The sequence below is a fragment of the Akebia trifoliata genome, chromosome 8, assembly GCF_017979445.1.
Source record: "Akebia trifoliata isolate Shusen 1 chromosome 8, ASM1797944v1, whole genome shotgun sequence".
Classification (NCBI taxonomy): domain Eukaryota; kingdom Viridiplantae; phylum Streptophyta; class Magnoliopsida; order Ranunculales; family Lardizabalaceae; genus Akebia; species Akebia trifoliata.
In genome coordinates, this window is record NC_141382.1 from 7,971,060 (window position 1) to 8,115,238 (window position 144,179).

The following is a 144,179-nucleotide window of genomic DNA, read 5'->3' on the forward strand; positions in this document are numbered from 1 at the left end:
AGCGAGAGCGAGTGAGAAAAGAGAGAGCGAGAGAGAGTTCGAAGAGAGATTTTGGAGTTCTGTTCGAACAGAACAGAGAGTTTTGTTCCGCCTGTTTTAAAGAGAAGAGGGCTTGATAATAAAATGAACATATTTTGAGGACGATGCTGCAAATATATGTATTAGTTTATATTTCGCTGAGATTAAATCGCGGCCGTCAGATCACGTTATATCTAACGGTCCGAAAATGTTTGCCAAACAGTTCGCCAATCCGTTAGCCAGCGAACGCCCCCCATATATATATATATATATATGGGTCAGGTTCAAAGGACAACCATTTCAACACACATATAGACAACGTGTTTTGTCTTATATGGGCAAAAATGTTTGGAATGGACTGATTTTTTGTGAGGATGATCTCTGTGATGAGGGGATCATCCTGACAAAAAAATCATCCCATTCCAAAACTTGTAACCCCATCAAAATTGATTTACAAAAATTGGACGGTCTATAATTTTTCAACAAAAATTGGATGGTCTAGAAGTTTCATAATGAGCTGATTTTTGGCAAGGATGATCTCCTCATCACAGAGATCATCCTCACAAAAAATCAGTCAATTCCAAACATTTTTGCCCATATAAGACAAAACACGTTGTCTATATGTGTGTTGAAATAGTTGTCCTTTGAACCTGACCCTATATATATATATATATATATATAATATATATATATATATATATATATATATATATATATATATATATATATATATATATATATATATATATATATATATATATATTTAAACTATGACCATGCTTTAAACTCATAAAAACAGTAATATAAATATATTAAAAATATGTGCATGTTGAAAATAATTACAAGATAATTTTTGTTTTAAAATTGCTAAATTAGAAATATTTTAAAATTATAAAAAAAAAATTATGTTTTATAATTACAAAATTAGAAATATTTTTCTTAAATTTTACTAAGACTATCATAAAAAATTAAAAGGGCCTACTTCTTCCTTCTTTCTTGTCTTTTCATTTTCCTTATTTCAATGTGTAGAAGATGAAATAAAAAGCAGTTAAAACACAACTTTAAATTTTATCAGATGGATCATCATTTCATTTGAATTATATCGGAATGGGAAAAATAGAGGAAGTAGGTCAATAAACTCGAAAGTATGCTCCGAACCAATAGTTGTTTTAAGTTCCTTAGTAGTATTGATACCGTTGATCGGTTTGCAGAGTCCTAATTTCGAATATCAGTAATGATGTCACGTCCCAAAAACTCAACCCGAATCCTCATGATGCCCAATTTGAATCTAGAGGCATGATATATAACTCATATCATGATAATCAATATATAAAGGTAAATGACAAATAAATAACTATATGTTATGCATGATCTTTGCCCAACAAAACAGATATGTATAGTCAAACATCAGCGCATTTGATATATAAATAAAACAGTAACGACATAATACTGTGTTTGTAGTTACATAAAAACAATAGTGAAAGACTTAAACCTAACTCTAGTTCAAAACTCATTAGTAGTACCCATGTTCCTCTCCTAAAAGCTTGGACTAATCATATATAAAGTCATAATATTAAGCCTCTTCGGAAGAATTACCTAAACCAGGTGTGCCTAAAATTTGTGATGTCGTAGGGGTGAGTAATAAGGGAGTTATCCAGTAAGGAATCTTACAATTTTAAATTATAACATCCTACATACAGTTTTAACATTTTAGGAATTCGTAAATCATACATATTTAATATTCAACACATAATTGAAAATAATTAAACACCGATATCATAAAACCTAATAAAAAATTGGAACACAGTTAAAAATCTAAAAAACAACTATTCATAATATAACATCAAATATATCCTCACTATATTAATATTTACAAATATAACATTTTTTTAACTTTTTTCACCTAATACCACATAAAAGTCACTTACCACGTAAAACCTAATGAGGGTAATTTTATAAATTCACATTACCCTGCAAACTCAAAAGCTTGATTAAGTTTCAAAACCTCTTCTTCATTAGTAAAAAAATTCCATTGAGATCACTTCAGATTTGCTATTTTCTCAAACATCAATATAATGTTGTTGTTGTCGTAGCTACTGGACATTAACCAATACAACATTATTGTTTGCATCTCTTCCTTCAAAAATTGAGCTCGCAATTGATCCATTATGGTTGACCTTTTCAGACCATTCTACTCGCCCAATCCTTTTAATTCTACATACCACCCATTTTTGAAATATCTTCTAAAACATTAACATAAAAATGTTACAATCCTAAAATAAATGAATAACAAATTTAAGGACAAATTAATTACCAAAAAAGTAGAAAAAATACATAAATTACCAATAATAAAAAATAAAATAAAAAAAGTAGAAAAAAAAAGTGTGAAATTCATTAGGTTTCTAATAATTTTGATATGATACGCTATTTAGGGGGTTAATTTATTATGAATATATCTATATAGTAGGCAAAGTGTCATTTTCAAATAATTTTACCAAATAGAAAATACTTTTTAAAATTATTAAAATACCCTCTTTAATATTTTACTATTACATTTCATTTTTGGGAAGGATATTTTTAAATTTAACTTAGTTTTTTTCCTAGTCGGTAAAAAAAAATTAATTTCAATTATAATGAATAGTGTGCTACAAGCCTAAAATGGGAATCTCACAAATTTCAATAAATTTACTTTTATACTCCCCTTTATTTTAATAGGAGTAAATGATTTGATTTAAATTACAAAAGTGAAAAATATAAACCAACCTTTTTATTTTGATTAAAAATTGAGGGTAAAGTTTACTCATGCATTAATCATGGGGGTTTTTCGCCCTTGTCGCTTATGAAAACTAGTCCTTGCTTGTGTCCAATCGACCTTTTTTCTTCATTAAGAATATCCTTACCATTACCATTAGATCTCCACTTGCCTATTTTTCCTTTTATAGTTTGGTTGGGTCTAGAAGAATTTTTTGTTTTTTCTTTTCTTTGAACAAATTAATATTGTTCTGTGCTCTTGTCTTTTACATTTTCAAGTCCTGAAAAAAAAATTCATAAAATTAGTTTATTAAAATATTAATTATTTAATTGAAAGAAAATCAGGAATTAAGGCAGATCCCCATGACAATCAAGAGTTCTACGCCTAACAAAGTTGCAATCTCTCAAATCTTCTTCCATTATACAAATTAGCTCACTCAACATGTAATTGGAGAATTGTAATATAAAGAAGAAAAATAGTAACGAAAAAGAAATATGCATTCATACCTAGAAGATTCCATGATACAAAATTGTAGATTTAGTAGTCCATAATGGGATTTGATTCAAATATTTCTTTGTTTATACCTAGGAGATTCCATGATATAAAATTGTAAATTTGACAATTCATAATGGAATTTGATTTAAGTATTTCTTTATTTATCTTTGCTTTGAGGTAGCGTAACAAGACTGCATCCGTAGGTGAAAATATGAGTGTGACATTCTCTCTCTCTCTCAATTGAAAATTAAAGAAGAGATTTAAGTTGAGATGAAAATTTTAGAGGAAGTTAGAACTCCAATTATATAGATCAAAGACTTATTATTTCTAAGGTCAAACTCCAAAACCAAGTTACACTGGGACGTGGACACACTGTCACATCACTTCTAAAAAGAGAAGTGTATGGGGTGGGGAACTCAATCGGACCTACTACAATGCACAAATATGACTTATAGTTATGTACTATGCACACGTGGTATGTATAAAACTTTCTCTGTTACCTTTTAGAATTTTCACTTTGATTCATAATGCCGTGATAGAATCCTCTTCAAAACACACATAAATTAGATTAGCGGGAACCACAACATTACTCAGCAAAAACCAAATTTTGAATATAATTCCATCTTATTATGGATCAAACCAATAAGCTCACGATGCAAGATTTACCTTGTTTTCTTTTTCTTCTCTTTTTAATTTTTAATTTTAAATACTTTTCTTCCTTGTTCCCTTGTGAGGTGGTGGGATCAATATATCTATTGGGATTTAGTGGAACTAATGCATAAAAACAGTCCATTTCATTTCATGTATAACTTATAGTTATACACCACATTATAGTATATTATTTTTAGATTCAGTGTATCGAAGTTTTTTATATTAAATAAATGCATGGTTGACCCCACGTGTAAAAAATGAAGGGTATCGGTATTTTACAAATTATTATTCATTTGGATTTGGATTTAAATTTGAATTTGAATTTGTGGAATATAACAAACAACATACGAATACATTTGTGAATATTTACCAAAATAAAGGCATTTCAACGAATCCATTCAAAAGGTCTCTAAGACCAAAAAAAAAAAACATATTTCTACTTCCTGGCTCCTCCCACCTGGTAATCTGGTCCAAAACAAAGGGATTCCAACTATTGTGGTCAAAATGAGTTCTGCTCACTAAAAGACATCAAATGAAAGCTTTTCTCAAACTTGCACATGTGAGTAAACATATCAAAGGGTCTCTAAATCTAAGTCAATGAGAGTAGATAATATCCCACCCTCACGTGTATAAGACCAACAACATTCTTCTTCAATGGGTAGAGGTCAGTTGCTTTAAAAACCCATGTTTTTCAAATCATTGACAAATTCACCCATTTTTTCTTATTTTTCAAATCTCTAACCAAAGCAATCGACCTTCACTTATTTCAAATCTTCTTCAAGTAAAACAATCTTGAAAGAATCTTACTTAGGGGTATTATCAAAATGGCACATTAAATTAATTTTTTTAATCAAAATGACATATTACTCATTTTAATTACAAAAATGGCAACTTAACATACTGAAAATTCATAAACCTATCCCCCTACGTTGTGGGCTTAAGTTTAAGGCCCTAACTCTTGTTTTCTGTACGGACCAGCCATGATTTGTGGCCCATTGCGTCTAAATTATAGCTCTAACTATAGGTTATAGCAATGTTTTGAGTATCATAAGTCATCGGTATGTCCCACATAATGTCAACTTGGTAAGAGGAATTTATATTTAGTCAAGAATTTAAATATTAAATGAGAATAATTTACTTTTTATCCCAGCAAGCAAGCAAAAGGAAATATTGTGTAATAGATAAATAACAAAGATTATCAAGGCACCCTACATACCCCTAATTTTAAAATTAAGGACATTCCTAAAGTTACAAGATACCTAATTTGTACTTATTTTATAACGGGTTGGGTTATGTTGACTCTTAAGAATGACTCATGAAAAAAAACTCATGATCCCAACTATTTAAACATAAAATCTAATGGTTGAGATTTATGAGTATCTTGATAACATAAATCTCAAAAATACTTTCCCCGAGGATAAATCTCAACCATTGGATTTTACATTTAAAGGATTGAGATCATGTGATTTTTTTATTAGTCATTCTTAGGAGTCAAGGATCCAGACACTTTTATAATTAGGGTCCAACTAGCTGCACTCCATTACTTTAAAAAAATCATTTCACTCCATTAATACGATTACTCTCTAAAATAACAAATTACAATCTGAAAGGAATCATCGCAGCAAAGTTTCATAAACTTTAGATTCAGTTTTGAAAGCTTTATGATCTACAAGTAGGGTAAAAATATGCAAGAGCTCGGTGAATGATGGGTTCTTTATCTTCGTTATCGGTGTAAATTATTTAATGGGGGTGTAAGTGTAACATGTAGGCATAGAATATGAATTTTAAGATAAAAGTCAAAAAGTACTTTTTTTTTTTTTTTTAAATGTTATAATGCAATAGGTACTAGGTGATGTGGAACCACTCAACCCCTTATAATTCTTTTACTAAATTTGGATGTTAATTCTATCTTTTCTTTCATACATGCATAGAAAAAAGAGTGAAAAGAGCTCATAACTAAAGATCAAGTGTAACCCTTACTTATCTCACCATAATCTGATATTGTGTATGAATATGCCCTTAGAATAATGCATCTATAGTCTAGTGTATCAATGTACACCTTATTACAATACATCATGTTCCAGTAGTACTATATTAATAAGTATGATGTTGTTGTGGCTGGTTCATATTAAATATTTGATTTGAAGAAGATGATTCTATCAGGCAACAAGATGATTTTGTTTATCATCTTTGTCGTTTTCGTTTTCCTTTATCCAATTCTGAAATCACAATGGATGCCTTAAGATCGATGAGGACTGTGTTGTCCTCATTCTCTTCATAATATCCTCCCCACCCATTCTTGAAATTGCACTTAAAATACAAAGCAAAAAAATAGTTATAAAAAAATAAATAAAAATTGGCTCAACTTATCTTTCTTTTTTTTTTTTTTTTTTAAATTGCACCAACTTTTTTGTATTGGTCTAAAACTTGGGGTAAAGTGTACTCGTGCTTATCTATTTGGTCTTCATGCCATTTTTAGATGTTTTATCATCATTCCCGTAGTGATAAAATACTAGCCCTTGCATGTGTTCAATCAATCTTCCTTCTTCATCAAGAATATCCTTAGTATTACCATTAGTGTTCCACCAACCTCTTCCTTTGACTATTCGATTGGGTCTAGATCCATTCTTCGTCTTTCTTTTTCTTGAAACATAGTGGTATTGTTCTTTAGTCTCTACTTCCATGCTCTCATATCCTAAAATCATAAAAATACATTGAAGGTTCAAAAAAGACTTTAAAAAAGAAGAAGAAGAATAGTTAGGGGAAGGAGAAAGAAAGAAAGAAAATAGGAAAAATTATTCAAATACTGTATTTATTTATTTATTTTTGAAATATGGACCAAAATGTCTCCCCAAAGAAAATTTAGATTATTCAAGGCTCTTATTTTTAAAAAACGCTATCCTTACAAATACCTTTTGAAGCATGCTTTAAAAATACTTAAAATATCTTTTTAGGGACGTTTTGGTGAATATTTAAGACACCCCTATGTTTTAAATTGATGACATGCCCATGACCCTTATGCTCAGTCTTCTCGCATAAAAATATGAAAAATGACTTAATACCCTTTGATTTTTCTTCCCAAAACCTATCATCTTCAACCTCTTGGATGATGACAGCGACAATGATGATAATGCCTTAATTAGTCTATAAGAGATGTATGAGGTTAAGGGGCATGACGTTAATTTTAAAAAATTAGCAGTATCTCAACTATTCACAAAAGCGTGGATGGACCATAAATTATGGAATGGAAATGTTGATGTTTAAAAAAGTATATTAGGCATTTAATCAAATAATGTTTTTAAATATCTTTACGAGGACAATATCCAAAAAAGTTGACCTCAAAATGATCATATTTTCTATCAAGAGAACTTATGGATCATATTTTCAAAGATACGCCTCTGAGATTTATTTCCCAAGAAAATAATGGGATTTGATTTAAGAATTTCTTTGTTTATCTTGACTTTGAGGTAGCTCAATAAGGCTGCATCTGTAGGTGAGAATACGTAGTGTGACATAGGTGGAACACAAACAATAACCCAATATACTACTCGGTTACTCTCTCTCAATTGGAAACTTAAGGGAAGAGAGATTATTTGAAGGAACCTTGGGTCCCTTTTTATAATGCTTTTCAATCTCCGAATCTCAGCTCCAATTCATTTACTGAAATTGCTAGGAATGAATCCAAACTCCACTTCCATGAAAATTTCTTTCCCCAATTCCATCTTAATATGATGGTTCACAGTCCAAACCATAATAAGAGTTAACTATAGGCCCATGATGGACTTAGACCCATTTCAAGGAGTTGGGTTCCATGAAGGATCCACAGTCTGATAACTTATAGGACCAATTTCCAATCCTTCCAATCCGATGATAGTGATCTTAACCAATAATGTGTTGAAATATACAAATAATGTAAATTTATATTTTGCATTTCTTAAATCAAATCGAATTATAGTGATGCTTTAGATTGGATCCAGGACAATCCAGACCTTATTTGATTAATACCAATTTGGATCCAAACCTGATCCATCTTGATTATATGTCCGATAATAAATTTAAAAACTTGATCCACTATGGGTGTCCATTGAGGTGTTTTATACTTAAAAGGGGGGAAACCACCAACTCTTTACCTGCAAATTTCTTGTGGGCACTCAATTGGACACTATAATCTAATTGTTTGGGCTTCAAGTTTTGTTTAAGCGAAACTCTAATTTAATTATGTTAGTCAGGCTCCCAATTAGACAAATTCATTAGGACACACCATGTGGAAGGAAACTGGCTATTGCCGATTAACTAGTATGCGAGATAATCAACAATTGTCTGTTTTGCCCTCCATATAGCACCCTAGAGTGTGAGTTAGACTGGGCGGCGACTGTCCCCTGAAAGGTGTTGGGTTATTCTAAATCTTAATCCAAGCCCATCTAACGGGCTTTAAATTTTCAACTAAGCCCAACTCCCAAAATGGACATAGATATATATATATAGTATTGCAAGATAGAAGGTGATTCATGCATGTGATTGTGATTGTGATTTCATAGAAACATTTTGTCTACAAGAACGATAAGAAACTCTTGCCTCATGCCATGATACTTGTTCCTCTTACACACATCAATGCACTTTTCTGCACCCAGCCCATGAATGTTGGACTTAACTCTCATGGGCTTTACGAACAGATTGTTGGATGGATCATAAATATTGTGATTAGATCTCAAGCCACTCATGGAAACCCGATTATTGAAATCAATCCCTTCTAATATCAAAGTAATTAATTCTAGTAACCAAACCCCAAGAATGTATTGTAAAGCAAATGCAAGTAATAATAAAGAAAATAGATAAAAGAACACACCACAACACAAGATATATGTAATTCATTCACAATAAAACTACATTCACGGGCAAGTCGGCAAGTAGAAATTCACTACTTAAGGAAAGAAATTAAAAGAACAAAGGTTGATACTTACCTCCAACTCACCGATGAAATCCACTAAATCTCTACATCCAACTTCAGTAAAAACTCAAATAAGAAATCGATCTCACTCTCGTTGTCACAAGCCCGCTACTACAATGTGAAGATCACGCTCAAGAACTTTGAGCATCTAGGTATTATAAGAGAAGAAGAATACTTAGATAGAGAATAAATGTCTACTAGCACTCTACCTATGAGAAAATCACATTTCAAATCAATATCATTTTATAGACACTAACAATCATCTAGAGACCTCATTTTGTTTCTCATAAGTAATTGACAAAAAAAATACCAAAATAACCTACATAAGTGGAAAAGCTCATTAATCCTTAGAAACCAAAAAAATGGTGATTTTATGTCATCAAACCCAACAACAAATAAATATGAAGGTCCAACTCCCACTAATACATTTAGTCTATTAAGGCTAGGGAATGAAGTAGCTACCTAACTCCCAATAGTACAAGATTAGAACACTTTTGATATTTGGGAAGACAACTTAAATTTACCACATATTATATATATAGGATTAGGATCCGTATACACATAAAGCTACTCATAAAGCTACAACGTGTTTTGTCTTATATGGGCAAAAATGTTTGGAATGGGCTGATTTTTTGTGAGGATGGTCTCTATAGTGAGGAGATCTTCCTTGTCAAAAATCAGCCCATTATGAAACTTCTAACCCCATGTTTACAATTTGAAAAATTTTAGACCGTCCAATTTTTGTAAACATTTTTGATGGGGTTAGAAGTTTTGGAATGGGATGATTTTTTGCAAGAATGATCCTCTCACCATAGAGATCATCCTCACAAAAAATCAGCCCATTTCGAATCTTTTTAGCCATATAAGACAAAAACATTATAGCTTTATGAGTAGCTTTATGTGTCTACGGAACCTGACCCATAATATATATATATATAATGATGCCCCCTCTGGCATACACCCCTGTCACAAAATCCTAGATCATTTGCCTTTGGATATGGAGAATCATAAATCTTTTTGTCGTGTATCCCGAAGCCAATGATCTATGATTCTATGATGGGGACATAGAGGGGGGTATGACAAAGGGGGCATCAGATTATCATGACTCATATATATATATGGGTCAGGTTCAAGGGCCATATGAGAAAACATATGTAAAGACAATGTAACATTTATAAATTTTCAAAATATGAGTTAGAAATTTCAGATTGAGCTGAATTTTTCTGAGGATGATCTCTATGATGGGAAGATCATCCGGAAAAAAAAATCAATCCAATCTGAAACTTCTAACCCCATTAAAAGTGATTTAGAATGTGGACTGTCGATTTTTTACCAATTTTTGTCAATAATTTGTATATCATTTTTGATGGATTTATAAGTTTCTGATTGAGCTGATTTTTTTTGTGAGGATGATCTTCTCATCATAGTAACCATCCTTGCAAAAAATCAGCTCAATCCAAAACCTCTAACCCATATTTTGAAAAACCATTGTCTTTTCATATGTTTTTACATATGGCCCTTGAACCGCCCCCTATATATATATATAGGGAAATGTTCAGCAACAAACATTTTGGTAAAACATTTTTCAAACACATGGGTTAGAAGTTTTGGAATGGACTGATTTTTGGTGAGGATGATCTCTACGGTGAGGAGATCATCATCACCAAAAATCAGCCCATTCCAAAACTTTTAACCTCATCAAAAATAGTTTACAAAAAATGGACGGTCCACGATTTTTCAACTTGTAAACTGGGGCTAGAAGTTTTGGAATGGGCTGATTTTTGGTGAGGATGATTTCCTCACCGTAGAGATCATCCACACCAAAAATCAGTCCATTCCAAAACCTCTAACCCATGTTTTGAAAAATGTTTTGCCAAAATGTTTGTCAAAATGTTTGTTGCTCAACGGGACCCATATATATATATATAGGAAAATTAATGTTCAACTGCTATTTTGTAATTTTTATTGATATAATTTTATGTTGAATGAGCTTGAAACATTAATTTATCTAACTATGGCCCATTTAATTCCAAGGGGTTTGCTCAATGGTAATTTTGGACCGATAAGCGGTTAATGCCTGTAGGTTATGAGTTCAATACCTAGTATGAGGATTAATTCTTCAAGGACTACCTGCAAGGGCACACCCCTCACTTACCTGATGCGTGTGATGTGCAGGTGTTGCACGTGCCTCGGGATTAGTCCTTGGACAAGACCATGATCTATGAAGTGGGCAAAGCTCAAATAACGGCCGGATCTACCGTCTACACAAATCCGAATATCAAAAAAATAAAAGATATGACCCATTTCAAGGGTGTCACATAATTTACACTCAACCATCGTCAATATGAAAACAATAAGGTTATGACTCTATTTGATCTTATTGAATCCTATTATCCCTTATTCAAATCCTATCAAATAAATAAAAACTTATAGAACAGTAATTGCAGGAGACCATTCCACTTGAGAGTTTGATCATTTCTCCCCAAGCTTCGTCGCCATTCAATAAATTTATACCCAAAAAATCAGAAAAAATAAATAAATCGACTGGTGATTTCTAACTATAACATTGAAGTATTTTTTTTATTATTCTAACCCACCCATAAATCTGTTTATAAAAATAAATATGTTAAAATGTTACAGTTCGAAATCACCAATCAAAGAGCTTTTGTTTTCACACACAATTTTATATATAAATATATTTGGGGAGTTATTTTAAATCAAGATTTTATATGTATAAACATATTTTGTTGGGGCCACACCTTCTACATAATTTTTTTTTTTTTTTAAAAAAAAAAAAAAAACATTTTTGGATATTTTTTATCAAACTTTTTTACTTTACCTTCTAGAATTTTCTAAAGAATAATGAATTTTCTTCAAATTAAAACTCTCACACATAGTAGTTCAGTGGGACCCAAGACCTTAGAAATAGGTCAGATCAATAATCTCACAGCCTTGTCCTTTTTTTTTTTTTTTTAAATACTTTTCTTTGGTTCCTTCTTGCAAATTGTTGCGTAACTCCCCAAAATGTTTTTTCGCTAGTCATTGACTAGGACTGGAATGGGTCGGGTGAGGTCTCTACCGACTCTATACCTGAATTGAAACAAACGCATCCATACCTGATTTTTTACTTGAATTTTAGGGTAATTCTCAAATAAAAAATTTTACCCAAGTTTTAAGTAGATAATCATATCTGATACTTAACCAATCTTGGGTCATCCAAATTTTTATCCTTTGTCTGAATTTTTTTGAATTTTAATAATAAAAATTATATAATAAATATCCTAATTATTTACATATATTTATGTATAGAATATGAAAAGGAGGATATGCCATATATTCATGAATAATTTATCAAAACGGTAGAGTTTATGAAATTATTTATCAAAACGGTACACTATTCAAAATATTTTCGAAAACGGTAATTTTACCATTTTCGGAATTAATTTTTTTTACCAAAACGATAAAAACAGTCAAATGTATTTTTTTTATACCGAAAATACCCTTTTTTTTGTTTTACATATGTATTTATAATTGTAACCTTAAAAAAATGAAAATCCAACTAAAAAGATTCACTCTCTTTCGGTAATCCAACAATCATATGTATTTACAATTTTTTTTTACCGAAATCAATTTTATTTTTGTAATTTTAGTCAAAAAATAAAAAGGGTTTTTTCGGTAAAAAAAAAATACATTTGACTGTTTTTACCGTTTTGGTAAAAAAAAATTAATTCCGAAAACAGTAAAATTATCGTTTTCGAAAACATTTTGAATAGTGTACCGTTTTGGTAAATAAACAAAAAGTTGTGCATGTTTTGATAAATCTGCCTCTCCCAAGGACAGAGTTAGGGTTTTTTATTTTTATTTTTTGTAATAAGGGCAAACTATAGTTAATAGTACATTATTTGATGATGAATAGTTTGGGGGGAAAATTCAAAGTTTTTTTTTGTAAGAAGTTGAAAATAAGGATATTTAGGTCATTTTCATTTAGTTTGTGAGAAAAAAATAATAAGATGAGGAGGTGGAGACCAATGGAGAGGGAGCGGAGCAAATAAAGTATGTAATTAGTTGAAAATAAAGGGTATCTCAAAATTCTATGAGGGTAAGTATCCCCACTGCTTTCTTACTTTCTCAAAATTATGTGGGAACGTGCTCAAATATAACTCTCGAGATTTTAAAATATAAGAAGAAAAAATTTTGAGTTTGAAAAATAAAAAAAAATATTACCATATTCGAGAAATTAATGGGCCGGTCCTCCCTCATTCAAATCTTAAAAACCTAATAACAACCTTCTAAAATAAATAGACAACGAAATCAATGAGGATAATTAAGTCAATTTGAATCATTTTTACATTATTGACGAGTTGGATATCTTTACTTTTCAAGTTCAATTCATGTATTGAAGTTCTGCACGGACTATCTCGATTAATCAAAATTTTATGACACCCACATACTCATATATTGCTTATATATAATAATGTGAAACAATGCATATTTGGATTAGAATATCAAATATTTTTTTAAGGAAGAACCATGGTCTTCACTTTTGTTTTTAGCTTGGAATCTCATCTTCAAAATTGACTCATAAAGTAGACCAGCGGGACCCAGGACAATGGTGCTCCGCTAGACCCAAATTTCTAAATAACTCCATCTTAGAACCCAAGTATCTAACCTAATTCCATCTTGAAATTATGGGTCAAGCCCATAATCCTCACAACTATTGAGCTAAAAGACACATTGGAGTTTCATATTTTCTCCAAACCTAGTGGAAACTAAATACCAAAACAATTCATTTCGTACCGATTCATGATTCAATATATATATTTTTTTCCTTTGACTGCCCCATGTGACATTCCAGTGCATATAGAATTTCAGAAGCATACCATTTATTGTCCTCTCATGAAAATTTTCCTTGGGGTGGTGGGACCATTATATCTATTGGGATTTGGTGGAACTAAGCATAAATATAATCCATTCATTTCATGAATAACTTATAGCTATATTTCACATTATATTATATTATTTCTAGATTCAGTGTATCGAACTTTTTTTATATTAAATAAATGCATGGTTGACCCCATGTGTTAAAAATGAAGGGTATCGGCATTTTACAAACTATTGTTCATTTGGACATGGATTTGTGGAATATAGCAAATAACATACCAATAGATTTGTGAGTATTGACCAAAATAGGGGCATTTCAACAATCCATTGTGAACCAAACTTCAAGTTGGTCATGTGACAACTCATATTTTGAACATATTGATCTAATTTAAATTCTGACTCAAATATCTAATTCAAAATCCGATCGGAATAATGTAAATCAATAGGGGAGAAAACCTAAGCTCTCTCTTCAAAAGAAAAAAAAAAAAAAACTCACAAGCCTTTTTCTAAACAAGTAGTAAAGTTATCCAATAATGGTGTTGAGTTTAATCCCACATTGGACACTCATTGTCTTGTCTCTCTCCTTATAGGTTCCTAGGTCTTTTCACTCATTGTCAATTGATTTTGAGTTGGACCCCCAAATTTATCATAATATTAGAGCTAGCCTTTCTTTCTTCCATGTCTCTTAGTTCATATCTCCACGTGCTTTGGCCAGTCCAATCCAGACGTGTTGAGTTTAGTCCACTCATTACCAATTGGTTTTGAGTTGGACACCCAAATTTATCAAATAACACTTCATCCAATCAAATTTAAGTCAAAAAAAAAAAAAAAAACTATACGACATATCTTGAGAAGATCAAGTCTATAAGTTTTTCTCCAAAAAGAAAGCTGTTTTCTTAGTCAATCAATCTCAAGTTCTTTGAAAATAAAAAGATATTAATCGGGCCCCATCCTACTTTCTAAAGTCTTGACTAGTGATTAGTGGAAAATGTTTTAGTGTACTTAAGATTTGTATCACCATCTTCATCAATACAAAATTGTTTATTATCTTAGCTTGCGTATCCTCTTTTTTATAAGAGTTATGTCCTTTTGGACAAATTTAAACAAATATAGGTTGGTGACAATATTTGGGGATCCTATTATGTAGGGGCAAATTTACAGTGGGCAGAGATGTAAACAAATATATCATTAAAAGGAGTTAAATACCATATACAAATGTAGCCAGCCCTATTATAGCTTGTATTCTACGCCCGCATTACATCATGTGATTTTAAGATGATTTTACCGCGCTGGATTTGGTGGGACTGCAATATGGGAGGTGTTACGAAGGTTTATTGGGATGGTAGGGGCTGTAATTAGGGTTTGGAGGGGCTTAACTAGGATTTTGGTATAGAGGGTTGGATCGAGTAGGAATGGGTTGGACTAGCTTTGTACTTGCCAGCTTAGGGGTTTGACTCGGTTTAGAAGACGATTTTGTAGCCGATAAAGCATTAAATTTTATTTGCAAATGATCTAGGCCTTTTGGTAGCACTAATCCATGCTTTGAAATCATCAAGACTGCTAAAATCTTACTTCATTTTCAATGTTAACATTTGTTAGTCAATCTGTCGCGTCGTTGGATGATGATGATTTTTAATTTGTCCATATAAATTTACATTTTGCGACATACAATAAGTTACGATAGTATTTTTATTGATAAAAAATTCCACAAACACCGAACAGCAACTACCACTACAACTAAGAGGATGACTGGGTGAAAAAAGAGTGGAATGATGCCGGCGACACCAACCCCATGTTCAACGATGGTAAGATTGGGATTTTCAACATGAAAGTCTAAATTACATAAAAACCAAACCTTTGTTGGATTAGAAATTTACAATGGACCCATTGAAGGCTTAACATATATTGGTGCCGCCCATAAGTCACTATCGAAATAAATTTCACCATTCCTATCCTCTTTAGGATAATTCCTTTTTTGCAAGAATGACACCATATCTAAGCTGAAATGCACTCTTTCATATTCTAAATCTTTGATGAAGGGCATCTCCAAATCACTATTTTTCAGGATTAAAATCTGATTCGGACTCAAAACGTCTTCTTCTTCTTCATTGTTAAACAATTCCATTGGGCTGACATCAGATTCGTTGTTTTCTTGAACATCAGTATAATGTTGTTGTTGTCGTAGCTGCTCGACATTAATCAATTGAGTATTATTGTTTGCAAATCTTCCTTCAAAATTTGAGCTCACAATTGATCCATTATGGTTGACTTCTTCAAACCATTTTGCTCGCCCACTCCTTTTAATTCTACATACCACCCATTTTTGAAATATCTTTTAAAACACAAAACATAAAAATATTACAATCCTAAAATAAATGGATAGCAAATTTAAGGACAAATTAATTACCAAAAAAAGTAGAAAAAAATAGAGAAATTACCAATAATAAAATTTTAAAATTTAAAAGTAGAAAAAAAGAAAAAAAAAAAAAAGTGTGAAATTCATTGGTTTCTAATAATTTTGATATGATATGCTACTTTGGGGGTCAATTTATTATGAATGTATCTACATAGAAGGCAAAGTGTCATTTTCAATTTTTTTTTTACCAAATAGAAAATACTTTTTGAAATTACTAAAATGCCCCCTTTAATATTTTACTATTACATTTCATTTTTGGGAAGGATATTTTTAAATTTAACTTAGTTTTTTTCCTAGTTGGTAAAAAAATTTAATGTCAATTATAATGAATATTGTGCTAAAAAAATTTAATTTCAACTATAATTTCAATCATACCTACCTTTGCTTTAATAGGAGTAAATGGTTTGATTTAAATTACAAAATTAAAAACTTAAACCAACCTTTTTATTTTGATCAAAAATTGAGGGTAAAGTATACTCGTGCATTAACCATGGGATTTTCTCATCATTGTCGAGTATGAACACTAGCCCTTGCTTGTGTCCAATCGGCCTTCTTTCTTTATCAAGAATATCCTTACCCTTACCATTAATCTTCCACACACCTCTTTTTCTTTTTATAATTCATTTGGGTCTAAAAGAATTTACTGTCATTATTTCTCTTGGAACAAAGTAATATTGTTTTGTAGTCTTGTCTTTTACATTTTCAAGCCCTATAAAAAAAATCACAATTTTTTTTCTTTTTTAAAGGTCAACAGGGTTAAGGCAAACCCAGACCAGCTACAACTAAAGAATCAGGACACCACAAGCATCTTGAAAAATAACAGAGATAAGGTCTCTAGAGAGCAACTCACAATCTAATTCAGTACAACCTAAACTATTTTGATAGGAAGTAAGCATGTCAACAACCATGTCGGTCTCTCTAAAGACGTGGGAGAAGGAAACTTCGATAAATCTGTGAAGCAAGTTCCTTACAACAAGGACCACGTGAAAAACACTTTACGAGGGGCTCCACATACCCTTCAGGACTTAGATAGCTTGCAAGGAATCAGATTGGATATGAATCTTAGAGCTCATGAGAAATGATAGAGATTGGAGCTTCACATCCAACAATAGCTCCTGCTTGTTATTCCAAGTGAATCTGGCCCCAAAGGCTTTGATATCCATAAGGCAACTATGGTTTAAACAATCAGAAAATTCTTTTGTAGCTGTAAGGTTGACCTTCCTTCCTCCTACCTTTTCAAACAGGTTCTTGACACAATTGAAGTCTCTAGCCAAGACCCACGACATTCTAATCACACTAGTAGATTCAGTAATCTCATCCCATAACTTCCTTCTCTTTATTATAGAGTTGTCCCCATAAACCACTGTTAAGAAGAAATCCTTATTCGTTTTGGAATTAACAAGAACATGAGTTCTTTGCTCAGTTTTACTGACAAGAAGAACATTAACCCCCAGAAGGTCCCAACAAACCCAAATCCTACCATTGATGACCTTGTCATAATTATCAAGTCTTCTCCAAAAAAGACATCCTCCTCATCACTCTATCAGCATTCTAGCTTTAAACCTTAGTCTCAATTAACCCAATAATAGACAGCTTCTTCACCTTGATGAGGTCCCAGACCTCCCTATGTTTAGTAAGGTCATTAAGACTTTTTATGTTCCAAGTTGCTAGAATCATTGGAAACTAATCATAAAAGTCGCCCTGCCCTTGTTACTGCCTCATAATGAGTTGTAACCGCCTTTTGATTCTTGCCTTTTGCCTCAGCATTGCCCTTAAGCCTCTATTCGTGCCCAGCTGAACTTGTAGGAGTGCACTTGTCTATGCTTTTGTCAAAGGATGAGTCAATGGAACCGGAAGAATGCCCCTTCTGTAGATAGCACTTATGCTTGTTAACTCCGAAGCCACTTGTATCCAAGGGTCGGTCAAGTCCGTGATCATCAAGATAGGCACATGGAAGGGTAAGCTAGATCTACTCGTAGTTCTCCTCAATTAGTTCAAAGTCATCATTGGGATAGACTTTTTGCGACAGAACTGTAACATTGCCATTTGCTAACACTTTAGGCATGCTAGGTGAATATCCAAGCTTCATTCAAAATTTATGAATGATTAAAATTTCTTCAAAGAAAATTTTAAAAATAATATTATCATTAAATATTTTGTAAAGGTTTTACTATTTATTAAAGAATCTTAATTTTATGCCATGTGGAATTTTTGGGGACCCACTGAGGGTATGGATATGTGGTCCATATATCCCTTGATGAATCTACACACAAAAGATCAATTTGATTGGTATAGCATTATCTTAAGAATCATTCTTAATCGTTGGATTTAAACTCTTTTTCAAGAGCTTAGATCTAGTGGATATAAGTTATCAAACACTATGATTTTTGGTAAGCAGGTTCATGACCAAGGGATGGACCACATATCCATATGGTTAGTCATTCCCAAAAATGCCACGAGGCATAAAATGGGGAGCTACTTACCTTGGTTAGGTATGGGACACTGTTTTAGATCCCTACTCTTTTAAAAATTACTAAATCAAACTCATTTAATTGTGAAATAATAGTGTAAATATAATTATCATTCATTTATACTATGTATTTAATTTTAACTAGAAGGTTGCACTTGCAACACATTTATCAAAAGGGTTTATTTGTAATTTAAATTAATGATTATAGTCAAACCCAAATTTCAAATATAAGATAAACTCACAATGCGAGATTTGCCTTCTTTTCTTTATCTTGTCTTTTTTTTATTTTTGTATTCCTCTAATGCTGGAGAGACACAAGAGAGTGGTGGCACACACATAACCATAGATGCTTTTTACTTGTATCTCATGGATAAGTATCTATGGTTATATGCACGCCACCATATCATAGAATCCCCAAACATAAGATATAAATGCCCTCCATTATAATCAGGCCCTCGTCCTATTTTTCAAAGTCAGAAATTAATAAAATAAATTAATCTTGTACCACTTGGATTATCATCAAAATCCATTAATATTTCAAAGAGTAAACTTACTACTCAACATTGTAAAAGATTTTACTTGCTAAGAACACCTCGTTATATTAATGTTTACAAATATAACATTTTTTTTTTATAACTTTTTTCACCTAATACCACATAAAAGTCACTTGGCACGTAATACCTAATGAGGGTAATTTTATAAATTTGCATTGTCCCGTAAACTCCAAAGCTTGATAAAGTTTCAAAACCTCTTCTTCATTAGTAAAAAAATTCCATTGACTAGCTTTGTACTTGCCAGCTTAGGGGCTTGACTAGGTTTAGAAGACGATTATGTAGACGATAAAGCATTAACTTTTAGGTGCAATGATCAAAGCCTTTTGGTAGCCACCAATCCATGCTTGGAATCATCAAGACTGCCAAAATCTTACTTCATTTTCAATGTTAACATTTGTTAGCTAATCTGTCGTATTTTTATTAATAAAAAATATCAAACACCAAGAATAGCAACCACCACAGCATCTAAGAGGACGACGGGGTTAAAAAAAGAGTGGCATGACGCCGGCGACACCAACCCCATGTTCAACTACGGTAAGATTGCGATCTTCAACATGAAAATCTAAATTATATAAAAAAACCCAACCCTTGTTGGATTAGAAATTTACAATGGGCCCATTCAAGGCTTTAAAAATATTGGTGCCCCCCATAAGTTACCACCCAAAAAAATATCACCGTTCCTATCCTCTTTAGGATAATTGTTTTTTTGCCATAATGACAACATTTCTACCATTTCTAGGCTCAAATGCACTCTTTCATCTTCTAAATCTTTGACGAAGGACATCTCCAAATCACTGTTTTTCAGGATTAAAATCTGATTCGGACTCAAAACATCGTCTTCTTCTTCTTCATTGTTAAACAATTCCATTGGGCTCACATCAGATTCGTTGTTTTCTTGAACATCAATATAATGATGTTGTTGTTGTGGTAGCTGCTCAGCATTAATCAATTGAGCATTATTGTTTGCATCTCTTCCTTTAGAATTTGAGCTCACAATTGATCCGTTATGGTTGACCTCTTCAATATCTCTAGACCAGTTTGCTCGCCCATTCCTTGCAATTCTACATACCACCCATTTTTGAAATATCTCCTAAAACACAAAACATAAAAAATGTTACAATCCAAAAATATGGATAACAAATTTAAGGACAAATTAATTACCAAAGAAGTGTTAAATTCTTCAGGTTTCTTATAATTTGGATACTCTCTTTTGGGATCAATTTATTATTAATAGGTCTAAATGGTTATTGGCAAAATACTGTTTTCAGATTTTTTTTTCCCAAATAGGAAATGTTGTTTGAAATTATTAACATGCCCCTTTAATATTTATTATCAAATACTGTAAATAAAAATGAAATTTTACTTTTATACACCTTTGATTTAACTAGAGTAAATGACCATTATTAACTTAAATTACAAAAACAAAAAAATTATATCAACCTTTCCATTTTGGTCTGAAATCCGGGGTAAAGTGTACTCCTGCATGATCCATGGGGTTTTTTCGCCATTGTACATGAAAACTAGTCTATGCCAACGTCCAACCATATCCTTTTTTTCTTTATCACAAAAAACATCTTTACCCTCACCATTAGTTAGCCACAACCATTTTTCTCCATTTATAACTTTTATAGTTCGTTTGGGCTTAGACTTATTTTTTTCCGACCTTTCTCTTGAAACAAAGTAACACTGTTCTGTTCCTTTGTCTCTCACGTGTTCAAGTCCTGAAAAAAAAATCATATAAATAATTCATTAAAGACTTAATTCTTCAATTGAAAGTCTTGGATCTTATTCCATTATATAAACAAACTCACTCAACATTTGATTGTAAACTTGTAAGATGAAGAAGAGGGAAAAAAAATGAGAAAGAAATATATATCCAAAATATATATATATATATGGGGACAGATTTTGGGACATATGTAAAAACAATGTAATAATAATAAATTTTCAAAATATGGGTTAGAGATTTTGGATTAAGCTGATTTTTTGTGAGGATGATCTCAATGATGAGAAGATCATCCTAAAAAAAATCAGTCTAATCTGAAAGTTCTAATCCCATCAAAAGTGATTTAGAATGTGGACCGTCGATTTTTTACCAATATATATATAAATCATGATTTTGAAATTATATATATATATATATATATATATACATAAATCATGGTTTTGAAACTTGTTTTGATACCTCGTCGTGTCCAACTCAGACGAAGTATAGAAAAATTCCTTAGAGCCAGAACTAACCAAGCTTTGAGATGACTTGTGTATCTGTCTCAGACGAGATTTAAAACATCATACAAATGCATACATACCTGGAAGGTTCCATGGCAAAAAGTTGTAGAAGGGGCACTCCATAATGTTTTGAAACGCATATGTTTCGTCGTCGACCTTATTGTTTAGATGGCGCAACAAGGCTGCATGTGAGAATATGTAGTCAGACATTTCCGTACTCTTTCTCTCTCACTCTCTCACTCTCTCAATTCGAAAGTAAGGGAAGAGCTACCTGTGTTTTAGATGGTGAGCATTCATTTCCTTTTATACGCAAAAAAAATCAAGCCATATTATAAGTACGCCAACATTTCTTTTGAACATGCACGTCAGTATTCAGAATCTAACTCTTAGTTAAAGTAATATTATAAAGTTTCGACTCCGAAGTCCAAACCGTAATAACAGTATCATGATTATAGACTAATTTATCAAAATATACACTGAAAATTCATTAATTTTCAAAATGGTACATTATTCAAATTAATTTCAAAAACAGTAATTTATCATTTTGAAAAATATTTTTTTTTTACCAAAATGGTAAACAGTAATGTTTATATTTTATAATCCAAAATACCATTTTCTCTCTTTTTTTTTTTTTTTTGTAAACACTTTTCTTACTAACATAGTAAGATTGTAAGCCTTACTAAGGGCTGTTTCGCACAAACATATTACCACATAAGCAATTCGACACCAGTCTTCTAAATTTCATCGGAAAACACAGAGAAAAAAAATTCAAAAATAATTTCTGAAGAAAATAAGAAGAGAGTGGAGGAACCCAATCCCTATTATTTTTGTGATTCCCCTCATACTTTATTATGAATAGTAGGATCAAATATATAAATTACAGTAGTTGTCCGTTCCGAAAATTAACCATAATACTGGAGGGAATCATGCTAATAAATGAAAAATACCATTAACGTAATTCATGGAATTAAGAAACTAGACAATTCAATCCCGTCAACTAAGGAAATAATAAAAATAAGTTATAGCTAAGAAAGTTAAAGGAAAGAAATGCACTAGAATTAGGGCTTGAATTCCAACACTCCCCCTAAAGCCAAATTGTAGATATTATCATGCCCAATTTTTCGTTAAGTCATCAAAGTTTGATATAACGAGGGCCTTTGTGAGAACATTAGCTATTTGACAATGTGTCGGTGTGTAACTGACTGTGAATACTCCTTTAGTCTTCTCTTTAATGAAGTGCCGATCTATCTCTACATGTTTTGTTCGGTCATGATGAACAGGATTCTTTACAATACTAATTGTTGTTTGATTGTCATAGAATAACTTCATAGGGTGTTCTATCGACATTTTGAATTCTAATAGCAGTCTCTGTAACCAAATACCTTCACATATACCTTGAACCATGGCACGAAATTCAGCTTTTGCACTACTACGGGCTACAACAGATTGCTTCTTACTATTCCAAAGAAACCAAGTTTCCCCATACATAGGAACAACATCTTGAAGTTGATCGTCGATTTATAACAGATCCTGCCTAGTTTGCATCTGAAAATATTTCGATATCCCTCTTGGGAGTTTTTGAGAAGAATAATCCCTTACCAGGTGTCATCTTGAGATATCTCAACACTTGTAAGCAATAGTCATATGTTGTTTGGTTGGACAATTCATAAACTAGCTAATCACACTAACGAAGAAGCACTATGTCGACGGCTCTAGGCCGTCATTTTGCATAAAAATGACTGCTGCCCGCATCACAAATGCAGTCGTTAAAAACACAGTCGTCTTTAGAAAACGATTTTTGAATTTTTTTTTTTATGAGTTTTTCCATGAAATGTTGAGGGCTGTGCTATTAGTTTATCCATGATTTTTTTTTTTTTTTAAACAAAAGTGCTTTTTTTTTATTTAAACAAAAGTGCTTTCTGAATTCAAATATGTTTATGCCCAATCAATATGCAGAACAGACCACCTTGAGCCAATTCAGAAATTAAAGCTGTGCAACTTCCCTCGGTTACCAAACACTCCCAAAAGAATGAAGGGTGATCTTGTTGGACTATTTTCCAGTCTGACTTATTCTTCCCTTATAGAGATGTTTGCAGACCATGTAAAAAACAAATTGGATTTGGATTTGGATTTTTTTTTTTTTTTGGGCAAGCAATTTTCGATTTAATTGATCAGATCATACCACTGATTCATGATCGTGTTTGGCACATTGTCGCATGGTGGTTCCATGAAATATCGCTCATGTCATTATAAAAAGACAAAAGTCTCTTTACTGTGTAATCACAAAATCCAACGGTTATGATTTATAAGGATCTCAATAACACACATCTCAATGATTCTAATCCTGTTGAATAATTCTGATTGTTGGATTTACAAGTTAGTAGTATTTTATTTTTTTTTTTAAGGTAACTAGGTGTTCTCTGTGGTAGCAGGCCATCCATTGGTCCATCGGGCTTTGCCCAACCCAAAGACCAGCCTTGTCTACCACACACACACCATCCCATCCTGTCATGCGAAGCCATTAAGTAGCCACATTTTGATGGAGGGGTGGGGTATATAGAAATTCGAAATCACGACCTAAAAAGCATACCCAGTCACTTCTTACCATCTCAACTAGCCCCAATGGGTAAGTTAGCAGTATTTTGCTACAATGTATAGTAACATGTTTACAACTGTACCGACCAATTTACGGTCGGTTTGTCTAATTGCCATGTGTTGTCTTAAAAAAAAAAAAAACAAAAAAAAGAAAACTGGATCTATAAATATTAGATCTCATGAATCGGTTTTGTAAAAGTCAAATGTATTAGATCTATAAATATTTAAGCAATTATCTATATTTTTAAACTTAAAAACATTCATTTGTTTCTCCACAAAAATATTATATATTGTCAAATAACTCGATCAAGTTTCTGACCCAACTCAATGCATTGAGTTGATGAATAAACTCAATGAGCGACCATCCATACCCATCGTCAACTTCAATTCAAATTTCTATAGGGCTACAAATCTCAAGATGATCTAATATTCCATGGTGAAGTTGTCGAAATAAACTTAAACAGCATATATATTACAAACATTTATTGCATGTCATTTCCATATATAAAGTTCAGCAAACAGTGTTAACAGGAAATTCTTGGAATGGAAATAGCTCTAAAACCTAAGGAATCAAGATTTGAGACAAAAGGGTATAATGCTTGTATCTGGAAAGGAGGGCTTCAATAAGCAATGTTGGGTAAGTGAGATATTCTTTCAATTTCATTGATGATCATGTCTTTTTCCTCTTCAAATTGTTCGTCTTCGCTTCCTACAAAGCAAATTAAGGAGTCATCCTTTAAGCTGTACTGAATAATAATTAGAGTAACACCACGACCACAACAACAACAACATGGTGAACAGTTTTGTGATTTTTGGGTTCTACCTCAATTTACTAGTGCCAACACTTTTGTACCATTTGGCATGACATCAACTCTTGGTTCTGTGGATAAATTGCTTTTGTGACATTTGGACTAATTGGGAAATAGTTATGACACAATAATAGGATATTATTTTCTCAATAAAACTTATTTAAAGGAAAAAAAAAGCTGACAGACATTTCAAGTTGCTATACTTTATATTCTAGAACTACTACTGACAGACAAATGGAGAAGGTATTTATACTACCATACCATGATTAAAAATATTCTATCAATAAATATGCGGAATGGTTCTTGTAGCGGTGGTCCTTCATGGCCTATATCTTCTACATATTTATTAGTTCATAATTTCAAGATACACCTTTTAAGGTAATTTTTCCTATTAAAATATGTGTGATTCCGTATCTTGAATAATATGGCAGTATTATACGAGTTCCAAAAGTTTTGAAAACCCATGCATTATTTGCAAATTATACACGACCTTGCCAAGAAGGGGTTCACACTTGTAATAACTGTCAAGACCCTATATTCGCACATGATGGTTGCCTTAGATTTCCATAATCTTAAAGACCGTAACAATCAGTAAATATGCCTACCACCAAAAAATAAATAAATAACAAACAAATGATCTGCAAATATATTCACCTTTACCAATCGAAAGATTGTGAAGTAGTGCCAGCAATCTTTCATGGTTTTTGGCCAGGATTAGAATGATTGCTTGCGGCTTGTTGGGATTAGCTACAAAGACCTAACAATCAAAATAACAGGGTTAAAGGTTAAAGTACACATTTGGGATGCATGAGAAATGCAATGTTGAGTAGAGTGAATAGATTTCTAATTCAAGAAGCTGTGTTCTTTAGAAATTGAACCAAGCATAGATGAACACCCCACCCCCTGGGGGACACATATATAGGTGAAGGCAGGGTTTAGAACCCAGGTCCGTGGTAATACCACACAGACTTTACCACCTCACCCCTTACCAAGTTGGCACCTTTGAGGCAGGAATATTTATTATTCAAAGTTCTTCAGCAAAAAATTTCATTATTCAGAAAATGAAAACATACAAGGAGTTCAGAACATGTCAAAATCAGATTCTTGAGATTATCCAATCAAGTTCAAGTCAAGCTTTGAACTAACAGCTTTCCAAGATGAGCTCACCAAATGGTGGACCCACACATCCATTTATGGACAACTGGCAGTCATCTACCCTCTGTCAACCCTGACCCAAGCATTCTTTAAAAGAAGAAAAAAACAATAATTTGTTGAACTTACAATTGACATGCAGTAGAAAGAAACTACAAAAAATACAGCACCTTAAAAATGTGGAAAGCAGATATCTGGATATTTTTGCTTGGATCCTGCATGAATTACAGTTTGTTAGCTTACAGAGAAAATGCAAAACTTAGGGACTGTAGTTTGCAATGTCTTTGAAAGGTATTCCAACAAAGAGAAAAACAAATTGGCAAGCAAAAGAATTTCACATTCAATATTTCAAATTATGAGAAGGTACAATTTCGCATAGCAGACAGACAATTTCAGTACCACAACTGGCTTTATCAAAATAAAGAATAAGCTCCTTACAATCAGAAACAAAGAAAGTTATGAATGAGTAGAGAAAATATAAAATCTCGAAAAAAGTAGAAAATCGAAAGCCAAATGAATCATCGGTAGGATGATCCTACGTCTAAACCATAAAAGAGCAAAACAGACAAAAACAAATCAACTAGGAGCTGTCATATTACATACAAGCTCCCACCTTAAAGTGAGGTCCAAAAAATAGGAATCCTCTATGCTCTTTGTATAACTTATTGGAAATAATCTAGTTATTTTAGCATTTTAGCTCTAGTTGTTATTTTTATTAAAAGAATTTTTTTTTTTTTTTTTTTGAATAGAAGATGAATGATATCTGTAAATATTAATCATCCATTGGTTTTGAAAGAGAAATTTACAAAAATATATAGTTTTCTACTCCAACGAAGACTCCTACAATACCCCAACTACTAAAATAGAAACGATCTTATAAAAAATCATGGGATTCTCTAATATCCCAATCGTGGGACTCTACATAAGAGTCTAACTAAAATAAGAAATTGAAATAAAACCCCTACTTAAACGTGAACCACTAATAATAATAATAATAATAATAAATTAAAAAAAATACTAACGACTCTGAATAAATCTGACCCATGGGCCCTGATGTCCAATCAAGAAGACTTAGATTTCCAAAAATTACCACTCTGCCTTGTCTGGTTCCACGAGTACTACTTCAGAAAAACCAATGAGTGCTGCTTCTGGATCAGTTTCAACCAGACCTTTAGAGTTGTAGTATTGGTTCTCAATGTCAACATCCTCCTCCTCAGGTTCTTCTTCAGAGTACTCAAAACCATAATCCCCCATTTCTGCATCAGAACCCATGATTGTAGAATGCATGGAGAAGGCGATTGCCGATCACAATGAAAAGATTTCGAAAGATTTACATGAATAATGGCTTCGAACCCCCTTTTTCTTTTCTTGTCTTTTTTTTTCTGTTTTTTTAGGGTTCTTCAATCTTTAGTAAGAAAAGTGGATGGTTGTTGCACCATTAGTTTGGTCTATGTGGATGACATTGTTATGACTGACGATAATGCACAGTGAATGGACAAAGTTAAGGTGCTATTGGGTCTTGTTTTTGAGGTTAAAGATTTGGGTCTACTCAAATACTTCTTAAGGATAGAAGTGGCCCGCTCTTGTCGGGTATTTCGTTATCTCAGTGTAAATACACATTGGATCTTCCTCAGGACCCTGGGATGCTTGGTTGTCGTTCTGCTTCCTCACATATGGATCAAAATCATCGTCTTAATGCTAACTCTGGTGATCTTTTATCATATCCTAGATTATTTCCAATATAACTTTCACCACGAGAAAATGAGAGCAAATGCTGATAATAACCTCTTAAACCAACTGTTCCTTTCGTTCAAAGATTCTTAAATTGCCCTCCTTTCAAAGAAGCCAGCAAACACTGCAAATGGAATCAGACTCCAAAGAATTTTATTTTTAGAATGTAGAGTAATGATTTGACAACTTCAAAATAGAGATAGACCTAAATCTAAAAATCCAATCCATACCAAGGATGCATGTGAAATATGACCAAATGGCCCTGGCAAAGAGACAATGAATGAATATATGATTTAACGAAATTTACCACTCTCTTCGTATAAGAAGCTTAATAATAATATCATGAGAAATGGTTGCTTAGCCTAATTGACATTAAAAATAAACTATAATCATGACCATTGGTGAGCACACCGACCAATTCCACAGTGCTGAAAAAGTATTATTCTAAGCTGCACTAGGTAGGAGGCGCCAGGTGATCAATGCAATCATGTCGCCAATTTCAATTGGATAGAATTCATCTTTACATTCAGATATACACAAAGCACCTTTCTTTATATTATAATAAAAGTTCATCTAATTATCGGTGAAAAACTGAAAAAGTTAAAAAGGGAGGCATCAAACACAGTGCTGTGTGTGTTAACCACGAGACAATTCCTAGATGCTAAGAAGGAACAGACCTTAACATAGCAGGATTGAGCTTTTTCTACAGACTAATTGTAAGAATTTTTGTGATATTTTGAAGGCAGGCCAAACAAAATAACATATATCATGAAAGGAGCACCACAGAGAGTGAGGATATTGGGGTCATTTTTATGACCAAGAAAAGTAACTAATACTTTTTAAGATCAAGAAAGTAATTAATGCTTTTTATATTGTAAGCGATCATAAGCTTCCCATATTCTTGATAAGATGTATATCAATTACAGAAAATGAATACGTTGGCTTGACTTGCACAAAGAGGCCTTTGAGGGATTACCTCTATTGTGGCAAACTCAATGCATAGGAAGGACTTGACAGCTCATTGAAGAAAATGGGCTGACAGTGACACCCAAGGATCAATCCTTAGGTTGATTAGTTTGATGCTGGATTTTATCAGGTTAGGTATCTTCAGGCTCCACACAATAATCTGATGTACTAAAGTAACAATAAAGAAAGCCAAAGCTGAAATTTTCTTTTTATATACTCCATCGCCTAAGAACTTTGACAATAGTCCATGCTGGCAGCCATGGTGGCCAAATCCACAAAGTGTTGGTGTATACACGTAGCCACTCCTTCTTCCTCTATTCGGTCCCCCCGACTAGAGAAATTGCTTTCTGTTTATAATTTATATTCCTCATAACTCCTCTACAATACCATCTCTAATCCTGCTGTACGCCACACCAAACCCATCTATCTGCATTGCATCAATACATTGTAAAGAAGATAGGGATAATTATAGAAGTAAGACCCAAAAACAAACACGTTAATAGGGTGCATCGAAAGATCTGGATGGTGAGCCTCAAATACATGGGGCACACTTCGAACGGGATGCCAATTTTTGGCACCCAAAGTAAGTCAGAGGTTCAATGCAATATATCAGACACTGTAAAACAAAGACAGATCATGCTAAGGAAAATATATAGGACTAGAAGAAAGGGCTTTCTCAATTTGCAAATTGTAGAGCATGATTTACTCTTTTTTTTTTAAATGAATCACCATTAAACTTTTGAAAGGTCTGCGCAATTGCTCCAATCACAAGTGTTTTAAGCTGTCAACCTTCGTTATAGAATATCTGAAAATTCTTAAATCCAGATAACAGGCACCTCTCTAGTCCCAGCTCCTCATACTAAAAACAAAGAAATTCACCTCAACAACCAGAGACCTTGAAACTATGTCAATGACTTAAACTGTCAGCGCTCGTATTAGACCACTGAGGAGTCAGCATGCTTTTAAATCTTGATGTTCTTCCAATTAATATTCTTTTACAGCTAACGTTCCAAATAATGTATGCAGAAAATGTGTATGTCTGTATGTATCATAAGTTACTAAAACATGCATTTCATTCTTAGAACTAATACTTGGCACATCCATGTAGCTTAGGCAACCCATTAAACATGTAAACAGGAAAACACCAGAATGAACCCAAGAACAAAGAGAAAATGTCTTCTTACCCTGAGTAATGTCATCATGACTTTCAAGTGACGAACCTCTAAAATATAGCGCTTCATTATGTGAGGATTTGATTGCTCCAAAAGAAATTCCGAAAGAAGCTAAAAGAACCACTATGCTATTGTTAAGCCTTTTTAAGGAACTAAATAAATGTAGTAAGAAAATTTAAAAAAAAAAAATTGCAGCCAAAACTAACCTTCAAAGACTGTCTTCGAGTTACATAGTTCACAGATGTCAAGAGCTTTTCATATAGCTCAAAGAACTGGAACAACATTCTCTAGTTAGATGAGAATAAGAAATAAACAACAAGCATGCTCGCACAATTAGATGGGAGGATGAGAAGATATCCATTCTCCCTGACTGAGCCATAGACAAGGAAAACAACCAGGGCTCACAGAGCCACCATTGCAAGTGCTACCTCGTAAAGGAGATTTTCCTACACCAAGATTTTTAATAAGTTGGATGGGCAAAAAACATATCAGATGGTCTAAGTCATCCTACTGGACCATTTTGAGGTCCAGGAGAATTTTATGTAGTACTAACGATTGAGGATCACACCAAACATGGATGAATGATGGGTATGTCATAGCAGGGAAGAGTTGGAAGACAGCTCTTCCCATACTCCCATGCTGACATGAGTACACTAGGAAATAAACTTAAACATTTATAAATTCAAAATATTCTATCAAAATTTAATTCAGTGAGAATTGTCCCAAATTAGACTATAGTAAGAAACAGAATGAACAAACTAACCTCCTCATAGTGAACAGTAAGGAATTCAGAGACCACAGTTTCATGTTTGGTAAGCAAATCCTGTAAAATTTCTTTTCAGAATATGAACTCAAACGAAAATGGTGAGTTGAAGTTTTAAACTTTGGTAGTTAAACATAGATAATAGATCATTATTAATACTGGTGGGAAGAAGAACTGACCTTAAAAGTCGTAAAAGCATCTGAAGCAACATCAAAGTTAGGGAGCTCCACAAATTTGAAGAACAACTCAAAGCTTGTGGATTCTAGTATGTACCTGAAAGATCACTACAAAAATTTAAAAAGATGAAAATTCATAACATGCTTGACACATGCCAAATAAAATACAAACCCAGAGAGCACAATCTATTATATGGAATAGGTGCAATGGAACCTAAGATGCACTTGAATTTGTTGCCTAACAAAGGTTATTTTACTGATTCTACTTTGTTTAGTTAATGCTAACTACCCATCAATGCTGCAGAAGTATTTATTTATCGATTCATTTTATTTGTTTATTGACAAATAGGAAGTACCCCCATTGAGCAGCAATTCCAGTTATGCTCTTAACATTATCACCTTTAAATTAATAAAGTGAAGCTGCTTCTCTATTTTCTTTTATCTTTCATTATGTGTCTGGTGTACATTGATGTTGACAGTCTCTCACAAATGGAGATTTGTTGTTAAGAAAAAACTGTGCCAAGCTGATGTACTAATGACATGTTGCCGCGTGTATTGAAATAGACGTCAAAATTCAAGCATGAAAATCGCTGAGATATTTTCTCCCACAAATTTTGCCCCTCTAGCTAATCGGTTTTTCTATCTTCAATACACATGGCGGTGTGCCATTGGTTCATCAGCTTAGTACATTTTTTTTCTTAACAGCAAATCTCGATTCATCTCTCACTAATGCTGAGGTGGTTAGGCACATAAAGGAAGAATAATGATAAACTGACTCAAAAAAAAAATTACTCAAATATACTCAACTGACATGGAATGTGCACAGAACCATAGATTTTTCCTTGTCTAATATATGGTTCTGTGCACATGCCACGTCAGTTGGGTATGTTTTTTTAATCAGTTTATCATGACTCTAAAGGAAATATGCAATCAAATGATCGACAAGGTTACCGGAATGTATTTGCTGCACATTCATATCTCTCCATTTTGCATCTTATAAGCACCCTCCATCTAAGTTTCTTTATCCGTGGAAGCACCAGTTACCTAGTGGATTCATTGGTTAAAAATGGTATAAAATATAAATAGATCATCCACGCCGTAAATAAGGAGCTCTCTTAATTCTTTTTCACTCTCTTGTTTTCCTTTTACCACCGCAATCCTTACTCAAAAAACCAAACACGCAAGAAAAATAAAATATACTTAAAATTAACTTCAGAAAGAAATAAATGTAAGACTTGAGAGAAACCAAAATTCATTGAGGAATTATTCGGAAAAAAAAAACTTGTATACTTACTTCGCTAGGGTCGGGAATTTGATGCATTCTCTCAACATATTTCCACAGTTCAAGGCAATGTCTTTGTTATCATAGCTGTTTGGAAAATATTGCAATAAGTTTTATCTGCAACTCTATTTTATTTAATGAATAACGACAATTGATAAAACTTAATGGGTGTATTTTTTGCAAGCTCGCCTGACCAAACAGATGAGGCATGCCCATATATTGCATGACATGGAAGGAAGATGAAGGCTTCAGAAACTAAAAATAACTAGATAAATGAATAAAAACAGCTATATTGCATTTAAATAGAACCTTACCACACAACAAGGAAATCCAGTAGTTCCAAATGCTTTTCGATATATTCCACACAGCAATAATTAGAGCCAACCATTTGCCTCAACAAAATGCACCAACAATGTACTAAATCTTTTCTTGCCTGCGTTTAGAAGCATCATATTTAGTTGTAGCACCAAAAAATATATATAGGAACTGAGACCATGAACTTACTTCCCATCCCAATATAGATAATTTGTGAATGAAAAGGCCAAGAACATCCTCTTTGCAAATTTCAAGTGCTAACTGTGAAACATGTTCCTCATTTGGTTCAACTTCCCCATCCCCAGAAAGCATTTGTCTCATTGCAAAAAAATTCTTTTCAACTTCTTCTAATGCCTGTTGTAAATCAAACGCAAATCACTATCAACATCCATGTTTGAATCGATGATAAAGGATAACTAGCTGAAAAGAATGGTTACCCTTGTAATTGTTACCTAGATAGATTTGGAAATGTTGGTTTATATGCAAATGTATGTCCCAGAATATTAACAGTAACTGTTGAAATGTTTAATACATCTTAGTTTAAATCAATATGTGTCGAGCGAGCAGTTTAATTTTCAGTGGAAGTAATTTCAATAAATAAATAAATAAACAGTCAAGATGACCAGCAATCATACAAGACGCCAAAACACCCGCTGAGCAGATGGAGTACAACAAACCCAATCCCATCTCCCCAAGTCAGTCCTCAAAAAAAAGAACTCTTTACCACCCTAAAGACCTTGCACGCGTGTGCACACACACACTTTGAACAGTTCTTACATATTACACATCATGCAAAAAATCCAAATCAAATAATCCAACCAAAAACACCAATAAGAAGATAATCCCAGAGTTCCCATTCAGATTTTAATTTTCTTTTTTTCTTTTTTTTAAAGGGAAAAATGCAACAAAATATGAAGTTTGACTAACAATGAGTAATGGGTAAAATCAAGAATGCAAAAACAACTAGTAAAGATCAAGATTTCTGCAGAAATTACACTTAGAAGATAATATAATTAGCAATCAAATTACATCCAAATAAGAGAATTGCATCAACACCCATGTAGAAATTTAGCAACATAAACAAACCAGAACAAATTTTTTTCAAAAAAAAAAATGAGATTTGAGTAATTGAAACTGGTGGGTATTAGATAAATCCATAATTAGATAAAAGATAGGAACCCAGAAATGTGCAAAAAATATAATAAAAATTAAACCTTTTCAAGGGCTTTTACTTCTGCAGCCGTTTTAGTGTCGAGGGCGACCAGGCTTTCCCTGATCGATTTCACGAGCTCTGTTGGGGATTTGTTTCTCGAAGGCTTGAAAAATGAGAAAGACATGATCTTCTCTCTCTCTCTCTCTATCTCTGTGTGAATGCAACGCGCCTTCGTCTGATGTGTTTATTGTTCCTCGTTGTGTGGATGGATTACCTCATATGTTCTCGTGCGAGTCTTATACAGACAAGGTCTTATGGAGATGATAATGATGATTTGGATTAAAACTTATAGCATTGATACTAATCCTACAAATGAATAAAAATAGTGTTGAGTGGTGAAGGTTGGCCGAGTAGAATAATCTTTAGGATATTTTTTGATATATATATCTATGGGTGGCGTTCGGAGGCCCTAAAGAGAGCCAAACATTTTTTCAATCTATAAGTTAGAGTTTCGGAATGGGCTGACTTTTTGTGAGTGTGATCTCTATAATGAGAATATCATTCTTACAAAAAATCAATCAATTCTGAAACTTTTAACCCCATCAAAAGTGGTTTATAGAAATTGGACGGTCCACGAATCTTCAACTTGTAAACTAGGGTTAGAAGTTTTGGAATGAGCTAATTTTTTGTGATAATGATCTCTTCATCATAGAGATCATCGTCACAAAAAATCAATTCATTCTGAAACTTCTAACATTTTTTTTGAAAAATGGTTTGCTTTTTTTAGGGCCTTCGAACACTTCCCTATGTATATATAAGGTGATGTTCAGAGGCCCTAAAGAGAGTCAAACATTGTGCCAAACATTTTTTCAATGTATGTGTTAAAAGTTTCAAATTGGTCTAATTTTTTGTAATGATAATCTCGTCCAATCAGCCCATTCCAGAACTTCTAACCCCATCAAAAGTGGTTTACAAAAGTCAAATGGTCCGAGATTCTTCAACTTGTAAATTAGGGTTAAAAGTTTTGGAATGAACTAATTTTTAGTAAGGATGATTTCCTCGACATAGAGATCATCCTCACAAAAAATTAGTCCATTCTGAAACTTCTAACCCTTATTTTGAAAAATGCTTAGCGCAATGTTTGGCATTAGAGCCTCCGAACGCTTCCCATATATATGATAAAACACAATTGAATTGGTACAGTTGTGAGACACAAATCTTTGCGTGGGATCTAATTTAACTTGTTTTCTCAATTTTATTTTCACTCCCTCCAATTTTATTAGATTTTCTCTTTTACCCATTTTAATATATTTTATAATATCTTTCCAACTTTGTTTTTTTCATTTTTATGCTCTTAACTTTCTCATCAAATTATAATTTTGTAGAATTCACTTTATTATTATTTTTATTTCACCTCCTATAACTTTACTATATTCCCTCTTTAACTCATTTTCTTATTTTCATCTTTTACCCATTTAACCTTCAAATTTTACAATAATACCCTAACTCTTTTATCCCTTTATACTCAATTAAGCATTACCCAAGTTTATTAATTTCATGCCATGTTGAAATTGCTACCACCTACTCTAATTTTATTTTTTCACTTTTATCCCCCTTAACCAGAGTGAGGATGTTCGTGTCGTAAGCACAAGTGAACTCTCTAAAAATATATATATATATATATATATATAGAGAGAGAGAGAGAGAGAGAGAGAAAAGGGGTAACATCTACCCTAGGACCACTTATATATAGACAACATGTCCATGTGACATCCAAAAACACAATCGATTGCCACATAATTTAGAATCTACAATTTTAAGAAATTTGAAAAGTAACATTCTTTGAAAGAGGCCTATTTTTAGTGTTGAATTTTAATATCAAATTTGGGAGTTCGACATTAGCCTAATTTCAAAATCTTAGATTTGATATTAAAAAAATAAAATAAAATTATGCAGTCTGTGTGCCCCAAATGTGGATTTCGGTCCAGGCTCTATATAATTCTTTGGTCCATGCAATATTTTCTAATACGGGTGTATTAGAATTTGTCTACTTATATGTAATCCATTGACTGAAATATTTCTTTAACTGAGCTTAAAGGAGGTTATTAAGCTAGTCCCAATCCCTAGACCACATGACACAAACTTGAATCCAGTCAAATTGACCAAATTTCTATCATCGGTCGGCAACAATGAAAATAAATTGATGAAAAAAGTAGAGAAAGGGAGAGGTGGTAAGCGGGATGGAGACAAAAAAATGTGAAAGAAAGCGATGAATTAAGAAGGATGAATGACAAAGAGATATCCTATCAGAATTGCTGATCATGTTGATTCGTTTGATATATGAGTTGACCTCCTTGGTTATTTTTCCTTCAAATTTAATTGATTATTAAGAATTTAAATACCATGATTTATATAAAACAATATTTTATCACTGAGTTGAGCATCTATTAGTATGGTTTATGTCACAAATATTAACTTTTTATAAGACACTTATCTTGTTACAATTATAATTTTGAAAATTAAAATGATATTTTTCTAACTTTAACAAATTAACTAACAATGTGTGTATTTTTGAAATAAAATCATGATATCAACTCCTCTCATTATAGCAATAAAGATATATGTTTATAGTCATGTTCGATGCCAATGTTAGGAGCAAAAAATTGTGTTGTATGGGTTAAAAGTTTTAGATTGAACTGATTGTTTGGGAGGAAGAGGTTGTCCTCACAAAATATTGACCTAGTTTGAAACTTCTAACCCCATCAAAAGTGGTTTACAAGTTGAAGATTTGTGGATCATAAATTGTCGGATCTAACTGATTGTTTGGGAGGAAGAGGTTGTCCTCACAAAAGAAGTCAAGTTCGAAACTTCTAACCCTATCAAAAGTAGTTTACAAGTTAAAGAATTGTAGAATATAAATTGTTATTGTTAATTTATAAACTATTTTTGATGGGGTTATAGGTTTCATAATTGATTGTTTTTTTTGTGAAGATGATTTCCTTGTCCCAATCTAAGATTTTTAACTCATATAGGACAAATTTATGCTCTCCCAATGTTGATCGTCGAACCCATTTATAAATTGTTACTTTATTTGTGAATAATGGTTTTCTAACGCCCCCCTTTGACATAGGCCCTCATTACAAAACTGTAGACCATTTGCAGTGAGATACACAGAATCACACATATTTTTCTTATGTATCCCAATGCAAATGATGTACAATTACATGATGGGGGTGTATGTTAGAGGGCGCATCATATTATCACGACTATTTATTTATATCTTTTACTTAGAACTTAAGTAATATTTGCATATATCCACCTTATAAAATTGAAACAATTCCTCATAAACCTCTATTTTTTTCAAATTTGTTACAAATCCTCCCTTCACAAAAATATATAATTTTTTTGAAAATTACTAGATCGTCACATTTCATTTACAAGTATTGACCATAAATTAGAAAAAGAATATTTATAGAATTGTGTTGGGTGACATTGGGATTTATTGTGATTTTTACATTTTTGACATGGGGTGCACATATAATTATAGATACTTTTCCTCGAGACACAAATAAAAAACATCTATAGTTATGTACATGTAAAAATCATAGTAAAAAAAAATGTAAAAATCGCAATAAATCATCACCCAAGAATTACAAATATTAAGTATTAGTGAAACAATAAAGAGTCGTGTTGGAGTGACCTCAAACTAAAACCTCATATTGCATTTCTTGGCGTGAAAGTGGATAGGAATCATAGATGCATTTTCACTCATATCTCAATGAAAAGCATTTATGATTCCCTTACACTTTCAAGTCAAGAAGTGCAATACGAGGTTGCATCTTGAGGTCACTGGAGCATATTCAACAATAAAATACTCTACATCAAATTAAGACAATTTACTTGCATCTAGGCAAGAGAGATACTATTGTCACCTCATCTTTTGCTAATGCCACACCAATTTATAGGTAATAATGTAAATCACCAAAGAACTGCACACAGCTGGAACGGGTGACTCATGCGGGACGAGACGTCTCGAACACGTCACCTGTTTCCGCGGGTGCCGAGGGGACGCGAGAAGGAAACCGAGTGTGAAAAGCACAATAAAAATTGATTTTTGGAGACATTTTCGTTCTTCAAGAGCTAGGGTTCGTCTTCATCATCCATTTCAGGGGTCATCCTCTGTTTCTTTACCCCCGTTAATCTCTGCTAATTAATTTTTTATTTACTTTATAATAAAAGTCTTCGTAGATTCAATCTCCAATGAGAGGTCATGATCTTATAAACACTGTTCTTCCAGACGAGTTGATCCTTGAGATCTTCCATCACCTCGAAGGATCGAAATCGAGTTGCGATGCATGTTCTCTCGTGTGCAAGAGATGGTCAAAACTCGAGAGATTGAGCTGCCGTACAGTCCGGATCGGTGCATCTGGTAATCCAGATGCGTTGGTGAAGCTTATACTTGATCGATTTGTTAATGTTAGAAACGTTTATATCGATGAAAGATTACCAATTTCGTTGCCGCCTCAATTGGGGTTCTCTCTTGGATCAAATTTGCATCGGCCAGCGATTGTAAGTTAAATTTCTTCTTAGAATTATCACAAATTGTTCAAGTTAGGGCATTGATGCATAAATTTCAAGAAAGATTGCACCTTTTTTTAGTGGAAATTATGAGATATTTGAAAGGGGCATTGATGCATAAATTTGAAGCTAGGTTGCACTATTTTTAATGGAAATTATGACATATGTAGTGGGAATATATATTTTATTTTGGATGAATATGAATTATGTTTGAAAATTTTCATGCATTGACGATTGAGGCCGAAGGGAGAAATAATGATTTGACTGGCATTCGTTGCCCCTGCCCTTCTGAAAACACACCCCACTTAAAGAAAATGTAAATATCGAATCAGTCTGTTTGTGAATGGGTTCAGTAAGAGGTCATCGAATGGGATCATTTGGCATTTTTCATTTTCTTTTTAAGTGGGGTATGTTTTGCGAATATGTGGGGGGCAATGAGTGCGAGTCTAATGATATTGCTAAAAATGTACATAAAACCCATATCTCTTAATCATTATTTCTCTCAATCTTCGACGTTTGATGCAATTCCTCTTCATTTAACAAGCTCTAAATAATTATTTCTACCTTTGTATTTCTTAATGAAATCCTTTTGCCAGTAGAAAGGCTAAAATAATATCCTTTGTACCAATAAAAAAAGACTACAAGCGTGCCATTAGATTGGCATATCTAGTTCTTCATGAATGATCATCTTTGAATACACTTTCTGTGACAAAACATATAGTACTTTAGTTACATGATCAATGCTTCATTATTTATGTTTTATCTTTTTCTTTATAATATTTTCCTAGGCTCTCTAGGTATGTTTTGTTATAATATGACATTGGTAACGTGCTTAAGTCCAATCTGCATAAATTTCTTTTATTGAAAAAGTGTAGTTAAGCTTTGTTACTACTATATATACTTATCTTCAATACTAAGAAGGTGGTACACTTATTCATCATGCAGAAGAAAAGGCGCTGTGGTAATAGAACTGCTATCTCATCTTTAAAACTTCGTCCTGTGACTGAGATCAGTGGGCCTGAAGAAAGTGACTTAGAACCATATAATTTATCAGATGCTGGTCTGATTGCTCTTGCTGAAATTACAAGACTTGAGAAATTAAGCTTAATCTGGTGTTCTAGTGTGACAAGTGCAGGACTAAAATCCATAGCAAAGAAATGTAGATCCTTGAAATCTTTGGATTTACAGGTAAAGATCTCTAGTTTTCCAACCTGAAACTTTTTAAAGTGTTAATTCTCATTGATGCCTAATAGATTTCAATGTGGAAGTGCTTGATCTGGGTGACCTCCTGTCATTCATCTTCGGACTTAGGGATTAATCATAATGCCGTGTGTAAAAGTAGTCTTCTTTCCCTTTTTGATCGGTATGTGTGAAAGGAATGTTATATACTCATTTTCAAGCTTGTTAAAATTGGGAAAATGCTACTATGGATTATTAAACCAGGATATTCCTAATTTCTAATCCGAGTGCAACTGCATTTTTATAATACAACTTTTGATCTTTTAAGCCTAACACATTTGTTGAGTGCCTTTTGGCTTCAATGTTTCACTATTTACTAACTGCAATGCAATATTATCCTCAATGTCTCATATAACCCAACAGCAAAAATGTTCAATGTAACAGATACTTTGAAGCCTATGCTATATTTAGAAGAGATGTATCTAATATTCTGCCTGGTCATACATGTGGCAAGCTATAGGTAGAACTTAGAAGTGACTTGACCGAACTGGCCCATATTATCATTTATGCAGAGATATTTGTAAATTGTAATGGGCTCCTCTTGTTAAGGAGTAATGAATGAGCAAGTGCCACGATCTTGTGACCCACTTTACAAGGGAAACATCTATTAGGTTTTTATTTTTATTTCTGTCTTTGTAATGGTAAAAAGATAGATATTAGTTTAACAAGCAACGTAAGTAACATAAGTACAACACAAAATGCTGGAGTAATCCAATCTAAAAATAAAACAGGATGTAAAATGAACAACCAACCAGAACTGCAGAAATACAAACCAAAACTTCCCTCCCACTCTCAATGGTTTCCCATATGAATAATCCTCAAAGAACATGCCTTTGCACTTGCCACAAGATTTAGACCTGCTAGATTAGAGATTTGATCAAGGTATAAAATTTCCTTGGGAATGTTTGGGTCAAGGAAAAAACCAGAACATTCATTGCGATGGAATGATGCATTCTGAAACATTCATTTTTTTTTGATCGATAAAGATAATTTTATTGAGAGAAAATAAAGCAAGGGGGTCGAGAAAACATTCATTGAAACCAGTATTTTAGTGATAACTAGTTTTAGAAAAATATGTTGAAGCCTTTTATCTATAGTCGATCACTTGATTGTCATTTGAAGCAACCCAATAGCCTTGCAAGTTGCTCTACTTCGCAATCATTAGAATTTCTCCCGAGTGCGGATTCTATAATATTTTGCCCTACGACCTCTGGGAAATGTACCTTTATTGAACACCTTTTGCCATCTATCATATTGACAAGTAATGGACCAGAAGTTTGTGAAGGTCTTTCTCACACCGTAGATCATCTCAAAATCTCACCCTACCATGCACTTCCTCTTCAAAACGGTTGCTTTTGGAGGAGTCTTTGAGTACTCTTGAGATACCTTTCCAAACACTTATTCAGTAAGAAAGAGATGCCCCACCTCTACTCTCACCTAAATTTCTGCACCCAAAACTTGCTTTCTACTACCATTCTTTAAAAACTAATGGTTCTCCATACCTCCAATAAAATTGACTTCTTTCAAAATCTACTGCTTAGAATGCATGTTGGTTTGTACTCAATCTTCTAATAACTAATTTGTGTGATTGAAAGGAACATCATTTCATTTTACTTATACCGGAATGGGAAAAATAGACGAAGTAGGTCGATGGACTCGAAAGTATGCTCCAAACCAATGGTTGTTTTAAGTTCCTTGGCAGTATTGATACCGTTGACTGGCTTGCAGAGCCCTAATTCCGGAGATCAGTAATGAATTGGTTATATTCTACCCGGAGAAAGTACAGTTTTATTGTTTTTCTTGTAATTGCATGTGAGCTGAGCTCAAGAAAAAAGACTATCACCAACATGGAAATTTCTTGAAATTATTGAATGAATTACCATCTTTTCATGCAGGGTTGCTATGTTGGAGACCAAGGTCTAGCGGCTGTGGGGGAGTGCTGTAAGCAACTTGAAGATTTGAATTTGCGGTTTTGTGAAGGTTTGACAGACACAGGTTTGGTTGAATTAGCCGTTGGTTGCGGGAGGTCACTGAAGGCTCTTGGAGTGGCAGCTTGTGAAAAAATAACAGATATCACATTAGAAGCAGTGGGGTCACATTGCACCTCTCTTCAAACCTTGTCATTGGATTCAGAGTTCATCAAGAACAAAGGGGTGCTTTCTGTAGCTAAAGGATGCCCATCATTGAAAATTCTGAAGTTACAGTGTATAAATGTTACAGACGAGGCTTTGCAAGCTGTAGGCATGTATTGTTTGTCATTGGAGTTGTTGGCTTTATACAGTTTTCAGAGATTTACTGACAGGTTAGAAACTTATTTGATATCTTTTTTTAGATCTTACACTTTTTTTTAATGAAGTTGCTTGAACCAGGGCTGCAACTTGGGCGGGCTAATCCGAACTCAACCCAGGCTCAACCCGATTGATGGGCGAGCCTGGGTTGGGTTATATGGAAAATGAGTTGAGCCTAAGCTAGGAAATCTCAACCTGAATTGAATTTGGGTTGAGCTCGGGTTGAGACTCTGGGCAACCCGACTCGACCTGAACCCGATGCTATATATTTACATTCAAATATTTCTATTTATTTAAAAAAGAATATTAGTTTTTTCTTCTTAAATATATTTGTAAAACTAAGGGGAAAAAAATTTATGATATAAAAATTTATGGATTTGGAGGTTGTGTGTAAATTTATTTACTAGTGATTTTGTTTTTTATATTGTATTTTTTTTTTTTTAAAGATATAAAATAAAAATTATATGTTGATCAAAATGAAATTAGGCTTGCTCAACTTTTCCAACCTGCCTAAAATTACCTAACTTGGGCTAACCCAAGCTCAACTCAATTTTAGAAGCTCAATCTTGGGTTGAGCTTGGGTTAATGAGCTCTATCCCGATTGTAGGATTGAGTTGAGCTTGGGTTGAGGTTCTACAACTTGGGTTGAGCCTGGGTTGACCCTCTAACCCGCTCAAGTTGCAGCCCTAGCTTGAACTGAATCACCTAAAAACTTGACATAGTCTCATCTACTGTACTTCGTTTTATTTTTTTTAATGAACAATAAAAAAGTTACGAATAAATCCTGCCAAAATTTGGTATTTATGTAAACACCCATGCCTTCTATTTAAACAAGAAAGGATTCCTAAAGTTTCTGCACCTTGGTGGTTTTTTTCCATTGTAACTGTTGATTTACCCTCCTTTAATGCGAAAGGAAAAGTTTGCCTTTCTAACGTTCAAGGGGCAGTAATAAGGTAGGCTATGAACCACAAGTATGCTTCATAGACATCATTTGCATGGACTTGTCTCACATTTAGGGGGTCTGGGACTACACTTGATTTGTCTAACACTGTCAACCTATTAAGTTATGGAGAGCTAGTAATTTCGTCATAAAATAAGTGCAAGTAATAATAGCATTAGAATTATAAAGTGACTTGAGGACCATGTTTCTTCTCCATGTAGGAGCATCATCACAAATGGAATTCTAAACTATGCATTGCAGTAAACTTAAGACTGGTATGCACCTTTTTTTTGGGAAACTAGTTACCTAGGCCTCTTAGAACACCCAAGTAATCCTCAGGGAACATGCAGTCCCCTCCCCCCCACACTCAAAAGGTAATTTTTGGGATAAATCCTTGAGGGTGGCCAGGATTTTCTTGTAGAGGGGGCAAACTATAGTTGCATGATAAGGTTGAAGAGCTTGAAGATGAGTGCTTTTGAGGAGAAAATTCGAGGGTTTTTTGTTACGAGGTTGAAGAAAAGGGCATTTAGATCATTTCTCATTAGTCTATGATAGAAGACCTAAGTCAAGGGGCAATGTCATCAATTTAAAAACATATATGGGATCTCAAATATTGACCAAAACACCTGCATGCCTCTATGACATGGGTCTTCTCTAATAGATTCATGCAAAATGAGTTCAATACCCTCTGCTTCAAAGAAACCCTTTGATTCTATTCCTAAAGCTAGTCATCTTCAATATCCTAGGTAAATTTTTTTTGCCCTAGTCTTGAACCATAGGACTAATCTAGTTTAACCTCCAAACCTAAAGAACGAGATATGATTTTTGAAGTAGAAGATGAGATCTTTTGAAAGAAAATTCTAGGTTTTTCTACAAAAGGATTAAGGTGAGGTTCAAAATGATGGATTGAAGATGAGGTTAAATTGATTAAAATTAATTCTCTATAGAAGTTGAAGATGACTGATTTTAGGATGAAAAGGATTTTTAGTTGCATGTTGAAGATGAGGGTGTTTAGGTTATTTTTTGGTAGTGTAGAAAAGAGGAACACAGTCAATGAGGCGTGTCTTCAGTTTGAAAACATAGGGGCATCTCAAATATTAACCCAAATGTGGAGGGGTGTCCAAATCAACAAAAATATTGGAGTGGGAGAGGAGTCATGTCATCAGTTTGTAAACGTGGGTTTATTTGAACTATCCACTAATAATTGAGAGGATGTGTTATTAATTTGAAAGCAAAGGAGTGTCTCGAATATTCATTGAAAAATTTGTTGGGGGGGGGGGGGGGGGGCTAACATGGTCAAAATGGGTATGTCATCGATTGGAAACACAGGTGGTATCTCAAACATTAACCAAATAGAGAGAGGGTTATAACTTCTAATAAACTCAAAAAATTGAGTGGAGTGGGGTGGGGGCAATAACCAAAAATATCCTAACATGAGGGCGAACTGAAAATATCTCAAAATTATCAATAGAACTATTTAATTATAAAAAATTCTTAAATTTCACCCTTTTAGATACTTTTTCAGGCCTATTGCTGAGACTAATAGCAGTGAAAATTTTGTATCCATTTATCATGATATTATGCAGGGATCAGATATATCATGTCCAATTCCTCAGAAAAAAATTATGGGTGATTTAGGGGCAAGTTCCCCATTGCCCCTCTGTAAATCCATCCCTGAGGATGGCCCCTAAGTGGGGATTCAAACTAAGGCTTGGTTTTGGCCATCTCCCAACCCTTGGGGTTTACTAAGAACTGTTCTGCACAGTATGATGCTGTTACCAGTAAATTTCGTTATCATACTAAATGTTGCTGCTTTCTTTCCTTAATTGTTGAAAAGTTTTGAGCTTGTCTTCATTTGATTAATCTGCTTATAATAAAATATCTTAAAATTTTGTTTGTTTGTATGGTAATATCTTTACCATGTATCTGTAGGGGTCTTTGTGCTATTGGGAATGGATGCAAGAAGCTAAAAAATCTTACTTTAAGTGATTGCTATTTCTTGAGCGACAAGAGTCTAGAAGCAATTGGCACAGGATGCCTTGAACTTACACATCTTGAAGTCAATGGTTGCCACAATATTGGAACAGCTGGACTCGAGTCTATTGGAAGATCTTGCCCGTGCGTTCTTTCTCACCCCTTTAGATTATATATGTACCTTTTTTCTAATAATATTTTGAATGTATTTAATTTTAAGTCACACTCTGATGTGCAATAGCTAAGTTAGCTTCTTGCCTGCAAGCACTCATTCCAATGTTTTACTAATTTGCATGCTTTTGTTGTTTTCTTGTAAAGATTGCATATTTTGCTGAAATGTTCCTTGCTATTATACTCTGATTTTACTTGAGTAAATCATGGGATTTGGAAGTTTGGAGTTAACATTTTTTTTTTCAATAGAAAAGTGGACCAAGTTCCAATCAGTTGGCTCAATATTCAAGAGATAGTTTTTTTTTTTTACTTGCTTGACTGCGCACGTAATTAAGTACATTCATTCTGATCAATTCAAGCTGTTGTTTCAAGTCTTGGTCGAGGCCAAGTTGAATTGCCTGAGTCAGCTTATTCACATATAGGGATCAAGCCATGATCCATGTATGAGCAACAATTTTTATTGTCTCGGGTTCATACCATACATCTCAGCTTTGTCTTACTCATGTTGTCTGATATGTATTAACAATATGATTGAGAGACATAAACCTCATTTCATGTAAGATCCATTCAGTTTTTCTTTCTTTGATATTTAGGTAAGGGACTCACTAGTTGCACACCACACATTACCAATTGCACTCAATTACTTAAAAATCCCCCTTGCACTCCATTTGTATGTTTGCATTTCAAAAAAAAGGGTTGCACTCCTTTTTTTCCTTATTCAACCATGCCCACAAAAATTATTGCTTGTTCAAAAATATTTGCAAAAAAAAACTTGGTCCATTTTTTATCAGGTTTTACAGGGATTAAGACAACGTTTTCATTGAAAAAAAATATGTTAATTCAATAAATAATTAAATGATCCAGACTGGCCTTGCGAAGGGTTGGGCCTTCATGGTACACATTGGCAATCCAACACCACAGCCTTCTAGTTTTCATTGAAGAATTTAGATTTTAAATATATATATATTTTGAGCTTGATCCAAGCTGTTGAAAATAGACAGCTACTGAACTCCCAATTTTAAAATTAAAATTCAATGATGAAAATTAAGCTTTATTTTAAAGTTTTTACAATTTTGTCTCCTACAACCCTATGGCATCAGATTATGTTTTCGGATGGCACAGTGTGATGCTGTCAGGAAAATTTTCTTTCTAAGGAAAGTGTTTTTCTAATTAAATATCTTAATACAAGGAGAACATGAGCAGAAACTAGGAATATGATCAAGTAGGTTATCCTAATGAAGTGCAACTTGTAGGTTAAGAGATAATAAAACAAAATAAAGTAGTTTTTAAGATTGGAGTGCAACCAACTACTATTGATGTGCAACTAGTCGGACCCTTTAGGTAAATAAGTAAACATACAAGTAAATTTTATTTTTATTTTTAAAGTGGAAAGCTTTAGTAATCATAGATCTGAATTTTGCAATGTATCAGCCCTGGATTGTTTGAGACGACATGCTTTGCCACCAGACAATGCCTTGACCAAACAGTTGGACAAGGCATTGTGAATGATGAAGAGACTGAAACTACCCTTTTGTAAAGAAATATAATTTTGAAAAGGAAAAAGAAAAAGGAAAAATGTATCCAGGTTTTACTTTATTAGCATATCATTAGAAGGAGTTAAATACCATATACAAATGTAGCCAGCCCTATAGCTTGTATTCTACACTCACATCACATCCTGTGATGTCGGACAATGCAAACTAATCGATAATGGTGAACCTGAGATCTCGATTAAATTACCAAGAACAAATAAAAGCTTAAAATAATAGAAATCTACCATAGAATATAAATTCTAATAGGAAATTAAATTATGATCCTAGGCTAAGTTATAATAGGGCTATTTCCAAATACTAAGTGAAGGATCCTGAGGAAGATAGATATTCCAATCTGTTGCTTTCTACTTGCTCCAATTTGAATTATCTTGATCCTTTCAAGGATTTCAAGAGTTACCTTAAGCAATTGGCTATTGTGGTGGGTTCCAAAATGGCCATTGACTATATTTTAAAGAGTGATTAGAAATTTTGCAATTTAGGTAAGATTTAAACATTTAAATAATCCAGTAGTAATAATTTTCGAAAGAAAAAAACTACATTGACTTAATGGGGAAGGGTTTAGGTGGTTTGGTTGGTATTAGAATGGTGTTTTTAGATGGTTTTACTGGGCTGGATTTGGTGGGACTGCAATATGGGAGGGTTTAGGAAGGTTTATTGGGATGGTTGGGGCTGTAATTAGGGTTTGGAGGGGTTTAATTGGGTTTAGAGGGGCTGGATTCAGGTTTCAGGAGGTTGAAATGTTCAGCAAGGTTTAGAAGAGGTGTGGGAGGGGTTTGACTATGATTGGAGGGGTCTGACTAGGATTTTGGTATGGCAGGGATGCACTGAAATCAGTTTCAGCGGGTTTAGTGGACTGGGATTAGGGTTTTATGGGAGATTTTGCCAGGTCTAGAGCTATTGATCTGAAGTTTAAAATCAGAATTTCTTTTAGAAAAGATGAGAAGCAGAGAGAGAAAAAGATAGTACTTTGGAATCTCTCCACAAATCCAATCATTGGAGGAGTTCTCAAGGATTCGCTCTAAACTTATTTTTTATTTCATAAAACAGAGAAATTAATTACAATGGCCATCGTATAGGCTTGCACATTTTAGACTCAAACCCTACTAAGCATACATAGAAAGCCAAAATCACCGGGTCACATTATTACTATATAAATCATTTCCTTTGCCTTGTTATTGTGGTACAATTAGGGGCACTTCGTGGAAGTGTGTATTAGTTGAATTTACTTGCAATGGAGTTAACCTAACCTATAGCACTGTATTATGGGTTGCAGGGGTCTTTCTGAATTAGCTCTATTATATTGCCAAAGGATTGGTAATTATGCTCTTTCTGAAGTTAGTAGAGGCTGTAAACTCTTGCAAGCTCTTCGCTTGGTTGATTGCTCGAGTATAGGAGATGATGCCATATGCAGTATAGCTCAGGGCTGCACAAACTTGAAGAAACTTCACATTCGTCGATGTTATGAGGTATCAATTTTGGTTTTTCTTTGGTGGTTTCCTTTAATTCATTGTAATTGATTTTTCTTCTTGATCTTTCCAAGGTTTCCTTATTACAATAATTGATCTTGGTTTTTATTTTCCAGAATAAACTTATATTCTTGTTGGCATGCCTAATCCAGTGAATAGTTTTAGATTTTAACTGGTAGAGGATTCTGAATGTATCTCAGTGTTTGAGACTAGGTAAATGTTTCCTTGTGATGAAAGATGGGATGCTTATATTAATTAACAATCTTTATGAATATCTCTGTGTTGGGTATTCTATACACTTGACTGCCCACAATCACACCCTTTGATGCTAAGTAAAAATCCCTATTGTTTCTCTATTAATTTCCAACCATATTTCGTCCCTACGAAGTGGTCCACCTTCTTTTATTTTTCTACTTTTTTCCATGGATTGGACTAGCTTTGTACTTGCCAGCTTGACCCTAAGCCAGGCTTTTCATCTTGTGGGGCCATCCACTGGGCAGAAGACGATTCTGTAGCCGATGACAAATAGTTGGTATAAAGCATTTTTAGGTGCAATGATCTAGGCCTTTTGGTAGCCACCATGCTTGGAGTCAAGGCTGCTAAAATCTTACTTGTGAAGTAATGACCTCATTTTCAATGATAACATTTGTTAGTGAATCCATTGATGGTAATAATAGAATGATGGTTTATTCTCTGAAGTTTCATATCGTAAGCTTTCAGGAGGAGTCTAGGGACGAACTATTGGAAAAATCCAGACTCCTTTTTGCTATAAACCTTGAGAAATATGGCGGCAAGTTGTAGAACTTAGCTGGGGAGGGGAGAGGAAGAAATATGATTTGGGTGCCATTTAGGTTGTTAGCTCAAGTTGGCATCATGGGTAACATGTATAGGTGGCAGAAGAATAAATCAAGTTCATACCAATACAAAAAAAAAAAATGTATTTAATTGAAAGTTTTCCATGAGAATTTGAAAGAATGATTTCGTTAAAGCTCCATAGGATGTCTCAGTATTTTTTTTTCTTTTTTTCTTTTGATAAGTGGTGTCTCAGTAAATTGAGATAATGAGTTCAATTTTCATTTGTACAGCCATATTTGGAAGGTATTTTGTTTTGAAAGTTTTTCATTTGTATTATAGACTTATTAAGAAAATTAATTTTCTGGTTGGATAAACATTATTTAAAAATTGATCATATTGATGTTTTTAACCGTGAGTAAGTAGTAAGTTGCTGTAATTTACTATGGCAATACTTGATTCTTTAATTGGAAACTTGACTGTTGTGGGTTTTTGATTGGAGGTTTCTGTCTCAATGAGCCTGTGAAATTGTATATCCTCTCTATGGTTAAGATCTTGGTTTAGAAGTGGTGCGGTTTATTGGTTCAAGATATACATGCTACTTTAACGTCTCTCTCTTTTTTTTTTACTTTTTTTTTTTGGCTTTTGCTATTATTAGATTGGAGACAAGGGGATCATTGCTGTGGGTGAGAACTGTAAATATCTCACGGACTTAAGCCTTCGATTTTGTGATAGGTGAATAGCTTATTCTCAATTTCTTTCCTTTCTTTTCTTATGAACCCAATGTCGCATCTACTTTCGCAAGCAATAACCACGTGCTACTTGGTGAAGTAACTTCAATTGCACATCTACTTAGATTATTATTCATGGTAATTGATCTCGCTCAGAACTATTTCAATAATTTTAAAATGATGGGAAGCAATGATTGGTTGTGCATACGTCTCTTTATTGTGTTAATGAGTTCTAATTTAGAATCCTATGTGATGCATGCTTTGTATAACATAAAAATATTGGAAATGAAATACTAGTCTAGTGTACATGCATTGTAGGAAGCACTGTTAAAGACGATGTTCACTAGGATCATTTTTTTTCCTGATAGATGTTTCCCAGTATTAAATTGTCACCTTCCATAAATTGTGGAACAGGAACCAGGCTCTTTGGAGCAATTGGTTGTGTAGATTTGGGTGAGGTGGATAGAAGGCGGCGGGTGGATCTAAAGGCCGGTTTTTAGAATCTATTTTTCTTGGAGGAAATTAGTTGGAAACAAAAATCCAGGATTAGATAGTTGAAAGAAGGAGACAACAACACACGTTTTTTTTTTCCACCGAATGGCCAATGTCCATAACCGTGTTAGTCACTTGTCCAAAATTAGGATCAATGGTGTTTGGAAGGAGGGGGATGGTGAGGTAGTTGAAGGGGTGGTGAATTTCTACAAAGGCCTGCACTAAGAGGATTTCGTGGATAGATTGACTCTCGAACACCTTCACTTTGATTGTATTTCTTTGGAGCATGGTGCTGGTTAGAAAGATCGTTTGAGGAGGAGGAGATTATGGGTGTTGTGTTTAGCATGGTGATTGATAAGACTTTAGGTCCAGATGGCTTCTTGATGGGTTTTTTTCAAGGAGTGTTGGGATACAATTAAAGGGGATCTTTTGGCGATAGTGAAGAAGTTTTATAGGGAAGGATATCTTGATTTGGGCTCAAACTGCACGTTTGTGGCTTTAGTCCCAAGAAGCATGATGTGGAGGACATCTCAGACTTGCGGCCCATTAGTTTTGTGCACTCGGTTTATAAGATTTTGTCCAAACTTCTTGCAGGAAGGATGAAAACGGTGATGATTTCCATTATTGGAGCTGCTCAAGGGGCTTTTGTTGCAGAGAAACAAATCTTGGATGAGGTGCTCATTGCTTATGAGTGTATTGATTCTAAAAGGAGACCAAGAAAGGTTGGGTTGGTTTGTAAAGTTGATTTGGAGAAGGCGTATGATCATGTAAATTGGAACTTCTTGAAATATTTGTGGCAGCGAATGGGCTTTGGGCAGAAATGGGGGTGTTGGATAATGAAAGTGTATTTCTATGACATCTTTCTCTATTTTGGTTAATGGATCTTCCTAGGATTTTTTCCGAAGTTCTAGGGGGCTTTAGATAAGGGGATCCATTGTCTCCTTTTATCTTTCTAGTAGTGATGGAGACTTTGGGTCGGATGTTGGGGAAGGCGGTTCAGATGGGTAATCTGGTTGGCTTTAGAGTGGATCAGAGTGACATGTCTATTTCACACCTCCAATTTGCTTATGATACGTTGATCTTTCTGGATCACTCTACGGAGCAGTTGAGGTATTTTTACCGGTATTTTGGGATGCTTCGAGGCAATTTCAAGAATTCCCATAAATTTTAGGAAGAGCAAGGTTTTTGTAGTTTGGGATACTCTAGATTTGGATTTGTTGGCGGCCTCAGTTGATCATCAAGTGGGGAAGTTGCCATCCACGTACCTGGGTTTGCTGTTGGGAGCAGCCTATAGGTTGAAAGAGATCTGGGGTCTTGTACTAGAAAAGGTGGGTAGAAAGCTAAGCTTGTGGAAAGCCAGACACCTATTGAAAGGAGGGAAATTGACTCTAGTAAAGAGTGTCTTGGCTAGTATTTCAAATTATTTCTTGTCCCTCTACTATATTCCTCGAAGTGTGTTGACAACCGTTTACCCTAAAAGACCGATCTAATGGGGAAGGTGCAACTATTAATATAAGAGGGTTACAGGTCGAATTGGGGCACGATAAGTGAGCACGTGACACCTAGGAGTAGAGGCGGATAACACAACATTCAACACTCCTTTTCACCCATAAGGGTGGAAAATTCGTTCAAGGAGACTCGAACCTGTAACCTATACAAACTTAATGCTCTGATATCATGTTGACAACCATTTACCCCAAAAGACTGATCTAATGGGGAAGGCGCAACTAATATAAGAGGGTCACTGGTCGAATTGGGGCACGATACATGAGCACGTGACACCCGGTAGCAGAGGCAGATAACACAACAATCAACAATGTGGAGATTAAGCTTGATAGGATTTGAAGTAATTGTTTTTGGCATGATAAAGACAGGAACATAAAGTTCCATATGGTTAGCTGGTAGAAAATTTGTGTACCAAGAAATGGGGTGGATTGGGCATTAGAGAGTTTCGTTTGATGAATTCGTCCTTGCTTGGAAAATGATTGTGGATATTTGGGGTTGAAGAGGACAGCAACCTTTGGAGGAAGGTTATTGCAGTTTGAGTATGTGTTGAGTTTAGTCTCACATCGGACACATATTGCATTGTCTCTCTCCTTATAAGTTCCTGTGCCTCTCCATTCATAGGCAATTGATTTTGAGTTGGAACCCCAAATTTATCATGGTATCAGAGCGGGTAACCACAGGGATGTAGGAGACGTGTTACACATGAGGGGGAGTGTGAGTGATGGTCCCACATCGCTTGGGTATCATGACCTTAGGCTATATATAAACTTGGGGCAATCCTCACCTTATAAGCTGGTTTTGTGAGGATGAGTTAGGCCCATGGGCTTCTACAGTATGGAGTTCAAAGATTTGGGTGGGAAAGTGGCAAAGTTAGAGGTTCTTTTGGATGTGGTGTTTGAAAGGGTATTTTGAAAAGATTGCCTTCATTCCGTAAGAAGGTAAAGTTTCTTGTTGTAAGAGGGAATAAAGTTGGATTCTAGGAGAATTGGTGGCATGGAAGTGGCCCTTTTAGAGATCAATTCTCATAATTATATGGGGTCTTCTTAAAGAGTGCTCATGCCATGTCATCTTGTTTAGTCAGGGAGGGTGATGTATGTGGTGTCTTGGGATTTGGGTTTTAGAAGGTGTTTCAATAATTGGGAGTTGGGAGCTTTCTGTGATTTGCTAGTGTGCATTGGTGATCCCAAGTTGGAGGGTCATGTTAAGGATGACCTGCTTTGGGATGATGCTAGGAATGGGAGATTCTCAATCCGTTCTCTTTATTGTGTGGGATTGCGGGATGGGCCTGCTTTTTTTCCACATTGCATGGTTTGGGGAGGCAAAATTCCTTTTAAGGTCTCAGTGTTTACCTGACAAGCTGTTCTTGGAAGACTTCCAACCTTGGACCAACTAATTCGGAAGGGGTTCATTTTATCGAGTTTTTGTTGTTTTTGCAAGAGAGATGGGGAAAAAACAGATCATATCCTTTTCCGTTGTTCGGTAGCAAGAGATGTTTGGGACCACTTCCTATCTTTGTTTGGAGTGGTGAGCTGTTTTCCCATGTCAGTGCGTTTGGTGGTTGAGTTTTGGCTACAGTGGGGTGCTCCTTTTAGTAAGTTAAAACGTATGTTTTGGGGGATACTTCCCTTTGTGATTTGTTGATCCATTTGGAAGGAAAGGAATAATCGCATCTTTGAAGGAAAGGAAGCTTCGACTCATGATCTTATTATTTCGATCTTTGCGGTGTTGTTTTTTTGTTCTGAAGTCCACGAGGTGTTTAAGGGTATCTTTTTTGAGGACTTTATTGTCAGGTGGGATAGAGTTTGTAATCTTAGGGAGACTTAGTTGTTGTTTTAGGGGTTTTTGTGGCTTGTTTGGTTTTGTAAGGTTAGTCAGCTCCACCACCATTCTTTTCTTAATAAAATTATCTTTGCCTAGAGAGAGAGAGAGAGATATTTTATTGTGGACTTGGAACCAGTCTCTTTGGAGCAGTTGGTTGTGAAGATATAGGGATTGGGGACAGGAAAGAAAGACTTTTAGAACCAGGCTTTTCATGATAAATAGATTGTTCGAGTTAGTACATGGGAGTTTATTGGCAAACTCAAAGTTAGACTATTGGATTTTGGGTTTTAATAACATTTCTAGGATTTCTAGCATTGGGAAGTAACTGGAAGTCATTGGGGGATTGTTAGATGGCGTTTGGATAGGACTCCTTGACTACTTTTGACTCTTGCGAGGAGTTAGAAGTCGTTTGGATAATTTAGATAAACAACTCTTTCGAAGAATTACTTCGTGCAAGAGCAAAAAATTGCTCTTTATGAAAAAGTCGCTAAAATTTACTTCTCAATTTCGCATCTTGCGGGGAGTAACATTCTAACGGCTCATTTATCGAAATACTCCTAACTTTATTAATTTTCTACGAAATACCCCTAACTTTACCGAAATACCCCGTTTTATTAATTTTCTACGAAATACCCCCATTTTAAATACATTATATTAATATTTAATATTTAAAATATTATATTATATTATATTAATATTTATTATATTATATTATATTAATATTTATAGTTAAAATGTAAAAAATAGTATAATTTGAAGGCATATTATGATACTAAAAAACAAAAAACAGTAACTAGTATAATATAAGGGTATTCTGGTCTTTTTTCTAGAAGTCATGAGAAGTCAGTATGGTTCCCAAACAGACTTCAGCACAAAAGTACTTCTGCCAGTACTTCACAGAGTTGATTGCCAAACGCCCTTTCTGCACAGAATTACTTTTCCAGCTCCTCCACAGAGTACTCCAGCTCCTGCTCTTTGGAACAGTAGTTCTGCTCCTGGTATCCAAACACGCCCTTAATTTTTACGTGATTTCTATGGTTGAAAAACTAACCACTATTATTTGAAGTTGTTTTAGAAGTATTTTTTTTTATAAGATAAAATTTATTGATGGGAGAACGCCACCTACTCCCTAATCATAGCATCCCACCTAAACATAAAGTCTTCAAAGAAAAAGCCTCTAAACTCCTAAAATTGTTTACACCAAAGAAAGAGCAAATCAGAAATATCGAAAACAATTTGATGAAAGTTATTCTCCTTTTTGTTGAACATGCGCGAGTTCCTTTCTTTCCACATACCCCAACAAATTGCGAACGGTGTTAACCTCCGCAGAATCTTCAACCTGCCAAAAATGGAAGTGGATTTCCAACCAAAGAGAAGAGTTGCAAGAAAGTTGGGCTGACAACATGGGACAATAAAAAGAGCTAGGACCCCAAACACGAGAAGCCACCTCACAATGAACGAAAGCTCATTAGAAGAGGATTTTTTATTATCAGTCTGGAATTCCGAAGTTTTCCCTTACCATTTTAAGCCCGTACTCCGACTTTGTGACTATGGTTGAAGAAGTCATAATGAGGTTTTTGTTTAAACTTGTGGAAGGATTATTGTCAAAATGCCTAGAAGAACATGTGGACTTGGACTTTAATATGATCTTTTTGACTGTGTATCTCAGGGTGGGAGATGATGCCCTTATTGCTATCGGTCAGGGCTGCTCCCTGCGGCGTTTGAATGTTAACGGGTGCCACCAGATTGGTGATGCTGGACTGATAGCCATTGCAAGAGGCTGCCCACAACTGGTTTGCCTAGATGTCAGCGTCCTTCAGGTATGGACTATATATCTCCCTTAGTTTCTGATATAATATTTTGATGTTAAATTCTGTACGAAGCGTTAATCTATAGTCACTAATGGTGGATCCCAGATTTATTTTATTTTATTTTTTCATATTTTTCTCCACTTCTATGCATGTGTTACATTTGGATAGTCACTATACCCAATAGTAAGTGAGTGCTTGCATCAAACTTCCAGTTTTTGAAACTCAAGGATATTTGAGGGTACATTTTCTGGGAAAAAGCATACTCGAGGATTCTTGGATGGCTCAGAGTCTGATAACAAATTTCGTACTAACAAGCATTTCATCATGTATTACAAATCTGATACAAGCTGTCCTATTTAACCCTGATTACCACTGCATGGCTGAGAAAATAAGGTTCTTGGTTGGGAAACCTTGACCTTGGAAATTTCTGTTAGTATATTTTGGTCACAAACCAGTCTAAGATGTCTTCGTCATCTTGAATTGAATGGTTCAGATCAATGTGCCTTGTATATAATGCAATATTCATCTCTCCTTTTTTTTCGCTTCTTTCTTAGAATATCTAGTAACTACATAAAATGAAAACTTACACCCTCTTCTGATACTTATAGTTAGTTCCAAGGTTTAAAACCTTTCTCAAGGCATTGTTTCGATCTGGAGAAGAACCAATTGGGTCTCAACTTAAACATTCCAAGACAATCTGAAACATGCTGAGACAATCTGAAACATTTAAATTTTCGGGTTCAATGTCTTGTTTCAGTCTTGGCACCGAAACATAATGTAACTTTGAACCATGGTTGGCACACATAATCATGCATGCACACACATGCCAAACCTCCTCAACTCATCTATGTATCCTTTTTAACAGAATTTGAGCGATATGGGACTGGCTGAATTAGGCGAAGGCTGCCCTTTACTCAGGGACGTGGTAGTATCCCATTGCCGGCAAATAACAGATGTTGGTTTAGCACATCTTGTTAAGAAATGCACACGTCTTGAGACCTGCCACATGGTCTATTGCCCATTCGTAACCTCAGCTGGAGTTGCCACCGTGGTTACAAGCTGTGTTAACTTAAAAAAGCTCCTCGTTGAAAAGTGGAAAGTCAGTCAGAGGACAAGGCGAAGGGCAGGGTCCATCCTCTCCTACCTATGTGTTGACCTTTAATTCTGACTCCTCTATGTATGATACTCAATAATTGGATGTACCAACTGTGGGATAAAAACTGATTCAAGGGTAAGTGCTCGTGGACGCATGCTCGCTGTATGTTATGTTTTTATTCTTGTGTTGCTTCATAATTTTGGTGCATGTTATATTTAGTGGTTGAAATACATGGATCAACCATCGGAAAGCAGGCTTGTTTCCTGAAATTCCTGATACATCAAATAATGAAGATCAATTTAATTTACAATTGTTATCTCATTTTTGTTTCTTGATAATGGCATCTCGGCTCTTCCAAAGCTTTAATGGAAAGTAAACAGTGCAATAGTAAGCGAAATGGTGATCCTTGCATGGGAGTATTCGTCAATTAACCAAGCTAAACCCAGGGAGCATGGAATTTGTTCAGCAAAGCACACAAAACTCGCCTAGTGTTTGAAAGATCACTTCTTTATATTCCGTAAAGCATGATTTTCATTGCTGTTATTCTGCACTTCAAACCCAACCCCTGCATTGGGTTCGAAACGCTTTCAGCTTGAGACGAGTTTTCAGCCTCAATTGGCTAAGCTTTTATTCTGCATGATGCTGCTTTCCTAATGCAGTACTCTGTGAAGGGATTTTGTATCTGTTGGAGCAGCAATATACGATTGGTGGATGTATCAGTCAAGTTCTTGAGGGCAGCTGCTTCCCTTAACCAAATATTAACTGTTGTTCTACCGGTAAACAACTTTTGGGAGAGCACATTATACCAAAATCAGATCAATTGGAGGACTTGAAATGTTTGTTCTGCACCTGAGTGGGTGAAGAGTATAGTATTAATTTTCAAATATTTTTGTCAAATACATTGAAATACTTTTATTCAATAAGTTTGGACACCAAATTTATTTTTCATTTGTATATATATATATGTATATAGGGTGGGGTTCAAACGACACACATTGCGACAACGTGTTTGTCTTATATGGGCAAAAATGTTTGGAATGGGCTGATTTTTTGTGAGGTTGATCTCTGTGATGAGGGGATCATCCTGGCAAAAAATCATCCCATTCCAAAACTTCTAACCCCATCAAAATTGATTTACAAAAATTGAACAGTCTAAAATTTTTCAACTTGTAAACATGGGGCTAAAAGTTTCATAATGAGCTGGTTTTTGACAAGGATGATCTCCTCACCATAGAGATCATCCTCACAAAAAATCAGCCCATTCCAAACATTTTTGCCCATATAAGACAAAACACGTTGTCGCAATGTGTGTCGTTTGAACCCGACCCATATATATATATATTTGATGGAAATCATTATTATTTTTTGAAATATTTTTCACTGGACAGTCGGAACAATTTCCAATTTCCTTCGAGATTATCATGCAAGGGAACAATCTCCTTTGAGCTTATCTGATAGAGATTGTTATGGTAGATAGGATGCAGATCAGATTATAAATCTTGAACAAAATTACTTTAAAGTTTACATAATAGCATATAAAATGTTTTCAAGATAAAAAGTGAATTATTTGGAAAAATAGTTATGGGGGAAATGAATTCATCTGTTCAATAACATTTAAGAAAATGTCGAGAGAATAACATCAGTAGATGAGAAAATTATTTTCTCGAAGGATTGGTTGGAAAAATGTTTGTTCGCTCAAGGGGGATCCTTTTTATATGTAGGTAGTTTTTCATTAAAAAAAAATGAATTTTTACCCTCATCTAAGAATTTAACGAGTCGTGGATTTCATTTTCTTACTAATCTCATAAGAAAATGAAATCCAGCCCCAAATGTACTATTTGATATAAAGGGTCAGATCTCTTGACTCATGGAAAAAAAAAAACAAACAGGTGATTAAGATTTATCCTCGGGATAAGTATCTTCTAGATTTGTGTTATTAAGAAATACAAATATTAACTGTTGGATTTTGTATCTAAGGGTTGGGATCAGGTGTTTTTTACACGAGTCATTCTTCACAAATCAACAGATCGTAACCCTCGATAAAATTGTAAATTTGAAAACCTTTAACCCTAAATCACACCCTTCAACCATTCAAGCCCTTAATGTAAATTTAAATGCACTCCCTTGTAATAATGTTAATTTGAATGTGCTCCCTTGTAATAATGATTGACATCTCTCTCTCTAATATTTTTGTGGTGGAGAAGAAGAGTTCTACTTGATCTCTCTCTCTCTCTCTGTCTCTCTCTCTCTCCACATTAAAAAAATTAAAAAAAAAAACAAATAAAGTTTTGACTATATTTTTGTGGATGGGAGGAATGACGACAATATTAGCTAGTTGAAATATTAAAAATGTTTAAATTCAATGCCTCCTGCCCTTGGAAGATTCTGACATTCTGGTTGGTGACATAATAAATTCCATTTCCACCCTTGAAGCCACTTTGGAAGAATCAACAAATACTATTCCCATTGCCAAGTGGCATTTTTTTTATGATCCATCGAACATGAATATTTGGTACATTGGACCTAGACATCAAAATCATCGTTATGGCTAATTCCTAGTTAATGGCTTTAAGCATTTTCATCATGGGCCCATTAGTTGAATATTTGGGGTCTGAAGCCCATTTCTCTACAAATCTCAATGCCCCTCTTACTTGGCTGCCAAACTGCTCAATATTAGCTTTTTAGGATTTCTAATTTTATATCTACGATGAGTCATCATAGTATTAGAGGCATCATAGTGAGATTTTCACGATAATTTTCTAATTTTCTCACCCACTCATGCAAGATTTTAAAAACCCAACTAACAAAAATAATAAAACCTTATCTCAAAATTTGGAATTGGCTAAGTGAATCATGTTCCTCTTTTCCATTTTGTTTTGAAATTGAAATTAGCTCATATCTACTTTCATTATCTTTTTCCGTTTGAGACCGAGATGTATCGTCCAAGTTAACTCGATATTGGAGTTGATCAAAATCAACTCATAAAGTCATTTTTTGACTAAGATTTATGACTTACGTTCATTTTTTTTATTTGACTCACGAGACATCTCAAATGTATTGAAAAACTCATCCGAAATGACTCGGTATCAGCCTGGATGAGACTACTGAGTTTAAAAACCATGGTTGGGGTTGCCAATAGAATCCACTTAAATCCGTTTAGGATTGTTCGATCCATCCAACAACACTGGATTGAAATCCGGTTTTGAATTTTTAAAAGAAAAAGAAAGGACGTCTCGGTGATGGTGATGTGGTGGTGGTGCCGTGGTGGTCCATAATTGACTCCATGTCTTTTAGCTCAATTGAATTCTATATCTTCTCTTCTACCACTACTCTCTTCTCTTGATCACCAAAACCCATTCTTCACTTTGAAATTTTAATCCCACTCTCTAATACCTCTCAAATCCATCTTAAAAGGTTCCACACCATAAACATGAATGATCATTCCTCCTCATCTGCTCTGTCTTCTTCACTTCTGCCTCTGAAACATGAAACAACTGGAGAGAAAGAAACCCAACATGAAACTACAGAGATACCCATTTCTAATTTTCATGGTATTTCTCCAGAGTTGCTTCAGAAGTTGGTGTATGATGCTTTGGTGTGGAGTTCTCTCCATGGGTTTGTTGTTGGAGATAAAAGTGTTCAGGTATATATATATATATATGTATTTTGATATTTATTCAGTTAAAAGGAAAAAAACATTTATGTATCTTAATTAACTTCTTTTATTAATAATTTTGATGGGCTAAATTCATTGTTATGTTGATGTTTTTATTTATTTGACATGGAAGAAATATGATTTAGTAGAGTACCAAGTTTGTTATCTTTTTATCTATTGCTTTACTTGATACCCAATTTGATTTTCCTTTTCTTTTCTTTTCTCTTTTGGGTAATTTGATGAGAACTTATTTGTTAGCATAGTTAGGTCTTTTAGAAAATTGCATTGTGTCATATATGTATGAACATGGAATTGTTGTTGTTTTTAAAAAAAAAAAAATATGTCTACACTATTTGCAATAACAAAGACACTAACTGGTGTTCCAGTATCAGACAAGAATAAGAATCATCTGTCACTTTGACCCCACAAACCCGATAAGCTGACATGGTTGTACAGTTTATTTCATTTGTTGAGGAACATATTTGATTAAGAAAGATTGTATTTTGATTAGTCGATTGGATTAAATGATATAAAATATGTAAATAATATCTGAAAACAAAATATTGATATGTTAAAGATCTATTTGGCAAAGGGTATTAGCACATGCCTCACACGTGGGCACGACACGATAGTTGTTAGAAAATGGTGTCTCCTTTTTTCCATATTCAATTGTTTCATTGGTTTCTTTTTTTTTTTTTCTATTAGCAATGTTCATTGTTTGTTTTCAAAGGTTTTGGGATAAGGCTCTGATGATGGTGGTAATGAGGAAAAGAACCTCAAAAGCCGTTTGGTTTGAATTTTGATATTTTGAAGTGTATGAAGGATTTCTAACTTACGTCAGCCTAATAGTTGGTAATATATTTTCCAGTGCTACATAATTTCTTCTTACTGTTATTGTTTTCTCATAAGATCAGTTTGTAATTTTGTATTTATTATAGTTATTGGATTTTGCTAGTTCTTCCAAAACCTATACTTGCTAATTACAAAAATAAGGCAAAGTGAATACATTCAACATCATCATCAAAGCCTTATCCCTAATTGTTCCTCCATTCAATAATGCCTAAAGTCATGTATGTCGTTAATTCAAGTGTGTTCATATCCTCTCCCATCCCTTCAATTCACATCAGTTTTAGCCTTTCTCCCGCTCTTTCAAACTCATCAACTTGCTTGCTCTTTGTAAGTGGGGTTATTATCAGTCTTAAAAGCACATGACCAAAACATCTCAGTCAACTTTGCAGTCACAAATGAGCTCATTCCGAATTATGTTTTCCTTGGTCAGTTGGTCTTTACACACCCATTTCAGCATCGTCTTTTCTACTAGTTCACTCTACAAACACATAGGTCCTTGATTGCCCAACATTCAACTCCATAGAGCATGGCTGATCTTACTGTTTCCCTATAAAAAATTCCTTTTAATTTGAATCAAGTACTTTGGTTCACATAGAACCCAGAACACGCCTCTACTTCAATGATCTTGCTCTTAATTAATGGAAAATATCCACCTTAATTTCTATATTCTTATGGATAATAGAACCAAGGTTGAGGAAACGGTTGATTTGGGGTATTTCTTGACCATCAATTTTTACTGGCCCTTTCTCTTTATGTCTTTCATATTCTAGAGTTGCACTCGCTATGCTCTTGCTTGGTTGTAATTATTCTAAAGACCTTGTGTTTCAGTAGCTTTTCAAAGTTTTAGACTTGTGTTGACTTTTCTCTACTCTCATCATGTCATGTATTACAAAGAACATACGCCAACCTCCTCATGAATATGGGCTGTTACTTCATTTATATGTGTGATAGATAAATACACACTTTTATTTGAAGTTGGTGATTAACTTGCAGAGATCAGGAGTAGTTCCTGGAGTGGGTATGGTTCATGCTCCTTTTGCCCTATTGCCCACGTCACTCCCTCAAAGTCATTGGCAACAAGCGTGTGCGTTAACCCCCATTTTTAATGAGCTTGTCGATCGTGTAAGCTTGGATGGAAAATTTCTGCAAGACTCACTATCCAAGTACTCTCTTATCTTCTATGCTTTCTATATTCATCTTTCTTTGCTCTTTTACTTCTAAATTTGATTGCCATTCACTTGTCTATGTATACAATATATGTAGTTCTAGCCTCATGTTAAGTCCTTATTGTTTACAACATGTATAGAGTTGGCCAATTGGTAGGCAAAGTAGGTGCATCTTTAATTCTCTTCTTATCACAAGTTTGTGGGGCATTTAGTGAGAGAGTTGGGTCGGAGGGTGGAGTACAACATAAGTTTTTTATCATATGTTCGGAGTTCTAAAAGTCTGATCAGCAAAATTCGTATGAGGTTTTGGCTCCACTACACATTTTTTACATGTTTATGTGGGTGGGTGGAGCTGGGGTCGGGGAATGCTTAACTTATCCTAGATTCAATTCATTCCAATTTCATTGTGTTTAATAGTTGGGATGCCTTTCCCCTTGGTGGCTAACATTTTTTTTTGTTAGAAAAAGAAAGGAAACAGTGATATGGTTGGACTTGGGGTTTTATATTTCACAATGATGAAAATATCCTTTCCTCGTGAGAATCATCGAAAATGCTTGTTTAGGAGCCTCTCATTTTCTTGGGTAATAGTCCTTTCCTAATTCCTAGATCACTACTTTTAATAAGACAACAAAAAGTCTGCTTGGAGCATTTGAGTTTGACAAAAGAATTTTGTGAATGATAAAATGAGCTCTTGTAAGTTCTGCAAACACCCTAATTCCTCTTTGTTTCTCTTTCTCTGTTCATCATATTTTCCCTTTGTATCTTTTCATGTAATCCACGGCTCATTAGTTTTGTGATGCTTATTACCGACCAGAAAACAAAGTAAAAGAAGTTTTTCTCTTGTGACACGTGAGATTAGAAGCACAAGTGAACTGATGTCATTGCTTTACTTGCATTTTTCCTTGCACTGCAGAACTAAGAAAGTTGATGCTTTCACCTCTAGACTCTTAGATATCCATTCCAAGATGTTGGAATCCAATAAAAAGGAGGTGAGTTCGAGCTCTTAACCTATTCATTCTGATAATCTGAACAAACTGTTTGGTATGATGGTGGGAGAGATTCTAATCCTATATCTGTTACTAAAATAGGAAATACGTTTGGGTTTACTTCGCTCAGATTATATGCTTGATGCTCAAAGTAAAGATCTTCTACAAATAGAGCTCAACACAATTTCATCTTCATTTCCTGGTCTTGGTTGCCTTGTCAGTGAGCTTCACAGGTAGATAGTTCTTGCCAACCTTATTAGCTTGATACTGCTCAAGCAAGTATCCTTACCTTGACCTTCAACAAGTATCATTTGTCAGGAATTTGCTTAATCTATATGGAGAACACCTCGGATTGGATTCCACTAAGGTCCCTCAAAACACGGCTGTCAGTCGATACGCAGAAGCATTAGCTAAAGCTTGGCAAGAGTACAATAATTCCAGGTTCGAGCAAACTAAATTGGTTCCCCAAGCCTTGGTTTTTCTTGGTTCTGATCATGGTCCTTGTGAGGTGTCACTAACTTCAATATATATTTGTACAGAGCTGTAATTATGGTTGTAGTTCAAGCTGAAGAGCGCAACATGTATGACCAACATTGGCTTTGTTCCATATTAAAGGAGAGATATCCTTTTTATCTTCGCAAATAGTTCCCATATTTGCAATATCTCGTTATATTTTTTGAGAATTCTGAAAAAAACAATCGCAATTGTAAATCGTAAGAGGTATTGCGATTTTTTCTTTCTGTTCTTTCAAATCCCATGGAAGCCTTACAGTATAATGGACAAAATATTTATAATTTTCTGATTTTTAAATGTTATTTTCTTAGTTTCTATTTTGTGAATTGCCAAAGGGGTATCTTCCTTAAGTTTGTAACACATATGGTGTGACCACCATTCGGAAAACGTTAGGAGAAATCAATAAAGAGGGGAAGCTTCTATCTGATGGAACACTTCTTGTGTATGTTTCTTCTTTTCCTTGTACTTTTGTGTTTTGTGTGGTTTTGTGCTCTAAATTTGATAATTTTAAAGCTTTTTTTACATACAGAGGTGAACAAGCAATCGCAGTCATATATTTCAGAGCTGGATATACCCCAAATGATTATTTGTCAGAATCAGTAGGCAGTTCTTCTTTTCTATTATTCTCTGTTGATATATTTATCCCTATAACATACTTAATTCTTATTTATCAAGTAGGAATGGAGTTCAAGGCTACTAATGGAGCAATCCTCAGCTATCAAGTGCCCATCTATTTCCTACCATTTGGTAGGAACCAAGAAGATTCAACAAGAGCTAGCTAAGCCAAATGTTCTTGAAAGGTAACACATTGACCTTTTGTAGTAGGTCAACTTTTCTAGCCCTTATGTTTTTTGAAATCATTTGTGAAACTTTTAATGAGTGGTGTATTTGGCTTGTAGTCCTACCAATTAAGTCCCTTGAATGTAAAAGAAACTATAGCTATTTTTGGTCACTAATACATGTACATTAAAATTCAGCCAAATCTAGTTGTATAATCAACTGGACCATCAAAACCACATCCAGTTTTTAATAAACAAGCGAGTTCTGCTTTCTTTCTTTCTTTTTGTGAGCAAGTTTGTTGAGAGCAAACAAACAGAACATGCAATTCTATAAGATAGCACTCTAGTGAGATGGGAGGGTAACCAACTCAAAACGAAATTACAACCCAATTGATTGTTCCACTATAAATACAAAATCATCAAACTGGCAACCCATAAACTCGGGCAAGATAGAAGACCAAAATAAATTAAAACCTTAATAGTAAAGTGGGTTCCATTTTGACTTGATAAAAACTTTGCTTTGTCTAGAACTCTCTCATCCAAGTTGAATTTCTAGTTTGACTCGTTGAACTTTTTCAACTAATTGGAATCTGACCTATAAGAAAAAAAAAATGAAATCTAAAGAAGCAATAACTGCGATGTCTAATTAAGGATTTTTCACAATTTTCACTGAATTTTTGTTTGTCATTTGAGCAGATTCATCGAGAATGAGGATGATGTTAAGAAGCTACGTGAGTGCTTTGCAGGGTTGTGGAGTTTGGACAATTCAGATGTCATGAAAAAGGCCATCGAAAGACCTGAATTATTTGTTCTAAAACCCCAACGAGAAGGAGGAGGTCTGATTCTCTCTAAACTTATTGTGCCTTTATTGTTACGATGATTATGATTGGTCATCATCCAGTTCTCTAAACTCATTCTGCCTTTACCTACGTTGATAATGATTGGTCATCATCTAACTTTAGGGAACAACATCTATGGAGACAATGTGAGGGAAACCATACTGAAATGGCAAAGGGACGGGAGTGAGGAACTTGCTGCTTATATCCTCATGCAAAGGATTTTTCCTAATGCTTCTCCTGCATTTCTGGTCCGAGATGGAATTTGTCATCAAGACCACGCTATATCAGAACTTGGGATATATGGTGCTTACCTAAGGTACTAAGTTTTCCCTTTCATAATATGGGTCCAAAATATTTTTCTCCTTTAATGTTAGTGGCCTCCGCCATATTGGGGGGCATTTCTTTCTCAAGCTCCGTAAAGGGGCATTTTTATCCTAAAACAGCTTACACCATTCTAAACTTTATTGTCGTTATTCCCAAAATGGACGCACAGTCGAAAGCAAGTAGAAAATTTGAAGAAAACCTTCTCAAGGATTTAGTAGAAAATAAATAGCTTTGTAAGATCCTCATTCAATTCTCCCATAAGCAAAGGAGTTCATGGCTATGTATGTATGTAGGGACAAAATCTCTTTCCTTGAGAGAAATCACTACGAACTAGAAAATATCTCTTGTGACCACTAGTTTCCTAAGCTCAACCTACATAATAATACTAATCATACTACAATGAAGAAAATATCTACAATAATATTAATGAGATACAATTAACCATACTTGCCTAAATTAGCTTAAGGACCAAAAACTTACTTCTTTTTATATCGAACCTGAAAGTAAAGCAACAAATTAAAACTTGTGATCCGGCACCCTGTTTGTATTTTTGGGCATAACCCACTCAAATCAAGTCTAAAGGGCATAGCTCGTTGCATAGTATGCCACGCGCCCTCCCATGTGTTTTTTCTTCCTCTGCATTTTTTCCCGAATTTCTGACGATGCAGGCTGCATTATTTTAAGTTTTGATTAGAACTTATTTCCTACAAAAAATTTCTCATTGATCATCTTTTGAACCTCAACGTTCCCTTTTAATATGGTTCTCCAATTTGTAGGAACAAAGATAAGGTTATAATGAACCACCAATGTGGTTACCTGATGCGGACAAAGGTCTCATCATCGAACGAAGGTGGAGTTGCTGCTGGATTCGCAGTCCTGGATAGTGTTTATTTAACTTAACTAAATCAAGGTAACTTCATATTGGTATCATAATTAATAATCAATCATAAAGCATGGAATCAAATTACTGACAACCAAATTATTTTTGGGACGATATCTGGACAAGATTATTGAGATACAACTCAGTGGACTGTAATTGCCACTATATTTTTTTCCCCTTTGTTTGATTGCCAGTGCAGTTGTAGAAATGAAATAAGTTTTTTTTATCAGTAGGGTTGCTTTATTTTACAAATATAAGGTCATGTCACATGTGTGTCCTCTTTTTTTGTAAATGATTCTAAGGGAATAGTAAAAAGAGAGAGAGAGAGAGAATAATGTTCACTTTTGTACATGTGAATAAAATGAACGAAGGCCTGAAGCAAATATGAGTTGAAACCCAAGTAGAATCACATCATGTAGAAATTTGTTTCGTCTACATTTAATGAGCAACCTTAGCTTTTCTGTCAAAGGTATTTGATCCCAGGTCTCTGGTATTACTACTCACAGACTTCACCACCTTACCAAGGTGGCACCTTTGTTTTCATCGTCTGTCAAATTTCATGTTAGAATTGACTTTTGTTTTCCCACAAACCCAATTGGGGTCGAAGTGATACACCTTGGAGTTGAGGAAAAGTGAAGTTGAGGCTTGAGAAGAGTTTGGGGTCAAGCTGTGCGCAAAGGAAGTGGAACTCTACATTCTCGGGGTATGCTGACTGTTGTATGATTGCTTGGATGGCAGCTATTGCTCCCCTAAGATAATTTGTGTCAAGAGTCATGGTGACATGAATGCAGTTGGTGTCATGAGATCCACATGAGTTCCCGTTGCGAGATTCGGGTCAAGGGTTAGTTTTCAAATGATGCCAGAGTTGGATGTAGGGTAAAGTAAGAGGAAAGGTGATGGTATCCATGAGGCTTTGGAAACTAGATAAGAGAAGGTTTAGGAGAGGTGGTAAAATAGAACTCTTTTTCCTATGAGAGCTTCTGTTGCCACCCAAAATGTGTGTAAATTCTAGGGTGATTTGCATATGAATTGGCGGTGCTGTTAGCAAAAGTTGGCTTGGCATTAGAATCTCTCTTTTCCTATTTGTATCCTTGAAGTGGGGTGTCTGATTTATTTTTAAAAGTAGTTTTTTATATTTCAAATGAATTTGCAGCTGAAAATTTTTTAGGACGCCCTTTTGAGCCTTAGCCGAAAAAACAAATCGTCTCCAAACAGTATGGCACTGACTTGGTTCTAGAGTGACATAGATTCTTAGAGATAAATTAGAACAACAAAACAGCAAATCAGAGACGATACATGAATGCAGTTTGGATCTTATCTAGTTCGAGCTTCAATCTGAACTGTCGAAGTGGTCATGGATAGGTTCGGCCTGAACACCTCACTGAATCTTGACATACATTACACACAATGTGTGAGTTTTATGCTAAAAAAGAAGAAGAGATATTGAAGACAACACCTTGGCCAAGTAAGTCTCACCAAACTATTTCTTTCATTCTCATTATTGAATAAATTTTGAGGAAACTAAGAACAATGTATTTACTTTCTAAACAAGGGAAAAATGCAAAAAAAAAAAAAAAAAAAAAAACCCGAAATTGTGATGCTTAGCCACAATAAGAATAGAAGAAAATCAAAGTGAAAAACGAAATAATTTTTTTTTTGTGACTGGTCCTTGATCATGAGGCTACTCTTCTTTGTTCAATCCACCCGTGTTCATGGGCCCTTTTCTCCCATAATATTGAGAGCTTACGCTCAGCTATGAGCGCTGCTTCAACCTTCTCTCTTGCTTCCTCACATGTTTCCACTCCAGCATTGCACTTTTCTGCTTCTTTTTGGTACTGAGAAGATGTCTTCTTTGCTTCTAGTATCGATGCCTTGGTGTGTTCCATGCTATCATTTGATACATTTCTTAGTAAATTTAGCTCCTCTGAAAGTAAATCTATCTTGTCCTTCTCCATTTCCTTGTTCATGTCAGGATCATGTTTGCCACAGTCTTCAACACATAAAATGAAAATGAATAATATCTCAGAGGCAACAACAAAATGGGCAAAAATTGGTGTAAATTATGGGACTCCCAATCAAAGAACCTTAAGAGTTGCATTGTTCTATAATCAACCAAATAAGATTTGAAAAGCCACCAAGTTAAGATCTCTCAAAGACTCCATCTCTCAATTAAAAATTAAAAATTAAAAATAAATAAATAAGAGATACCCAGACACTAGATCATATTATTTCTATACCTATAAATTTTAACAGTTTATGAAAAGTAAGTCTCACCTAATGGTATGGAGAAGAAGGCCTCTGAAGAGCAGTCACAGACACATTGAGGACATGAGGCCTGAGCAGCTAAATTCTCTTTGAAGTGCCAGTACAATGGAGGTCCCAAAATAAAACCAACCAAACAAACACCTACCAACACCACCAACAATCTAAGAACACCATGACTACGAAAACCATGGTGGTGTGATTTATAAGCCATCTATACCCCAACAAACCAATCTCCACTTAATCTAAAAACAAGAAAAAAAAAACAAACCAAAATTTTCTTTTATGTAGATATCAAGAAAAAGAATGTGATTTTAGCATAATCAAGGATAAAAAAAACAAATATGGAGGGAACCCATTTGAAAATCTGAGTCAAATATCCAAAATCCGACTTACAATCAAATATGGGATTGGTTTCTTATTATTTACAGAGTGCATCATTAGTAAGGAAAAAAACCAGAGATCAAATCATTAAAGAAACTTGAGCTCAAGATCCAAGAAAACAAAAGAAAGTCAATGGTTCCTTTGTTTTTCAAGAAATTAATGGTGACCCAGATCCCAAAAACTAAATATTTATGAAAGCTTCTGAGATTGGGAGTCTTTTAGTTTGATTGAAAGAGTAGAAATGGCGAAATATTCGGCTTTGCGACTTTTGATCATTAAAGACGCTTTAATGGATCACTTTGTTTATATAATTTCGGGGTGGGGTCTCTACTTCCAGGAGTTGGGTGTAACTAAACTTCCTCTTTCTTTTATTGCCACGTGCACACTAGTTTCAGGCCCACAGCCAAACATTCACCTCCAAAAATAGTTTGATTGGTGATTTCTGACCATCTGATCTGAACCCAGATTAACAAGGCTTGTATCTACAGGTAAAAGAAGTCCCATCATACCGTGTTTCTCTAATACAAGATTACAAGTGTGATCAGTGTTTGTTCCTCAATCAAGACCCTTAATCAATGGCCCTAGTAATACAATGTTGATTGGATGATCTAACAATCTGATGAGATTGTTAGGACGATTTAAGCCTCATCTCATATTGGATCTAAGAAGAGTTGTTTAGCACCACTTGGGCTGTCAATTTTGGTCATTAACACAGCCCACAAACAAGGCTTTGATCCTTAACCCACGGTTGAAAAAATTCAGCCCATTAAATGTGGGCCAAATTTGGGCCTAACAATGCTCAACCCCCGCTACTATATTGTGTACATTTATAACATTTAGTTAGATGTATGTCATAAAATAACTAGTTTACTCCCATCTATTGCTATTTTTAACACTAAAATGGAGATTCGACCCTATTTTAATGAAAAGTAATATCAAATGGATCTAAATGGCTTCGAAACGTGCATGATATATTATTTTATAAAATCCAAACCCAACCTCTGAGTCCATTAGTGTTGGTTTGGACTTAACCAACTTAGGCCCGATGAGAGTTAGGACTGGTCTAAGGTACAACCTACCTCTTTAGAATCATAGAGACAAAGTCGGGGTTCGGGAATAATTTGGAATAGGGAGCTCCGAAAAAATTGGCAAAAGATGGATAAAGTCGGGAAAACATCCGACCAATTAAAATATAAAATAACTTTTTTAAGTACAAAAAATATAAAATAATACTTAAAAAATACAACAACAAAAAAAAAAAAAATCATGATTTAATTTTTGAAAAAATCATTATGATTTAATTGACAACATCTAAAATCGTGATTTAATTGCAACTTATTAAAAAAATCACAGAATTTTGTCCCTATGTTTAGGTTTGGGTTGAGGCTCATCCAATTCGGATGTTAAGCTGACAATTAACAGTCCTAACCACCATCCTTCGATATGCATTTTTTGTCATTGGTTATTGATCATGAATGAGTTAAATTAATTTGTTTAAAGTGTAGTTGACGTGGGTCGTGTGTAGTTAATAGGAACTTAAGGGGTTTGGTCCAAGTCTCTCTCTCTCTCTCTCTCTCTCTGTTTTTGTTTTTTTAAAACCGAGGTATCTGGTCCTCTTAGAGCATCAGATTAATCTTTGTGCAAGTGCAATACTCCCAGCACCCCCTCCCCCACATGCACTAGGTAATTTCTGGGATAAATCCCTAATGGTGGACCCTAAAGGGCAATTCGAACTCAAGACCTCCACTTTCTAATGCGTGGTCCTGGCCATCTCGAACCCCTTCCCATGTCTTCACGATATGATCTACCGTCGACTTCTTCAAAAAGTACAACCCATAATAAGTTGTGTTTGATAGGAGTAAAAATGTAGGTAGAGCTAGGGGTGCAACTTGGTCCAATTCAAACTAAGAATCGAACCAAACCAATAGTTTTGGGGTGGTTTGGTTTGGCTTGGAGCAAGTTGCAGTTCGGTTCCGGGTTACGAAAATGGAGAACCAATCAAATTTGATTTGATTCTCGGATCAAACTTGTATAAAATCGAACCAAACTGAGAACCGAACCTTATGCAATAAATTAATATATAAGTATATAATAATTATTATGAACCATTTTAGGAGTTAGGACATAGATTAGTGATCTTTTATGAATAAAGTAATGATTTTTTATTTTTGGATTTGTGATTTATTTTATGGAAATTTATATTATTTTTTCATTAAAAAATATTACTTACAATTTATTGAATATTGGCAATCTGTAGAACCGAACAAAGCCGACTTTAATTCGGTTTGGGTTGGTTAGGTTCCAATGGAATTTGATTTGGTTCTAGTTCTTATTTAGTGAAATTGACCTATGTCGGTTCGGTTCCAATTTGACCTCCAAATCGAACCAAGTTGCACCCCAAGATAGAGCCGTAGAGGTGGTTAGTTGTTGACATTTTTTTTGTTGATTTTAATAGATTAACAGACTCATTTGCTTACTGTAAATTTGGACTTGGACACCAAATGATACAAGGCCATCAATGGATCGAAACAAACTTGAAATCCCATTCCTTCGGATCAGATAACTCTGGGTCTGGATCATGTAATGTTGCAAAATATATAATACTGTGTGTTTATAAGATTTTTATTGGAATCTAAATCCTCGATCCACACCCAATGTTATCGTGTCGGAACGGATTGAATTCTGGGTCTAATCCAATCCATTGACCGCACCATCAATTAGGTCTAATAAACTTCTCATGGAATTGGTAACAATTTAGTACCAATCCAAACCTGATCAATTGACACCCCTAGTTACAACCATCACTTGCAAGTCTTCATTCATTTATGTGCCAAGCCTGCATTAATTAATTTAAAGAAAAAAAAAGCAGTTAAAGTACCCTGGTGGAGGGATTTCTTTTATATTTAGTGCCTAAGTTTTAAGACTTCTCTTAATAGTAATTTTTCTTTCTAATCAATCCTTGAACCTCACTCACCACATTTCTCACGATTGAAATGCCGTTGTGCCCTAACTGTTCAAACCCTTCGTTTTCATAAAAAAAAAAAAAAAAGATTTTCGACATCTCAATCGAGATTTGAAGATTCCATTCCAAAGTAAAGGGTTTGAGAAGGAAGAAGAAGTCATTTTCAAAAAAAAATTCAAGTATTTTAAAGACGTATGTAAAAAATTAAAGTTTTTCAAATTTGTTACTTCGTTTTTTGATGAAAATCGGTCGAGGATGGTTCTTTTGATTTGGAATCATCTACAAAAGTCGTTATGTCGAGTTTTTAGTCGATTTTTCTATGTATTTTAATTGAAAAAACTCAAAAAAATAAAAACAGGTGGATTTTAATTTTTATTGTAGAGTTTGACATTTTAAAAAAATTATCAAATTTAACAACAAAAATCTCAAACACGACAATAAAAAATGGTGAGCTCAACAATAATGAGGGACTATCAAGCCATCACCCAAAACTTAGGGACTATTTAGAAAGAAATCCCTCGGGTCCTTTAAATAATTTTCCCAAATTTAAGTGAACAACCAAGAAACATAAACAAGAGAAAAATATGCATATGAAGTTGACCCACCAAAGCACAGCAGTAGATAAAGAAGGAAAATAACAGAAAAAGTGAGGCCAAACCAATAAAATTACAACCTTATGGGCTGCTAATAACAGTGGAGTCCCATTAAAATACAATGTACACAAAAAATATATATATATATATTTGTCTACATTCCTTGAACACTAATGACCAATAAAACACCCAAGCCTTGATGCTTACAGTAACATTGTATTGGGACCTATATTGAAATCGCACAATAAAATACTTATAACATGAAAAATAATTATACTAAATATTACAGTTCATTCTGATATTTCTAACTTCATGAAAATAAAACTTAAAATTGAAAAATCTAGATGATCGAACTAAATTATAGGTTAAGCTAAAATTAACATGTTTACTTACATCAAATGAATTGATTTTTAGTAAAGATGATCAAAATGGTAGGGAAAACTCATTGGATGGCTGGATTGTCTCCGTATATATATATATATATATATAACCTCTCTCATTAAAATAGTATTAATTATAATATGTTCAAAATATACAAGTGTACTAAATAGATCTTTCTTTTATCACAACATGGCATTGCGGCAACATGTGAGCAGCCCACTCTATGGAGATTTTCACTTTGGTGCTATTCTCGGGTCCCAAGGTTGCTATTTCCTCAGGGCATCCATTCCACTGACTTTCTCGGCACCCACTTACGATCATTCATACCAATTTTTTTTTGTTTTTAATTCTTACATAAACTGTTTTCTCGAGTCACTCCTTCCAAGATTTGAACAACGAGATATGTATCAGCTCTGATATCAAATAATACGAATCCAACCAATACACTAAAAACACAAAAGTATCATTTGGTGCCCACAATCAAAATCTTTTCTCTTTAAGTTCTCAATAGACAAAGGAGGGTTTTGGAGTGGTAGCTCTAGAATAATGCCCCTCAATGATATGAGATTGTGCTAGAATTTATTAGGCTTCTCTTTCTCTCTCATTAGCTACTAATAATCATTTTTTGTTACCAATAAGATATTAGTTTGGTGCAATATAAATATATATAAAAAAAACCCATATTATAAGAGAGTTCCAAGATGTCGGCAGAATTCATTTATAAAGCAAAATTGTTAGTGCTTTTTATTATTGAGAGCAATGTGAAGAGATAGAGATAGAGATAGAGATAGATCAAACAGTGTTGTTAAAGATACTTAAGATATAATCTCTACTATATCTTGTCCCTACAATCAAAAAGGATCCTCACTCAATGAGGTTGAGTCAGGGATGTGGAAAGTTGCTTATAAATTAATCCAACTTTAGGAAGACAAAGGGTCTGAAGCATAGGGGACATCATGGTCTCCCATGTTTGTATTTTTACGCCTGACAATATCTATCTAGGCTTCAATAAAAAGAAAGGGAATAAGGGAAGATGATGGGTCTCTTGAAACTCTCAAAGTGCTCTCATGGTGGCCCCCTTTACATTCATTTCGTTCTCTGAGTTGCACCAACTCAGTCGAATTCCATGATATTGACTCACTCGTATCAATTATGATCATCGATGTCTTATGCCAAAGATTTGGGGTTGGTAAACAACTCTAGTTCTTTCATTTAATTTTGTCCAGAGCCACGTCGATATGTCATTGAAAGTGTATTAATATGACCCACTTATATTAGTGATTTGGGCAAATGAACCTTAGTTTTCCTCTATTAGGGTATTTGATAGGAAGCAATGTAATAAAATGAATTGTAATACACCAAATCATGTCAGAAGATCATGTCAAATAGATAGGAGATTAGGATTAGATCTCGTTGTCTTGTCCAATTGGTTAAGATTTGTTTTGCTTTCTATATAAATCCCATTAAGATTTTCTAATCCTAATTTCTTAATTAATTAATCTGATGTTAAGATACGATTTGATGTCTCGTAATACACCTTATTACATTGTTTCCTATAAATTCTAATGGAGTGGCTCAATGACAATTTCAGATCCAATAAACGATGAGAGTCCATAAGTTGTGTTTCGATATCAAGTATGAGCAATATTTCCTTAGGGCCACTCGTAACACCTCACTTACCTAGTGCGTGTGATGTGCTGGTGTTGCACATACTTGAGGAAGGGACTCATATGCCTTGGCTCATCCGGTCCCCCTAGTCGGACGTAAGTCCGGACACCCCCGTTATCCCCCCCCAAAATGCATTGTTTCCTATATAATATTTTAATAGCTCCTATGGTTGAAAACTCAGACACTAACCTCAACTTGAATGTCCAACAAGTTGAGTCAACTCAATGATTTGTTAGCTATAATATATTTATGAATAATGATTTTTTGATGCCCCCCTCTAACATATGCCACCATCATTGAACTGTAAATCATTTCCCCGGGATACATATGATCATAAATTCTTTTCTTGTGTATCACGAGGCAATTGATCTACGATTCTATAATGATGGTGTAGGGGACGTAAAGGGGGGGGGGGGTGGTTTCAGATTGTCACAACTCTATATTTATTAGTACTTAAAAATGTATTAAAATATTTTAAAATTAAGAATTATATGTACTCACTATATTCCAAAAAGAATAACATTAAATAAAATGGTATTAATTGGTGAGTTTCTAACCTGACTTGGCACTTTCAGAGTTGAGTTATCTAAGTTTCAAATCGACTTTTGAAGAGTTCTAAAACATAGGTGCACCTGTGTGTTGATTACAATAGAAATTGAAGGGGGTGTTTGACTCGAATTGCTAGTTTGTTTTGTTAGAATCAAGTTACACAAACTGATTTGGGAATCAAAGGGGGAGTTTTCTTTAGACTGTTAGATTCTGATTTAGAATTGTCAAAATTAAAATACATATAATAATTTCCAGAATTACGTTTGGCTACACTGCTTCTTTCTATAATCTGCTACATTTGCAATGCTGGATATTATATAACTAATCTTGCAAAATGGCAAGAAATGAATTTTAAAGTTACAAAAAATAGATCATCTCAATTTTCTATTGATATTTTATTCTAATTATGATGGAATTGCTTTTTATAATTTAAAATATTCACAACATCGGAGGATTATGAGTGATTGTAGAAAATTCATTTTTCTAATAATAAAAAAAAACATGACATGGCATTGTATTCTAGAATTGCATTATGAGTGAGAATCGGTAGGACATAAGAAAGGTCGGACTCCAATTTTAAAATTTAGTGGGTATGAATCCCTTGAGTATATTCAAATAAAAAAAGGTCCAATAGAGTTTAACGAACCTTGACCCAACTTGAATTTAAGTTGGATATAGATCCATCCTGATCCAAATATATACTTTCTTTGAAAATTCTATTTTTATGTTTTTCAGTTGTGAGAAAATGATTCCCTATGTGGCATATTCAATCGATTCTCCTTCCAGTTATGTATTTTGAGGAGTACAGATTTACGATTCTAACACATGTCACTTCAGGGGAGTCGATTGAATATGTCGTGTGGGGGAGTCATTAAATCATTCCTCATATAAGTTATTATAAACTCGTATCCAACCTTTGGAGAATTATTCAACCCAACCCAAATAGAATCCGGAGCAAGATAGAAAATTGGATTTGAATATGGGCATTACATAGGGTCGACCCAGATCCGACACATTCTATGTTGTAAGAATTAGATGAGATATAGAGTGAATGATGCGTGGATGTGTCAGGACTGGGGCACATAATGAAAGAGATCTTGGGGAGTAGCAGGTGTAACCAATGGGAAGGTAGGAATGATGGTTGTGAGGACATCGAGAGATATGGACAGAGAGAGTGAAACTCATTGGGTTTGGTTTCACGAGGAATGATGGAAGGGTGATCGAGAGATTCTCTCTAGTTGTGGGGCTCGAGGAGTTGGGGTCACATGGGGAATATTTTTGTGGAGATTATGGGCACTAAGGACACTGGCATGTACTGCTTGCTTAAAGCTTTTCCACAAGTTTTAAGGCACATGCCCAATGATTCATGTTGGTCACATAGAGATAAAAAATAAATAAAAAAAGTTTCATCTCCTAGATTGTGACGTCACATTTGTAGAAAGATGAGATCATCACATGTGAGTATTCACCTCCCATATGTACATGTATACATGCATAGATAAAATTCATCTCTTATGATTATCCATTTAACCAGAATCAAAATCAATAGGTTAGTTCTAAGTTTTTTATTTATTTATTGGAACTGATTCGATTGAGAACTAAAATTGATAGGAATGAATAAAAACTAGAATCATGTAAAGAAAAAAATTACACGATTTCAATTTTGATTCTATTGATTTGAGAATCGGAATTGAAACCAATGGGATTTAGAATTGACTCGTTGGCACCCCTACCTACTCCTTGAGATATGTGATCTTATCATGTTCTTTGACGTCTAAGGGTGGTTGCAAATTCGATTCTACAAAATCAATTTATAATTCATCGAGTATGGACTAAGATTGAGTATTGCTTTGTTCACTTCTTTTCTATATTTGATTGATGCTAGTAGGTTACTATTGATTCTGACCTGTTAATTGAGAACAATACTCTAATAGTCAATACCTCTCTTTATTGCATAAGATGCTTGAGGTTCTTGTTTGGGTTTTGGCTTCAAAAGGAAAAATCAGAGAGGATCTTTTCCTTTGACTCTAGGGTTAGGCTTCTCGACTTGGACCATGCAAGGGTCGTCCCCAAGGCAAAAATTTGGGGGTACATATGTATTCTTTTAAGGATATTCATTTAGGATTTTTTTTTTTTTTTTTGGGAAAATGAGAAACGTTTTTTTCTATTCTCATTTTGCTAGAGATTTCCAATGCTGTTACTTTGGAGATTATAATGTCATTAAATTTTAATTTGATATGTGGATGTAGGCACATTGTTGAACCACATAAATTCTTGTGTTTGTGTGCAATTCTCTTTTCTTTGCTATTTCGTTTGTCCACTCTTGTAATGTTTGAGAGTTATACATTGTTAGATAATGTCCTGTTTCTTTTGATCAGTGAATTTTTTTTTTTTCAATGAGATCAATAACACAATGATGGTGGAAACCACTACTTTGTCAAGCTCACATTAGGTAGCCATTTTTTTTTTCCAATAGGAGTTGGTCAATTATAATAATGCACCAATGGCAATATAGTAAGGACTCAAAGTGATTCTTCAACCTCTGAAATTTTGGGGCACTTATGATGCTTATCAAAGATGTCGACTGTTCCATGTGTCCGTGAGTTTTCAAAGCTAAAGACAATTCACAATTATGATATAATTTTGCTTTGTCTCGAGTAGTTAATTTTCAGGATGCGAACTTATCTAGGAGATGAGGAGGATTTTTTATACATTTTACATGAGACTTTAATAACTGCATAACATCAAACATACGACTTAGATTGTAGGTAAACATTAATTTCTTAAGAATTGATATGTCTTTCCTTGTAATTCATTTCATTTGAGCATCCCTATGACATATCCTCTAATCTAAGCCGTTCATTTGATGAGTAAAACAAATATATTTTGAGTGCCTGAAATGGAATCAATTCTAAACGGATATCTACTATCCAACATTAAATTGAAACATAATCTGATCCACTACTTGATTTCGGATACATTGAATAATCGAGTAATTGGATAGCCATTGACACACATAGCTCATAGTGCCAAGAGTTGGCACCAAAAAGAGAAAGATAATAAAGTGGGCAAGATGGGCACAAAAATGCATTTTATGCGCGTGGAACAGTAGTCACGGCTATTCGTTAGTGCTTAGGAAGACAAATCAGATTCGTGTACTAAATGTGTGCGGATGTGCACGCGTGAAAGCATGTATGGTGGCTAAAGCCACTAACATCAAGTGCAAGTGTAGTGCAAATAGGGTCAATGTGGGACCAACATGTCTTCCAACTAAACAGGGCCCGGACCGAACTGGGTCCGGGTTTGTCTTAAAGTTAGGGTACAAGGTGGATGATGTGTGTAGAACTGATGAGTGGACCCAATGGTAGGGTTAGGGTTAAATGATGTGGTTGGGACTTGGGGAGAAGGATATGTGCTTATGTGGCCATGTGAGCGTAGAAAGTGACTTGTGGGACCATATTATGTAGGGGAGGATTATTGAAGGTCAAACGAATTACTCATAAAATTTTGGGCAATTTGAACATAATCCTCTCCCACACTCTTTATTATCAAAATTATGACAAATCCCTTGACCTCTAGTCTTCCCTAAGAGACTATTATATAAAATGACCTAAAAAGTTCTCCTTCAATCTCTTGCCTTAAAACCCTTGATTTTTCTTTCAAAAATCAATTATATTCAATTTTATTATTTTAAAAACTGGATTAAAGCAGCAGTTGGAAAAGGTTGGTTCACTAATGGGATAATTTATTATAATAATTATTTTGTTATACCGTTAATAATCATAGTTAAATAGTTGATGTTACCTTTTTTTAAACATAAAAGAAGAAAGCTTTGGATCAAGTTACATGTGTATCCAAATTTTATTTTATTTTTATAAATGTAACCTAGTCCAATCAAATAGAAACAAGAGGAACAGAGTCCAACCATCCATTTAATTTTTTTTTTTTATAACAATTATTCAATCTTTTAGGGTAAGTGGTTTTATGACTTTATCTTCAACTTAAAATTCCATCACCGAATAAGACACAACTTTTCAAGATAATTAAAGATATTGGATTTTTGGAAAGAAAAATCAAGATTTTTGACTAGAGGTTGAAAATAATGGATTGAAGAAATATAACTTAAAGAATTACCCTTCAAGGTGAAGAGTTTAAAGACAAAGAGAATCTAGTTAGAGGTAAAAATTGAAGGCATTTAAGTCATTTTATAATTAGTCTCTAACAAAAGACCAAAGTCAAGGGATGAAGGAAATGGGGGCACCTCAAATATTTAAAAAAAAACCCAAAGGGGGTAAAATTTTGTTGGTGATTGTCCCAAGGTTCCACGTGGAGCCTTGTAGGATGATGGGTTAGTTGGTTTGATGCTTTTAATTAAGATTTTGATTCTATGGTGGGACTTTTGATGTTGATGTTGATTTTGATTTGAAGAAAGGTTGACCATCGTTGGATAGAGATAGATATATTTGAATTTGTATTTGTTCGTTTGGTGTGAGAGTGCGTGAGAGAGGATGTGTTGTGGTTGTTTTTGTTTGGTGGTTCGCGTGTGCATGCGCGCGCGTGCAGAGCTCCCAAGGATGGTGCGATCATGATGGGGCTGGCTGCCAGGCACCATAATATTTCACTTTCATCACGCATATCTCCTGAATCATTTCCTTGTTGCCCCTGCCTTAGAACTATCACTTTTTTTTTTCCAACACACCATTCCAAATCATTACTATTAGAGTTTTATTTTTAATTTATTTTTCTAATTTTCTCCATTTATATAAGAACATGTTTTAAGTTTTAATGGGTTTAATTTAATTAATTAAATCAACAAATCTCTCTTTAATTAGAGTATCACATTTTTTTTTTTTGTATCTATGTGATTTTTTCTAGAGAGATTCTATTGGCACACAAACACACCAATTATTTTAAAAATTAAACTATTATTTGCATATAAATTGGTGTGTCATATAGGTAAAAAAGTTGGTGATAAAAGTTCTGTTTTTTCTATGAGTATTTGTCATAAAACTCTTAAGAATATGACCATTTAGCTCTTGAATTTTTTCCTTATTTTAATTTTCAACTTTTTTAAAGAGTATTACATGGTTTTGGTTCAATTAATTAAATGAACAATATTCAACCATAACTTCCAAAAAGAGAATATTTGACCATGAATTTTTTTTCCTTCTTAATATTACCCTTTTTAACATGTCTACGCTTGTTTTTTCTCTCTGTAAAGTTTTTGTTTCAAAATATTATTATTTGGGTTTTTTTTTTTTTTCTCTCCAATTTTTAAGAGTATACATGGGTTTGCTTCAAGTAACTGAATTAAACAATATTTGACAATAAGAGTTTTTCCTCTTAATATTAAGTTTTTCAAGATTTATGTCTTTTTTTTTAAATAGAGCATTTGAATAACAATCAACCATGACCGTTAAAAAGCAGAATTATTTACTTATATAACGGAACGGATTATGACCAATAGTTGTTATAATGCAATTATTAGTGATTATTTTCATGTTCTTAAAACATTGTATGATCACAATCGATTTAATCTAAAAGGATCAGTGTTAAGTGTCGGAAATTTAGTGGGCGACAGCCATCAAATGGTCCCACACATGTATGCTATGCCATTTATGTACAGACAAACTCATTTGACCATTTTCCCAATATCAAGAGTGTTTTTATTTATTTACTTTATTTTTGCTTTTTTGCTTAGAATAATTCAAGAGGTTGTCTACATTAACAATCATGCATTCATGTCCCTATAAAAAAAAATTTCAATTTTTATTTTATTTTATTGATTTGCATTGGTTGATCAAAAGCTATATAAGAGAGAGAGAAAAAAAATTCTAATGACTTTCATTATAATTAACATAAACTGAGAAATAAATGTATAGAACATGGCATCGTATCATATCCAAGTGCTACTTTAATATATGCTAATGCTTTTCTGACCCGAATATTTTCACTCGATCTATATTCGGTTGACGTTCCAAGGGTACAGAATCGTTGATCGTTTTCCTTGTGTATCCCAAAGAAAAATGATGTATAGTTGTGTGCTCTTTCCACGTTAGCCACGTACACACCGACACTTTAGTATACACTAGTGATTTTTTGACTCAAAAATTTTCACTCAGTTTATAATCAACTGACGTGGCAACTGGCAAGGGCACAGAATTGTTGATCATTGTCCTCGTGTATCCCGAAGAAAAAGATCTATGATTTTGAATGCTTGACACATCAGTCGTTGACACACCAAGTGAAAATTTTCGAGTTAGAAAATCACGACTCTTTCGTATAATAACACTTCAATGCCAATCCTTAGAAAGAAGAACAATGACATCATCGAAAACTGTATATGACATCATTAATTCAAATACAAAGTTAAAATTGAGATGTATTATACTAAAATACAACCAGTTCCATGATATCATTGTCCATATGATTACTTTTAAGTTCCTAAAGTGAGAACTAAGAAAACCATTCACCTTTTATATTTACTAGTTCAGGTAATATGGTAATGTTAATTCAAAAGTAGATGAGTAGAATTCACTTTAAAAATATTAATTTAAATTATTATTTTATATTATTTATTTCAATTAGTCTCCATTTCCTTACTTGCAACAAGATTAATAAGAATAAATAATATAATAATATATAAAAAAAAAACACACAATTCGAAGTAAATCAAAAGAATTGTGATAATCTAACTACCCCATGTGGCAAACTCAATTGATTACCTTGACGTGACAATTCGGGAACAGTAGATCTACACTCCTCGGGATACACAGCTGCACTTCCCCATAAAAAAGTGTATCTTGAGAGAACCATGTATCCCAAGGAGCACGGATCTACGGTTCCCAAACTTGTTACGTTAGATAGTCAATTGATTATACCACATGGGGTAATCAGATTATCACGACTCAAATCAAAAGGGAAGCTCAAAACTTTCGGGAGTACACCTAATTATAGTGATTGAGACTAGGGGTGCACATTGGATTGGGTAAATCCGAGAACCGAACCAATCCGAAGCCTTTTAGATTGGATTGAGCATGATTTGGTTTGGGTACGGATTGTATATAAAAAAATCCGATTGATTTGATGCGGTTCCGGATTAGGGGTATAATAGAATCGAACCAATCCGAGAACCGAACTAATCCGAAGTATCTATTATAATATATATATATATATATATTTATCTCCTTTATTTTTTTCTAACAAAAACTCATAAAAAATGTACACAAAGCTCTCTCTCAACTATCAAATGAATCAACCCATTTATGAAAAAAAACATTCAAAGAGTTTGATTCCTTATTTTTTTACGAGAACCTTTATGCCGTGTTTGTTAGATGAAATGTACTATACGAATCTAGGTTTGAATTCGTTAATATACTATTTATGGATTAGTTTTCTCACTAATCCATCCAAAATACCAATTTTAAAATTGTAATTTTTTTTAGTCTCATTGAGTTTTTTCTAATTTTCAATTTATACAGATTTCAGTCATAATTTAATCATAAAATCATTTTCATTTTAAAAATAGGCATTATTTATGATCTGACCAAAGGATTCTTTTTTTGAAAGAAAAAATACTTATTTTTCTATTTTGAAAGTATGAGAACCGAGAACCGATCCGAACTAATCCGAACCAAGTTTGGTTTGGATTGATTCGGTTCTATAAGGTAATTGGATTGGTTCGGTCCCAAATTTGTAGAACCGATCATGTTTGGTTCGATTCCAATTTTATCAAAATCCCAACCAATCCGAACCATGTGCACCTCTAATTGAGACGGCTCCACAAAAAAACGAAGAGTGATCAGAGAAAAATTAAGGGATGTTCCCTCATGACAGAGGGATCGCCAACGAGAGAAGCCATAACATTTTGTTACAAATTGGGATTCGTGTACAAAATTTGGAAATAAGAATTACATGAATTTTTTTCTTCTTCTTTTGATCAATTGAATGGTTGATAATTCTTTCATGGTGTCATGCATGAAACTCAATCAATTGGTAATTTTTTTGAGGAACAAAGATTAATAACTGATAAAAAGGAATAGGAAACAAAAGATGGGAGGTTGTAATCTTTGATAAGACCAAATCATTCCCATATATCTAAATATTAAATCATCAAAGAACATCCCTTTTAAATCACTATGTTGAGAACCTAATTAGAACAATTGTTAATTTTGTTCCCCCAATTCATGGAAAATGTCGACCCTGATTTGTCAACCTCAGAAGTTGAGGACAACTTTTGTAACAATTTTACGTTGCGAGCATCTCACGCCTTACCAATCTTGGTAAATTTTTACTGATTACTATCATTTTTATTATTATTGTCATTGCTATTATTATTGCATCTACAACTATAATTGCTACTACTAGGCCATTTTTTCTATTACAAGGCATGTTTGTATGAAGGTGGCATGTCCTTTAGTGCAAATTAATTAAATACATTATCAATTTTTCTATTAATTATTGATCACTAATTTTGCTTGCTTAGCAAATCGATGACTCCTAAGTTGACTCAGATGTGTCCAATAAAACCGATTTAATTTGTTCTCTAGGAAAATATTAAGTAGAGTTGTGATGAATGCACGCAGTAAATCATATGCGGTCTGTACGTGGTTGATGTAACAAGGGCGCATAATCATAGATCTTTTTCTTCGGGATACACAAGGAAAAGATATATGATTTTGTGCCCTTACCACATCAACCACGTACAGACTGCATATAATTTATCTCGTGCATTCACCATCGTTCTATTAAGTATAGATGCATCTCAATAGAGTTTCTAAAGTAAATTCATTTTCAAGTTGACTGGGTGGAGTTGATTTAATGATTTATCGAGTTGACTCCAATGGGTGTTTCAAGATTGAATCACCGTAAAATCCAATAGAGTCGACTCAGGGTCTCCAAACTATGATAGAGAGGATTAGTTGAATAAATATTGTTCCTTAGATTAAAAATAATAAGGGAAATTGGGAATAAAAACAATTAATAAATTTGGGAGTTCCACTATTGAAGATCTCACAAAAATAAACATCATCACTTTACAAGTATATAAATATAAATTGAAGAATTGTAAAAAATAAAAATAAAAAGGAAAATTAAATAAAATAATAATAATAAAATTGGGAACTCCACTACAATGAAGATCTCACAAAAATAATCATCATCTCATTCATTTTGGTTGCAATGATTATTTTTGGTTGCCTCACACGCATGCCCCTCTCCCCCACTCTATATATCCCATCTTATTCACTTCTTATCCCCCATACCCACATCTTTCTCAGTCTCCAATTTCTCTCATTTTTACTATCTATTCTACTTCCTATTAGCCATATGGCTCTCTCTGGCTTTGAAGGCTTTGAAAAACGCCTAGAACTTCATTTTTCGGGTGATGAACCGATGATCGGCATCGGACTTCGACAAATTGACTTCGAATTGCTAGAAGAAGTTCTCGATGCAGTCCAATGCACCGTGGTATCGGCGATTGGTAATAGGTATTTGGATGCGTACGTATTATCGGAATCGAGCCTATTTGTGTACCCCTCAAAGATCATAATCAAGACTTGTGGTACTACCCAGCTTTTAAAATCCATCCCTCTATTGATATCCCATGCTAGTGATATTGGTCTTAATGTGTGTCGATGTAGGTATACTAGGGGTGGTTTTATATTTCCTAATGCCCAACCTTTTCCTCACACCAGTTTTCGAGAAGAAGTTATGTATTTAGACGGATCTTTACCCGCCCATCTTTGTTATAGAAAAGCGAGTATTATGCCTTTTAAGAAGTTTTCACACTCGTGGCATGTCTACACCGCCACAAGTGATGACCTACCACCTGTGGGCGATACGTTCACATTAGAGGTGTGCATGACCGAGCTCGATCGAGTACTTGCTCGGAACTTCTTCCGAAAGTTAGGTGACATTAATTCGGGTGATGTGGCTGGAAAGGAAATGACGGATTTGACAGGTATTGATGACATCAATCCCAATGCGCTCATATGTGATTTTGCATTCGATCCATGTGGGTACTCAATGAATGGGATTGATGGGGCTCGCTATTCGACAATACACGTGACACCTGAAGACGGATATAGTTATGCAAGTTTCGAATGTGTCATGGGATCCAATGATGATGAACATAATGTTATCGAAGATGTATTGAAGAAAGTTGTACAAGTGTTTAGACCGGCGAAGATGTCAGTGTCGATGACATGTGCAAGGGATGGTGTATGGACACGTGTCATAGATGCGCTCAAGCCACTTGGCTTAAATTGTCGTACTTGTACAATCGATGAATTTCCCTCGGCCGGAAATGTCATTTTTCAAACGTTTACCACTCGTCGGAAGTAGCCGAAAACTTTGTGTGCTTGCTAGACACATAAGGAACATAGAGAAGAGGGAGGGAGTTGAGGTTAGAATTCAAAATTTTTGTGATGATGTATGGTGGATTATGCATGATGCATGATGCATGATGGTTGATGGATGATGATGTGGAATGATGTTGATGGGAGGGATGATGTTGAGGCTACAACTTGCAATGGGTGGGATCATCATGATAATGCACCCCACTTAGGTGTGTCACGCCTAAGATTTTGAAGATGGGTTTTTGGTGGGGGGTTGAGGTGACACTATTGAGGGGTTTTTGCTTCTCCCTCTCTTGTCTCTTGTGGTTTTAAAATGGTACAAAATGACACTTTTTTTTTTCTTTTCTTTTAATCTTCTCTTTTCTTTTATCTTTTCTAGGATTCTCTTTCCAATCTTATCTTTTATTTTTTTTAATATTTGTCATTTTCTATGATTCTCTTCTGTCTCCTTTGTCTTCTTTGGATGATATAATGGGTCCTTTTTTAATGATGTGGAGATTTGATTTAGTGGATCTATATAAGTTACAACACATATTTCCAAAAGTCAACCTGATTAATTAATATCAACCGTCCAATGTATAGACCTCTTTGTGAAACATCCTTCATAAAAGCACTTACAAAACAAGACTCAAGCCAGGTTTGATCTTCTCCATCAAACCAACGGCTGAGATGGAAGGATGTTACTTAGGGATGTCCAGAAGGAAACCATAATTTGGGCTAAAGGCACAAGCCATGAGGTTGGGCTTGTGTTCAGAGCCCATTTAATAAATGGATTGGGCCGTTAGTGCCAAGTTTGCTCCTCCCATGTCAGGCCTTCTTTGGCCGACTAATATGACCTGTTGGTAGTGCCACGTGTCATTTTAATAGATCAATATATTATTACTTAAGAGTTTGTGTATTGCCACACCAACTTTTCATTACCACGCACCAATCGGATAATTATTTTAACTGTCCACCCATTTCTTCTTCTTCAAACCCAACATTATATTATCAAAATGAATCCGAACTGTTTCAAAGACCCAAAATCTATATTTTTTTTTTCCATTGGACTCTTTCATCAATTGCTATAAATATTAACTACTTCGCCATATTTTTCTTTCTTTCTATCGGTCTTTTTTTTTTTTAACAAAAATAATACAAGATGGCTCCACGTGCGAAAGTCTTTCAAAGAAGACAATTGAGAAGCTCTATGTATCCTTCTTTTATCCATATAATGGAGTCCTAGTCCATCAACAATGGTTTTGAGCATCTCTTCTTTGTGTGTGCTACGTGAGCTCAGAAGGGCAAGCCAAGCGCGGATCCGAAGGCAAGGACATTGCTAGCCACAAAACATAATTTGGCCACAATTTCTTCATCAAACGACATATATATATATATATATTTTTTGAAGAAATAGAACGCCTTGGGGTTCGAGATTATCTATCTCATCTAACACACCCACTTTGGCTTTCTACATAGAAGGCCATGCCACCTGATTAGAAGAACAAACATCCTCAATAATCTTCTAAGATTTCTTAAAACTTAGTAAGGTAATCCTTGTCACTGTTAAACAGATGGGCTTTCCTTCACCGTATACTATTCTTCAAAATACTTAATAAAAACCCCATTGTATTCTAAAAAGGCTCTCTATGTCTGCTTTAGTTCAAATGAAAAGAGCCATAATAGAGGCAATATATGTACACTAAAGCACCAATACAACCTAGCAAAATGACAGACACAGCCAGTGCCGACACATAAAACATAGAATCTACGATATAGAAGCAGATTGAGGATGTAAATTTTGTGATTAAGGTCCTAACTTGGTACGCCAACAAATCGCTATAAATTCACAAAGTTTTGTGCACCATCTTTTGCGGTTATTTGTCATAAGGTGAAGTTTTGCATGATTTTTTAAGGAAATCAATCGAGGTGAGCAGAAAATCACATAGGCCAGTAAAAATTTGCAGCAATTTGTGCAAGGAGACCAAGAAACAAAGACCCATGGACTGCATTTTTGTTACCCAATTTTACAGCAATTTTCGCGGTTATACGCATCTGGGCCTACGACATGTTAGCCACTACAATTTGCGAGGGTGACAATTAAAATAAAGCTCAAATAAGCTTCATAAAATTGAAAAAACTAAAATTAAGACCAGAAAGAAAATATGTGAGATATGCAAATTTGGTTTAAATTCTAAGATTTTCTTAATTTGATTAACAGCTTGTTAAAAAAAATAGAAAATCTCAATTTATTAAGATTTGTAAGTTTTCAAAAACTTTAGTTAACTTACAAGTTATTCTAAGTATACATTCTTTTTACTTATTACCAATTAGACTACTATTGAATTTGCATTTGTATGTCCACACTCTTTTACTGCTCACCAACATTTAGGTTCAGTATCAAACAGATATAAGTTTTAATGGAAACTTTTTTCTAGGCTTCTTTGGTTTTCAAAAATTCAGTTTTTTTATAATAAAAAAATCAAATCAAATAGGTATAAAGGTAAATTCATTACAAAAGATTCATAGAGACGGATAAATTAATCCGACTATGTATATATTTTAAAACCGTATGTGATTATGTAATTCTTTAAAAGAAAATTATCCATCTATTAAAACGCCAAAGTTAAAATTTACAGTAGATACTTGGATTGAAACTATAGAAAAGATTAAGAAATCACCAAGTTTTGGTAGAGTTTGGGGTTTAAGTAAGGGTAAATAATTCAATTTATGATTTATAACACATTTAGTCGACAGAGTTGGATTGAATTTGGAGTTCAATTTGGTATTAATACACATTTGAACCAACTAGTTGAGTTGACTCGGCTATGATAAAAATTCTTTTGTGTTTCGCCACCATCCAATGAGTTGTTTATAAATAAAACAATGTTGGTGTGGTAATATAAGTCTCACTGATTGTAGTTCCCACATATACTTATTCATAGTATCTGTCATCTTTCAAGTAGGAACAAGAGATTCATGTATTATTTTGTCAATAAATTCTTAAAAACTAATGATTTTGACTCCACCCCTACCCCCCTACTTCCCCATATTCTCTTGATGTGGCATGTGCTAGAACTATATATATATTTTCCTCGGGACACACTACCACTACGTGAAAATTGAAAAATTCGACAGAAAAAATTGATGGGCCAAAGCCCACAAATTTTAGAAACTGAATTTTGACAATCTAGGACAGTCAAAATTCTTGATGTTCCCAAATTTGACGGCTTAGAATTGTCAAATTTCTCTCATCCTTCTGTAATTTGACAGTTTCGACCTATTGAAAAAAAATTTAACATTGAAAAATTCGACACCAATTTGATCTCTTGGCCTGTCGAATTTTATGAAATTTGACAGCCCAAGACCGTCAAATTTGGACTTTTTTCACATTGTATACTGCACATATGTTCTAGTGCATGCCACGTTAGGAGAGTATGTCAGAGGTAGAGGGGGAGAGGAGGGAGGGGACAGAAAATCACGACTCATTCTTAAATGATATTTAGGTCATTTCCAATTAATATTTGAGAAATCCCGGTCAAGAGGCAATGTTCTCAACAAAAAATTAAAGAGGTGAAGAAATGGGGACAAATGTCATCAACAAAATTAAACCGAATTAATATCAGTTCGGTTTGGTTAAATTTGGTTCTATGAATTGCCAATATTCTACAACTCTTCTTCGAAGCAATTTATTTTATTTAATAAATAAATAAATAATGAACATGGAATTTTATATAGGGTTAGGATCCCTTAAATAACCATATGCATATGATTATAATAAATTATCCAAACTAGAGTTTCTCTATATATGCCCTCAAGAGGATGAGATTCTTTTACCATTCCAAGGTTTGGAGTTTTTGTGAAGAAACTAAAATTAAAACTAGCAAAAGTGGATTATTCTAAATTGAGAAGAAATTCTCGATGACAAGGCAGAGCGAGAAATGGGTGCAAGAATTCATGGTCTACATTGTCGTTATTCAGCTTAGCTCTTATCATAAGCTAGTAAAAAATAAGTATAACCGGCCTACTTTACTATTATTTCTTTAGTCAATGTAGGACTAAATTTTTTATAATGAAATACAAAAAATGAAAATTAGAAGCATCGAAATAATTTTCTTTGGATTTTCATATTTCATTTAAGAATGAATCGTGATTTTCTGTCCCCCCTTCCCCTTCCCCTTCCCCTCCCCTTCTGCCTCTGACATACTCTCCAACGTGGCATGTGCTAGAACATATGTGCAGTACACAATGTGAAAAAAGTCCAAATTTGAAGGCCTTGGACTGTCAAATTTCATAAAATTTGACAAACCAAGAAATCGAATTGGTGTCGAATTTTTCGTTGTCAAATTTTTTTTCAACGGGCCGAAACTGTCAAATTATTGAAGGATGAGAGAAATTTGACATTTCTAAGCTGTCAAATATGGGAATATCAAGAATTTTGAGGGTCCTAGACCGTCAAAATTCAATTTCTAAAATTTGTGGGCCTTGGCCCGTCAAATTTTCCAGTTTTCACATAGTGGTAGTGTGTTCCAAGGAAAAAATGTATATGGTTCTAGCACATGCTACATTAAGAGAATATGGGAAAATAGGGGGGTAGGGGCGGAGTCAAAATCATTAGTCTTTAAGAATTTATTGACAAAATAATACATGAATCTATTGTTCCTACTTGAAAGATGACACATATTATGAATAGGTATATGTGGGAACTACAATCAGTAAGACTTATATTACCACACCAGCATTGTTTTATTTATAAACAACTCATTGTATGGTGGCAAAACACAAAAGAATTTTTATCATAGCCGAGTCAACTCAACTAGTTGGTTCAAATGTGTATTAATACCAAATTGAACTCCAAATTCAATCCAAGTCTGTCTACTTGAATTTTGTGTCAACTAAACGTGATATAAATCATAAATAGAAACAGGAGTGGAGCCAGGATTTTCCTGTAGTGGGGGCAAACTATAGTTAGTTGTATGGTAAAGATGAATGGTTTTAGGGAGAAATTAAGAGGTTTTAGTTAGAAGTTGAAGAAAATGATATTTAGGTCATTTTCAATTAATATTTGAAAAGCCTCGGTCAAGAGGCAATGTCATCAACAAAAAATTGAAGAGGTGAGGGAGTGGGGACAAATGGGGCATGTAATTAGTTGAAAATATAGGGGTGTCTCAAAGTTCTGTGGGGGCCAAAATTGGAGGGAGGTGAGGGTGTGGGGGCAAATGGGGAGAGGTGAGGGAGTGGGGACAAATGAGGCATGTAATTTGTTGAAAAATATAGGGGTGTCTCAAAGTTCTATGAGGGCAATAATTGGAGAGAGGTGAGGGTGTGGGGGCAAATGGGGCATGTAATTAGTTGAAAAATATAGAGGTGTCTCAAAGTTCTATGAGGGCAATAATTGGAGGGAGGTGAGGGTGTGGGGGCAAATGGGGAGAGAGGTGAGGGAGTGAGGACAAATGAGGCATGTAATTAGTTGAAAATATAGGGGTGTCTCAAAGTTTTGTGGGGCATTTGCCCCCACCAGCTCCTTACTAGCTCCGCCCCTGGAAGGGGGGACAGAAAATCATAACTCATTCTTAAATGAAATATGAAAATCGAAAGAAAATTATTTCGATGCTTCTGATTTTCATTTTTTGTATTTCATTATAAGAAATTTAGTCCTACATTGACTAAAGAAAGAATAGTAAAGTAGGTTATAATTATTTTTGGCTAGCTTATGATAAGAGCTAAGCCGAATGACGACAATGTAGACCATAAATTCTTGCACCCATTTCTTGCTCTGCTTTGTCATCGAGAATTTCTTCTCAATTTAGAATAATCCACTTTTGCTAGTTTTAATTTTAATTTCTTCACAAAAACTCCAAACCTTGGAACGGTAAAAGAATCTTATCCTCTTGAGGGCATATATAGAGAAACTTTAGTTTGGATAATTTATTATAATCATATGTATATGGTTATTCAAGGGATCCTAACCCTATATAAAATTTCAGGTTCATTATTTATTTATTTATAAATAAAATATGTTGCTTCGAAGCAGGGTTGTAGAATATTGGCACTTCATAGAACCGAATTTAATCAAACTGAATTGATCTTAATTTGGTTTAATTTTATTGAAGACATTTGTCTCCACTTCTTCACTTCTTTAATTTTTTATTGAGGACATTGCCTCTTGATCAGGACTTCTCAAATATTAATTGGAAATGACCTAAATATCATTTTCTTCAACTTCTAACTAAAAACCTCTTAATTTCTCTCTAAAACCATTCATGTTCACTATACAACTAACCATAGTTTGCCGCCACTATAGGAAAATCTTGACTCTGCCCATGGGTAAATTCCCAAATAATTATCGAAGTTTTCAAAAATATCAAAAGTGTTACATGTGTTGACACAACTATCACGTAATGTTGACAAAATATTATTAAATTGTCAACCTTAACAACATTTCAGAAATACCGACAACTTTTGTAATTATTTGGGAGAGCCTCCAAAATAAGGGTTATGGGTAATCCAAAAACTAGACAAGTCATGCAACATTATAAGCTCATTGGAGCAAAAGCCTATTAAATTTTTTTTAATGATTCTTCCAAATGAACATGGGTAAGAACGTACTGCAGTATCCCTTTTTTTTATTTATTTGTTGGGACCCCAATATTCACTTGTTGCACCCAATAAAATAGAGAACTTATATTGGCACACCAATATTTTTCTTGTTGTACCTTAATTAAAAATGAAAAGTAGGTGAATTTGGAGAGAATAGCATGCCATATTCAAATTTTAGGACAGAATATTAAGTCTCACAATTTGCTCTTTTTGATATCCAAGATCAATGAATCAAAACTATAGGAAAATCTAGATTGGATCACATTTAATTCTCTTGAATATCACATGTTTCTTGTGAATCTCTTTGTTTTGGTAATTATGCGCTTACATGAACTTACTATTGAAAAACAGCATTCTGTGACTTTCTCAGCTTGTATAATTTCTATTGGTGTTATGAGAAAATTCTGGTGTGAAAATGTTAGTTTTTATTTTAAATGGTATATTTTAATCTTTATTTGGGGTGGATAAATAATTTAAGTAATTGGGATGTAACAAATAACAGTTGGAGTGTCAATAGAAGCTCTCAATATAAAAAAGGGTGAATCTTCATTTCGTGTGCTGAATATGACGAAAGTCCAAGTTCGGTACACTATTCATTTTAATTCTCAAAACATGCACTCGTCATTTTTATAATCTATGAATTTGTGAGTTCGTCACTTTTAATATCTACGAATTTGTAGATATACCAATGAATTCATTGATTATAGAAATGAAGAATTCACTCGAAATGCATGTTTTGAGAATTAAAATGAACAGTGTACTGAAATTGGAATTTGGAGATAAGTTGCACACGTTTTGAGAAAAATCCTTATAAAAAAGAGAATTTCTATTAACACGATTTAAAATTGGAACTAACATTTTCACATCAAAATTTTCTTCATAATACTTTAACAAGATAAAAACGAAAGAGCCACAAATTGTGACTATCAATAATAACTCGTCAAAAAGAATGAGTTCGCATCAACGTTGATTGTCTATTCCCACATCATGATGTTGATCTCGTGCTCTTCGTCCTCCGATATCTCTCTATTAAAAAGAAAAGAAAATATCCATACCCATCGTTCTTTCATAAAGTGAGAGAATGATATTCTCCCTCAATCAATTTTTGTTTTTTTTATATAAATTTAGTTGGAGTGTGATAAGTAAAAGTTGGGGTGCCAATATAAGTTCTCTATAAGAGAGGGGTAGAGAGAGAGAGAGAGAGAGAGAGAGAGAGAGAGAGGAAGAGGAAAATCCAAAATAAGAAAGATGTTACTTCTTGATCGACCATCTAGAGTTGATCCATTTCAATCCTATTGGACAACATCATTCTTTATGTTCTTACAAATCATCTATTCTTCTTCTTAAGAAAACCTGTTTATACTCTTTTGTGATCTCTCCACCTTTGTAGACCCTTAGAATTCCTTTTCATATTCTTATATATATATTTTCATTATTTTTTGAGAAATACTTTCCTTACTAATTTAGTAAAGATTTTCAGCCTTACTCAGAGTCGTTTTGCCCAAGGGAATTAACACATTAGCAATCCTGCACTGCCCTCTAAATTTCATCCAAAATTTCCGACCCATTTTTTTTTCAATTTTTTTTTGTTTTGTTTTGTTTTGTTTTGTTTTGTGGGGGGCTTGATCTAAGGTTTTGAAAATGATATCTTGTGAACTTCCACCGAACTTCCAAATTTAAAATTAAAATTCAACAGTGAAAAATAAATTTTTTGGATATTTTTTTTAAAAGTTCATATAATTTTGTTATCCACAACCCCAAGGCACTGAATCATGATTTTGGATGCCGAAAATTGAACCCAAGGACCCTTAGCAAGGGTGAAATCCTTACTTAACTTATTAAGGCTACTTGAACTATTATATTTTTCTCTTAAAAAGTTTTATTCTTCCAACATTTGTTTTGTGATGGTCAATATTTTAAGTTATATTTTCTCTTTATTGGTTCTCTTCCCTTCCTTTCTCTCTCCCATGATCTCTTTCTCTCCCTCTCTTATTTTATTTTTTATTTTTTAAGAAGACAGCTTGAATGGTGAGAGAAAAAGCCAGTAACCCCATCTTGGACAACAATTTAATTGTATGATTGGTGTGTTATGAGGATAAGCTGTCCTGCCAATATAAATTCACTATCTTGTCTTAAAAGATCTCCCACTGTAAAAAGAAGAAAGAGAAAAAAAAAAAAAAAAACATTGTAATCATGAGAAAATAAGTGATGCCCTTACTTAAGCAGCAATGCATGGGACTTGCATTCAAAGCGTTAGAACAGTTTGAAACAACAAATACATGTGCAAGCATTTGTTTTTCTTAGATTATTTATCCCACCCTAGTTAAAGATCTAAGTCCCCACAAAACCGTCATTCATTTGCCTTGGGATATGTATAATTACAAATTATTTTTTATGCATCCCGAGGCAAATGATCTACAGTCCTGTGATGAGGGCATCAGGGAGGTGTGTGTCACCGAGGGAGGGCACGACTCTTAAAAATTAAAACATAACATTCAAACATTACAATTGTTTGGTTGAAGTTATTATTTCAACACTACAAACTGTTAGAACACTTTAAAACATCTTCAACAATTATTTACAATTAAGATTAGGCTCATATAAAATCTTAAATTTAACAAATAGAAATATAGCGAGAGCGAGAGAGAGAGAGAGAGAGGAGAGAGAGAGAGAGAGAGAGAGAGAGAGAGAGAGAGTTTTTATAGGCACTCAAAACTTTTACTTATTATCAATCATTAACTTATTTTTTAGGGTAAATTACCATTTTCGTGTACTGAACATCGCAAAATTGGATACATTGTTCATTTTAATTTCTAAAACATGTTTTCCAACGAGTTCATCACTTTTATAATCAATAATCTCGCTAATAAAATACCAACAAACTTGTCGTTAAAAATATCAATAGTATTTGACTTTCACATTATCAATGATCTCGCTAGTAATTTATCAGCAAGATCACTAAATATAAAAATCACCTTAAAATTATTTGCGATCTTGCTTGTAATTTATCAACAAGATCGTTAATTATAAAAGTGGCGAAGTTGTTGGAAAACATGTTTTGGGAATTAAAATGAGCATTGTATCAAAACCAGAATTTTGTCATAAGTTGTGCACATTTACGGAAATCTCTATTTTTTTTCTAATTGGGATGTTATAAGTAAAAGTTGGGGGTGCCAATAATAGCTCTTTTGTTTTAGTTTAATTGCACACCACGCAACCACGTGTCAAAATTTGATTTTCTAAAATCAGATACCATCCCAGGCAAGCAAGAACAACATGACAAACCAGAAACAAACAACAGCTCAACAAAGCAGTTTTGATTAAGGGGATTCAAAGCGCAAAGCACGGTTATTCTCAATTCCCATTGTTATTTCTTCATTTTTTTGTTCTGCACTTAAATCTGATTCAAGTTTTTATGGCAACCCTCAGTTTTAATTTCCTTACTGTACATTCTCCTCCTTTCACAAAACCCAGTGGAGTCTAGAGTGTTAACCCAATTATTTAGCTCAATTTGGTATTTAAAAGAAGATTTGTTTGATTGTCCGAAATGGGTTGTTGTTTTTTACCATAATTTAGAAAACCCATTAACGAAATTCTGTACTTTTACGACATTGATGAAGAAACATATTTGTTTGGGAGGGAGGCTCCAGTTCTAAAAAGTACATTTTTTGGGGCCCAATTTTTAGTTTTTAAGGAATTTTGATTGTTTTCTGATATGAGTTGTTGGTTTTTATCATAAATTAGAAAACCCTTACATAAATCCGAATCCAATGATGTTATAAATCAGAAAACTTGTAAAGGATCAAGTGTTCTTGATGACAACCGTGAAGAAAGACAAGTGGTTTTGTTAAGAGAGAAGAGACAGAGAGCTCACCATGGGGAGCTTCCTTGGCGAGTTTGTATTGCCTCTGCTGCTTTTAACAGGTATGCAACTACTTTAGTTATTAATAGGTTATTTTTTTCTTAAATGTTGCATGCTAATTAGTTACTGTTTATTGGTTGTGTCTAAGTGAAAAATGTTAATCTCTTAAAATGATCGGGCTAGAAAACATTATTGTGAGTTTGTAAAGTTTTTCAAGTGTTAAGAGATTAAGCCTTTGAATGTTAAATTATAGAGAAACTGACAATGTGCATAATGAATGAGAAATCGAACTGGGTGGGTGAATCGGGATCTTAGTTTGTGAGTAACTTGTGTGTATGAACTGGGTTTTGAATACAAGCTGGGCTTAGGAAGGAACTTCAGTTAGTGTCTAAACCATCAAAATGGTTGTGCTATCTTGGGATTGTGGGATCTTCCTTGGTGCATGGACTGCTATTTCGAGGTTATCTGATTCTTTAATTACAAGAAACATGGTAGTAGAGTTACAAGTAACATGTCTGATTTTGGAGAATAATGGATTCACCATTTAGGGATGGGTTGTACGCATGGTCAAATAAGTAGAACAATCCAATATTATGTAGACTAGAGATTCTTGGGAGGAACATTTCCGTCATTTGTATTCATAGACTGGCATCAAACCACATGCCATTGATCCAGGATTTTGGAGCTATATCAGGTCACCCACACCCTTAGGATTTGAGAATATATTAATTCATTTCTACCCCATAAAGAAAGTTGGGTAATGGTGGAATGATATGAATTCTAAGGATGGGTTGGTTTTGTTTTCTGAAGTAAGTTAGAAAGCCTAAAGGAGATTAAAATTTAGAACAAAGAGGAATTTGGTATTTTGGATTTGAAAAGACATGTCAGGTGCTGAGTGAAATCACATATGATTTTGTAGAGGAATATTGGGCAATGCTTATTTTTATAGATAGAGATAAGTCTGAGGGTATATCTATAGAAGGGAGACATGATTGTTAATCTAAAGCTGGTTTTCATAAGATGGTGAAGTTGAAGAGGATTGGTAGGAGATGGAAATCTAGAGTACAATGGTTAAAGAAAGGGACAATAACACCAAGTTATTGTATTAACATGAGATCTTAACCTCATCCATTGTACTTTTCTCCATACCATTTGATTTCTGTTTTTCACATCCACTAGAGTTTTTTATAGAATATATCATCTTTTTCAAAGTTGCCATTCCTTGTTTCTAGAGAAAGGATTTTATGGAGTTTGAATCCCTTTGTGATGCAAAACAACTGTGTTTTTTTGAAGGAGTAAAACAACTGTGTTTTTTTGAAGGAGGAGCACTCATTCTACGAGTTTATAGCATTTTTAGGCGTTCTTTTTTGTTGATGCAAATACTTTCATGATTTTGAGGGTTTCTTTTTTGAGCATGTATGCTTGATGGGAGCGGGTGTAAGGAAAATCTAAGAATGATGGTTACTTAGTCAAGATTTTTACCTTTACCTTCCTCATAAAATCCAATTGGGAATCTATTAATCTTCTCCTTCACAATGGAATAGCTTGGGGTTTTTGAAAGTCTTCTTTTTGTCCTTCGGGGTTTGTTGGACTGCCATATACAATTTCATCATCAACTGGTCCATTTCTGCTTTCTCTTCTAGAGGTTGGATCCTATAGAGATTATTACCACTTGCATTATGTTGGGGCATAGAGAAAGATTGGAACAAGTGAGCATTCGAATGTAAAGAAGGTATTCATGTTCTTGCGTTTATCATCAAGGCTTTCATTTGTTTTTGGACCAAATCTTCTCAGGAGTGCACACTTTTGTTTTTAAAGATCTTGTGTTTACATGGGGAACCAATTTGGGGCGAGATGGATGACTAGTGCCTCTTGTTTTTATGTGCTTTGTATCTTTCTTTGTTCTTCTTATTTATTATTCTTTTTTCCTATCTTTGTAAGGAGATCCCTTTGTCCTTCTTTACCTGTTCTCTTTCTTTCCTTAATATGAAATTGTTTCTATAATTCGATTGTTTACTGATCAAAACAAAAAAAAAAAAAAATGAAAAGTCCTTGGGGCAAGGAGGTGCTTTGCTTGAACTTTGTTTCACCATAGATTTTGAACTGTCACACTTCTAAGTTGTGATTGCATCTAATGAAACTTGTAAGTTCTGTTGCTAGTTTTCTTTTCTCATAATCTACATATGACATTTATGCAAGTTTCTTTAGATAATTGTGCATTTTTTTTACCTTTTTTCCAATTTACACGTGCATATTTTTTTGCTGCTTTGCCAATTGACATGTAGTCTTTCTCTCTCTCTCTTTTCTCTTCCTTTCATGCAGCTGCTTTACTCGACTGGAATTTGCTCTCTCTGGTTGATTTGTTAACTTTCCTTGTCTATCAATTTACTGCTCTACAAATAGGTAAGCTGCTTTCTGTATTTTTTTTCCTTGGGATTCTTTTGATGCTTCTGAACAAGTTTTGCTTGTATGGAATTCCTCATTTTTTTTTTTTTTTTGGATGAGTTGCTGTTTATATGAAAGCTGGTCACTTGGGCAGAGATGGTCATCTTCTTTGTGAAAGACCTCTTGTTCTGATCAAGTTCTAAAACATTGTCATTGTCAAGGTTGAAAATCACATCTCAAGGCATTTTCTCGGTCTTCATGGCACATGGAACAAACCATGTCAATAGACTTGCCCTTAATTTATCATCTATTGTAGCTACTTATACATTTTCACTAATGCATTCATTTCTAATTTTATCTGTCTTACTGTTTATACTCATTACTCCTAACTTACTCATCCTGCTACACAATCTGTGAATATGTTGTTTCTTAATTGCCAACGTTCAGCTCCATAAAACATAGTCGGTCCTACTGCAGTCTAATAAATCTTCAATTTGGTTGGATGTCAAATAGCACTCTAGAAGCATCCTCCACTTGAATCATCGAATCCATCTTTGATGCCCATATAACCTACAAACATTTATAGATCTGTGACCACATGATTTGAGTTCCATAGATGACCTAAAAATATGATGTTTACTGCAATTTACTACTACTTGTCCCCTACAACCACATACACTAGTTAGAATCACACTTTTGTTGATGATATGCTAAAATACATTACCCTAAACCATATTTGATGCTTATATAAATTAAATTGTGATGTTTAGAGCAGTAATACTCGTCCTCCACACCCCACTTAGAAAATTTCTAAAGTTTTAGTATCTTTTATGAGATATATTGTCTATGTGTTGTGGAGGGTGCTTCATCTATTCCCTGAGTATTGTTAATCCTCTGATAGTTTAAAATTTTGTCTTGAGGCAATGTTTCACTTTGGAGAAAAACTGAGACAATCTTGAATCTTGACTGAAATTCTGAGACAAGCTGAAACATTACCGAAAATTAACTGTCGGCTGAAAATTTACAAAATTGCCAACCTACTTTAAGTATAACTATAGTCATAACTTTCCTTTTATGGCTCTTTTAAAAAGTAATATATATATATATATTTGAATTTTCTAAAGTTCCGTGATTTCTACTTTATAAGTTGATATACAATAAAAATGGTAACATTATATATTACTATTTGCAACAATCTGAAAATTTTCTGTAATACCCTTAGAAAATTTACTGTTTATGACTAGTAATGATGTATACAAAAGTAGTATGGCTATTTTAACAACCGTTTTCGTTTTTGATAAATTTTCCATTCTATTTATCTAATAAAACTCGTATTATTCATAAAATCTTTATTAGTGGGAAAAGCACTACACATTGCCATTACTTAAGAAACAAATGCATCACTGTGCATTCCTCCTAGTCTATTTAATCAATGTTTAGAGACCGTGTAGTCAACTTGACTTGGTCAGAACTCAGATTGGTTTTGTAAGTTTTTTACCTATAAAAAATGAAGGAAATTTTTTTATATTTATTTTCCCTAAAAAATGAAGGACCTTTAATTTGGCTTACCAAAAATCCCTGTCTAGAAAGTGGTAACTAAATTTGAAAGAAGTTAGAAAGGTTGCTGGATGGTCCTCATCGAGTCTCAGGCTTTTATTTATTGGTTTTGGTTATTTTCTTACTGGGTGTATCCCATGCAATCTCTGTCTTATATTGTCAAAATGAGTTTCCCTTTTATTTTTAGGGTGACTATAATTGATCAAGGTTCTTAATTGTACTGACTTCTCATTTTTATCTTATAGGATTTTGTTTTTGGAGACGATCTTTTTTGTCATGGTTTATTGTTATCTTTTCCCTGTTTGCCATCCTATCACATGCAATATTCCATATTATTTGGCTTGTTGAGGGGGAACAATGGAGTATTGCAGATGCTTGGTGGGCAAAGCTGATTGGATTTGTGAGGTAAAATTTGATGCTTAAGCTGTATCTAATATTTTATTCCTTGATTGGAGTCTCCTTATGTACATTTCTGTGACTAGGTTACTTTGTGTTAAAACTTAAAAATGCATTTCTCCATACTAAAGTGGACTCTTTTGCAGTGTCCAGCCCTCAGCATCTCCATCTATAATTTGCTTCTTGGTGGTACAATTGTTAGCTGCTTTTGTTGCTTTAGTGGATGTCTATTTGAGTAGATGGGGTCTACTCCGATTGCGAGATTCTTGTTGGGAGCATATGTCATCATCTATAGAACGTTTAGGTTCGTCCACTAGTAGTTGCAACCTGATATATTTTTTTTATATATAATTGTTTTTTTCCTATCTAGCTGTAGAGTTCTTCCATGGACGAGCAAGTATATTGCCATTATTAAAGACATGCATACTGGATTTGTAACTAGTATTGGGACAGTTGGTGGTGAGTGAGACGAGGGAGCTCTAGTTGTACCAGGATCAACCTTAAGTACGATATATTTTTTTTCACTAGTTGGGGATGGATTGACTGGTCATATTCAAGGAGCAGTCCCTTATTGTGTATTATTTGTAGATAACATAGTGTTGTTCAATGGAAAAAAGATAAGTAGCAACAAGACAAAATATATAGTGCAACTTAGTAAGAATACTCATAGGGATGAGACACTAGTTAAGATTGACGATAATAAATACCCCAAGGAGGTTACTTCAGAGAATGAGTGTAGCAAGGATGAGGATGCTGAAATGGATGAGTGTTAAAAGTTGGGAAGACGAAATCATAAATGAGTACATTGGAGAGAATTTAAGAACAGATCCCAATTGGAAATAAAATAAATGAAAGTTGATTGAGTTGGTTTGGCATGTACAATGAAGACCAATAATGGCAACAGTGAGAATAAGCATTTTTGCGCAAGTCAAAGGCTCTAAATGGTTAAGTGAAGGGCCAAAAATAACATGGACAGTGGTTGTTAGACAAGATATGGGTACACATGCCTTGGCTGAAGATGCTGATCAAGGAAAAGTTGAATGGTGAACTAGGATTCATGTTTTAGACCCTAATATTAACTATTAATTTAAATGCTGATAATCTTATAAAATATGAAGTATAAGGTTATTATGAAATTAGGAAGAATATTCCCAACATCTACCACCTTGTTAGCCCCTCTAAGGATATGAGAAAAAAAGGATGGTTCAACCCAAGTTCTAAATTTTATCTCAAGGCAATGTTTCGTTTAGAAGAAAAATCTAGATGGCCTCATTTGAAACATCCTGAGACAATACAAAAGATCTAATGTTTTGTTCTGATCACAGCTGAAATTAGAATGTTTTGTCAAAACTAAATGAGCCTCTGAACCTTGGCTCAACCTCTGACAAGTTCCCTTTATGATCTATAATATGTGATTATCTCCAAGAGGCATACCACATTTCTTTTGTCATGGTAATTATGATGAATTGATTTATGTTGACATCATTTAGAAAAAAAAAATATTTATGTTGACAACAAGACTTATAACCCCTAAAAGAGAAATCCTTCGGTCTCTAACCTATTTTGTTGTTTGCTGGGGCATTTGGTTGGAATAGAACAATAGGGTCTTTGAAGGGAAGGCTCATCCATTGCATGAGGTTCTTGTATCCAAAATGGGACTATTCTTTTCTCAGAGGAGAATCTTCAAAGGTTTTAGAGGAGTCTTTTTTGAAGATTTTTTGTTTAAGTGGGATCTTATCTGTGATGATTGAATGCTCTGTTTTTTGTTTTTGTTTGTTTTTTTACCTTGTTAGATTGTTGCCTTTACCGCACTTCTCTTTTCTTATTACTAAAACTTTTATCTATCAACAAATAAATGGCCTCTTAAGATGGAACCCTTGAAACAATTCTTTGGAGTCAACTTTGTCAGAATCTGTTATCCCCACCAGACAAGAAAAAACCTTGATGATTTAGCTGGCTCATCCCTAAACACCCTCGTGTATCGGTAGGCCTCAGAAGACCTTGTATGGTAACGCTCACATTTGAATGCTTGGTCTCTTCTTATAAATTATAGCTTATACAAATTATATTTTTGCAACTTGGAAACTAAATAAACATACTAAAATCTTCCAACATAAGTCACCATTCCACCGTATGGCACTGAATCATATTTCAATTGCCTTGTCGTGTCTCCATATAGCTTCAAAATGTTCCTTTTTTTGTAGTGGTTTATGTATAAAAAGGGAACTGGCCCCCATGCACTATATAGGCGAAGACCTAATAGATTGAGATGACTATCGAAGGTCAAAAAATTCAACAAATGCTAACCTTCCCCCATTACGGTAGAGTTCCATTTGAATACATAAACCACACAAAGAGGAGTTGAAATTCCTTGAAGACCATTTAAATATAAGAGACTTTTATCCTCTATTGGATAGAAAGCTACTCCTCTTTACCATTAAAATTCACTTGTTCCTCTGCTTCCATAAGCTCCAATAAAATGGCTCAAAGGTATTAATATTTTTTTCATGGACATCATCATTATTATATTTTTGTGTTTTTTCTTTTAGCCTTTATAATAAATTACTTTTTGGGAGACTTCCAAGATAGTACTAGTCATGATTCAACATATCAAAAGTGATGAAGAGAGCCACCCAAACTTCCACAGTCATTCCTCATTGGAGACTTTCTCATTCTAGGTTTGCCTTGCATATTATACAATGGTTCACAGTAATCTTCTTATGGCTGATTGGATGGTCAACATTCAAGATTTTTTCCAAACATACTATCCACATAAACATGACCACTTTTGAAGGAATCCTGAATCCTAGATTGAAACTAGCTGGAAAGGAGGAAGAAAGTGACCAATTCAAGACCACACAAAAGGAGTGCACCAGAAGGAACCACTATGATCCTCGACACCATGTTCTTTTATCTTTTGAGTTAGGACAAATCTTGACTCCCGTATGGAAAGAGAGGAGACTAGAAATACATTTGAACTCTCAATCATTAATATTCCTCAATCCAAGATCTCGAGAAATATCTGCATTTCCAACAAGCAAGCAGTTCATCATGAGATAACCTTTCAGGTCTGACAAGTAGAATGTTCTGTGAAGGCAACCTTAAATGGGTCATCTCGACGCCAACCAACTTCCAAAAGCCAAGTTCATGTTTGAGGGTATGCCCTTCCAAATGTTGACATAACTTTCTCATCATCCAACCAAAATTTCTAATGCTGTATTTGTATACCACTCTACTCTGTAGACTGTTATATCCTCATAAAATCTTCATAGCCATTTTCTTTGGAGATCTAAAATCGTAGTTTTTAGCTTCTTGATACGTAAGTCACCACCCTTTTTTGGAGACACATGATATGCTGTTTCACTAGGTGGGTACCTGAACATGTCATTTGGCCCATTCCATGGGAAATTTATGATAAAACTTTCCAATCTATTCACATCACTCATTGGGATGGTAAATAAAGACATGTAACGCATTGGGAGATTAGACAATGTGCATTTGACAAGGATTTACCCATGCTTTTTATTAAAACTTTAAAGTGTTGGTGTCTAGATATTTTTCGGTCATATGAGATTTTAGATCATGATTTTACCTCCATTGGATAAATTCCATCTCTTTCAAGATGGCAACCTCCTGCCAACCCTCTCAATTACTGGATCCCAAATATTTTTCCAACTATGATTGCCCCCCGAAGGGAGGCCAAGATAAGTAGGAAGGATGGAGCCTGGACAACCCAAAAAGTCGATTGTGGAAGTGGATGTTAATTATTTGCTTTTGTAATCTGTTTCTTTGTGGTTCTGTAGACTGGTAGTGGTCCTGCTGTAAGTCGTTCTTTATAATATCTAGTAGTTTGTCAGGATTGTCCAAACATCTTATGCTTTGCATATTGATTGTCCAAACATCTTATTCTTTGCATATTGGGTTTCCCCCTACTTATCTGACATGACTGTTCATTTGAGTTGACAAAATCATCTGTGGTTTAAAGTTTTACTTTGATCAGCTGTATCAGTTTCTTGATGGCTGAGTTGGACTGGGACTTATTCTTTAGGCTTTCATTGCCATGTTAGTTCAAGAAATTCATGTATCAAATATTGAATTTTGTATTGATTTTGGGTTATTTTCTTATTTTGCTACAAGGTTCTCATCTCAGGGTTGCCTGCTGCTTACTGTTACCTGCTATTCAGCTGGTCGTGGGTATCAGTCATCCCTCATGGGTTTCTCTACCATTCTTTATATGTAGCTGTGTCGGTCTTATTGATTGGTCTCTAACAAGCAACTTTTTGGGCCTCTTTCGGTAAGTGTTTTCAAATTTCTTTTTAATGGCTGGTGTGTTTATCTTAATCTATTTTAATTAGGTATTAGTCCCTTTGGATAGCTTATGTTCGATCCCTGGGTTGGAGGTGGTGGAGGCCTCTTCTAATTTATGCAGGTTTCAGCATCGTCCTGCTTTATATGTACCAGCTTCCTATTGAGTTGCCGAAGATGTTCCAACTGGTAGCAAATTTCATTGGACTTTACAAACTATCTGCAACCGTGGAGTGGCCAGAACTCTTTTCTGCTCTTTCTCTTATAGTTTTCTATTTCATGGTATGCATCTGGTGTTCCAGTTTGGATCCATGAACCCTATTTTTTTAATTGATAAGCTTTTTGATCCATGAACCCGCTATGAAATTTAAGAAAAAAATGTTCTTTAAGTTCAAAGATTTGTTCTATAAGTTAAAAAAATGTTCATGGTGTGTGTGTGTATGTGCGAGTGCACGAGTACGTGCGTGTGTGTGCTTTCATATATCATTTCCCTTTTGTTCAATATTGTGTAGTTTATATTTTCACAAAGTTTGAAACTCGGTTGAGCCTAGGATACAAGTGTAAATTTCTTTGGGGCTCTTGACTGATCCTTCTTGAGTTCCTGCAATCCTGAATCTTTATACCATGCTGAAGAAAGAAAATTTTCTGGCTGCTAGTGTCAACATCGACCCATTATCGTGGTTTACCTGGTTTAGGATGTTGGTGTATATGAATGTTCAAATAAAGCAGCTTATTGTTACTTGACTCTTACTCTTCAATTATAATCTATATAACAACTACATAGAACTTATATTGTTTTTTCTCTGTTGGACACTTGCACCCTTGTCAACACTTCAGGCACACATCGTGTCACACTCTTATTTTACTGACTTTCTAGAGAAAATGAAAAGTTACATTACATCTTTGTTCAGAAGCATCTCACATTTTGAGATTATTTTTTGTAAAATTCCTTACAAATGCTTTATAAATCCATAATAAAAATATGCAATGAGGAGTTGATACATTACATTAGTCCTTATCAAAAGAAAGAGCAAGCGAAAGAAAAGGGGGAATGGAGAAGCTGATATTGCCATTTTTGGCCTTTGGGTGCGAATTGAGGGACTCCCATTAGGTCATGAGTACTTGGTAGCTTGTCTAAGTGTTAAATATTACACTGTAATATGGCTTAGAGTATTCTTAATGTATTTGTGATTCCCATTTAATGTGTTTTGGGTTTAGTCCTACGTTGCTTGCAAGTTCCTTTTGTTTTTGGCCTCTATCTATATAAAGTAGCTTAGTTTTCTAAGTAACACATTCAATATAATAGAACTATTTTCTTATATTGGTATTATAGCACTTGGTCATTTGATCAAGTTCTAAGTTCCTACAACACTACACTTCTTTAGTGGGCACCAACAGTATCGCCCCACGTGCTTATGCCTCTTTTCTCTATTCATTCAATATTTTCTTCAAGCATTTGTGGGTAATTTTCATTACAGTTACTTTTCGTTGCAATATTGGTCATCATGGTACTCTTCATCCCAATTTCTATTGACAATATTGAGCATGGTCCCATTCATATCAAAAGTGTGGTTTTATTTGGTGATCGAAGTTTGAGAACACAACCCTTCTATTACTTGTTCCATCTTGTTCCTTCTTTTCTTATGAAACCTTAGAAACCATGTATGATTGTTCCATTTTTGGGTCTTCACCTAAGGGGGATTGTCTCCAGTAGGATCAATTTTATAGGATTTGCATGCCATGGGTTTTTAGTTGTTACCATATGCAATGTATTATTTGTTTGGCCAAGTAGTTGGTCGATATATGGTTTATTGGTGTGTACCAAGACCAATCGATCATTGTCATTAGTAGTTGTGTTTTCCTCCTATTTGTGGAGAAGTATGTAATTGTAACCATTAACCCAAGGGGTTGGCCTAGTGGCAAGCCGAGCCTTGAAAAGCTTCTCAAGAAGGGTAGGTCAAGTGTTCAAAACCCCACGAAGCAATGAATTCCTTGAGACCACCCTCCAGGGTCTGGTAGACCCTCAACTCAACTAGTTGCACGTAGGACTTTCCAAGGGGTGGTGCGTGTGACCGTGGGATTAGTCTCACCCGAAGGGTGGGGATACCCATGAGAAGCCAAAACTAAATAAATAAATAAATGTAGTTGTGACAATTGAATGAAACTATTTGCATCAAGATTAAGTCACTTGATATGAACCCAATACATAGAAAATACCTTGGTGTCATTAGTGTGGAAAGGTCAAGCCTGTATCCCTCTAGGGTCGTAACATACCACCACGCTCCACAACAAATGTTGGTTGTTGCCTACTTTGTGGTGGCTTTCACTTTAGTAACCTTCCTCTTGGGCCCTTAGGTTGTCCCTTCCACTATTGCCCACCGATGGCCACTTTGTGGTGACTTTCACTTTGGTACCCTTCCTTTTGAGCCCCTAGGCAACCCTTTCCCCAAGTTGCTTCCCCTGAGGTTTGACCTGGAGATTTGGTGTTGGCAATGATACCAAATGATACGAACCTAACAATTACACCAAAAATACCTAGGTGTTAATCGTGCGGAAAATTAAACCCATATCTTTTTGGGGTTGTAATATACCACCACGCTCCATAGTCAACGTTTGTGGCGGCCTACTCTTTGGCGGCTTTCACTTTGGTACCCTTGTTTTGGGTCCTTAGGTTGCCCTTTCCACTAACATCCTTGATTCCCACTCTGTGGAGTCTTTCTCCCTAGTACCCTTCTTTTTGGGCACCTAGGCACCCCTTTCCCCAAGTTCCTCCTTTCAATGTTTGAAACCGTGACGTCGTGTTGGCTATGATATTAAATGATACGATCCCCACCGCTACACCAAGCGGAAAGTTAAGCCCATATTCCTTTAGGGTTGTAACATGACCTCTATCGATTTCAGCAGGACTGTGAAGCATTTAAGCGTTGAACCATGTGCATAATGGATAAAAAGTGGTTACAAACAGCTATGGGCTAGTTGGAGCATTAGCATCATTGTCATTTTTACTCCAACTTGAGGGGGAGGGGGAGAGGGGGGGCGGGGGGGTGGGGGGGGGGGTGTCAAGATAGTAGTTTAAATCATATTTAGTCATTAATTTATTGTAGTTTTGGCATTTTTTGTATGTTGTGGGTTTGATCTGACATTGCCTGCTAGTTACTTTCGTACCTTCGAGGGGGGGGGGGGGTTGAAGATAGTAGTTTAAATCATATTCAGTCTTTACTTTATTGTAGTTTTGCCATTTTTTGTATGTTGTGGGTTTGATCCAACATTGCCTGCAAGTTACTGTTGTACTTTGTTGCATCCTATTGAATGAAACTATTTTTCATAACAACAACATTATAAGTCATGTCCATGGATTTGTTGGCATTTTGGGCTTCTTTAAGGTGTTGCGTTCAACACCCTGTACTTTGTTAACATTAACACAGGTTTTTCATTGTTACATAAGTTATAATTAAGTCTTAGCAAGTTCAAATTTTGGGTAGTGCAAGGTGTACTTGTTCATTTACTGCCTTTTTCCCCCCAAGTTTTATTTATCTGCTTGTCCTTGATTACTCTTTCTATATAATGGCTTATGTTACTGGCATCTGCACTCACTTTTTATTGTTCTGTTCTCTACTAGTTATCCAATATCAAATGCGACTTGGAGGAAATGGATTTTATTATGACCACAAGAGAAAGCAACTTGACAGAGCAACTTCTTCCATCAAAGCATTCATTTTTTATTCGTGAATCAAGGTAATTAATTGGGTGCATCTTATACTGTGGTCCAAACTATGCTATTTCCCATTTAGAATCTTCTTTCGTACTAGTCAAATATATTAAATGTAGAGGGCGTGAGGTCTAAATCGAGGTAATTGATTTGGTGCATTAAGTCTTGTGATCCAAATTGTGCCCTTTTCCATCAAGAATTTCTCTTTTCCATCAAGAATTTCTTTCATATTAGACAATATCCTCATATAAAAAAAAGACATTGTATGGTCGTGAGTCTAGAATCAAGGTAATTAACTAGGTGCATTTTATCTTGTGGTCCAAACTGTGCCATTTCCTATCATGAATGATAATAGGAAAATACAATGCATTTAGAGCATAAGCATGTGCACCCTCCTGTATAAGCATATGTAATCTCCAAAGTGGTTATGCAAATTTGGAGTTAAATAAACATGCCTTTGATGTGATTTTGACCTAAGATGGCAATAGGACTCTAGGGTATGGTGAAATTAGACCATGTTATGGTTGAGAGGTAAAGGGACGTTTGAATTCATAAAGTGGCCTTAGAGTTGGGAATGGGTGAAATCGCCTCAACCCGTTTTCACTAAATAGTGGATAAGGATTTATTAATGAGGGACTTTTGAGAAATGGGAGTCGCCACCTAGTTTAGGTCTAAGAACCATAAATAACTCCAAATGGATATGGGTCGATCCACGGATCAGAGAGATGGATAAGGAGTCAGATTACGGGTTTTGGAAGGTGTTAGGTACCGAACCCGCCCGATCAAAGTGATCGGTCTCTATTACAATCCAAAATCATCGTATGGTCAACATATAAAGACTACGGTCAAAGTCACAGTCCAATCATCTTCACCAATTTATGTTGGATTTTCCAACCAAATTTCATGGCTAAAAATTATCCCAATTATCACATGATCCTTCTCTGAATTCCACAAAATATGGAAGGGTTTGAAAAAACCCTAATTAGCTCCATGTCCTGAAATCAATTAAGAAACTCCACCTGCAAGTATTCCTCAAACTGTCCAAAATAGAAAATCATGAGAATATCCTAAACAAGAAGATTACAAATAGAAACCTGTCAAATTGGGACTTAAACATTTCTAAATTAGGAACGTAAAATTTCTTAAATTAGAATTCAAGAGATATATGCTAAATCCCCAAATTAAAAATTTAAAAAGATACATTTTCTAAAATAGAACATTCAAAAAATGTAAATTTCTAAATTTGAACCTTCTAAATATGAGAATGCAAAATCTTTTAAATTGGGAAAATTTTGAAATATGAAACTTCTAAATTAGAAATCTGTGAACGTACATTCTCCCAAAATAGAAAAAATCACGCAACCTCATGTTAGAAAGTTCCCGAATACAAGTCTTCCAACGATTCACCAATAATTTTCTAAAAGAAGAGTTATATAAAAATGAAGTCCCAAATTAGAAGATCATGGATTTGTTAGGAATCAACAAATTGGAAATTGACAAATATCATCGCGAAAAAATTCCAAGTTAGAAAGAACAATCCACAAGAAAATTCTCATATTCATGAATTCCTAAAATAACCAAACGAACATGCACACATGATTTTCGATTTTTGTCAAAATAGCTATCATTCAATAACATGCATAGCCGTCAAGTCAAGGAATACATTGATCACATGGAAAAATCTTAAAATAATACAAAGAACTCGAACATCATCATATATCATGTAAATCCAACCCGATCATAGTAATCATGATAAAATAAAAAAAAATCCTATAATCCTACCAACATGCAAAAAATAAAAAAATAAAACGAAATAAAAATAAAAATAAAACACCTAGAAACCTACATAAAAAAAACTAAAGAATAAAAAATTTTCCTAACCTATTGACATGCAAAAAAACCTATGAATACGTAAAAGAACAAATAAAACACAAAAATTATGCATAAAAAAAAAAAAAAAAAAAAAAAAAAAAACATAAATAAAATATCAAACATTCTCCCAATCCTATTTATAAAAATATGAAAACAAATAAGAGAAATTTCTAATCCTACTCCGATGCAAAAGTAAAAAAAAAATTAACATAACAAAACATTCTCCTAGCCTTAGAACATATTTTTTATCAATATGCAATAAAAATTCAAAAAATAAAAATAAAAAAATATCAAAAGAGTGACAAAATTCATCACATAGCATCCCTAAAAAAATCCATCTCGTACCAACTTCACGATGATCATGACGCGACAAATCGGCATAATTTCAACATGAAGGTAAATTTTAGCATGCAAAACGAAGAGAGGAAAGGAGGAAAACAGAGAATAAAAAATTACCTGTAGGATGAACACAGTAGAGTCGGCTCCTTCAGATATAGCTCGATGGCTTGTGCGCGCTGTAACTGTGGAGATATAAGCAGATACAAAGAGGCGTTGCAGGCAGAGAGAGAGTGATGTCCCCTTTTTCTTACAGAGAGAAAGAGAGGGGCTGCTAGATGTTGGATATTTCGGCCATGAGTCGAAGAGGGGGCTGGGCAGCAAGGAACGTAGCTGTGGCAATGGCTGCAATGGTCTGTGTTGCAGGGATGGGAGAGAGAGGTGAGAGGAACGTGAGAGAGATGAGGGGAATGGGGGCTGTTGCGATGGACTGTAAGGGGTGAGAAGACATCAATGGGATTATGGCAATGGGTGTGTTGTTGCTGAAGGTGCGGCAATGGATGGGAAACAGATGGTTTTCCCACGAAGAAGAATAAGAAGAAGAAGAAGAAGAAGAAGAAGAAGAAGAAGAAGAGAAGAAAAAATTGGAAGAGGGTGAAGAGAGTGCTGCGCGTCCGGGAGAGTCCGTTCAAAACGAAAAAGAGGAAGATGATTCAGCCCCTTTGAAATTGGAGAAGAAGACCAAAGGAAGATGTTTGGAAGATGTTTTTTTTTTCAGCCACCAGAAGGAGACATCCTTCTCCTTTTTTTTATACCCAAAAACCTTTCTAATTTCTTTTTTTTTAAATTTTTTCCTTTCACACGTTTTTCCCTCTTTCCTTTTTTTTTTTCTAGAGAGACGTCTCTCTCTATTTATGGAAGACAACTTCCTAAAAATTTTGTTTCTTTTTTAAAAAAATTATTTTCACACGTTTTTCTCTTCTTTGGCTCATTTCTTTTTAGGAGAATGTAAGTGGGGATTCCACGCTACTCGTAGTACGGTGGTTCTCCTATAATCAATTAGATTTTTTAATGTTTGATTGGAAAATTTTTTTTGTTATTATTTTTTATTTGATTGGTTTCGCTTTGATTTTGTCGATGGGATTTTTATTTTGGTTGATTTAATTTTGCTTCGATTTTGGATTGGGTTAATTGAATTTTGAATTTGTTGATTAGCTTTTGAATTTAATTTTAATGGTTGGTTAATTGGAATTTTGGTCGATTGATTTTAGAATTTTTTTATTGGTTTTAATTTCTTGATTGCTTTTTGATTTTAATGTTGATTTTAATTTTTAAATGTTTAATTGTTGCTTGATTTTAGTTTTAATTGTTTAATTACTTAATTTTAATTGTTGCTTAATTTGAGTTTTATTTTTAGTTTTAATTGTTTAATTTTTAATTTGAATTTTATTTTTAGTTAGATTGGGTTTTTAACTTTCGATTTTTATTATATTTTCCTAAGGATCGGGATCTCTAAGTTGAATTTGGAGGTTGAGGGGCATTTCGGTCATTTTTATGATTTTTGTGGATTTTTACGAATTCTGGCATGAGGTTTCTTTTAGTCCCAACGTGATTATTTCTATGTTTCAAAGTCGTATTTTCCTAGCGTGGCGAGGTCTCTACGTTATCGAACTGTGTAGCGAACCTAAGCGTACGTGCTTGCTAAATCAGGTGTGACGTATGGCGATCCTAAGCGTGCGTAAATTTCTATGTCTAGTCATAATGAGTAGGGGAGATGAAAACAGTGGAAACGAAGGGAATCAGGGACAGTACTCACAAGCCTTCGAGTTCTTTTTGATCATCATTAGGAATTCACGGTAACCGGGTGACGAATTGTCGAATTGGGCAGATGCAAAAATGGGGTGTCTACAATGGGATAGGGTCTATTGTAGGAAGATAGATGGATTGGTGTGTCTTCTCTTATGATTGAATTCCTAGGTTTGTATTATCTCTCCAATAAAAAAAAGAGAGCCAATTTAGACTTTCATGGTGATGAGCTTATCTTATAAATTCATTACTCATTTAAGAGGGTCTGTTATATGTAAATGATGTAGTATTAGCTAACGAGATCATGAGACTAGAGAAGGCCTTAATGTGAAACCAGAACTCTGGTTATCTGCAAGAGCTTAAGAATAAGTCGGACCAATACAAAGCATATTGAGTGCAACGTTGGTAAGGACATATATAGTTGGGAGGTCTAGTAAAATTTGTTGGTGAGGAAATATCCCTAAGCGACCATTTTCATCTTGCTTTTATTATCATCCATATGGCTGGATAAATTGAAGGAGATGTTTCCCATTGATTATTGTATTAGATTTTGATGCTCAAATTGGATGTGCTTCTGGAGTACTATGTGACCGACGTAACACAATCAAATTAGAAAGAAAACTGTTTTTGACAACAATAAGACCGACTACGCTTCATGGAGTTGAATGTTTATCAATCGAGAAACATGTTCGCATATGGTGGGTTTGGACCAAGGTTAATTAGTTGACACATTGCAATGCAACTTAGAGTTCGTGAGTTCAAGTGTAGTGTATCCGTAAAAAGTAAAAGCATGTTCAAAGGTTGAATGTAGCAGAAGAGGTCCATGCCATGGAGCATTCATAAATTTCATAAATGTTTAATCTGCATCTTTTTTAGGGAAACCCTTTTTTTGGATCATTCTTTTTTCCAATCCTGATTTCTGGTGCGATGTTAGGTTGCAGGGTTACTTCTGTTATGGATGATCCACCATCACTATATGTGCATTCTGTTGTTTGGCTTGCAGGGGTTTATGGGCTGTAAAAGACAAACCTCTGAAGGAGTGTTTTTGTGTGTATTGTCCACCTTTGTTGTGGATCAGCATATTATTATTATTATTATTTTTTGATTAGTTGAATTTATTGGATCTGAAAGAAAGGGGAACCAAAAAGTGGTTGAGAAGACAAGCCTAAAGGACCCAATAGAATAGATCAATACAGAAATGAAAGTCAACAAAACAAGCCCTCAACAAGAAATTAATCCACCTTCCTATTACAACAAAAAAGCTCCCATCTAACCAGAAAATCTTCAAAAAAGAAGCCTTTAAAATTATGAAATAACTTGCACAAAAAGAAGAAAGACATAACACAGAAAAAAGAGAACAACAGGTACTGTTTTCTCCAATCCTGCCATTTCTTTCCTTTAATGGTGAGAGGCTCCATAAAATTCTTTTCTTTACCCCAAAGCATAAGGATATGAGTGGTTTGAAATAGGGAAAGGACATGAGAACAGACAAGACTTGAAACTCACAATGTAAAAAGCTATTTTTCGACAGATTCACTTTCACATTTATAGAGAGGACACCTATCAACACATGAGATGCCTCTAGCCATTAGAATTTTTTTTTTTGGATATCGTGGGTATCCCCACCCTTCGGGTGGGACTAATCCTGTGGTCACATGCACGCCCCTCAGAAAGTCCTACGTGCAACAGGTTGAGTCGAGGGTCAACCGAACCCTGGAGGGTGGCCCCAAGAAATTCATAGCTTCGTGGGGTTTCAAACAGTTGACTGACTCTTCCTGAGGAGCTTATCAAGGTTCGGCTTGCCACTAGGCCAACCTTTTGGGGTTACCTCTAGCCATTAGATTATCAACACCTAAAATCCTATTAAGAGCAGCTGACCAAATTAAAAAAAAGACATCTTAAACGGAACTCTACGACCCCATATGCCAGTGGTAGATAAGCTGCAACCATACACATCCATAAGCTAGTGCAAACATCAATCCTCAGGGTCAGGATTCGACAACCAACGTTGGGAGCCAAAAAATTTCCTATATGGGTTAAAAGTTTCGGATTGGGTGATTTTTTGTAAGGATGATCTTCATGGTGAGGAGATCATCCTCACAAAAAATCAATCAAATCTGAAACTTCTACTTTCGTCAAAAGTGGTTTACAGAGTAATGGTAAAAGTCGATGGTCCACAATTCTTCAACTTGTAAACCACTTTTGATAGGGTTAGAAGTGCCAGATTGGATTTTTGTGAGGATGATCTCTTCACCATAGAGATCATCCTCACAAAAAATCAGTCCAATCCGAAACTTTTAACCCATACAGGACAAATTTTGACTCCCAAATTTGGTTACCGAACGGGACTTATATATATATATATATATATGGGTCACGTTATTACGACCCCCTTTTGGACCCCCTTTGCGACACACCTTTTTGTCTTATATGGGCAAAAATGTTTGGAATGGGCTGATTTTTTGTGAGGATGATCTCTATGGTGAGGGGATCATCCTGGCAAAAAATCATCCCATTCCAAAACTTCTAGACCATCCGATTTTTGTTGAAAAATTATAGACCGTCCAATTTTTGTAAATGAATTTTGATGGGGTTAGAAGTTTTGGAATGGGATGATTTTTTGCCAGGATGATCCCCTCATCACAGAGATCATCCTCACAAAAAATCAGCCCATTCCAAACATTTTTGCCCATATAAGACAAAAAGGTGTGTCGCAAAGGGGGTCCAAAAGGGGGTCGTAATAACGTGACCCTATATATATATATATATATGACGTAGCGGAAGTGTGTGAATTAGTAGATTCGATAAATTATGTTTAATGGAACACTAAAAATCAATTTGAATCAATAGATTCAATTGATAAATAAGTAATAGCTTGAAAGAAAATAAAGCATAAAGCTAAAAAGTAATTAAAAGAGAAAAGATAATTAAATGGATTATTGATTTATTATTAATTTTTGGATTTGGAGCTCCTTATATAGATAACTCCATTATGACAACTTGTAATCCTACTAGAATGCTAAAAATTAACATTCCTAACCCATCTATAACATAATACTAACTTTCTAATTCTATTAGAACTCAAATTGGAGACTTCTAAACACTTCTAATTATGGTCTAAATAATAAAAAGGAATTTAAAACAAATTAGAAATTAATAAGGAATTGTATTCCTAACATAACTATGAAATAGAAATTCTATTAGAACTAGAAATAAAAATAAAACTTAATAGAATTAGAAACCTACTTCGAGTTGTAGATGTCCTACATCAATTTATATATATATATATATATATATATATATATATTCCCTCATTAGTTTTCTCACAATAATATTTATTTTTCTAGGTTAATGATTTGTTTTATGATCTACAGATCTGGTGTTAGGCACACCAATGTTTTGTTAAGAGGAGTGGTTTTCCGGACATTCAGTATCAACTATTTCACATATGGGTTCCCGGTAGGCATTCTATGAACATATTGTAACCTATATTTTTAAGTTTTCATTTATATCGCATTGATTTTAATTTTTATTATGATAGACATCAATTATCTTTAGCTTATGTATAAAACTTTCAGTGGTGAATGTAACAGGTTTTGTTGCTTGTTCTTTCATTATGGAGCTTCACTTTTACAAGTATATGTGCATTTGGATTACTTGCATATGTTGGCTACATTTTATTTGCCTTCCCTTCATTGTTCCACTTGCACCGGTTGAATGGTTTGCTACTTGTCTTCATCCTCCTTTGGGCTGCTAGCACATATGTCTTCAATTTGGTATTCACATTCCTAAATAAGAAATTGGGAAAGGTATCGCTTTAAGAGAAATTCTATTTCCACACCAACTTTTGCTAACGCCACCCCAAGATGTATGCTAATTCTTTGGTGATTTACATATGAATTGGGGTGGCGTTGGCAAAGTTAGTGTGGCAATATAATCTCTCCTTCTTTATCCTTGTAAATGGATTGATGTTAATTTTCTCAATTTTGACAAAGTTTATCACAGGATTGATCAAAGTTTTACGTGATGTAAGTGCAGGACATGGAGATTTGGGAAACCATAGGTTTTTGGCATTACCCTATTCCCGGATTCTTTCTACTTGCACAGTTTTCTTTAGGATTTCTTGTCGCCATGGGTAATCTGGTGAACAACTCTGTTTTTCTCTACTTGTCTGATGAGGGCAGTGGATCTTTGACTGATGATAGTATTGTACAAGGTGAGGTATACCTTATCTGGAAAGTTGGCATCTAATTTATTAAGTCTAGATATTTAAATACTTGTGTAACTCATTTGTTTTTTCTGCTAGATTTCTTTGTTGTGACATGTTATCTTTTTATTTTTTGTATGCCTGGTTTATGTAGTTAGATGTCCAATATAATACTTTCTTTGATCAGTAAGAGATGGAAATCCACTAATGAAGAACACTGCTTTACTTTAATATCAATATAAAAAAAAAAATTATATTAATATCAATAAAAAAAAAGGCAACTGCTGGTTACAAAATGTAGAAAAGATGAACAATGAGATCAATTCTAACTCTCAAGAACAACTAAGAGTCAAACCCTAAAACCCAGCCTTAAAAACCTTAAACCCAAAATTTTTTAACCTGTTTTGGCCCCTAGAAATAACCATATAAAACCAGTTCTATAGTTGTGAACTTCTGATCCTGTTAAAATCATCTACGAGAACCATAACACTAACCTTTTTTCCAATCCCTCTAACCCTAAATTCTAGCACCCTAACCTTGTCCAAACCTACCTTTACCAAAACCCATGTCCTGCATCTCATACACTAAGGCCTACTTTGCATCATAGGCTTTTATCACTCTACTTTTCTGATCTTTTTTAGCCTCTTCTATATACTGAAAATAGAATCATGTACTTTATTTTTCTTTGTCTTTCTTCTTCCTTTTCCATTGGTACTTTTATTATATTTTCCAATCAGTTTTTTTAGTTTCTCTTTATTATCAACTGTCTTAAGCTTTGTGGTTGTCCCCTTGCTTCATATGATTATGTTCCAGTGAACTTAAATCTTGGATTTGGTATCACAGAGAAAGAAGAGACCAAGGTATTGATTGTTGCTACAGTGGCATGGGGGCTGCGGAAAAGCTCTCGGGCTATCACTCTGGTTCTACTATTTCTTCTTGCTACAAAACCTGGGTTTATTCATTCTGTATATAGTATGTTGAAGCAAGCCTTAAACCTTTTCTATTTTATTCTTTTGATATTAGTAATTTCCCTCTCAACCAGTCCTATTTGTCTGTTTTGCCGTTTATTGTGCCACTCGGAAAGTTAGTTGGTTTAGGAATTTATATATTTTCTTCTGTATAAAGACTTATACTATGACGTATGTCAGGATTCTACAATGATTTACTAAATGGTGCTAAATTCTGTTGCAGTGGTTTTCTTTTTGATGTTTCTATTGAGCCACACCGTAAGCAGAAGAATACGCCAATCCTTGATTCTTCTGTGTGAGGCACATTTTGCGTTGTTGTACATCCTTCAGTTTGATATTGTCTCCAAGTCTCTGGAGCAAAAGGGGTCTTTAACCATGAAAATTCTGTCACATTTAGGTATGTTTTTAATTCAGTTGTCTTTATGTCATTTATTTCCTGAGAGTACATGAGTGTGGGATTTTACAATTGGATTGGCTCAACCATGTCAATTTATTTTTGTTGAGTTTGTTAAAAACCATGCACTTATAGCTTGTGAAATGAAACAGGTGTTGTGGACCATGCTTGTTCGTGGGATTTCTTGGAAATAGCTGTGCTTTTATGCTTTATTGCAGTTCATAACCATGGGTTTGAAATGCTCTTCTCATTTTCGGCAATCATCCAACACACCCCAAGCACTCCAGTTGGGTTTAGCATCTTGAAAGCTGGTTTGAGCAAATCAGTTCTACTGTCAGTCTATGCCTCCCCAACAGTCAGGCAGAGCCAATCCAGTAACTCATTGCATGGTATATCTTTACAAAATTGACAAGACTATCAATTTGCAGATCACAGATAAACTTGAAAACCTGAATATTGATTCTATGGTTGGTCAGTGGTTTTATTTGTAGTTTTAGTAGTACAGATAAACATAACGTAACACATGGAACTTGTGCAGGGGATTAGGCCCATCATCAATGAATCCTATGATGAAGTCCTCCCATAGTAACAAAGTTTGGATTCGGTGGGGCTTCAATTTGGATAAAAGTTGAGAAAGTTTAGGAAGAAAGTCGGCAAAATTCCAAAGATTATACAAAATATTTTTTTGCTTTTCTTACTAAAACCTATTATAGTCAATCTCTTTCTAAACCCTATCTTCTTCTTGATGTTTAAATGTTGAAAAGACTAAAATTTTGGAGGTGAAGGGTAAAAATGTATCATCTTCCACAATTAATTGAGGAATCGTCGATTAATTCATCAATTTGCAGATTTAATTGACTAACCAACTCGGAGAATTTTTTGATTTTTTTTTTTGAAAAATTCGGAGAATTTTGTGACTATGGTCCTCCCAAGCAATCTAGTTGGATAATCATGGCAATCTGATACATTATTTTCTATTGGATGGTCCAGATTCTATTGAACAGCCCATAGAAATACCTTTAGACTGGGATCACTATTATCTAGTCAGCTTGGGTTTTTTCTTTTTTTCTTTTATTTGTACTCAGGAGATGTTCCATTGAATTGTGGGTCCTGATCTTCTGTCCATGACTTGTCTTTGCATCCCGTGTTATGGTAACTCTTGAGCTTTTAGGATTTAGAATGGAGATATATCTCAATTTTCTTAACATGATACAAGAATAAATTTAGTTTCATTTAATGGTCTGCTCATCTTCATGACATTTTCTTTCAGAGAGAAGGATAGCAACATATCTCACTGCAGTAGGACAGAAATTCTTATCTTTGTATCGCTCATGGGGAACCTACATTGCATTCCTGACTATTCTTGGTACAGTGTACCTGGTGATACCTAACTATATCTCGTTTGGTTACCTTTTTTTCCTGCTACTTTGGATCATTGGAAGACAACTTGTGGAGAGGACGAGAAAACGCCTATGGTTTCCCCTAAAAGTCTATGCAATTGTAGTGTTTATCTTCATCTATAGCTTAAGCGTTTTCTCCAGCTTTGGGACATGGTTTTCTGGGATAGTAAATCTTTATCCTGACTTGGGCTTCAATCCAGAAGCATCATTGTTGAAAAATGTTAGGGAATCTTTAGCTGTTTTGATTGTCATGCAACTTTATAGCTATGAAAGAAGACAGAGTAGGCATAATGAATTGGATGATTCAAGTCCATCGGAAATTGGGACCCTTGGGTTTCTGAAACGACTTCTAATTTGGCATAGTGAGAAGATATTGTATATTGCCGTATTCTATGCATCTTTGTCTCCGATCAGTGCATTTGGGTTTTTGTATCTTCTGGGTCTTGTAACCTGCGCAACTCTACCCAAGGCTTCTCGGATACCATCCAAATTGTTTTTAATTTATGCGGGACTTCTGGTGGCAGCTGAGTATCTTTATCAGATGTGGGGCAAACAGGCTGAGATGTTTCCTGGTCAAAAGCATGCTGCTTTGTCCGTTTTTCTGGGTTTTCGGTCATTTTATCCTGGGTTTTGGGGTCTAGAATCAGGCTTGAGGGGAGACATTCTGGTGATAGTTGCTTGTACCCTTCAATACAATGCCTTTCGTTGGTTGGAAAAGATGCCGTCTGCTCTTGTAAATGTGGGAGAAGGGGAAGAGCCTTGCCAGTTGTTTGTGTCAGTGAATGATATCTCTTCTAAAATTTCCGTTTGCAATGAGGACGGTAAACCATCTACAGATTCCAGTCTACTATCCATCAAAAGAAAGGGTGTAACGAGCAACTCTTGGCCATCCTTCGGTTCTGTTTTGTCTCAAGGACCAAATGCCACGTCCCCTGAAGTGGGAGGCTCAGAGAGTAGTAGCAGAAAACGGTATTCTTTTGGGTATACATGGGTAAGTTCTATAGAGAGCCATAAGTGGAACAAAAAGCGGATTCTTTCTTTGAAAAAGGAGAGATTTGAAATGCAGAAGACCACTCTAAAAATATATTTGAAATTTTGGATCGAGAATGTGTTCAATCTCTTTGGCCTCGAGATTAACATGATAGCTTTGCTTCTTGCGAGCTTTGCGCTTTTGAATGCCGTCTCCATGCTCTATATAGCAATCCTTGCAGCTTGTGTTCTTTTGAATCGGCGTTTTATAAGAAAAATGTGGCCCATGATTGTCTTCTCATTTACCTGTATTCTTATCCTTGAATACTTTGCCATATGGAAGGATATGTCACCTTGGAATCAACATGTCCCCAATGAGAAACAATTGCCTTGCCATGACTGTTGGAAAAGCTCAAATCTTCATTTCAACTTTTGCAAAAATTGTTGGCTAGGTAATTTTCTCTTGATCAATGTTAGAACTTAGTACTGTAGCTTAATGTGCAATGTGTACTTATATTTTCTTCTTTGTATAGATTATCTGAATTGATTAAGAACAGAGTGGAGTCAACTTGACTTTGGTCTAAGGCTCCGTTTGGATAAAAAATAGAAAGTAGCTAGGAAGAAAGTAACTTTGGGAGAAAGTAGCTTTTTAAAATGTAGAAAGTAATTTCCTTCTGCTCTTTAAAAAGTAAGGATTTTTACTCTTTGAAAGTAGTTTTCTAAAATGAATCTAAACATACTTTTTATAACTTTCAAAAGTAAAAAAAAAGTTACTCTTTAAGTGTATCCAAATGGGCTCTATATTTGCAAAGTTGTCAAATGCCTGGTAATATTGTGGTTTTGGTAAAAAAAACTCTACTCTCTGATTGACTTGGGCAAATTTTTATCTACTGCCCCAATGAAAGATTATTTGAAGTTGATGATTAGCTTCATGAGTTCTAGAAGAAATATGAATTGTTAACCTAAGCTTTTGTGGTACTTTTCTGTAGGAATTGTAGTCGATGATCCCCGAATGCTTATCAGTTATTATATCGTCTTCATGCTTGCTTGTTTCAAACTTCATGCTGATCGCGTGGCCAATTTCTCTAGGTCTCATACATACCATCAAATGATGTCTCAGCGTAAGAATGCATTAGTTTGGAGGGATCTCTCATTCGAAACTAAAAGCCTATGGACAGTTTTTGACTACCTAAGGCTTTACTGTTATTGTCATTTACTTGATATTGTGCTTGCTTTGATTCTAATTACCGGAACCCTCGAGTATGACATTCTTCACCTTGGCTACCTTGGTTTTGCTCTCGTTTTCTTCCGAATGAGACTTGAAATTCTAAAGAAGAAGAACAAAATCTTCAAGTTTTTGCGAATGTACAATTTTGCTCTTATTGTTCTATCTCTCGCATACCAGTCTCCTTTTCTAGGGGTTTTAAGTGGGGAGAAGTGTGATACGATGGATTACATATATGAAATGATTGGATTTTATAAATATGATTACGGGTTTCGGATTACGTCAAGATCTGCGCTGGTTGAGATTATTATATTTATGCTAGTGTCACTCCAATCATACATGTTCTCCTCCAAGGAATTCGATTATGTGTGTAGATATCTTGAGGCAGAACAAATTGGTGCCATAGTGCGTGAACAAGAGAAGAAAGCTGTGTGGAAGACTGCACAGTTGCAGCATATTCGTAAAGCCGAAGAGCAGAAACGCCAGCGTAACTTGCAAGTGGAGAAGATGAAATCTGAGATGCTCAACTTACAAACCCAACTTCACAGCATGAACTCCATTGAGAACCGTGAGAATACTACTCTTGAAAGTGAAGGTCTCAGACATAGAAAGTTAACTTCTCGAAACTCAAATGGGGGTACATTGACCCCTGACAAAGAGGAAGAAAGTGATCTTGGGAATCAGGACTACAATAACAGTACAGAATCTTTATTTCCTTTCGAACTTCATGATTCTCCTACAAGTTTAAAAATTGGAAGTCCATCCACAATGGAGTCTCCACTTTGTGAGATAACTGAGATTGAAGAAAAAACTGCTAATATTGTGTTATTGGATTCCGACAGAAAAGAGAAAAGAAAAGGCCAAGCAAAGGAAAACCCGTTAATTTCTGCTGTACAGCTGATAGGTGATGGTGTATCTCAAGTGCAATCTCTTGGAAATCAAGCCGTTACAAATCTTGTGAGCTTCTTGAACATAGACCATGAAGAATCCGATACAAACGAGCACTCCTCCGCAGAGGACGGTGTTTACGATGCTTTAGAGAGCCAGAAAATAAGTTATGAGCGTTTGGACCGAACAACTTCTTTGCTATCTGGTGACAAAAGGACCATGTCTGAAGCAGCATGCCTACAGATTAGAAGGATTTTCCGTTACATATGGACCCAGATGCGATCCAATAATGATATCGTATGTTATTGCTGCTTTATTCTTGTCTTTCTGTGGAACTTCAGTTTGCTTTCTATGGTGTATCTTTTCGCTCTCTTCTTGTACGCTCTATGTGTAAATCCGAGCCCGAGTTACATTTTCTGGGTTGTCATGCTAATCTATACAGAGTTCTATATTTTGCTTCAGTATCTGTATCAAATCATCATCCAACACTGTGGTTTGAACATCCATTGGCCCTTATTGCATGAATTAGGGTTTCTCTCTAATAAAATCACATCGTCTTTTGTTATCAGCACATTGCCTCTCTTTTTGGTGTATTTGTTTACACTCCTGCAAAGCTCCATTACTGCAAAAGATGGTGAATGGGCATCTGTTACGGAATTCAGAATTTTCAAGAGGAGAATTCTTTTCCGGGAAGAGTTTCTTATGAGTTCTAGTTGGAGGGCGAGGTTACAGACATTGTTGTCACTGATAGCAAATTTTATAAAAATGATAATCAGAAGCATTTGTCGGTACTGGAAATCACTTACACATGGAGCAGAATCTCCTCCTTACTTTGTACAGCTCTCAATGGATGTTAATTTGTGGCCTGAGGATGGGATTCAGCCAGAAAGAATTGAGTCAGGAATAAACAAGTTACTTAAGATCATTCATGGTGAGAGGTGCAAGGAAAAGAACCCCAACTCATGTCACTTTTCAAGTCGGGTTCGTATTCAGAGCATTGAAAGAAGTCAAGAAAACCCAAATGTAGCTCTTGCTGTTTTCGAGGTAGTATATGCTTCACCTTTGATTGAGTGTCCTCCAGCAGAATGGTATATGTCACTAACTCCAGCAGCTGATGTAGCAAAAGAGATTCTTAATGCACAACGGGTTGGCTTTGTTGAAGAAATAGGATTCCCGTATCCAATAATCTCTGTGATTGGGGGAGGGAAAAGAGAAGTTGATCTGTATGCCTATGTATTCGGTACAGATTTGGCTGTTTTCTTTTTGGTTGCCATTTTCTACCAATCTGTCATTAGAAGTAAGAGCCAGTTTCTTGATGTGTATCAGCTTGAAGATCAATTCCCAAAAGAATATGTTTTTATCTTGCTGGTGAGCTTCTCTTCTTTTTTAATTCTGTGATATTTTTATTTTATTTTTTACCATGCCATTAAATATTTAAAATGAATTGTGAGGTTGAGATTGATTGCTAATGTACCATAGAATCGAAGTTAGGAGATTTAGAATTCAACTCATGGTTGCTGAGCTGAACCTCTTTTCAGATCTTTTGGGTCTGAAAGATGAATGGGCTACACTATTCAGTTTCTTGCATGAGTTAACAATAACTTGGTTGGATCATGTGATTTTGCCATGGAAGGAGTGTAAGGATCAATGTCTTAAATGCGGATGCATGGGCCTAAGAATTTTTTTTTGGGGGTGGATAAATACAAAATGTATTAAATGTGGTCAAGAGGACCAACAAAAACAAATACAACAGACAACATACAAGAAGCCCCTGCCTGAACGCTATTCAAGCCAAATTACACCCACTCCCATCTACCCATAAAGTCTTGAAAGAAGACTCCTTTAAAATCATCAAAAGCTTTACACCTATAAAAGAGAAACCCTTTGGCAGACAGAATAATATATCCTCAATCGAGAACTCCTTGCCTTCAAATGTACGTCTATTCCTCTCTTTCCAGAGACCCCAACACACAGCAAATGGAATGAGAACCCATAAAATTCTCTTTGCTTCCACAAAGGTATAACACATGGTCACGCAGGACTCAAACAAACCTTTAACTGATTCAGTAAAGCAACCCGAAACATCGAAGAGGGCCCAAAAATACATCCAAATCTCCCAAGTCAACATACAATGCAATAATAATTGACTAACAATCACCCCATCCCTCCTACACATGCCATAGAATTTCGGAATGCATGGGCCTACGAATTTCAAATATTGATCTATTTTATGGGAGATCTCATCATCATCACTGGCGCCTTGTCTCAAAGATATGGGATCAGCTAAACTTATCCCTTGTCTTATGGGGGAGAGTATTTTTAAATCATATATATATATATATTCAAATTGGCATACTGTATTGTTCTTTAATAAGGGTAATGGGAGAGGGAAAATGAAATAAAACAAAATTTTAAGGTGCTATTAGATAAAATTATGACCACCAGCACATGCATGTAAGGCACACTGCTCTGACATGGGGTGTTAAAAAGTCGTAGGAAGTGTGGATCAAATGCCTTCTTTAAGGCCTTAATGCATGATGCATATTCCTCTTGGGCAATTTTTTGCTTTCTTAATAAACCTCGGGGCATTTTGAGAAGCCTATCCTTGAGGTGATGGCTAATGTGTAAAAAAGCCTTAAATTCTTTTCAAAGCATTGTAAAATTGATTGTCGTTTATAATTCAATCAATGTTTTAGATAAAGTCCGTATCCTGTAGAAGTCACGAAACTTGCCCAAGTTGTAATAGATAATGAGTAGGTTTCTTGACACCTAGCACATAAAAGTGGATAGTGTAGTAGTATCTAACATCTTGAACTAAGTTCCTGGAGTAGTTAACATGAATATCTCATGCAGGCACTCTTCTGCTTGATTGTGCTTGATCGATTTATTTATCTCTGCTCATTCGCCACGGCAAGAGTCATATTCTATATTTCCAACCTTTTCCTCTTTACATACTCGGTCACATTGTATGCTTGGGACATGGATACTACACATCGACAACTGGCAAGATTAGCACTCCGTGCTATCTATCTCACGAAGGCGGTTTCACTGGCACTGCAGGCCATACAAATCCGATATGGGATTCCTCATCAAAGTACTTTGTATCAGCAATTTTTGACTAGTAATGTTTCAAAGGTTAATTATCTGGGCTTCCGGCTTTATCGTGTTCTGCCATTTCTTTATGAATTGCGGTGTGTACTTGACTGGTCGTGCACAACCACATCTCTGACGATGTATGATTGGCTCAAGGTATAGGTCCTTTGCAGTCTCAGTAAATGGCTTCTTTCTAGACTCTCATCTCGCTTAACGAATTTATTACTACTATCATACTCCTTACTAGAAGTATTAATGTTTTTTAATGAATCTATTACCATTATCATTTTTTTTCTTCGTAAGAAAAATTTAGTAACATACATTTACAACGGAGGATGTCAGGATAACCTACCTAAAGGGTAAAAAACAAAAAAACAAAGAAAACACCTGACTATCCATCATTATTACTAGAAACAAGGTCCCACTTAGAACCAAAAAAAAATCTTCAAAAAATAGCCCTTATTCATTATTACTACTATTAATACAAGTTTTAGTATTCTTCTTTGGTGGGCAAGCTAGAGTTAAACCTGCGACCTTGTGGTTGCTGTGAGCTAATTTTTGTTTTTGATATATAAAGGTGAGTTTATATATCAAAAAAGGAGGGGGAGGCCAGTGACCTCCGAGATACAAAGGGAAAAGAAGGAAAAAAACAAACACACTATTTTCACTGTATCCCACCTAAACAGCAAATCATAAAAAAATGTTCCTTTGGACTCCTAATACAACTTGCACCAGAAAAACTAAAAACCCAAAATGCTTATTATAACCTCTAAATGGACTACTCTTTCCCCTCAAAGAACTTGTTGTTCATCTTCCTCAAAATGCCCCAACACAAAAAAATGGAGTTAAGTACCGCAAGATCCTCAGTCTTGAATGAAAGACATTGTTCTGCCAATTGAAGAGTAATGAGATCAGGGAACATTGAAGAACCATGACAATTGAAAAAGAGGTCAGAAACGACCCCAAATTTTATGCATAAAACAATCCAAAGATAGAAATTGACAATCGGAATTCCTCTACGCATAAAATGATTAGTGGTAAGAATTTTACCCCGGGATTCTAGCCAAATGAAAAAAAAGAAGAATAAGCAACCCTGGACTAAATCTTCCTACCCCACACAACAGAATCAAGAATCCCAAACTTTGAGGTAGGATTCAAAGCTACATAGAAAGAATTACAGAGATTTCGACTGTAGTACCAAACCCAATGATCTTCCTCATTGTTAGGCCAAGGTCCATCCCACTTTTGTTGTGAAATGTCACTTAATTAGGGTTTCAACCTTTTATATGAGAAGATATTTTGGGAGAGAATTCTCAACTTGCTGTTCTACTCTTTCATTTAGTCTGGAGATACCTTAAATAAAATACAAAAAGAGTAATCTAGTAATCCACTGCTGTACCTAATTTGCGAAAAAAAAAAAAAACCCAATACTAAGAGAGGTCAATCCTGACTGTTTAAGACGTGATAAGAAATCAGGTATTTTACATCCTGCAGGAAAGAGAGAATGGACACAAGCTTCTTAGAGGCCAACTTTTGAAGTAAGGGATTGAGCTTGAATGGGTGCTTCAATGGAAATTGGGTTCTGGTTTCTGGTTATCCATTGTCTTTATTTTGAATTTATGATTCTGGTTGATTCGAGCCACAATAAATTGTAGGTTAAAGATTATATTGTTGCTATTATCGTTATTTTTTGTTTGTTTGTTTTGTTTTTTTGTGATTGATATGTTAAATAGTAACCAATTCTTGATGCCTCCCAGTTGAAATCATCTTGCTCTTTCCATGTGCTCATTTCTGTATTCTAGATGACAAATGTATCAAACCAATTTGAATGATAATAGTTCTCTTATAGAGTGTTCTCTTTGCATACTGAGCCCTGTTTATAATGTCAGGGTAATCTATGGATTTCCTTATTGTTTTGTGCTAGTATAAAGTGTATAAATCTATAATTTTTTTTAATGGAGCTCATCAGCTTTAATTTGGTACTTTGTCCCATTAGTAGTTGCTGAAGAAAATGCAAGTTTATTTCATATCTGATTTTTTCCTTTTTCTTAGCTGGAAGACATTTATTCAAGCTTGTATCTTGTCAAATGCGATGCGGACTTGAATAGAGCTAAGCATCGACAAGGACAGAGGCAATCGAAAATGACCAAGATCTGCAATGGGTTATGTCTATTCTTCATATTGATCTGTGTCATTTGGGCCCCTATGTTGGTAAGGAACTTAAAAGCTAAATTTACTGATTTTATTTATATTAAATCTAATTTTTAAACGAAAAATGGATATATTCTAAAAAGAAGAACTACAATAGTCCCAACTATGGTAGGTTTTTATATTTGTTTGGTTTCCTTGAGTAAAATCTTGACTTTGAATAATATCATCGCTAGGGGCATCATTTATGTTGATTTTTGTTTCCTCTCTAAGGCAAGTGGCTAATTTGTCACCACCCGCTAATCCCTTTTTGTTTCATGCATCTTTGGTCCCCTATTCAATATTAGTTGGTGCTTCCGCAGTTCCTTAATTCCATTTTTCCAAAGTTGGTAGATTATAGGTTTTACTCCAAGAGAAAAGATCTTATGGTGTCTAATCCCCATTTGTTGTGTGTTACAACATTTTGAAAAGAGGAATAGTCAGACTTTCGAGTGAAAGGAACATTCCCTTTAAGAGGTCACCATCGGTATTATGGGCGTTTTTCTCTTAGTTCAAAGTTCGAGTTCAGGGAGGTTTATTTTCCGAGAATCTTTTGTTTTTGTTAAAATAAGTCTGTGTTAAGGCTATGTCCTTTTTGGTCTTTCCCTTTACTTATATTATGTAATCATTATATAGTCTAATTAAAGCTAATTAATAATTAACTTTTTCCTTAATCTTCTTCTCTCTTAAATTCAAACTTGGTATCAGAGCAAGGCTCTCTCGACCTCCATCATCTCCCTTCTTTGTTTGCTACAAACTTCAACTCTTTCCCAACCTAAATCACCTCCACACCTCCTGTGAGGTTTGAGAATTTTTTGAAGCCTGCAATCAGGCTGTTCTTTCAGCAAGGTGATGTTTCGAACATTGGTTTGCTGAAGATCAATCAAATGACACCTCCACAGTGCCTTATGACACAGCAGCTGCTGTTGTTAGGCTGTTTTGAAGCCCTCAACTACAATAGATTGCTGTTCTGATATTGGTGACACTCTACGACCATAGCAGAAGGCTTACGACTAAATCAGATGGCTGTTCTGGTATCTGCGACACCTACGATCACTGCAAAGGTGCAGTTTTGAAGCTTGTGACCATAGTAGAACCCTAGTTTGAGGCCCACGATCACTGCAGAGGTGCAGTTAGAGGTCTACGATAACTCCAGACCTTGTTTTGGAGGTTGCGATCACTGCAGAGGTGCAGTTGAGTGGCTGTGATCACAGAAAACCCTTTGGTTGAAAGTTACGATTACTTCAGACCCTGTTTTGGAGGTTATAGCATTCCCTCAAACCAAAGTACATATATATATATTTTTTTTTTTTTTTTTTGTTTTTGTTTTTTTGTTATGGCCTCTGAGATGTCTTCTTCCACGATCACCGGTGATGGTGCTGGATCAGGAGGTCTTCCCTCTCATTTGACTGATTTTCTAGGCATCCAAATTACAACTGTAAAATTAGATGGTCCTAATTACCTTCTTTGAGCTTGATCGGTTGAAATATTTATTGGTGGAAAAGGGAAGATTGGTTACCTCACAAGAACGGAAAAACAGCCAGCACCGACGGATACTACTTATCCTCAATGGTTTGCTAATGACTCTATGGTCCGTTCATGGCTAGTTACATCTATGCAACCACACATTGCAGTTGGTTTCATGTTCTCCAAGACCGCAAATCAGATATGAAATTCTACAAAGAGCATTTACTCGGAACGTCAAAATAACGTTCGAATCTTTAACTTAGAACGTGAGATTTCTCGTATTTCGCAAGGTGATTATTCAGTTACCACCTATATATCACAGCTACGTGTTCGGTAGGAGGAGTTGACCTTCTATTCATCGTCTTTTGCCTGGAAGGACCCTCTTGATGAGACATTGTATGCGTCCATCCTGTATAAGAATCGGGTTTTTCAGTTTCTGACTGGCTTCCGGGATGAGTTTGAGTATGCGAGAGTTCATTTATTGGGTATGGATTCTTTTCCGTCCCTACAGACTGCGTATTCCTATGTCTTGGCTGATGAGAGTCGTCGCGCAGTTTTCCTACCCCTTTCTTCGAGAGATCACTCTGCTATGCTTGCTCGCCTACCTTCTCCACAGCCCTCCAGCGGGTCTTTGCCTACTTGTTAGCGACGTAAGTGTGATCATTGTGGAAAGTTGGGTCATGTGAAGGCTCGTTGTTATGCACTTCATGGTCGTCCTAATCAGTATCGTCAACAGTCTCAACGATCTTCAGCTCATGTAATTTCTCAGCAGACAACTGATTTAGCACCACCTTCAGCTACTACCTCCCCATCGGATTCGGTATCTCTATCCCAAGCCGAGCTTGACAAGTTCAGAAAATTCTTCAATCAGATAGAGACTTCATCTCAGCCGGTTTCTACCTTCGCTCACTCAAGTATCTTTGCATCTGCACACAGTGTTTCCACCACTTCCTCACCATGGATCATTGATTCTGGTGCCTCAGATAACATGACCGGTACGTCCTCCCTATTTAAAACCAATAGTGTTTGCTCTGGTCATCGCAAGGTTCGCCTGGCTGATGGTTCTTTGTCTTCCATAGCTGGTCAAGGTCTTTTACTTGTTACATCCTCTTTATCCTTAACTAACACACTGCATGTTCCTCAACTTACTACTAACCTGGTATCCGTTAGTAGTCTTACCCAAAATTTGAACTGCAGTGTAACCTTTTATTCCTCTCGTTGTGTCTTTCAGGATTTGGAGTCGAAGAGGACGATTAGTACTGGACGTGAAGTGAATGGATTGTATTTCCTGGATGTTCCCGGTTTCCCTAGCATCCATTCTGCTCTTCAGCTTAGTAGTATTAGTAGTCAGTCTAATAAGACTCTTGTAATGCGTTGGCATTTACGTTTAGGTCCTATTTCATTTGGATATTTGAAACACATGTTCCTTAATTTATTTAACCATTTGCTTGATTTTTTTTGTGAAACTTATTAATTAGCTAAACATGTGCGTTCTTCTTATCCTATTAGTATGAATCCTACTACACCTGCTATGTTTGACTTAATTCATTCTGATGTGTGGGGTCCTTCCCCCGTCATATCCACTCTTGGTTTTTGCTATTTTGTCTTATTCATTAATGATCACAGTCGTACCACTTGGGTTTATCTTATGAAATACAAGAGTGAGGTTTATGGGATCTTCAAGCAATTTCTTGTTATGTTTCAAACCCAATTTGGTTGTACCATCAAGACTTTCCGTTCTGATCATGGTACTGAGTACACCTATAGTGAGGTCTTGAAACTTTGTTTAGAGTCTGGCATTGAGCATCAAATGTCCAATGTTAAGACCCCTCAGCAGAACGATCGATCAAAAAGAAAAATCGCCATATTCTAGAGTTAGCCCGTGTCATTTCGATTGGTATGAACGTGCCTCAATCCTATTGGGCTGATGCAGTTCTTACTGCTGTTTACCTTATTAATCGGACCCCCTCCAATGTTCTGCAGTTTGTCACACCCCTCTCTAAGCTCTCTCCAGATCGTCCCGTGTTTCCATTTCCTCCGCGTGTTTTTGGGTGTGTGTTTTGTTCAAATTCTTGACCAAACTCGTTCTAAACTTGACCCGAAGGCTGTCAAATGTATTTTTCTGGGTTATTCCTCTACCCAGAAAGGATATCGTTGTTACCATTCTCCTTCTCGACGACATTTCATTTCTCGAGATGTTTCTTTTTTTGAGCATACTCCTTACTATAATGGGTCCATTGGCATTCAATCTGAGTGGTTTCCTCTAGATTCACCTGATGATCATTTTCCTTATTTATTTCCCCTTCCTATGCCTGTTCCTCCCTCTCCACCCCCCGTCCGTTCGTCTTCTCCTCCATTGCAAGTTTACTCTCGACGTTCACGTGATACTACCATCACTTCTATATCCGACCAACTCGCTTCCAGCTCCGCTTCCTTCTGTTTCCTGTGATATTCGTCCTATTGCCACTCGTAAGGGTAAGCGCACTTGTACTTGTCCCATTTCAAATTATATATCTGATTCTGCACTATCACCCTCCTATCGGAGTTTTCTTGCTTCTGTTTCCCTTATTTCTCTTCCTACTACCGTTACAGATGCTATTGCTCATCTTGAGTGGCGCACAGATATAATTGATGAGTTGATTGCTCTTGAAAAGACTAAAACTTGGGAAATTGTTCCTCTTCCGCCTGGAAGGAAAGCTGTGGGTTGTCGCTGGGTATTCACGCTTAAGCATAATCCGGATAGTTCCATTGCTCGTTATAAGGCCCGTCTAGTGGTCAAGGGTTATGCTCAGATTTATGGGCTTGATTATCAGGAAACCTTTGCTCCGGTTGCCAAGATGACTACCATTCGCGTTCTCTTTTCTGTTGCTGCTATTAGAGGGTGGCCTTTCTTTCGGTTAGATGTCAAAAATGCTTTTCTCAATGGTGATCTTCAGGAAGAAGTCTATATGGTCCAACCTCCTGGGTTTCTTACTTCTGCTTCTCCTGCCTATGTTTGTCGTCTTCGCCGGTTTCTTTATGGCTTGAAGCAATCTCCTCGTGCCTGGTTTGAGTGCTTCACTAAGGCTATGCATCAGTTTGGATTTCATTAGAGTTCTGCTGATCACACCTTGTTCTTGCGTCACTCCCAAGCCAAAACTGTTGCTTTGCTTATGTATGTGGATGACATTGTCATTACTGGCGATGATGATGATGAACTTATCGCGGTCAAAACTTACTTAGGACGTCAATTTGAGATTAAGGACTTTGGCCATCTTCGCTATTTTCTGGGTATTGAGGTTGCGCGGTCCCAGTCCGGTATATTTATTTCTCAGCGTAAGTATGTCCTTGATCTACTCAGTGCCTCTGGTCAGCTTGGATCTTGTCTAGCTGATACGCCTATTAAGCAGAATCATAGGTTGACTGATTCTGAGGGGGAGTGTTTGTCAGATATTGGTCAATATCAGTGTCTTGTGGGAAAATTGATCTACTTGTTTATGACTCGCCCTGACATTGCCTATGCTGTTAGCGTTGTCAGTCAGTTTATGCACTCGCCTCGAACATCTCATCTTACCGTTGTTTATCGTATTCTTAGATACTTTAAGGGATGTCTTGATTGAGGTATTTTATTCAAAAATCATGGTCATCTTCGCGTTGAGGCATGAACAGATGCAGATTATGCTGGTTCAATGACTGATAGAAGGTCTACTTTTGGGTATTGTACTAAAGTTTGTGGTAACTTGGTAATCTGACGCAGTAAGAAGCAGGATGTGGTTTCTCGGTCGAGTGCTGAGTCAGAATACAGAGCTATGGCACTTGGAGTATGTGAGTTGTTGTGGCTCAAGAACTTACTAGCTGATTACATCTTCCTGTGCCGGTCCCTTTCTTACTATATTGCGATAATAAGTCAGCTATTAACATATCTGCAAATCCGGTTCAGCATGCAGAACGAAGCATATCGAAGTTGATCGTCATTTCATTAGAGAAAAGATTGTTTCTGGACAGATTTGTACTCCCTTTGTTCCTACATCTCAACAACTTGCTGATGTTCTTACTAAAGGTGTTAGTAAAACCTCATTTGAAGATGTCTTGTCCAAGTTGGGTGGTGTTGATATCCACGCACCAACTTGAGGGGGAGTGTTAAATAAGTCTGTGTTAAGGCTAGGTCCTTTTTGGTCTTTTTTCTTTACTTATATTATGTAATCATTATAGTGTCTAATTAGGGCTAATTAATAATTAAAATTTTCCTTAATCTTCTCTCTAAATTCAAACTGTTTTGTTGCGTCTTGATTTGTAAGGAGTAAAGATGATGTGGTTTTCATTTTTTTTTCGCTTTGCCTTATGTTTCTGTATCCTCTTTGGGTAGGTCTCCTCAGCCTCCTTTTTTCCAGTTTTCTTTGACAAAATGTTTATCTACCAAAACAATGTATCAATCAGCCTAGCTGCATTTCATTTCTCTAGCTGTACCCAATTCCTCATCTCCTTTTCCCTTCGTGGGTCTTCCCAAAGATTCCAGTCCGGTAAATCCTAGTTCATGAAGCAAACCTTATACTACACAATGAGCATGTGGCTGCCTCATTATCATACTTAGTCCATATCTACTTAGACATGATTCATCTCAGGGCTGTGACATCTCTGTCTCATGGGTGACCTGATTGTGGCATTTGGGATTTTTCTTGATGGTTGTACCTTTCCTGTTTGTTTCACAAGTGTTCAATTTGTCTGTACCGCATCAGTAGAGACATCTGAGTCTACATATAGATATAGATATTGATCTGCATTAGCAAATCCCAATGGTAGTTCTAGATTGAATACTGAAGGCAAGAACCCGTATAGAAGTGATGATTAGGCTGCCAATCATGGTGGGGACTAGGGTTGCCATTAATTTACTGCAAGCTAGCCATGCTATGGAGACTCATTTCAACTTGAATTAGAAATATCATACCGTTGGGATTTTAATCAGGTTCATCTAGTAGGGAAAACATTCATTTGTTCTTACATATTTTTCCAAGAGTATTCTAGTATATACATCTTTATAATTCTAGTTTGTCATGTTTGGCGCATTAATCTTGCATGGGATTTGATAGCATTTTTTTCCCTAACAGATGTACAGCAGTGGTAACCCAACAAACATTGCAAACCCTATTATAGATGCCGGTGTTCAAATTGATATTGAAACATCAGGTGGAAAGCTGACTTTGTACCAGACCACTCTATGTGAAAGGTTTCCATGGGGAAGCCTTAATCGAGGTGTTAATCTGGACCCACAAGGTTATCTAGAATCCTACAATGTCGAAGACATTCAATTGATCTGCTGTCAGTCTGATGCAAGCACCGTTTGGCTCGTTCCTTCTATTGTTCAAGCCAGATTCATCCAATCCATTGATGGGAACATGAGTATTATATTTTATTGGATATTTTCGAGGGATAGGCCCAAAGGGAAAGAAGAAGTAAAATATAAAATCATCCAAGATCCTCCTCCAGAACCATCAGAAGTCCAAAAAGTGCTCAATGGTACTACAAACAGCTTTAGGTTGTCTAGAGTTTATCCAAGATACTTCCGGGTTACTGGCTCGGGTGATGTACGAAGTCTTGAACAGATGGTATGTCACAGTCATTATCTCATTTCCCTTGTTCACATATGTACACTGCTCCATATCTCTTATTTTTTCATGTCTATAAGGGTGCTTATTTCAGTTTTTTCTTGTAAGTTATACAGGAGGTAGACCAGGTCAGCGGTGATCTTGTAATGAATCATGGGACCCCAGAGTGGTGGTCCTTTAATGATGCCAATGCATCAGATTTAGGTGGATGTGGAGAGTTGACAGGACCCATGGCTGTCATTGTATCGGAGGAAACACCGCGTAAGTTTTCTTTTTTTCATTGAATGATGTCTTCCCAACCTCCACTCCTTTTCTTTTAGCAATAAAAGTTTCCCCTATAATTTTTTTTTTTTTTTTAAATATTTAAATTGGTGAAAACCATGTAAATTCTATAAAAGAACTGCAATATTAGCGTTGATAGAATTTATTTTTTAATTCTTTTACTTACAAATTCTTATTTATTTCATACTTCTTTCAGAGGGTATTCTTGGTGAAACCCTTAGCAAGTTCAGCATTTGGAGTCTCTACATTACATTTGTGCTAGCAGTTGGCCGGTTCATCAGACTTCAATGTTCCGACCTGAGAATGAGAATACCCTATGAAAATCTTCCTTCTTGTGATAGGTAATTCAAGGATAATTTTTGGTCAATTTTTTTTTCTCATTGACTCAAAATATTATAAATTTTTAATCTTTTTGAATTAATGTTTCCTCATAAATGAGCTCTTCTTGTGTACAAATTTTACCTACTAGTATTCTACTTCCCATCATCATCGTCAAAGCCTTATCCCAAAAAATTTGGGTCAGGTGAACGAATTCTGGTCCTCCGTGCAATTCAGTCTAAAACCATGTCTTTTGCTATTGCAAGTGTGTTTCCAATCAGCTCACTACCTCAATTCAAGTTCTTTTGGGTCTTCTTCTCACTCGTGTAGAACCTTCAACTTGCATGTTCCTTATAACTGGGTTGTAATTTCTTGTTTTATCTTTCTTCGTCTTACAACTTATCCATCTCAGTATCCTAATCTCTTACTGATTGTTGTTGTAGGTTGATAGCCATCTGTGAGGATATCTATGCTGCCAGAGCAGAGGGTGAGCTCGAAGTCGAAGAGGTCCTTTATTGGACGCTAGTGAAGATTTACAGGTCACCACATATGCTCCTTGAATATACCAAACTCGACTAGATTCTAAAGAAGAGTGATATCTCTCTATATCCCCGTACAGCTTCATGGCTATGGGGGCCCAACGCTAACAATAGTTTGACTAACATCCAGTAACAGAGGATCAAGAAGATTCAAATCCCACTCTTGGGGGTTTTGATTTGGTAGTGGGTCTAATTTGTTCAGGTCCAAGAATTTCTCATGGATGGTGTTTTGTTCCATAAGGATGGCTCTAAATGCAAGACTCTGTTTCCACAAAAGGGGGCCTTGCTGCCCTGTTCAGCGACTTACCTTAGTATAAATCTTGTGAATGTTTGATACATAGGTGACCAATGTACAACTGTGAAGGTGCGAGGCTTCAAGCCTCTTGAAGATGAGGTACTCAGCACCATATATTTTTCTTACGAATAGATAGAAAATGAAATAATTTAATTTCATTGTGTACGCTAACGATAAACACACACACACACACACATATATGGTAGTTTGCAGAGAACCATCTTTTAGTGCATTAAGATCATCTTTCATTTTAATCACAATTTTTTCAGTAAGTCACAAAATTTGGTGACCATTTTTGAAATCATCTGATCTGAAGAAATTTTGAAATCTGAAATCATGCAAAAGCTGAGGTGAGATGAATCATGCAAAACATTTGACTACTCTGAAAGTATTATAGCTTTAAAAGGCACTAGATGCATGCCTAGGGCGGCTGAGGTTTCTAGAGCATGGTTTTAAATCTTGTCCGAGACCGAGATGGCTTGGTATCATCCGCCAACGAGACGAGTTGACAAGTTGTCTTAAAGACAGTTTGTTCTAATTCTAAGGCATTTTTTTAAAATCTCATCCGAGATGACTTGATTCTCGGTCTCACTCATGCACTAGACGTCAAAACGAGTGCAGCCACTTAGGTTTCTCGTGGTCCACTGCACGATGTGAGCTCGTTACCTTCTTTTTGGGGCCCAGGTAGCCATTTTCCTAAGTCGGTTCTGTCGAGATTGGATTGTAAGATGTTGTGGTGGTTTTGATTCCATTTCATTTTAACACAAGCAAATCCAGAATTTAGAGTTTTCTTAAAATAAACAAATTATCAAATTATTTTAAGAAAGTTTTAATTAAGAAAGAAGCCTGATATGGATAAGATGGGCAACTTCTTGCGTTCAGAAGCGAGACACATGGCACTGGATCTTGAAAGCGAGTATATTCTTGTATGGGCCCACAGTAACGAACTTTTAGTTAAGCTTATACTTTATATAACGTCAGTGATGCCATCCATAAGAATAAACATGTAATCCCCTGAATACCCTCACTTATTAAATTAATAACAGGTCTTACAGCCTTGGCTGATAAAATTTGTCCAAAATATGACTTAAATCAGGCAATTCTGAAATCTTTACCCCCATGAGTACATGTTGAAGAATTGTAGACCGTCCATTTTTTTGTAAATCATTTTTAATGAGGTTACAAATTTTGGATTGGATGGATTTTTTGTGAGGATGATCTTCTCACCAAATTTTTAACCCGTGTATGACAAAACACGTTGGCTAAAAAATTGGTTATATATATATATATATCCATTTTGATATTTATATATTGAGTCATTCTAAACTGACCTCCTTCGATACTATGCTCACTGATGTGATTGTATGCAAAGAACAGTAGAATTTTTTCCTTGAGATACAAGGTAAGAAATCTATGATTCTTTTTGTACTGCCATGTCAATGCAGTGTTGAGAGTCGTGAGAAGTTAGTTCAACATTTTCCTTATATATTTTCTCGACATTCTTAGTAAAATGTCACAAGTTACTCACCTATCAAATCGATGTTTGAAAATTTTGTGGGGATAGAGACATGTAAAAATGAAATTATGGGGGCAAGATAATAATGATGGATTGGTCGCTATTATCCCACAAGAGCTCATGATCCCTTATAGAATTTGAAAATTCTTTGGGACCAAGTGCCCCCATTGCCCTAATCGTAAATCCAACCCTGAGCCCTGTTGATAAGGATAAGAGTTTAATAGTGTCACTCCAGAGAATTGGAAGCCATTAAAACTGAGAACTTCTATTAGAAGGATTGGTAGACTGTAAGTAAAAGTTGGTGTGACAATAGAATCTCCCTTAGCAGTTTATGTGGCAATACTGCAATTAAGTATTCTGTCCAGGGCCATCGTGGGTAACTAATTAATTTATTCCAGCGTATTTAATCTTATCCTCCAATGCCTGAAATGGTAAACACTAAACGAGATTAACTGTCGAATGTCGATTGAGTTAAGACCTGAGGGGTGTTTCCGTAAATTCATTTACTTCATCAAAGGCTTTATTTACGTCTGCGAGCATGACTGACAGACCACCATTTACGTTCTCTAAGTTCTCGGATAAGATACGCAGACATAGAGACGATCGATCTCTTCGATTTCTGAACTTCTCCAACTAAAATCACGCAATAAACCTAAGGTACCTCAATATTCTCAAGTTTAATTGTTTCTTTTTCTTCTATTTTAGCATTTTTTTTTTTTTAAATTGTAATTGAAGGACTCGATGATTGAGAGGTCATGAATCGATTGAGTTTCAGTATTTTGGATCTATTTCAATCCGAATCGAATCAGATTTTCAGAGCTGTCTTCGATGTATAAAAAGTCAGATTTTTATTTTATTTTTTTATAATCGAAATCGACCGAAATTACTTTAGTTTCTTGGTCGATTTGAAATTGAAATTAGAAGATCATTAGATATTATTAAAAATAATTAAAAATTTTCAATGAAATCTATTGAAATAGTTTACACTCTTTGATCGTTTGAGCTTGAAAAGATCAGAAGATTAACAATTGAATAATTTCGTAGTTTTATTTTATAAATTTTGGTTACAAAATGTTTTGTCTGAAATAAATCATTTATATATTTTCATTATTCATTTGAGCTTGAAAAGAGCTGTAGATCTTAAAATTAGATAATTTTGTAGTTTAATTTATGTAATTTTTTTTTGGTTACAAGTGTAATATTTGACATTATCATCTATATATTGTCGTTATTTTAGAGAGTTGCTATTGGCATCCCAACTTTTACTTATTCCCAAAACATATTTTTTTATCAGTGAGTTCGTCACTTTCTTACCAGCGAGATCGTCTCTTTGAACAGCGAGTTTCCTAGCGATCTCGCTGGAAAAACAGGTTTTGAGAATTAAAATGAACAGAGTACTCAATCGTCATTTTTTCAAAAGTTGAGCACGTTTTGGGAAATATTTCATTATTGAGAATAAGTAAAAGTTAGGGTGTCAATAGAAGCTTTCTTGGTTGTTTTGTTGGGTGTGAAATAATTTAAGAAATTGGGGTGTAATAAAGTAAGAGTTGGGGTGCCAATAGCTGCTCTCTTACTTTATATTATTTATGTTTATGTAGACCACACAAACGGTGGAAAAGGGGCCCACTTATTAATTAAATCTTGACAGTATGATTGTTGATCAACACTCATCAAGGATCAAGCATCATATAGATTGGTAATCACTCTGGACCGCTAGCAAGAGAGAAAGATTCCATCGAGAAAGAGAGTTTGTAGGCTTACACATGATATGGACTTGGGTGCCCTGAAATAACCTAGTATATTATAACTGGACCCTCAGATTACGGAATGTGGGTCATGTGGAGAAGGAGGTCCATGTATCGAAGCCTAATATGGATTTGTCAGCTTGGTATAAATCATGGCCCACATGTAGGTCTTCTGGTTTCCTCTTTTCCAATTATATATTTATGATATATTTTCTCCCAAACTACCCTTAAATTATTCTTACTTTGTTAAACATATATGGGCCATACTGTCTTTTCATTATATAAATTTTACAGTATTATTAAATTCAAATATTTGGACATTAAGATCCCTTTTCTTTTTTTACTATGTTAATCCTAAAGAACCAAAGCCTGCTGCCTTTGTACCATAGTCTTAGAATTAGAAAATTTTCACTCAATTTGAGTTGAGTTTAAATCAGTAACTTGAAGATCAACTTGGTCGAGTCAAAAAAAAAAAAAAAATCAAATTTATAAATATTTAAAAATTGAATCAAATTTATAAGTATTTATAAATTAAATTAAATTAAAAAAATTTTAAAACTAGTTTGCAAATATGTTAAAATAAAAGTTATTTACTTTGTGCTCTTTACAATGGTGGATCCCTAAATATATGTGTGTGCCTGTGTTTTTCTTTTTTTAAGGATTGACATGGTTGAGATTTTAATTTAGTAGTTGAATACTTGACTTGATGATTTTTGTCTGGTTGACTCTATTGCGTTGTGGGTTTGAATGAATTCAACAATCCAATTTGAGTTGAGTCAATTTGAACGGTTTTAGAACTCTTGAATTACAAAACCATGTGATGAAATCATCTTATTTATGGGAATAGTACAAATTCCAAACTATTTACAAAGTCAGTGAAAAAGTGTTTTTTTTTTTTTTTTGATTAAGTTCCTTTTAAAAAAAGCTAAGATAAGAAGTTCTCGGTAAATATCATAACTGTCCCTAATATTAATTTGTTAAAACATGAGTTATCACAATAGTCTTTACATTGAAATGACATCGATTCTTACATTGCTGACAGAGAGATGTTTTTCAATGAAAAGCATCTATGACTCTGGACACGCACATCCACATCAGCAATGTGTAAATCAATGTCAATCACTTCAGCATTTTTCTTATTAAAAAAAAAGAAAAAAGAAAAAAAAAGAAGGCATGATTGTTGGGAAACCTTTTGAAATATGTACTGTCTCAATAATTTTGATCTCTCTTGACTATGAGTTGGTAAATATCTTTTAAAAGTCATTAAAAAAATAAAATTAAATCTGTTAAGTTATGCTTCTAACTAATTTAGATTAGATTACTACTGGAGTGACCTCGGTAGAGGAACACACGGGAAATCTTGACATGGTGGCGTGTATGCCTGTAAATGTGTTTTTTTCGACATACAACTAAAACACATCTATGGATCTGCATGCGTCACCCCGTCAAAGTGTCTCACCGAGGTCACTCCAGCACACTTTTTAAATTATGGATTGTAGTTAATTAATCACAATCTAGACCCAGTCAGATCGAGGATTGACCGATCCAGGGGATTGTATTGGCTAACAAAGTAGATGTTATGTTTGAAACAGGAGAAAATGTCTTTGGCGATGAAAGGTATACTTGTACGGTCTACTCCAGATGTATACGTACAGAAACTGTTGAAGGAAAAACACGGTGATCAAATCGGACTACTTTTAGAAAGCCGTCTTCCCGTTCGATTCAAACAACACAACTCAAATTCGGCTCAAATAATCCGCGTTCGAGCCATTCAGGATGAAAATATTATTTCTGATAGGTTCCTTGATTCCAAGGTAGAAAGAAGCCGCAACTCAACTCGATCAGCAGCCTTGTTGACTCCTGAGAGCCCCCAAACTTCCGAGAAACCATCAAGGGAAAAGGTACACTATCACTTAGAAGAATGAAAGGCTTAAGTGGGTCATCCATATGGTCCGTTTAGATTATATCTAGTTATCTTTGTGCTTGTGGTACAGGGGGTTGGTTCAGATTCTAGAATCCGATTTCTATCTATAATCCGGTTTTAGAATCTGATTCTAGACTATAAAATTCATTCTCCCATTATCAAAAGAATCGTGCTGGAGTGACCTCAAGAAGCATCTATGGTCCACAGATGGAGCTCAAAACTGGACTGCGTATATGAGCTTCATCTTCAAATATGCAGATGGAGAGAGCTCAAGAATGTGCTCCAACCGGACTGCATATTTGAAGGAATTCCTCCAAAAACACTGTTCCCTCCTCCATCTTTGGAGGATTTCAGATTTTTAGATGAGCCCTCTAAAAACACTATTCACTTATTAAATCCCGCTTTTAACCTTCTCTACCATTCAACTTTTAATTAATTCCTGTCCTATCTTTTTTCTATGTGAGCTGCTATTGACACCTCAGATTTTACTTATTAAAAAAAGAAAAAAAAAGAAATTGGACAAATGATTGAGAATAATTGAAAATTAGGGTGAAAATCATATAATTTGTATATATTTTGAGTGTAAGATTTTACTAGATTTCCATATTTTTTGTGTCTGGGATTTTATATGAGCTTAATCATAATTCTAAACAACTCATTTTATGAGAGACAAATTATTGATAAATGATTGATTAATGTGTCAATTTATTTTATGCCACATGATATAGATTTAGATCAACCAATTGTATGAATATATAATTCATCCCTTGTTGAACCTACGTGCTAAAAAATAGTTTGATCGAAAATATGTATCTTTTAAATCTAATTATTTTTCAAAAAGAATTAAATTTAACAATGATAAATTATTCATAAATCAAAATGAATAATATTTTAGAAGAGTGAATAGTGGTTTTTAGAGGGGTGGTTTGGACTTCAAATTTTTTTAGAGAGGAGAGAGTCCTCCAAATATAAGGGGTATGCTCATTTGGAGGAGCATTATAGGGGCCGGGGTTGGAGATGCTCTTAGGGCTGCTTGGAACTTCTATCTATTGGAGCGAAAGTCCGAAGCAAATCCAAACAGGTCATACACGTATCTATTTAACTAAGGGTCCCGTTCAGCAACAAACATTTTGGCAAAACATTTTTCAAAACATGGGTGATGAGTTAAAGACCCACTTATCGATGGTGAGTGATGAGTGATGAATGATGAGTGATGACTGATGACTGATGAGAGGCATCATGATTCATTGTGTACACCTTTACGGGTCGGTAAAGTACCCATATCGGACCCGAATATAAATCGGATCTTATTCATGGACCTAGCCTGGTACCCAAGGTTTTGGAGTCTATTGGATCTGATTACCAAGCGGGTCAAGAATGGTAAGCCCAAGCCCAAACTTTGTTGTCAACATGTATTCGGAGGTACTCACTAGTCATTTCAACTAGAAAAAACGTGTCCGTATATGTCACGTTAGAATAATGATAACCTGACACCCCCATGACATACGTTCCTGACGTGGCATGTGTTCGAATCATAGGTTTTTTCTTCCGGGTATTCAACTTCCCATATTTATGGGATGTACACATATATCCAGAAGAAAAATCACGTCAGTGATGTATGACAGAGGGGGGTCCGAATATCACGACTTCTCGTCTCCTCACGTTAGACTGCATACATGTCTCTTTAGATTCCACGTGGAGGTTTTGGGTGAGAAAAATGACATTTGAATGATGGCTCGCACATGATCGTAGATCTTTTTCTCGAGATCTACGAAAATGTCACTCCAGCATTAATGAATTTTTTTAAGTCACTGACCACCAAAACACTTCCATACAAGTGTGATAGTCTCTCTCTTCTCTCTCCCACCAACTCTGAAAAATGGGTTCGTTTTGGTGATGATGCACAGAGGGTGTTCACATTCGGCAAAGGAAGAAGTGAAGGAAACAAAAGCATGAAGTCCTTGGTTAGTCTCTATGTGTCACACTTGATCATTAGTGTTCATTTGATTTTAAAAGCTTATAAACAGATTAACCCATTTTGCTAAAGTTGCATGTGTTTGTTTATGTTTAATATGTAGTTAGGAGGAAAAGGAGCAAACCTTGCAGAGATGGCAAGCATTGGATTATCTGTACCACCTGGTCTCACTATTTCAACAGAGGCATGTCAAGAGTACCAGAAGAATGATAAAATGCTACCAGAAGGCCTATGGGAGGAGATAATGGATGGGTTGGAGAAGGTGGAGGTGGACATGGGAGCTTTCCTTGGCGACCCTTCTAAGCCACTGCTACTCTCTGTTCGTTCTGGGGCAGCTGTAAGCATTTTCTTAATAGTTCTTTTATCCAAACAGTACTTCCATTTTTTCCGTAGATATAAATGCATTTTTTAGCATTCTCTGAAAGTATTCTTAAAATTTATTATTATTTTTTAAATACAAAAGTAAGGATATTTTGATCTTTATTCAATAATTTTTTTTACAAAAATACCATTTTAGTAATTTTACCATAAATATTTTTACAAAAAGTTCGATTATATTTATTTTTTTTATAAAAACAAAAAGTTTCATTATATAAGAACATCCTTACTTTTCGTAAAAGCAACACTAAATGCAATCGAAGAGATTTCAACGAAGAAGTCGTGGAGAATGCTAATTTCCATGTGAAGCAGTGGACTTTAAATCTTCAATATATATTTTTCCAATGATTTTTTTCCTTTAATGAAAAACGTAAATTTTTTTTATTAATTGTGTAACGATACTTTTATAAAAATCAAAACTATTATTGGTATTTTTATAAAAATATTTAAAATCTAAAGAACAAAATACCCTTACATTTTTTCAATAAAGACAATCGTTTAATATCCAAAAAATTAAAATACATTTACTTTTATTAGTAAAATACAAAACAACCAAGGATCTTACTAGAAAAGAAAATGTAGCGGAGGTTGTTAATATCCCAATGAAGCATTGGACATTAGCATTCTCCTATATATTTTCCCATATATTGTGGGATTGGGTCGTTGTCAGAATCCAAATTGAGTGTTTTTTAATTCTTTTGATAAGTAGAGTCCAATGAGTTATCAATAAATCTTTGTAGGAATTGAAATCCTCGATCTAGATCCTTATCATCAATTAAGCTATAGATTGTATCTTTGGTATGTTAACTTATAATTATTCGACTGAATGTAGATTTCCATGCCTGGGATGATGGACACTGTCCTTAACCTTGGCCTCAATGATGAAGTGGTTGCTGGTTTAGCTGCAAAAAGTGGAGAGCGCTTCGCTTATGACTCTTATAGACGG

General features: G+C 34.9%; 8 protein-coding genes across 20 annotated transcripts in view; 5 read left to right on the top strand and 3 right to left on the bottom strand.

Annotated features, from left to right (window-relative positions):
* Nucleotides 1–19,804: 19,804 nt before the first annotated feature.
* On the bottom strand, nucleotides 19,805–21,677 carry LOC147395873 (NAC domain-containing protein 55-like). Its single transcript, XM_086449733.1, has 3 exons — nucleotides 21,495–21,677; nucleotides 20,626–20,906; nucleotides 19,805–20,275 (listed from the first exon to the last, which is right to left on the bottom strand). Exons 1-3 carry the CDS (start codon nucleotides 21,622–21,624, stop codon nucleotides 19,805–19,807), a joined length of 882 nt encoding a protein of 293 aa, XP_086305859.1. The 5' UTR covers nucleotides 21,625–21,677.
* Nucleotides 21,678–24,428: 2,751 nt separating this feature from the next.
* Nucleotides 24,429–33,944, bottom strand: LOC147395874 (uncharacterized). 6 transcript variants are annotated; one of them, XM_086451111.1, is made up of 11 exons: nucleotides 33,590–33,940; nucleotides 32,565–32,729; nucleotides 32,375–32,493; nucleotides 32,073–32,147; nucleotides 30,782–30,875; nucleotides 30,603–30,662; nucleotides 30,046–30,111; nucleotides 29,852–29,950; nucleotides 26,141–26,185; nucleotides 25,473–25,575; nucleotides 24,429–24,718 (listed from the first exon to the last, which is right to left on the bottom strand). In XM_086451111.1, the coding sequence occupies exons 1-11, from the start codon at nucleotides 33,710–33,712 to the stop codon at nucleotides 24,630–24,632; spliced, it is 1,038 nt and encodes a 345-aa protein (XP_086307237.1). In that variant the 5' UTR covers nucleotides 33,713–33,940; the 3' UTR covers nucleotides 24,429–24,629. The 6 variants fall into 6 exon arrangements, 5 of the variants coding, with proteins under 5 accessions (XP_086307237.1, XP_086307238.1, XP_086307240.1 ...); XR_015180713.1 differs by lacking the exon at nucleotides 24,429–24,718 and adding an exon at nucleotides 28,678–29,094 and having other exon boundaries at nucleotides 25,481–25,575; nucleotides 33,590–33,944; XM_086451112.1 differs by lacking the exon at nucleotides 29,852–29,950 and having other exon boundaries at nucleotides 33,590–33,943.
* Nucleotides 33,945–37,529: 3,585 nt separating this feature from the next.
* LOC147395875 (F-box/RNI-like superfamily protein) lies at nucleotides 37,530–56,302 on the top strand. The gene is made up of 8 exons (XM_086451920.1): nucleotides 37,530–38,097; nucleotides 39,052–39,294; nucleotides 41,241–41,647; nucleotides 44,506–44,691; nucleotides 47,545–47,737; nucleotides 49,188–49,264; nucleotides 54,749–54,899; nucleotides 55,756–56,302. Exons 1-8 carry the CDS (start codon nucleotides 37,789–37,791, stop codon nucleotides 56,050–56,052), a joined length of 1,863 nt encoding a protein of 620 aa, XP_086308046.1. The 5' UTR covers nucleotides 37,530–37,788; the 3' UTR covers nucleotides 56,053–56,302.
* A 2,847-nt stretch (nucleotides 56,303–59,149) lies between these two features.
* On the top strand, nucleotides 59,150–66,206 carry GSH2 (glutathione synthetase 2). Its single transcript, XM_086450616.1, has 12 exons — nucleotides 59,150–59,629; nucleotides 61,484–61,653; nucleotides 62,570–62,645; nucleotides 62,745–62,875; nucleotides 62,961–63,083; nucleotides 63,182–63,262; nucleotides 63,517–63,597; nucleotides 63,685–63,754; nucleotides 63,834–63,955; nucleotides 64,631–64,770; nucleotides 64,897–65,089; nucleotides 65,874–66,206. Exons 1-12 carry the CDS (start codon nucleotides 59,417–59,419, stop codon nucleotides 65,995–65,997), a joined length of 1,524 nt encoding a protein of 507 aa, XP_086306742.1. The 5' UTR covers nucleotides 59,150–59,416; the 3' UTR covers nucleotides 65,998–66,206.
* Nucleotides 66,207–66,868: 662 nt separating this feature from the next.
* LOC147395877 (uncharacterized) lies at nucleotides 66,869–68,879 on the bottom strand. Its single transcript, XM_086450617.1, has 2 exons — nucleotides 68,252–68,879; nucleotides 66,869–67,967 (listed from the first exon to the last, which is right to left on the bottom strand). Exons 1-2 carry the CDS (start codon nucleotides 68,451–68,453, stop codon nucleotides 67,651–67,653), a joined length of 519 nt encoding a protein of 172 aa, XP_086306743.1. The 5' UTR covers nucleotides 68,454–68,879; the 3' UTR covers nucleotides 66,869–67,650.
* A 15,135-nt stretch (nucleotides 68,880–84,014) lies between these two features.
* Nucleotides 84,015–86,176, top strand: LOC147395878 (S-adenosylmethionine decarboxylase proenzyme 4-like). The gene has a single exon (XM_086450886.1). It carries the CDS (start codon nucleotides 84,104–84,106, stop codon nucleotides 85,118–85,120), a length of 1,017 nt encoding a protein of 338 aa, XP_086307012.1. The 5' UTR covers nucleotides 84,015–84,103; the 3' UTR covers nucleotides 85,121–86,176.
* Nucleotides 86,177–94,948: 8,772 nt separating this feature from the next.
* On the top strand, nucleotides 94,949–135,853 carry LOC147395879 (piezo-type mechanosensitive ion channel component). Of its 5 annotated transcripts, none has more exons than XM_086451827.1 (22): nucleotides 94,949–95,060; nucleotides 95,501–95,637; nucleotides 97,898–97,978; nucleotides 99,763–99,922; nucleotides 100,060–100,217; nucleotides 104,051–104,207; nucleotides 104,314–104,500; nucleotides 107,838–107,953; nucleotides 115,256–115,340; nucleotides 115,475–115,690; nucleotides 115,920–116,097; nucleotides 116,932–117,060; nucleotides 117,280–117,453; nucleotides 117,603–117,839; nucleotides 118,721–120,271; nucleotides 120,809–123,300; nucleotides 124,786–125,181; nucleotides 127,078–127,236; nucleotides 133,764–134,261; nucleotides 134,378–134,522; nucleotides 134,740–134,884; nucleotides 135,305–135,853. In XM_086451827.1, exons 2-22 carry the CDS (start codon nucleotides 95,589–95,591, stop codon nucleotides 135,438–135,440), a joined length of 7,449 nt encoding a protein of 2,482 aa, XP_086307953.1. In that variant the 5' UTR covers nucleotides 94,949–95,060; nucleotides 95,501–95,588; the 3' UTR covers nucleotides 135,441–135,853. The 5 variants fall into 5 exon arrangements, with proteins under 5 accessions (XP_086307953.1, XP_086307954.1, XP_086307955.1 ...); XM_086451828.1 differs by lacking the exon at nucleotides 94,949–95,060 and adding an exon at nucleotides 95,075–95,372; XM_086451829.1 differs by lacking the exons at nucleotides 94,949–95,060; nucleotides 95,501–95,637 and having other exon boundaries at nucleotides 100,067–100,217.
* Nucleotides 135,854–137,692: 1,839 nt separating this feature from the next.
* PPDK (pyruvate orthophosphate dikinase) overlaps nucleotides 137,693–144,179 on the top strand; it is a 20,590-nt gene continuing 14,103 nt past the window's right edge. Inside the window, exons 1-6 of one of the 4 annotated variants that reach the window (XM_086451834.1) lie at nucleotides 137,693–137,868; nucleotides 138,810–139,119; nucleotides 140,549–140,857; nucleotides 142,788–142,844; nucleotides 142,959–143,192; nucleotides 144,066–144,179. The exon at nucleotides 144,066–144,179 is cut by the window's right edge and continues 24 nt beyond it. In XM_086451834.1, coding sequence (XP_086307960.1) covers nucleotides 139,039–139,119; nucleotides 140,549–140,857; nucleotides 142,788–142,844; nucleotides 142,959–143,192; nucleotides 144,066–144,179 — 795 coding nt within the window. In that variant the 5' untranslated portion in view covers nucleotides 137,693–137,868; nucleotides 138,810–139,038. The remainder of the gene's footprint in view (nucleotides 137,869–138,809; nucleotides 139,120–140,548; nucleotides 140,858–142,787; nucleotides 142,845–142,958; nucleotides 143,193–144,065) is intronic. The other 3 variants (XM_086451832.1, XM_086451833.1, XM_086451835.1) reach the window with 3 other exon arrangements.

What these genes read in the sequence shown, in the direction of transcription:
- LOC147395873 (XM_086449733.1), bottom strand. Translation starts at nt 21,624, where the DNA reads ATGTCTGACTACATATTCTCACATGCAGCCTTGTTGCGCCATCTAAAC. An exon ending in TTTGCCATGGAACCTTCCAG is followed by an intron (nt 20,907 to 21,494) that starts GTATGTATGCAT and finishes TTTTTTTTTCAG; the next exon opens with GACTTGAACACGTGAGAGAC. An exon ending in TTTCAGACCAAAATGGAAAG is followed by an intron (nt 20,276 to 20,625) that starts GTTGATATAATT and finishes TTTGTGTTTTAG; the next exon opens with GAGATATTTCAAAAATGGGT.
- LOC147395874 (XM_086451111.1), bottom strand. Translation starts at nt 33,712, where the DNA reads ATGTCTTTCTCATTTTTCAAGCCTTCGAGAAACAAATCCCCAACAGAG. An exon ending in TATCTATATTGGGATGGGAA is followed by an intron (nt 32,494 to 32,564) that starts GTAAGTTCATGG and finishes TTCTAAACGCAG; the next exon opens with GCAAGAAAAGATTTAGTACA. An exon ending in CAATCTTTCGATTGGTAAAG is followed by an intron (nt 24,719 to 25,472) that starts GTGAATATATTT and finishes TTTGCTTTGTAG; the next exon opens with GAAGCGAAGACGAACAATTT.
- LOC147395875 (XM_086451920.1), top strand. Translation starts at nt 37,789, where the DNA reads ATGAGAGGTCATGATCTTATAAACACTGTTCTTCCAGACGAGTTGATC. An exon ending in TGAAATCTTTGGATTTACAG is followed by an intron (nt 39,295 to 41,240) that starts GTAAAGATCTCT and finishes CTTTTCATGCAG; the next exon opens with GGTTGCTATGTTGGAGACCA. An exon ending in ACATTCGTCGATGTTATGAG is followed by an intron (nt 47,738 to 49,187) that starts GTATCAATTTTG and finishes TGCTATTATTAG; the next exon opens with ATTGGAGACAAGGGGATCAT.
- GSH2 (XM_086450616.1), top strand. Translation starts at nt 59,417, where the DNA reads ATGAATGATCATTCCTCCTCATCTGCTCTGTCTTCTTCACTTCTGCCT. An exon ending in CTTGTCAGTGAGCTTCACAG is followed by an intron (nt 62,876 to 62,960) that starts GTAGATAGTTCT and finishes ATCATTTGTCAG; the next exon opens with GAATTTGCTTAATCTATATG. An exon ending in TCTGATGGAACACTTCTTGT is followed by an intron (nt 63,598 to 63,684) that starts GTATGTTTCTTC and finishes TTTTACATACAG; the next exon opens with AGGTGAACAAGCAATCGCAG.
- LOC147395877 (XM_086450617.1), bottom strand. Translation starts at nt 68,453, where the DNA reads ATGGCTTATAAATCACACCACCATGGTTTTCGTAGTCATGGTGTTCTT. An exon ending in CTTCTTCTCCATACCATTAG is followed by an intron (nt 67,968 to 68,251) that starts GTGAGACTTACT and finishes TATGTGTTGAAG; the next exon opens with ACTGTGGCAAACATGATCCT.
- LOC147395878 (XM_086450886.1), top strand. Translation starts at nt 84,104, where the DNA reads ATGGCTCTCTCTGGCTTTGAAGGCTTTGAAAAACGCCTAGAACTTCAT.
- LOC147395879 (XM_086451827.1), top strand. Translation starts at nt 95,589, where the DNA reads ATGGGGAGCTTCCTTGGCGAGTTTGTATTGCCTCTGCTGCTTTTAACA. An exon ending in ATTTACTGCTCTACAAATAG is followed by an intron (nt 97,979 to 99,762) that starts GTAAGCTGCTTT and finishes TTTATCTTATAG; the next exon opens with GATTTTGTTTTTGGAGACGA. An exon ending in AAGCTGATTGGATTTGTGAG is followed by an intron (nt 99,923 to 100,059) that starts GTAAAATTTGAT and finishes ACTCTTTTGCAG; the next exon opens with TGTCCAGCCCTCAGCATCTC.